At 42.9% G+C, this 144179-nt stretch overlaps 2 protein-coding genes across 2 annotated transcripts; one reads left to right on the top strand and one right to left on the bottom strand.

The window, feature by feature from the left end:
- Positions 1-25566: 25566 nt before the first annotated feature.
- On the top strand, positions 25567-26481 carry LOC124775945. Its single transcript, XM_047250789.1, has one exon. It carries the CDS (start codon positions 25567-25569, stop codon positions 26479-26481), a length of 915 nt encoding a protein of 304 aa, XP_047106745.1.
- A 29769-nt stretch (positions 26482-56250) lies between these two features.
- Positions 56251-135610, bottom strand: LOC124775944 (bone morphogenetic protein 8A-like). Its single transcript, XM_047250788.1, has 5 exons — positions 135352-135610; positions 102175-102276; positions 91244-91491; positions 74541-74780; positions 56251-56484 (listed from the first exon to the last, which is right to left on the bottom strand). Exons 1-5 carry the CDS (start codon positions 135608-135610, stop codon positions 56251-56253), a joined length of 1083 nt encoding a protein of 360 aa, XP_047106744.1.
- Positions 135611-144179: the final 8569 nt, after the last annotated feature.

Here is a 144179-nt window from a genome sequence, read left to right as displayed (position 1 = left end):
GTATTTGTTTTCGTATAATTTTCATATGTTTCGCCGTTCCTGCGCTATTACAACGCATCCGGCGTTCTGTATATCTTTACCCTTCTCATTGATCCTCCTCTTATCCATCCCGCTTCTCCTCTCATGCATGCTATTAAACAAATTAAACAAACAAAATAAATTGAACGGGCAGTATACACTATATTTTATCACATGCTATCGCTGGAGACCAGACTGTTGCAGACTGGCGAACATCCTAATGTTCTGCAACACATATTCGTATAGTCATCGCTCTTCCAGGTCATCCGTTGCTCGACAATCAACCTTGTTTGCTGCCGCAGCACCTACTACTCGTGCTTTTGTAAGTACACAGGCAACTGTTCGCACTGAACAATATCGTTCGGAAGTTCTCTGACGTCAAACGGCTATGAACACATAAAATTCATATCCACTCACATCAATGGCAAGGGCATCAATTATTTTTTTCTGCTTTTTGGTCATCAGTCTACTGACTGGTTTGATACGGCCCGCCACGAATTCCTTTCCTGTGGTAACCTCTTCATCTCAGAGTAGCACTTGCAACCTACGTCCTCAATTATTTGCTTGACGTATTCCAATCTCTGTCTTCCTCTACAGTTTTTGCCCTCAACAGCTCCCTCTAGTACCATGGAAGTCATTCCCTCATGTCTTAGCAGATGTCCTATCATCCTGTCCCTTCTCCTTATCAGTGTTTTCCACATATTCCTTTCCTCTCCGATTCTGCGTAGAACCTCCTCATTCCTTACCTTATCAGTCCACCTAATTTTCAACATTCGCCTATAACACCACATCTCAAATGCTTCGATTCCCTTCTGTTCCGGTTTTCCCACAGTCCATGTTTCACTACCATACAATGCTGTACTCCAGACGTACATCCTCAGAAATTTCTTCCTCAAATTAAGGCCGGTATTTGATATTAGTAGACTTCTCTTGGCCAGAAATGCCTTTTTTGCCATAGCGAGTCTGCTTTTGATGTCCTCCTTGCTCCGTCCGTCATTGGTTATTTTACTGCCTAGGTAGCAGAATTCTTTAACTTCATTGACTTCGTGACCATCAATCCTGATGTTAAGTTTCTCGCTGTTCTCATTTCTACAACTTCTCATTACCTTCGTCTTTCTCCGATTTACTCTCAAACCATACTGTGTACTCATTAGACTGTTCATTCCGTTCAGCAGATCATTTAATTCTTCTTCACTTTCACTCAGGATAGCAATGTCGTCAGCGAATCGTATCATTGATATCCTTTCACCTTGTATTTTAATTCCACTCCTGAACCTTTCTTTTATTTCCATCATTGCTTCCTCGATGTACAGATTGAAGAGTAGGGGCGAAAGGCTACAGCCTTGTCTTACACCCTTCTTAATACGAGCACTTCGTTCTTGATCGTCCACTCTTATTATTCCCTCTTGGTTGTTGTACATATTGTATATGACCCGTCTCTCCCTATAGCTTACCCCTACTTTTTCAGAATCTCGAACAGCTTGCACCATTTTATATTGTCGAACGCTTTTTCCAGGTCGACAAATACTATGAAAGTGTCTTGATTTTTCTTTAGCCTTGCTTCCATTATTAGCCGTAACGCCAGAATTACCTCTCTCGTCCCTTTACTTTTCCTAAAGCCAAACTGATCGTCACCTATTGCATTCTCAATTTTCTTTTCCATCCTTCTGTATATTATTCTTGTAAGCAGCTTCGATGCATGAGCTGTTAAGCTGATTGTACGATAATTCTCGCACCTGTCAGCTCTTGCCGTCTTCGGAATTGTGTGGATGATGCTTTTCCGGAAGTCAGATGGTATGTCGCCAGACTCATATATTCTACACACCAACGTGAATAGTCGTTTTGTTGCCACTTCCACCAATGATTTTAGAAATTCTGATGGAATGTTATCTATCCCTTCTGCCTTATTTGACCGTAAGTCCTCCAAAGCTCTTTTAAATTCTGATTCCAATACTTGATCCCCTATCTCTTCTAAATCGACTCCTGTTTCTTCTTCTATCACATCAGACAAATCTTCACCCTCATAGAGGCTTTCAATGTATTCTTTCCACCTATTGCTCTCTCCTCTACATTTAACAGTGGAATTCCCGTTGCACTCTTAATGTTACCACCGTTGCTTTTAATGTCACCAAAGGTTGTTTTGACTTTCCTGTATGCTGAGTCTGTCCTTCCGACAATCATATCTTTTTCGATGTCTTCACATTTTTCCTGCAGCCATTTCGTCTTAGCTTCCCTGCACTTCCTATTTATTTCATTCCTCAGCGACTTGTATTTCTGTATTCCTGATTTTCCCGGAACATGTTTGTACTTCCTCCTTTCATCAATCAACTGAAGTATTTCTTCTGTTACCCATGGTTTCTTCGCAGCTACCTTCTTTGTACCTATGTTTTCATTCCCAACTTCTGTGATGGCCCTTTTTAGAGATGTCCATTCCTCTTCAACTGTACTACCTACTGCGCTATTCCTTATTGCTGTATCTATAGCGTTAGAGAACTTCAAACGTAACTCGTCATTCCTTAGTACTTCCGTATCCCACTTCTTTGCGTATTGATTCTTCCTGACTAATGTCTTGAACTTCAGCCTATTCTTCATCACTACTATATTGTGATCTGAGTCTATATCTGCTCCTGGGTACGCCTTACAATCCAGTATCTGATTTCGGAATCTCTGTCTGACCATGATGTAATCTAATTGAAATCTTCCCGTATCTCCCGGCCTTTTCCAAGTATACCTCCTCCTCTTGTGATTCTTGAACAAGGTATTCGCTATTACTAGCTGAAACTTGTTACAGAACTCAATTAGTCTTTCTCCTCTTTCATTCTTTGTCACAAGCCCATATTCTCCTGCAACCTTTTCTTCTACTCCTTCCCCTACAACTGCATTCCAGTCGCCCATGACTATTAGATTTCCGTCCCCCTTTACATACTGCATTGCCCTTTCAATATCCTCATACACTTTCTCTATCTGTTCATCTTCAGCTTGCGACGTCGGCATGTATACCTGAACTATCGTTGTCGGTGTTGGTCTGCAGGGCATCAATACATATACATAAAAATCATCGTCTTCAACGCTTGTCTGTGCCTATAGTATAGAAGAACACATAATCCAACACTATCAACTGATGACCAGACAATTATAACAACTAGCAAATACGAAGTGCCAGTTGAGGATTAGTATCCCTATCGTAATCATGAACAGAAGAATGGAAAAGAAAACTTAGAATCTAGTAGATGTCGATGAGTTTGGCTTTAGCAAAGATAAAGGCACCAGGGAGGCATTTCTGACTTTTTGGCTGATATCGTAAGCAAGGCGAAAGAAAAATCGAGACACGTTCCTAAGATATGTCGACCTAAAAACACCCTTCACTGTTGTCACACGATGCAAAATGTTTGAAATTATGAGAAAAATTGCGGTAAGCTGCAGGGAAATACAGGTAATATACAATATGTAGAAAACCAAGAGGGAACAAGAAGACTGGATGACCAAGAACGAAGTGTTCGGATTAAAAAGGGTGTAGGACAGGGATATATTCTTCAGCCCATACTGTTCAACGTATACATCGAAGAAGCAATGCCAGAAATAAAAGAAAAATTCAAGAGTGAGATTAAAATTCCAGGTGAAAGGATACCAACATTAAGATTCGCTGATGACATTACTAACCTTAGTGAAAGGGAAGAACAATTACAGGACCTGCTGAATAGAATGAATAGTTTAAGGAGTACAGAATATGTATTGAGAGACGAAAGCCATGAGAAGCAGCAGAAATGAATACAGCAAGAATTAGGGATCGTGAAGTTGACGAAGTTAAGGAATTCTGCCACCTAGGCAAAACAATCATCCACTTACGATCTTACATTATGCTGCCAGTGCGAAATATGTCCGCAGGTTGTTTTATAATTGAAATAAATGGTTGTTACTTACGATACGGATGGTTTTAAAATGGACACACGTGTCCGAAGCTAGCCACCACCAAGAAATAAAAGAAGGTACTTCTCGATGCAACTTACTACGGAGCTACAACCAATTATTTAAAAAGAACCATGATGGACAGAACAAGGACACAAAAAGCAGAAGCACTCTCAAAAAGGACACTCCTGGCTAAGAGAAGTTTACTAGTATCAAATATAGGCTTTAATTTGAGGGAGAAATGTCTGAGAATGTACTTTGGAGGACAGCGTTGTATGGTAGTGAAATATAGATTATGAGAAAACTGAAACAGAAGAGAATCGAAGAATTTGAGATGTGGTGCTACAGAAAATGTTGAAAGTCGAGTAAGGTAAGAAATGAAGGGGCTCTCCGTAGAATTGACGAGGAAAAGAATACATGGAAAACGCTCACAAGAAAAGGGAAATGATGATAGGACGTCTGTTAAGACTTCAAAGAATAACGTGTGTGGTAATAGAGGGAGCTGTAGAGAATAAAAACCGTAGGGTAAGACAGAGATTGGAATACACCCAGCAAATAAATGAGGAAATATGTTGCAATTGCTACTCTGAGATGAAAAGTAGGCACAGGAGAGGAATTCGTGATACGCTGCTTCAAACCTGTCGGGAGACTGATGACTCAAAGAAACAAAAGGAGTGTAACAGAAACACTCTCTCTCTATTACCACAGTCATTTTTCAATAAAAAAAATATTCACAGAGATCGTAAATGAAATGTGAAATGCTTTTCAATTTTTTTATGTGAACTCTACTACGTATCATGAACCAACAAGAAGATGTCCCTCTGAAGCTAATGGTGGCCTCAAACTGTAACCACCAAACGAAAAACAATTACAATTGACCAGAGAATAATTCAAAAAAAATATACATTCACAACAGCAATGCTGGATCTGAGACAGTTGATCGTACTGATTTCCGGAAGCGTTAAGCACGAGAATGCCCTTTCATGCTGGAACTGTTAGTAATGCTCACCGTAATTATTCAGCTACAGCCATGCAGAGCGCCGCCGCCGTGCGAATGGTTCTGCGGCAGAGGCGAAGAGTCACGTCATCGTTGCAAGTCTGGTCTCTGCTAACATCCACAACACTGACAATCTCCAACGTACATGACTGATACACTCATGATGCACACAGCTGCACGCCTCCGAATGACCTCTAAAGATTCGCTAATTGGTGCATCAGTATACAGACCCCCTATTCGATTTCTTCTGCTTCTAACCATTGACTCTGTAATATTTTTACATTATCTTACACCCGGATATTTCTTCCCACCGAACCGTAGATGCCCGCTAAGAGCCGTTGTCCACGACAAGAATATCCGCCGGCCGCCAGTCCGGCAGATTCGCCGGGTTTGTAGTGACACATTGTTTCTTATGAGGGCTTGTCCACGGGACGACACGGCAAAACGACTGGCCCGGCTGCCGGATGCTCCTCCGTTTGCCCACTGCAAAGCCGGCAGCCGGACGGTGCGCCGGGTTCTCACAAGGGAACCTCCCCATCGCACCCCCCTCAGATTTAGTTATAAGTTGGCACAGTGGATAGGCCTTGAAAAGCTGAACACAGATCAATCGAGAAAACAGGAAGAAATTATGTGGAACTATGAAAAAAATAAGCAAAATATAAAAACTGAGTAGTCCATGCTCAAGATAGGCAACATTAAGGAGAGCGTGAGCTCAGGAGTGCCGTGGTTCCGTGGTTAGCGTGAGCACCTGCGGAAGGAGGGGTTCTTGGTTCAAGTCTTCCCTCGAGTGAAAAGTTTAATTTTTTTTTATTTTCAGACAATTATCAAAGGTCAGGAACTCACACATAATCAACTTCGCTCTCCAAAATTCCAGGACATGTTCAGATTTACTTGAAATATGCAGGATTTGACAGTCTATTTACGGAAAAATTTGAAAACGTTAAAAACATATGTTATGACAGAGCACAGGGAAAACTGTGCGACTGTGAAACTGTTGCATTCATTTGTAGCAGTTTATGTGACAAACTCTTATGTTTTCATCGCTTTTTTGGGAGTGATTATCACATCCACAAGAAAACATAAATCGGGCAAGGTAGAAGAATCCTTTTACCCATTCGCCAAGTGTACAAGTTAGGTGGGTCTACAACATATTCCTGTCATGTGACGCACATGCCGTCACCAATGTTGTATAGAATATATCAGACGTGATTTCCTGTGGAGGAATCGGTTGACCTATGACCTTGCGATCAAATATTTTCGGTTCCCATTGGAGAGGCAAGTCCTTTCGTCTACTAATCGCACATTTTTGCGGTGCGGTCGCAAAACACAGACACTAAACCTATTACAGTGAACAGAGACGTCAATAAACGAACGGACAGATCATAACTTTGGCAAAATAAAGAAAGTAAGCTTTTCACTCGAGGGAAGACTTGAACCAAGGACCTCTCGGTCGACAGCTGCTCACGCTAACCACGGGACCACGGCGCTCCTCAGCTCACTTCATCCTTAATGTTGCCTATCTTGAACATGGACTACTCAGTTTGTATATTTTGCTTATTTTTTTCATAGTTTCACACAACTTCTTCCTGTTTTCTCGATTGATCTGTGTTCAGTTTTTCAAGGCCTATCCACTGTGCAAACTTATAAATAAATCTGAGGGGGTGCGATGGGGAGGTTCCCTTGTCAGTTGGACATGTTGGAACATGTCTGCGCGTCCACGAGCCGGCAGCTCGCCGGGTGCCGGGAGAGTTTAGACGCGCCTGGAGCCGTCATACGTTCTACCTGTTGAGTTTCAAGATGAATGTTCTTGATTGTGAAGTTTTGATTGCGTTGGTGGAGGAACGACCAGTGCTGTGGGATAAGACAACCAATGAATATAAGGATAGACGACTGACTTTGGAAGCGTGGAAGGATGTGTGTACACAACTCAAAGAAGATTTTAAACGCTTGGAGATAAGGAAAGAAATGATATAGGTATGTAATTTAACTTCATCTCAAATTTATTTTGTTTCATTTTCATTACACACCACAATCCTTCTCTCTATAGTATCGTTTGTTTCACATAAAATATGAATACATTAGACGAACTTATCTTGCCACGGAATTTTCCCATTTTCAGGAACGAAGAAATTAGCGAACTGATTTCTGATAGTGTTCGCTGACACACCACCTCATACTGCTTGTGTACGTGGCAGTTCTCGCAGGTCAGAGTCTACATTTATAGTCGTATCCGCACACAGAGTATTAAGACCCTCTTCTTTATGGATGAAATCTTGTAGAACAGTACAAGCTTCACTATGTCAGTCGCAAAATCAGTGGAGACATTCAAAGGTCGGTAAAAAATCCTCCATTTATTGGCCATTATGCCAAAAGCACACTCTACAAATTGTCTTGCTTTGCTTAAGCGATAGTTAAAAATACGCTTAATGATATCAAGATCTTGCCCACCATAGGGACGAAGTAAATTATTATGCAATGCAAACGCTTCATCCGCAACGAAAACATAAGACAATTCCCCTGGAATATTTTGGAATACCCTAGGTGGAGGTAGGTTCAGTGTGTTTGTTTGCAACTTTTTCCATAAAGACGTTTATTTCAAAACACTTGAGTCACAACCTTTACCATAAATAAAATTATAATTTGTATCCACTACCGCCATCAGGGCTAGCGAATAATGGTCTTTATAACTGAAAAACATTGATCCACTTTCTTGTGGTTTGATAACTCTGATATGTTTACCATCAATGCCTCCTACGCAATTTTGAAATTTTGCAGTATTTTCAAACTGACGCGCTGTATTCAGCCAGTCATTTTCCTCCAGAATGGGCGTATATGTGTTACACAATAACAACCACATCTTCATACAAACTTCTCGTACAATTCAAGTAATGGATTTTATTCCCAATCGGAAACTGTAATGGGGATCGGTGAAAGTATTTTCTGTTGCAAGGTACCTCAAATGAGAAAAACATATGGGTTTGATTCTACTCCAGCTTTCTTTTCTTTTCAGGAAAGATGGTAGTAAAAAAATGGGCAAACATAACTGGATGAAACGCCACAGGAAATTAAACGAAGGAAATAAGAGCGGTTCTGGAGCAAGCAAGAAGCGGAAATATTTTATGGGCAGCTACATTTTCTAAAAAAATAGCAGACAGACGAGAAACTTCATCAAATATGCCGGATAATAGTGGCGACGTAAACCCAGCTGACAATCAGTCTGAAAAACATTATCACCAAGTTAAAGAAAAGCCGCAGAAAAACAAAACAGCTACAAATGAGTTGGACAGAAAAATGATGACTATCATTGACGCCTCTATTAAGCAGGGCCACAGTAGAAGTATGTATATTTTTAGGGGGATTGCCCCAACTGTAGATAAATTTAACGATGATGATATCGAAGACTTCCAGTACGACGTCATGAAACTTATAAAAAGAATTTGGTCGAAACCACAATACAGAAACATACGTCAGCAATCTGCCCAAGATTCTGGAACTATGCCTCACAGGAATACCAAACTTTTGGTGGAACATCATCGTATCATACACCAAGGCCAAATCAAGATAGCAACTATTTGGCGTACACCTCTACAGAACACTATCAAGAATCAACTTGTACAAGGCCATCTAATGAAGACATGTCTTTGGAAACGTATGCAAGTCCTGCATCCACAGTATCCAACATTTCCGAGACAGTTGATTTTTGAAACTAATTCTAAATCGAACATTGTTTCTTTCATCTTAATGGAAATAAGAAAACCCTATTCACTGTCATTCTACTTTGTTTATCAAGAGCGTTTTTAAATTGTGGTGTTAATTTTTGATACAGCAAATTAATAGTTTCTAATTGGTACATTGCAATTGTGTACTTACCTCAGTGTCACTGCAAGCATTTCAGTAGCAGATATGCAGTTTCGCATATTGGTGTCTTCATGTTGCAAATGAGTTTGTAAAATTTACAGTAATTTGTCAAACGTTGTTTTTGACATCCTGTAAAAATTAAAGTGCTTTGTGTCGTCCTGTCGTAGTTTTTCATGTAGCATACTGAAAGCACCAAATTTAAATTGATCTTGCAGCACAGGATGCACCCAATACTTCCTACGACGATGCTGTTTCTTTTTGTAAAAATAATACAGTGCAACGAGAGTGCAAAGGTCGCTGTCATCCATCCTACTGCTCCGTTGTTCACAACTCGACTGCAGTATTTCCGGCGCCGTCTCCGTGGACAAGGACGTCCGGTTTTCTACTGGCCGACAGAAACGCCGGTTCGGCGAATATTCTTGTCGTGGGTAAGGAGCCTAATAGTGGAAAAATGCGTACGTGACTGTCCAATATCAGGGTTCTTTCTAGTTCGAAGACAGCATGTCAAATGGTTCAAATGATGTCAAATGGTTCAAATGCTTCTGAGCACTATGGGACTTAACATCTGAGGACATCAGTTCCCTAGAACTTAGAACTACTTAAACCTAACTAACCTAAGGACACCACACACATCCATGCCCGAGGCAGGATTCGAACCTGCGACCGTAGCGGTCGCGCGGTTCCAGATTGAAGCGCCTGGAACCGCTCGGCCGCAACGGCCGCTATAAAACGCCAACCACATTATAAATTACACTCCAACGTCTAAAAATCTGTCATTTCAGTTCCACCTTCATGACTTCACTGACATATTTACCATTGGCGTGTTTTTGCACCCAGCAACGAACCTCACATCAGAGGTCATTTGAAATTAGAAAGCTGCTCACGCTGTTAAGCCATTATTTTCGGCAATCTGTGTTTCTTTGGAAAATTCTAAGATGTTTATCTTCAAAAGGATATCTGCAAAACTTGAAAAAACGCTGCTGTCCTCCCTCTCTCAGGTCCGCCGCTGGCCAGGACATGGTTATAAATGCCCAATGATCTGCTATCCCCCTCGGCTGGCGCCATCGTCCTGCCTTCCGTCTGAATAAACACCTGAGGCTCCGTCCTGAGCTAATGGCAAAAAAGGCCGCTTTTTTCACTATACTCAGTGCTTTGCCTATCCCATATCCAGTGGGCTGCGCCTTACCCCACACACAGAAATCACCCAGGAAACGTGAGAATCCCGCACCGTACCAAATGAAAAGAAGTGAATCTGGAAAGAGAGCGCAATAAACAGTCACTGTGACGCAACATACAGCAAATAAAATTGGATTACACACCGTTAGCAATCTCAGGTTACTGAAGCGTCCTCAAATTACTGGAGAGTGCGTGTGAAGTTGCTCTCCAAATTTCACGAGGAAACCATCAATAGCCCACAAGGTGTTGGACGTCTATGCCCATCATAGAACATGTAAAAGAGGTTAGGGGACGATCCGTAGCAGATCTGGCGACAACCGTGGTGTAGACGTGAATGTTTCGGAGCGCAACATTCAGTGCACATTGGTGAACATGGGAACCTTTGACAGACAACCCCTACGTGTTGCAATGTTGAACAAACGACACTGACACAGTTACGACTGAAATGGGCAGTGAAAACGTATCGCCTAACCAAATGACTGACGTTTCTTGGTATACTAGCTTGACAGTTGTGGCTGGATAAACTGTAAACCAGGTGAACGGGTACTCAAAATCTGCACCGTACTACGGGCACAGGTGGGTGGAGGCAGTATGCTATGGGGCATATTCACCTGGGATTCCGTGGAACCTGTGGTAGTAGTCGAAGGCACCATGACAGGTTTGGACTACCTGAAGACAGCTGCAAACTTCCGTTATCCCTTCCTGCTTGATGTTAACTCCGACGGCGCTGGCATCTTCTAGCAGGGTAGCTGCACATATCACAAGAACAAAAACGTTCGACAGTGTTTTTAGGAACATAATAGGGAACTCACATTATGTCTTGTCCAGCAAATTCGCCTGGTCTGGACTCGATGAAACGTCTTCCCAAGTAGTGTTCGTTCGTCGAGTTTTTAAATATTGATAGTATCTCATAATGACAATACCTTGATTAAGAACGTTGGGTTCACCAATGACGGATTAATGTAATAATTTTTGTGAGTATAAGTCTTCAAATAATTTTTATATAATAGTAGAAGTTTTCAATACAGTTTATGATTATATTTCAGTTCTTAAACATGAAAGTTGCGCCCGAAGATGTGGCTGTAAGACGTGAAACCGGTAGTGTGGTCAATTAAAACCTAGTTTTACCAGCTGTCAGTGGTGTTTTCATTCATCGTGAGGGTAGGATCTGCTACTCTAGAAGGCAGCGTCGTGAGAGGTGGCCGGTGGATACACTGGGTTGAAAAGGTAGACTTTGCAGCTTAGTGCCGAAGCTGATAAAATACAGTGGTGGGTTTAACCGGAGGGGTTGGAGTCGGATGTCTGATAAGGCCGGAATGGGAGCACACTGTTTGTATCGCAATAAACCCATAGCAGAAAACTTTAGTCAATCCCTTAGGTTTAGAGATCTGTAGACGGTGTGAAGCTGGTACCAGGCCAGCACGCGAATCTACAAAAGTGCCGTGAATGCGCCAGTCGATTGTACAGAATGAATGGAGACGTGACCGACTGCCAGAAGGGAGCTATTGTGAGTAGATGTTCCTACGCCCACGTGAAACAAGTTACATGCTTTATTAGTGTATCAACACACACTCTTGTTGTAATTTCAGTTCACTGCAAATCGATGTGTCTGCTGTGACTTCTGCACGCCAACAGCCCGTCAGGTATGCTGATAAGTCTGTGTTACAAGGGGCTCCACTCCCAACGAACAGTATCAGACATGTAAACAAACGAAGTATTACTACTGAAAGAACTACAAGTATCTCTTTTCAAAAGACTTATTCAGTAACGGAAATAAAGAGCTGTCATGTCATCGTTGTACAATAGTGCTAACCTGTTTCAGTGTCCCGTTTAGAGTTTGAATCGAAATCTGCGAATACGACTAGACTGACTCGTGCAGTAACGGAAATAAGCAACTACCATGTGGTAGCTGTACAATAATGTTAATATGTTCCAGTGTCCTGTATAGAGATCAAATCAAAATCAGTAAATACTGTAGACACTGATCCTTGGCGATGTCTTGCGTAGTCGCCGGGCTACTAATCGGACTCGTCGATGGAGAGTGTGATGGCTCTTTTGGCGGACGGGTCGATATTCATTCAGCAGGTGAACTGTATAAACTGCCACTATAACTGCCACTAGCTCTTAATCTGCAGGGCACGGTTTATATCCTGGTTTGCGCAGTGATATGAAACTGTGAGCTATTTGTTCCACGTGACTGTTGACGAACAATATAGTTCCTGTTATGCCGGCGACCTCTGTAGTTGTTTGTTGTGGTCTTCAGTCCGAAGACTGGTTTGATACAGCTCTCCATGCTACTCTATCCTGCACGAATCTCTTCATATCCGAATAGCTACTGCAACCTAAATCCTCCTGAATCTGCTTACTGTATTCATGTCTTGTCTACGATTTTTATCCCCAAAAGTTTCCTCCAGTATTAAATTTGTGACCCCTTGGGCTCTCACAGTGTGTCCTATCAACCGATCCCTTCTTTTAATCAAGTTCTCCCTCAGATTTCTTGTCTCTCCAATAGTATTCAGTACCTTCTCATTACTTAAGTGATCTACCCACCTAACCTTCAGCATTTTTCTGTAGCACCATATTTCAAAAGCTTCTATTCGGTTCTCGTCTGAACTTTTTATCGTTCATGTCTCACTTCCATACACTGCAGGAAAATGCTTTCAGTAAAAACTTCCTGACACTTAACTCTATATTGGACGTTAACAAATTTCTCTTCTTCGGAAACGCTTATCTGCCCATTGCCAATCTACATTTGACATCCTCTACTCATCTACTACTTTTCATGTCTCGTTTCCTAATGTATTTCCCTCAACATCACCGGATCTAATTCGACTAAATTCCGTTAACCCGTTAACCTTGTTTTGCTTTTGTTGATGTTCATCTTACATCCTCCCTTCAAGACTGTGTCCATCCCGTTCATCTGCTGTCTGACACAATTACAAGGTCATCCACAAACTAAGCTTTCATTTCTCCTCCTGAACATCAATTCCAGCTTCAAATATTCCTTTGATTTCCTTATTGCTTGCTCAACGCTCAGATTGAAGAACTTTGGGGATATGCTACAACACTGTCTCATTCGCTTCTCAGCCACTGCTTCTCTTTCATGCCCCTCGACTCTTATAACTGTCGTGTGGTTTCTGTACAAGTTGTAAATAGCTTTCGCTCCCCCTATTTTACCTCTACTATTTCAAAGAGAATATTCCAGTCAACATTGCCCATAGCTTTCTCTAAGTCTACAAATGTAGATTTGCCTTTCCTTAAACTATCTTTAAGAGAAGTCGTAGAGTCAGTATTGCCCCGTGTGTTTCTACATTTCTCCGGAACGTAAACCGTTCTTTCCATAGGTCGGCTACTACCAGTTCTGTAAGGAATTGGTGTTAGTATTGGAATAGTTTTGTCCTGGCTGAGGCGGCCGAAGTGGCCGCGCGATTCTGGCGCTGCAGTCTGGAACCGCGAGACCGCTACGGTCGCAGGTTCGAATCCTGCCTCGGGCATGGATGTGTGTGATGTCCTTAGGTTAGTTAGGTTTAACTAGTTCTAAGTTCTAGGGGACTAGTGACCTCAGCAGTTGAGTCCCATAGTGCTCAGAGCCATTTTTTTGTCCTGGCTGACTCCCCAAATGCTATCAGCAGTAGGCCACCCGAATTGCTACCGCACTCGCTCCGCCTGTCATATAGACTGTCCCGTACAACTTGCGGTGTGGAGGGAAGGCTAGCTTGTAGCGGAGCTGCGACCACGCCACTCGCAGCCGAGCTTGTCTCCACAGTGCCTAGAGGAACGGTGCACCTCTTTCAGCCATGTAACATGGCGTATTAAAGGTGTTCGCAAAAGGGACCGGAGATGAATGTCATTCCTAGCGGTTGGGCCTCTAATGCAAGAGGAACAACTGATGCTGTCAGTGAATGCACGCCCATCTCAAACAGCTTCCGAGAGAACATGGCGAAGCGAAATGCAAGAAAGAGACATTTGGAGTCCACTGCTTCACAAAAGGCAGCTGCTCATAATTTCGTATTATGCTGCACGTCTTCAGTGGATCACACAACAAAGAAACTGGACAGAAGCTGACTGGAGTCGTATACCGAGGCCCGAGTATGCGCTTCGAATGCCTTAAAGCCCGCAACGAAGTGTTTAAGTCGCAGAGCATCTAGAGTATCGTTCTACATCTACATCTACATCCACACTCCGCAAGCCACCTGACTGTGTGTGGCGGAAGGTACCTTGAGTACCGGTATCGGTTCTCCCTTCTATTCCAGTCTCGTATTGTTCGTGGAAAGAAGGATTGTCTGTATGCCTCTGTGTGGGCTCTAATCTCTCTGATTTTATCCTCATGGTCTCTTCGCGAGATATATGTAGGAGGGAGCAATATACTGCTTGACTCCTCGGTGAAGGCATGTTCTCGAAACTTTAACAAAAGCCCGTACCGAGCTACTGAGCGTCTCTCCTGCAGAGTCTTCCACTGGAGTTTATCTATCATCTCCGTAACGCTTTCGCGATAACTAAATGATCCTGTAACGAAGAGCGCTGCTCTCCGTTGGATCTTCTCTATCTGTTCTATCAACCCTATCTGGTACGGATCCCACACCGCTGAGCAGTATTCAAGCAGTGGGCGAACAAGCGTACTGTAACCTACTTCCTTTGTTTTCGGATTGCATTTCCTTAGGATTCTTCCAATGAATCTCAGTCTGGCATCTGCTTTACCGACGATCAACTATATATGATCATTCCATTTTAAATCACTCCTAATGCGTACTCCCAGATAATTTATGGAATTAACTGCTTCCAGTTGCTGACCTGCTATTTTGTAGCTAAATGATAAGGGATCTATCTTTCTATATATTCGCAGCACATTACACTTGTCTACATTGAGATTCAATTGCCTTTCCCTGCACCATGCGTCAATTCGCTGCAGATCCTCCTGCATTTCAGTACAATAGTTCAGACGAAGTTAGTTCTGTGATGTTTCTGCGGTGTTTTCTGTGCCGTGGAACTGGCTCCACACATTCACGTTACCCCTAACATGATCCATGACGTCTATTAAACATTTTCGATAAGTACGTGTTGCCATTTTTACAACATCTTTATGACAAGTATGCGGTGGAAATTCCCGTCTTCCAAGATGACTGCTGTTGTATTCTCAGAGCTGTACACACACACACACACACACACACACACACACACACACACACACACACACACGTTCCTGATTTGACGAGCATTCAGTCCCCCTATAGCATCTAGACTGGCCCACTACACCACCTAATCTCAGTCCCACAGGAACTTAAAACACTTTTTGAAACCGCTTGTGAAACACTGTAGCCAAGTTCCGCGCAATATAATCATGAATCGATTGCTTCAACAGGGTATGAAATACCTGATGAATTATATGAAACCTCTTTCTCCGTCTAATATCAAGGCTAGAAGCGTGTTACTCGGTATTAACGTGATACCTCCCGAGCGTGGCCATGTTTTGAATGTTTATTGGGGGTTGTTTGGGGGAAGAGAACAAACTGCGAGGTCATCGGTCTCATCGGATTAGGGAAGGATGGGGAAGGAAATCGACCGTGTCCTTTCAAAGGAACCATCCCGGCATTTGCCTGGAGCGATTTAGGGAAATCACGGAAAAACTAGGCCGGCCGAAGTGGCCGTGCGGTTAAAGGCGCTGCAGTCTGGAACCGCAAGACCGCTACGGCCGCAGGTTCGAATCCTGCCTCGGGCATGGATGTTTGTGATGTCCTTAGGTTAGTTAGGTTTAACTAGTTCTAAGTTCTAGGGGACTAATGACCTCAGCAGTTGAGTCCCATAGTGCTCAGAGCCATTTGAACCATTTTTTTGAACGGAAAATCTAAATCAGGATGGCCGGAAGCGGGATTGAACCGTCGTCCTCCCGAATGTGAGTCCAGTATGCTAATCACTGCGCCACCCACTTAACGTATTAGAGCTGTAAAATTCCCGATTATTCGTATTCATGAGACAAATTCACCAATATTTTGAGACTGTCTGCATAACAATTACTAACAGAAAAATGCTCCTATCGGAGCACAAACAATTCAAATATGTTCCTGTTTATTTAAGACACTGACTGAAAAGTGAAAGTAGCAGCTGCCTCTTTCTATCATCCTCAGCACCTTTAAAAATATTTCAAAAAAATTTGGTTTTCGAACATATTAACGCTTATTTTAAGATACGAGTCACCTCAACTCCTACAAGCTCCCATAACCGTAGCTTCCTCACACATACTAGTCCATCGCCGTAAAAAGCTCACGCTTATCCTCTCCCAGTTATCCTTTTTTCTCTCACTCATTCAGTCCAGCTCATTGTCATTATCTCCTTGTTTATTTCTGTCATTGTCTCCTGTGTCACAATAACAGTCCCCTTCGTTGTGTCCTACTGCTACAGTCTATTCTCACAGTCACCGTCTCCACCTTTTCTCTCTTATTGCTAATCTCTCTTTCCTTCCTTCCTACTGCTGCTGCTGTCTCTTCTCACTGTGACTATCTCTCTCATCTTCGTTGGCACTGTCTCCTTAACTCTGTCTCTGTTCTGTCACTGTCAACTGTGTTCCACTCCCACAGTGCCCGTCTCTTTCTCTCACATTGCCATTGTCTCCTTCGCTCTTTCTATACTACATCCACTGTCTACTATCTTTTAGTATTTATTGATTTTCCGTATTTTTGCCACTGCCACTGTCTTCTTCTCCCTCAGTATAAAAAAGCACGTGTATGTTCGCGTGCCAAGATTTTTGGAAATTTTTTTAAAGGAGCTGAACAAGGTAGAATGAGGCAGGTGGTACCCCACTTTTCAACCACAGTCTTCTAAACAAATAATCACATATTGGCATTTTTTGTGTTCCAACAGGAGCATCTTCGCGCTGCTTTCCTCCTTTTCCCCGCTGCAGCAGGGCAGGTAACTCATACGAAAAGAAATATACTGGTCAGCAAAATTTAGATGGTTTACTTACGTGAAACAGAAATAACGCAAAACTAATTTTACAGTTCAGGCCGGATTTTAAGTACAAAAATTTTTACGACTGCTTTAGTACTAGAACATGGCGCTCTCAGATGATAACGGAGATTCTTTACAGCACATTTCTCTGTGATACGTCTCTTTATAAGCTACACTTTCCCCTCACATCGGATAGTATATGCATATTTTAAGTGTACAACTAGGGAAACTTTGAACCTATGTATCTCGGAAAAGAATAAAGATATCAAGATAATTTTCAAGGCTGTTCGACTAGCGGATCTTAGACATTTCACCCATTTGCTGTGCACGGCGTCTTGGAATCCTCGGAAGGGTTTCCGTCCGCTGGTGACAGCAAAAATGTAGTAAAAAGTCCTTTTTGGGGAATTTTCAGAGGAATAGTCCGTGAGCTAATGGTACTTCTATAAGTTCCAGCTAGCCCACTGTAAACCACATCAAGGAGGATGTGTATAATGTTCACACTTTGACCCTACACTGTAGGATACTGTCACAAGGCAATCCTCCTGTATGGTATAAAAATGGTCCCTAGTCCAGGGCCTATACAAAATACTTGACCCTAACTTTTTGTCACCAGTAGAACCTGAGCTATGAGAACAGCAATATCCCGTTTTTACGGACGGCATTTTGGAACGTAATAGCTACTCATGTTGTCGCACGTATGCAGATTAACGGGGGTACAGAGCAAAAGGAAGAAAGAGTCAAATGGCACTGTTAGCTGGGAACTCGAGGGGTTGTTGAACCACCAGATCGGAAAGGGTTCTCTTCATATGCGACGTGTGTGTCGAAGTGTACCTGTTGGTTGTAAGTGACTACCGAGGATGTATGCGTTGTGTGGTCTCATGGTTGTGTTGTATGATGATCAGAGACAGGAGTTGGCTAAACCTCGTGCGGCACACAGCCTACTCGTCTAAAATGGTACAAAGGAACCAGCCGGGGTTAAAGTTCCCATGCAATGGACGGATCAAGTTTCACATGTCCTCACTCTGTGAAACACGTCGGACGTTTGGAATTAATTCCAAGAAATAGGCATAAATTTCAGGACGGGGAGTATTTTGAAATGTACCTGAATGGGTTACTAACCTAGAGCAGATAAGACTGCCATCTTCAATCTTACGAATCAAAGCTCTGTACCTCCTAATGAGAATATACGAAATGAAGATATTTGAAACGAGATAAAACTTTGGAATATGAAAAAAAATCTGGATGAAAACAAAAAGAAATGGAATGAGCACCTGCAAAGATTGGATGCAGAGACACTATCGCCTCGTGTGAAGGACCTTAGACCAAAAAGGGAAAAAGATCCTGGCAGACCGAGGAAAAGACGGGCACCGTAAAACAGTAAGCTTTTTAAGTTAATCTGTGTATTTCTGTGTCGGTTTCTTTTGTGTAAAGTACCTTATGGTTGCTTATATTTTTCTTATGTTGATGACCGTTATAAGAGGCGAACAAGCATGTGTGAGGGCTGAGAATGAGCGCCGGCTAAATGCTTTTCTTTTGACATACGTAACTTACATTAAGAGTGCGCTAGTTTTCAGTGATGGTTCTGTTTTTATAATTTTGCTACACGATTGGATGAATTGGGTGAGAGTAACCGGTGAGGAGACTGCTTTATTATTTAAGGAATGGAACAGGCCTAGGAATTCCGTTTCTGAACGGTGTGATCACAGCGCCCCACCGCTCTACGTAGAAAATCAGGTCAAACTCCGTTTTCGAGAGCGTTAGCGACTACATACTAATGCTTGATATTTCTTGGTACAATAATTTAACAACAGCTGGATGTATTGTATAAATTTATTTTATGAACTTCTTATATGCTACCAGTTTCGGCGTTACATTGATGCCATCTTCAGGCCCCTGTACAATGAGTAGAACAAATGTAATATTATAAAAATATATAGAACATACGTTAACAATTGACAGGTATTATGTTAACTATGTAAGTGGCTCAAAAGGACATATTGTATATCATTAAAACTATATGTAACATTAGGGCAAATATGCTTCTGCCTATGTCATGCTGCTGTTAATAGTTTTCACTGTTTTAATGATATACAATATGTCCTTTTGAGCCACTTACATAGTTAACATAGATACCTGTCAATTGTTAACGTATGTTCTATATATTTTTATAATAGTACATTTATTCTACTCATTGTACAGGGGCTTGAAGATGGCATCAATGTAACGCCGAAACTGGTAGCATATAAGAAGTTCATAAAATAAATTTCTACAATACATACGGCTGTTGGTAAACTATTGTATCAAGAAATACATGCCAGCCGTTGTCCCATGGATCAACAAAGATGATACTAATGCAGTCTCACGAGTGACACTACGAGTTAGCTAAATCCTTTATTTTAAAACAATTCGGACTTGTCCTGTTTGACAGAAGAGAGTTTTCATGAATAAAATATCACCAGTAGTGACACGTTACTACGTTTTCTGCAGTATATAAAACATTATGAACTGTGCCTAAAACTTTGTCCATAGTGTACAATTGTAATAAATATCTATCTGCTTATGCAGACTGAATATTATCTAAATATTTTTGGTTCGTTAACGATTTTTCCTGGAGTCGGTTTGAGTATCTATTACTCGCTGAAGTTCTCTGACGCGTGACTGTGGAAGTTGCTGCCACTCGAGAGGTCTGGAATAGAAGGGAGAACCGAAAGAGGTTCTCAAAGTACCCTCCGCCACACACCGTCAGGTGGCTTGCGGAGTATGGATGTAGATGTAGAACGAAGATTACAAAGATAGGACAATTAAGATCTAACGTACCATCAACAACGAGGTTGTAACATACAAATATATACAATTGCTATAATTTAAGTAATTGTTTCAATCTTATTATTTTCTGTAATAATACGATTTTATGATTTGAAATATGTATGTAAAGCATCTAATATTGTAAAACCCGATTGTGGATATGATCCTGCCACTGGTACCTTGTTAAGGTTACTTTGTATAAGTAATACCTGAGAAATAGAGCAGACAGTAACGGGAAGTTGGCAGGAGGCGGTACGCAGACGGTATGCAAGAGAGAGAGAGAGAGAGAGAGAGAGAGAGAGTCGGACGGCAGTTCTTCACCTGAGCAGGCGAGTCTGGTGCGGTCCTACATACAAGAGCTTTTGTGATGGAACTGACATGGAACTCCTTGAGTGCTAGGCCGCAAATGGTCAACGATGTTTACGGCATTCGATGCCCCACATATTGTCTACCACGCAACCACAATATAGGTCTCTAACGGCAACAGGTGGCACGACGGGGGGTATCCAATGGTGAGCATAGCATAAGGGTACGGAGCGTAGCTTAACTACTTAGTCGAGGAGTAACTCACAACAGTGCTAGTGGTGTTGATACATAGCAGAGCAATGGCAACGTTAAACAAAGCGAACGTTACACATATCTGCAACAACAGCTTCCGAAGTTGACATTTTGTCAGACAGGAACCCAAGGAATTTCACCGAGCGAGAAAGAAGCGGCAGATGAAATATTAGCGTTTCTGCGAGGTGAGTCAGTGGAATATGTGGTGTCGTATATGCTCGACTGTGCAAACAATGTACATGAGGAGTACAATAATGACGATACGTGCTTAACAAGTGAAAGTGGCACTGAAACAGGTGCCGTGCCACGTAGTTCATCATCCTTGTTAGATTGGGAGCCTGCCGGCCGCTGTGGCCGAGTGGTTCTAGGCGCTTCAGTCTGGAACCGCGCGACCGCTACGGTCGCAGGTTCGAATCCTGCCTCGGGCATGGATGTGTGTGATGTCCTTAGGTTAGTTAGGTTTAAGTAGTTCTAAGTTCTAGGGGGCTGATGACCTCAGATGTTAAGTCCCATAGTGCTCAGAGCCATTTGAACCATTTTTCGGATTGGGAGCCACAAACCTCGACTCCAGTGAAACACAGCAAAAGGACAATTATTGTACAGGAAGCAGGTACTAAATTACTGGAAAGATTACATACTGGAAAGATCATCCGCAGCATAGTAAATAAACAATTATGAACAGATTTCGAATAGATCCGCAGTAATATGACCGTGTAGTACGTAAGAAAAACTACAGATATTCAAGAGAGGACGCTCGGTACAATTTACAAGATGTGCATTATACTGACCTATTACGTTATGCACATCAAACTGCAAGCGACATAGAATACAGTGATTCCAACGGAAGCAGTTGATGGTGGCATAACTTCAAACAATGCTACGGGATTGGAAGACGTAAGACAACGAAATTTTTAAAGCGCCAACCCGATAATGCGCAGCGAACTGCGGAATCGGCCAGAAAATTTGTAGATGAGATAAACAAACTTATTCTATTGCTCGGTAAGGAATTTGTTTTCAACTCCTACTAAACGTGATTTGAAGAGGAAATGCATATGAAAGGAACCCTGCCAATTAAATGTTCCAAGAGGGTTGTATCAGGATCATTTAACATCAGTTCCTTAACGTCTTCGTATACAATTAATCGGCCTGTTAATTTGGTTAGTAAATTCCCTGGAAAGTTATTTATTGTGCTGCAAGAAGATGGAGGTGCTCTGCCCCCTACGATGTCCGGCGCCTTGTGGCCCTTCAGTCCGGAACTCCGCAACCGCTACGGTCGCAGGTTCGAATCCTGCCTCGGGCATGGATGTGTGTGATGTCCTTAGGTTAGTTAGGTTTAAGTGGTTCTAAGTTCTAGGAGACTGATGACCTTAGATGTTAAGTCCCATAGTGCTCAGAGCAATTGAACCATTTTGAACCCCCTACGATTCTTCCTCGTGTGCGTGATCTTGAAAGGGCAGTAGGGAATATTTACATAACAACAAGCAAGAGTGGGGAAGTGGGTGTAAGAGAACAACTACGATATGCGCACTGCTTTTGGCCATTAGCTGATCAATATAATTTACCTTTACTTGATTCCTGGCCTGCATATAAAAATCATACTACTTCAGAGCTAACTATCCCTCTTGAAGCGTCTGTGATGTTGCATTTCATAGCACCTGGAACCTGTGAACAATTTCAGCATGTGGATGTTTTCCGTGTCTATAAAACATAATAACGCACTACATGCAGCTACGCCTTAAAAGATAACCTTTACCACGACGAGGTCCACAACAGACTGTTTCGCACTCAGTTGCATGCCATCACATTCCATTAGTTCTCATCACCCCGGCACATCGATATGATTTTATACGCATTCTTGAAGAGTGGATACCTAGCTGAACATCCTACAGGGGCTGTAGCTCCCAAGGAGTTCGTCTTCGATCTTTAGGTACGAACCTTTGTGGGAACTGTGGCGCCCCGTTTTTCATTCGATGTTTATGGTGCAAGTTAATGTTTTGTTTTGAACATTTCTTGACTGTTGACGATGTCCATTTAGTGAAGCATAATACGTAAATCTATGAAGGTTGGTTTCTGCACCTCCCGGACACTTGCCTTCTGTCGCCCTCCTGGTGTGCATGGTGAGTCATCAGCAGCTAATATTTTTCCTGTCATAACTTAGCACAACACTTTCTAATGAGCCTTACTAAAGACTCACTTTAGGACCCTGCACTCAAGGGGTTCCTTGTGAGATGACGTGGCTCGGTATATTAGCTCCACAGATGCGCAGTAGTTAGATGGATGTTGTCACTATGAAAATTAGGCATAATTGCAAATGCAACAAATTTACGGCAATATCAGAGAAGGCTTGTAACCTCCTGCAGTATATCTCCGTAGGCACCGCTACTGTGCCAATAACTGATCTTTGTTTATTGTACGCATATCTGCGCTATCAGGAAGCTTTGATATGATTAGGAACTTTAAAATTAGTTCATACAATGTGGTAACCTTGTTTATCCAGTATTCACATTACCCGTCTCAATTTAAAAGCGTATTGCCTTCTGAAATGAGTATTCTCTTCAGCATCATTTGCGTTCCACTTCTTCTCCATCCCAAATCATCTACTGCACAAAACAGCTTCAAAATGAAAACATTAAGAATCCCTTTTCTCATAAATCACAACTTCCTGGCTGACCATAATCGTGCACTACTAGGATCACTAATAATACCAAATACCTATTGGCGACAATTTTTTGCTTATAATTATCAATAAAATAAGACTTTAATTATAAAAACTAAAAAAATTCCAATTACAAACTTCTAACTCTTGTAGAGGGGAATGAGCACATAGTATTTTGAATAGGAATCCTTGTCCGTAAACGTACCATTTCCGTGCTACACCCGTTTGTTAACATGTTTACTAACTAGATATGCAGCAGGTTAGTCACGGTGGGGGGGGGGGGGGGGGGAGGGGGGAGGGGGGGTTGGTGGTTACATCTGATCGACCCATACCGTCTGACGTCTGTCCTACTTCTTTGACCTGGTTCGAGCCCCATTCAAGTGTCTGTGAGTATTAGAGTAACATGGTTGAAGTAAACGTTTGCAGAACACACTGACATCATCCGTCTGAATGGCGAATCTTACGATAATGGAAGAGCTGCTCGACGCCTGTATCAAGATCGTTCTCCACAACATCGGATTTCATCGCGTGCCCTTTTCGCTATAATTTCGCAACGGCTTCGAGAAAGGGCACCTTCACCGTCAGCAGGCGCGACTGTGATGCTCAAAGAAGACGCCGCACACCTGAATTGAAGAGGCCGTACGGGATAACGTTGAACATAACCCGTCAACGAGGGCACGAGCAATTTTTTTAGCTATTAAGAAGTGGAAATGTGAAACAAGTGATGTACTGGGTCAGGCCTAATCAATTACTTGTAGAAGTTGTCGCGTCACTGGCCTGATTTCATATGGTTGTAGCACGAAAACTGTACGTTTTTCGACATGGGTTCACAATTCAAAATATTTTCTACTCCCTTCGCTCTACAAGTCCCAGTAGTCTGTAACGAGAATTTCTGAACATCCTGTACATGAAATCTCTCGCTGAAGAGAGATTGTGTTAATGCTAACTAAAGATAAGGAAAAAAGTCTTTTGGATCTAAATTGTATAAAGACGAGTAGAGAGTCAGACTTTGTCTAGGCAACAGATATGGAAAGTAATCCACATTTTTACAGATATTTTAATTCACGCCTGTTGATTAAAACGCGGTACTGTGTGAGGAAAAATGTGTCTGAATGTTCAAATGTGTGTGAAATCCTAAGGGATCAAACTGCTGAGATCATCGATCCCTAGACTTACACACTACTTAAACTAACTTATGCTAACAACAACAACACACACGCCCATGCCCGAAGGAGGACTCGAACCTCCAGCGGGAGGAGTCGCGCAATCCGTGACGTGGCGCCTCAAACCGCTTGGCCACTCCGGTGTCTGACTCGAGATATTTGGTCTTCCTCCTTCGCTTGCCATCAGTTATTTTAGAAATATGTTTTCGTAAAGTGACTAAAACCAAGCAGACTGGTGCTTTCATATCGGGCTTCGCGGGATTAGTGCATTAGATCTGTTCCTCATCTGACTTTCAGGGAGTGTTAGTAACATCATGTATCATTTCTGAGAACGAAACCAAATGAGATATCTTGAATCTCACGTTGACAACTGACAGCGTAAATACCTGTATACTTGAAATCATTGGTGTGAGAACAACTCGAATTTTCATTCCGTCTTGTGTTGTAGTCGGAAGTGTATGCCTTTATTTTTTAATATGTGAAAATTTAGAGAGAAAAAAAGCTTTTAGTCAAAATCAATCTATGAGATACGGATCGAATGCTTAGTATAGGTCTTTGTATTCTAAAAACGGTAAACTATATTGCAATACCTTGCTGTATCAATTCTCCTGGGGGAAAGGATGTTGCACAGGGTGGTTTAGTCACAATCTACGAGTTGCTTCCTGAATGAATCTTCCGAAGCAGAGTGTACGCTACAATAACAGACAGGTTAAAGCACAGTTGTAATGTTAAATATAAGTTTCATTATACTTCACAACTTGCAGCAGGGAGAATCATTCATTCGGAGAAGACGGGCAAGTTTGGAACAAAAAGTTCGCAGAGTAACATTAATAAGACATTCGAATTGCAAATTGGAGTTTTCGATTTATAACAATGTATGGGACGAGCGTGAAACGATTCAGGAATGGCACCAACAAAGCAGTCGATCGATTTACTGCTACTGTTCGGCGGTACTAACACGATGCGACTCAGTGATAAATGTCGCGCCAGAGTGGTATTGACGAAGCTTCATTTGAAATTCACGTCAGGTGCGCATGCCATCAGCAAATGAGAATGGGGCGTGGAAGATGAAAATGTACATTTGTGTTTGCGTCATGTATGCAAACTCCAGCAGCACTCACCTTCATGTGGACAGTAATGTGCGATCGCTTCATTATAACGTTCCTAGCTGTGTATTATATGTGTATTGCATTAGGTCTCTATCGCTGCTCAGTTTTTGCGGGAAGTGAGGAATAATCCTTACTGCCACACTTGCACGATACGGAAAGAGTTTAATGGAGTTCCGCGTAGCTTTCTCTACACTATACAGAGTGTGGCAGGCGTTTGGGTTGGCACCATTCTTGGAGGTGTGCTGCACAGATAGGAAGAAGAGTCTGTGCAGGAAATATATCTCACTGTCCGGTTTCTGGTTTTTAGTAATTGCAGTTATAACAGTATGTGAGTCATACACCAATATAACGTTGTATTTCAACATTTCGGAGCTCATTATGCTAACATATATAGCTATAGATGTGTCATCAGCTGCCAAGTTGCTGTTGACTTTGGGGATATGCAGTTGCACTGGTATGCAGCGACTATTCTCGTATGATCAAGAGCTCAGATCTGTGGACATCCATCTGACGGCGAAGGACAAGAGAAAGGGGAAGCTGTTGGGAGGTGTAGTCCTGACAGTGAGTGGAGCAGCGGCTCTAGGAGTGGGGGCCACCATTGATCCGCACCGTAACGGACCGCTTCAGTATCTGGCGGTCTCTTTCTTGTTGTCGTTCGACTGCCTCATCACGCTGCAGTTTGTCCTGCTGGTGCTCGAGCTGTGGGTGAGATTTCGGTCCCTGAACGCGAACCTCCTGCAGGAGCTCCCGGCGCCCGTCGAGATCCTACCAGCGCCAGTGGCGCGGTCACCTCCAGAGCCCGGAAGGCTCCGCCAACTGCTGGGGGCGTACGCGGCGCTGAGGCGCGCAGCCGGCTTCCTCCAGGGCCACTTTGGACTGCCAGTTGCTTTCAGCGTGGCACATTCCCTGTGCTGCTCCACAGCCAGCTGCTACGAGCTGCTGCTGGTGCAGATGAGGTCGCGCTGGGTATCGCGGCTGCCTCTCAGCCCATCGCCAGCCAATTCAGCCATGTGGCTGACCTACCACTGGCTCAAGCTGACCACTATGGCTCTATCGTGTGCAGCGCTCAAAGAAGAGGCGTCGGCCACTGGGGATCACCTCTTGAAGGCGTCTGTATTATATGAACGTCGTCGCCATGAACTGGAGGGGTTCCTACGGTTGGCCACCTACGGTCAGCCGCTGTCCTTCAGTGCCGCTGGATTCCTCAACGTCGACCGAAGGCTACTGGTCTCTGCCCTGGCCATCCTCGTTACCTACCTCGTCATCCTCGGGCAGTTCACCCCTAGACAATGAGAAAGTGGTTGTCACTGATCCAGTTCTAACAAATCTGCCGTGCGGTTGGCTCAAGATAACCATGACACTGTCGTGGAAAACGCTGAAGGACTCTACACTGACCACCGGTGATTTCGTTCTTGAAACTGTCCATGTCGTGCAAGCTGTGCTGTCCTGAACTAGGAGCCTTACTAAACCACCCAAAGGCAGCCACAATCCTTCAGCGCCGCTGCGTATTTCACTGTCGATACACGCCAGCTGTTTGTTGTCTACACTGCCCATCTTCGTCACGTATCTCTCAGTCCTGGAGCAACCACCCCTAAGCAATGGCAGCATGGAAACACTTACAGTAATATACAAGACGTTTCAAAAAGAATGACCTGATTTCAAAACTCCGTCTTTATTCAAAAACACATATTACAACCATGGAATAGATTGCAAAATACTCAAAAATTGTTATAGTTTTAACTATGATATTACAAATGCTTCACGTGTCCACCAGCAGCAGCACGAATAATATCTAGACAATAGCTAAAGCCTTCATAAACTTTACACGATATATGTGCTTTCACAGAAGTTATGGAGGTTGTATTCTGTTTTTGACTTCTTCTATGTCACGAGATAAAAGGCAGATGAACACATTTTCCTTCACATATCCCCATAAGAAAAAATAGCTTGACGTCATATATTGCGATCTTGGAAGCTAAAAATGCAGGGCAGTGCCTCGGGTTCCCGAGCGCCATATCCAGCGTTAAGGCAGAGTGTCTTTGAAAAACTGACGTACGCTCTTGTGTGATGGAGCTCTATCCTGTTGGAAAATGAAGTCATCGGAGTCCTTCTGAAGTACTGAGAAAAGCCACTCCTGCAGCATTTGAAGATAGCTCATTCCAGTCACTATGTTTTCCTAAAAAATAAATGCAAAGTCGGCTCTTTCCTTTGCACAAGCATCCTGTCTCTCCACATGTTTTATGGTGCAGGCGGAGCAAGGCCAAAACGCGCATGAAAAGTACACAGGAACGAAATCACTGACTCACTCTTTGCAGAGTGCAGTACACTAAACGTCTTTTCCTGAACGGGCGCAATCTTATTTCTCAGTGACTGCAAACTGAGAAGAAGTATTGACTGAGATCTAAGGGCGAATCTCTGGAACTCTAGGCCAGACCCACTCAAGCAACACACATTTGGATGTTGCAGGCCTGTGTTATTCCGAATTACGATGCAATATTCCTTTGGGCAAGGAGCAGGCACTGCGGCGACAACAGCCGTTATGAAATACATGAAATGTATTGCGAATATGGACATCCATCAGCTGTAGAATGGAATGACAACATGAAAATTTGTGCCGGACCAGGACTCGAACCATTATTTCCTGTTTATCGCGAACGATCGCCTTACCATTTGGCAATCCGCGACGATGCACGGCCAGACCCAAACTTCCATATGTCGTCAGCCATGCGTCTACGACCTGTACTCGTACATTCATTGTGTATATTCCCGTACAGTAAAATGTATCACCTGTACAGAAATATACGCAACGTATGTACGAGTACAGGTCGTAGGCGCATGGTTGACGACATATGGAAGTTTAAGTCTGGCTGGGAATCGCGCACAGATATCCAAATGGTAAGGCGATCGCTTGCGATAAGCGGAAAATTCGGGTTCGAGTCCTGATCCGACACAAATTTTCACTCTTTTTCATTCTGTACCTGATAGTTGCTGTCGCGTGGGATTAGCCGAGCGGTCTCAGGCGCTGCAGTCGTGGTCTGTACGGCTGGTCCCGGCGGAGGTTCGAGTCCTCCCTCGGGCATGGGTGTGTGTGTTTCTCCTTAGGATACTTTAGGTTCAGTAGTGTGTAAGCTTAGGGACTGATGACCTTAGCAGTTAAGTCCCATAAGATTTCGCACTTTTTTTTTTGTATAGTTGCTCATATCCACACTACAAATGATGTTACATACATTTCCTTGCCGGCACGTCCCTTGTCTCGTAATTATTACCGTCCAAAATCAGGTCATTCTGTTTGAAATACCCTATATTATAGTTCCAATTTCTTCTCACAGTAAATGTACCAGTAAGAGTTCTGGTACAGGTCTGTAATTCATTGATAAGCTTCTACACTTTCTGTATCTATTAAGGTTAAACTCCCTGATGCAGAGACCGGAGTTTGAACCTGGAGCCTTGATTTTCGAAAGTGACATTCGTACCACTCGAGCTATCCAAATACAATTCATTGTCCAATACAAGGACTTATCTGTCAGTAACTCCTTCATACCTTCCAGGACTGCATGGAGATGCACGTTTATTCTGAACTGGAGCTATTTTGTTTTTTCTTTTGTGAATGTAATTTATTGTCTGTTATATTGACGACATGCATGATTTTTTAGTCTGGAACATGTCAATGTTAAATACACATTTATCAGAAATATTTTCCAAATGTTTATTTGGGTAATTTATGACTATTAGTGGTTTTTAAGCTTACTTGTTTTATGATTATAAAAAGAAAACTTAGTTATTTATTTAAGACTGCAATAAAGAAACATGTAACTATGCACACCTACTAAGATATTATTGTTTCCTATGTGTGGCATTCGCAACCATATACTATTTTGTGTAGTTTTTAATAGTATATTCAGTTTTCTTTTAGACTCTTCAGAGCACTGCATACATGGTCAAAGGTTTTTGTGACTGCATAGATCACCATTTCTTGCATGAAACTCAGGCTGAGAAATGGACTTCTATAAATTGAGAATCAAAAAGTAACTAGATTTCTCACTCGCGTTGGTGGATGAGTTGTACTGTCGCATTTTCCCACCTATACACTCTTTTGAATCATTTGACGACATGTCAGCTGTGCATAAATGTCAGTAAAGTCACTGCACTTGTTCCTATAAGCAATGATTTACGTGTTTAACAGTTTTTCAGTTGTGGACATGACAAATCACAGTGCATAAATGTTTGCGCAAGGCGACGACATTCAATATTATGTGTTGTATTTTTGCTGGAACATAACTTCCATTAAAAATAAGCTATATCATTTATACTAGAAGGTTGGAACTGTTCCTTTGTACACGTATAACAGATATTGATTAATAGTGATTAATTCATCAGAGACCCCCCCTGCCGCCGTTGGATAAGCAGCTGAGCAGCAAGTCGTATACTCCTAGCTCACTCATTTGTTACATAGTTTAATTCTTAATTTCTTTGCGTGTTTTTGGTACTTGCATTGTTTAATTCATAAATTTCGAGCGTATTATAGTATTTGAGAGTTGTAGCATCGCGTTTTAGTACCTGAATAGTGTAAATTCGCGTAGTCGTTTGTCTACTGTTTTGTTTTGAACGGCCAGTGTCGGTTGGTCGCAGTCAGTGTGCCCCCTGCCGCCGTTGGATAAGCAGCTGAGCAGCAAGTCGTATACTCCTAGCTCACTCATTTGTTACATAGTTTAATTCTTAATTTCTTTGCGTGTTTTTGGTACTTGCATTGTTTAATTCATAAATTTCGAGCGTATTATAGTATTTGAGAGTTGTAGCATCGCGTTTTAGTACCTGAATAGTGTAATTTCGCTTAGTCTCCTTCCGCCGCCGAGTAGTGTCAGCAGTGCGCAAGTAGCAGCATTACTGCATTTACTAGGCAATCTTGTATTTTAATAACCGTTTAAATTTTGTCGATTTGTTTGCGCTCTCTGTAGATTAGTTCAGACGTTCTTAGCAAAACAGTTTTAGCATGGATAGGGACTGCAACTGCTGTGTTCGGATGCAGGCTGAGTTGGCATCCCTTCGCTCCCAGCTTCAGGCAGTGTTGGCTTCGGTCACACAGCTTGAGGCTGTTGCCAATGGGCATCACTGTGGGGGTCGGGATGGGGGTTTGTCGGGGACGGCCAGCTCGTCCCACGCATCCCCTGATCGGACTACGACTGTGGTTGCCCGGGATACTGCCCGCATTGAGGCTGATCCCTCACCTGTGGTAGAGTGGGAGGTCGTTTCAAGGTGTGGCAGGGGGCGAAAGACATTCCGGAGGGCTGAACGGAAAGCCTCTCCAGTTTGTCTGACGAACCGGTTTCAGGCTCTGTCTCAGGCTGATACTGATCTTCGGCCTGACATGGCTGCTTGTCCTGTTCCAGAGGTTGCCCCTCAGTCTGCAAGATCCGGGCAGTCGCAGAGGGTGGGCTTACTGGTAGTTGGGAGCTCCAACGTCAGGCGCGTAATGGGGCCCCTTAGGGAAATGGCAGCAAGAGAGGGGAAGAAAACCAATGTGCACTCCGTGTGCATACCGGGGGGAATCATTCCAGATGTGGAAAGGGTCCTTCCGGATGCCATGAAGGGTACAGGGTGCACCCATCTGCAGGTGGTCGCTCATGTCGGCACCAATGATGTGTGTCGCTATGGATCGGAGGAAATCCTCTCTGGCTTCCGGCGGCTATCTGATTTGGTGAAGACTGCCAGTCTCGCTAGCGGGATGAAAGCAGAGCTCACCATCTGCAGCATCGTCGACAGGACTGACTGCGGACCTTTGGTACAGAGCCGAGTGGAGGGTCTGAATCAGAGGCTGAGACGGTTCTGCGACCGTGTGGGCTGCAGATTCCTCGACTTGCGCCATAGGGTGGTGGGGTTTCGGGTTCCGCTGGATAGGTCAGGAGTCCACTACACGCAACAAGCGGCTACACGGGTAGCAGGGGTTGTGTGGCGTGGGCTGGGCGGTTTTTTAGGTTAGATGGCCTTGGGCAAGTACAGAAAGGGCAACAGCCTCAACGGGTGCGGGGCAAAGTCAGGACATGCGGGGACCAAGCAGCAATCGGTATTGTAATTGTCAACTGTCGAAGCTGCGTTGGTAAAGTACCGGAACTTCAAGCGCTGATAGAAAGCACCGAAGCTGAAATCGTTATAGGTACAGAAAGCTGGCTTAAGCCAGAGATAAATTCTGCCGAAATTTTTACAAAGGTACAGACGGTGTTTAGAAAGGATAGATTGCATGCAACCGGTGGTGGAGTGTTCATCGCTGTTAGTAGTAGTTTATCCTGTAGTGAAGTAGAAGTGGATAGTTCCTGTGAATTATTATGGGTGGAGGTTACACTAAACAACCGAACTAGGTTAATAATTGGCTCCTTTTACCGACCTCCCGACTCAGCAGCATTAGTGGCAGAACAACTGAGAGAAAATTTGGAATACATTTCACATAAATTTTCTCAGCATGTTATAGTCTTAGGTGGAGATTTCAATTTACCAGATATAGACTGGGACACTCAGATGTTTAGGACGGGTGGTAGGGACAGAGCATCGAGTGACATTATACTGAGTGCACTATCCGAAAATTACCTCGAGCAATTAAACAGAGAACCGACTCGTGGAGATAACATATTGGACCTACTGATAACAAACAGACCCGAACTTTTCGAATCTGTATGTACAGAACAGGGAATCAGTGATCATAAGGCCGTTGCAGCATCCCTGAATATGGAAGTTAATAGGAATATAAAAAAAGGGAGGAAGGTTTATCTGTTTAGCAAGAGTAATAGAAGGCAGATTTCAGACTACCTAACAGATCAAAACGAAAATTTCTGTTCCGACACTGACAATGTTGAGTGTTTATGGAAAAAGTTCAAGGCAATCGTAAAATGCGTTTTAGACAGGTACGTGCCGAGTAAAACTGTGAGGGACGGGAAAAACCCACCGTGGTACAACAACAAAGTTAGGAAACTACTGCGAAAGCAAAGAGAGCTCCACTACAAGTTTAAACGCAGCCAAAACCTCTCAGACAAACAGAAGCTAAACGATGTCAAAGTTAGCGTAAGGAGGGCTATGCGTGAAGCGTTCATTGAATTCGAAAGTAAAATTCTATGTACCGACTTGACAGAAAATCCTAGGAAGTTCTGGTCTTACGTTAAATCAGTAAGTGGCTCGGAACAGCATATCCAGACACTACGGGATGATGATGGCATTGAAACAGAGGATGACACGCGTAAAGCTGAAATACTAAACACCTTTTTCCAAAGCTGTTTCACAGAGGAAGACCGCACTGCAGTTCCTTCTCTAAATCCTCGCACAAACGAAAAAATGGCTGACATCGAAATAAGTGTCCAAGGAATAGAAAAGCAACTGGAATCACTCAATAGAGGAAAGTCCACTGGACCTGACGGGATACCAATTCGATTCTACACAGAGTACGCGAAAGAACTTGCCCCCCTTCTAACAGCCGTGTACCGCAAGTCTCTAGAGGAACGGAGGGTTCCAAATGATTGGAAAAGAGCACAGATAGTCCCAGTCTTGAAGATGGGTCGTCGAGCAGATGCGCAAAACTATAGACCTATATCTCTTACGTCGATCTCTTGTAGAATTTTAGAACATGTTTTTTGCTCGCGTATCATGTCATTTCTGGAAACCCAGAATCTACTATGTAGGAATCAACATGGATTCCGGAAACAGCGATCGTGTGAGACCCAACTCACCTTATTTGTTCATGAGACCCAGAAAATATTAGATACAGGCTCCCAGGTAGATGCTATTTTTCTTGACTTCCCGAAGGCGTTCGATACAGTTCCGCACTGTCGCCTGATAAGCAAAGTAAGAGCCTACGGAATATCAGACCAGCTGTGTGGCTGGATTGAGGAGTTTTTGACAAACAGAACACAGCATGTTGTTATCAATGGAGAGACGTCTACAGACGTTAAAGTAACCTCTGGCGTGCCACAGGGGAGTGTTATGGGACCATTGCTTTTCACAATATATATAAATGACTTAGTAGATAGTGTCGGAAGTTCCATGCGGCTTTTCGCGGATGATGCTGTAGTATACAGAGAAGTTGCTGCATTAGAAAATTGTAGCGAAATACAGGAAGATCTGCAGCGGATAGGCACTTGGTGCAGGGAGTGGCAACTGACCCTTAACATAGACAAATGTAATGTATTGCGAATACATAGAAAGAAGGATCCTTTATTGTATGATTATATGATAGCGGAACAAACACTGGTAGCAGTTACTTCTGTAAAATATCTGGGAGTATGCGTACGGAACGATTTGAAGTGGAATGATCATATAAAACTAATTGTTGGTAAGGCGGGTACCAGGTTGAGATTCATTGGGAGAGTGCTTAGAAAATGTAGTCCATCAACAAAGGAGGTGGCTTACAAAACACTCGTTCGACCTATACTTGAGTATTGCTCATCAGTGTGGGATCCGTACCAGGTCGGGTTGACGGAGGAGATAGAGAAGATCCAAAGAAGAGCGGCGCGTTTCGTCACTGGGTTATTTGGTAACCGTGATAGCGTTACGGAGATGTTTAATAAACTCAAGTGGCAGACTCTGCAAGAGAGGCGCTCTGCATCGCGGTGTAGCTTGCTCGCCAGGTTTCGAGAGGGTGCGTTTCTGGATGAGGTATCGAATATATTGCTTCCCCCTACTTATACTTCCCGAGGAGATCACGAATGTAAAATTAGAGAGATTAGAGCGCGCACGGAGGCTTTCAGACAGTCGTTCTTCCCGCGAACCATACGCGACTGGAACAGGAAAGGGAGGTAATGACAGTGGCACGTAAAGTGCCCTCCGCCACACACCGTTGGGTGGCTTGCGGAGTATCAATGTAGATGTAGATAGATGTAGACTCTTTTTAAACTCTCCAGCTTCTACTTGTCACGTCAGTGTCATATGCTTCGTAACTACAAATACGTTTACTTAGATCATTGACAGAGAAAGAAGTGATACATTCATATTGATTTATCGTTATTTTCACCAAAGAAAGCCGGTGACAATTTATCCGAGAAAAAATTACGCAGATGACAAACTGATTGAACACAACTATCAACGATAACTAATTAAGTACTACTAAAACGAAAATAATAGTAATAAAAATAATAACCATTCGATTCCTGTCGCTGAAGGGGGAGGTGTGTGAGATATTACAGAGCTCTAGAAAGCGGTGGGAATGTATTGGTACGATTTCATCATTGGCACTGTCATATTTTACTCCTTGTTTCTACAGCTTCACATCTGACTTTATTAGGATGGTTAAATCATTTCTTTTCTTGCACAACTTTAAGGAGGAGATTAAATGAGGAAGTTCAATTATTCTCTTCTGTTTTGCTAAAAATGGAACTGATCTTAATTTTGTAGAAAGTTTAACGTAGTCATATTTGTATGTTTCAAGTAATTTCTTCTTGTCATAATTTATAATGTTTCATACCGAAACTTAACATTCAATACCATACAATGGTACACTTTGACTACATTAAGTAAGATTTTCCGCTGTTTCACTGCGTAAGTTCTTTTGTGGCGTGTTTTTTGATCCCGGAGCTATTCCTCACCTCTATTCGGCTACTAGTGACAGAAAAACGTGGTCGGAAAATCAACCACGGGGTGAAAAACATTTTGACGTTGACACTTTTATAATAGGTGTGTTAGGAACTTGAGTTGATGGCCCAGAGATGTGTAACACGGGTTCTCGTCTAACTGCTTGCTTGTGTTTCATGAACAGCTCGCATACAACCATACATGATGTTACCCTACAATATAAATCATTAATATGCACCGATTGGAAGATATGCTATTAGTGCAAAGCCCCCAGAAGAAAAGAGATACGCACCAAACATATGTTAAAACTGTGTCTAAACTTTCTTACGGGCTCTAAGTAGTGTAATGGAGTATTCAGAGCGTTCGCGAGGATCCCCGTTTCCTATTCCAGAATACATTTTGCATACTATGGATCACCTGTCTCAGCACGTGACCAAGTCTGGAGACATTTCATTATCTCCGATAAATATTAAATATTTCATTCATCTACATCGTAAGCAGTTTTGCGTTACAATTCCACAAGCTCTCACAACGCCACCGTCGACATTGTTGACGCACCAAGTCACTGTTACCTCACACCTGACGCGCCAGTTCGTGTTACCCGTTATTTGGCTTCACTATCGCAGGCTAGTATTTGCGTTCCTCGTGAGTACAACAGCTTTAAAGCTTACAGATTCCTGTATTCGTATTTAAAGTAACCCGTGTTTTGTCACTGGATTACGTCCATAGTTCATGCATAGTTAATCTCACACACACTGCGCAAAGGAATTAAAGGCTCACTTTTTTGAAACCCCATTATTTTCGCCCATTCTGACAGAGCAGTGTGGAATTTGCCTCTAAGGTGCCTACAAGCTTCCTCTGTCGTAGTGCAAAAGTGTGGGGCCCTGCAACATCACACTAGGGCTAAGTGATGCTACAAACAGCAAGGTGTTGTTGTTCTTGTGGTTTTAAGTTCAGAAACTAGTTTGATGCAGTTTTCCACACTTCTCTATCCTGTGCAAGCTTCTTCATCTCCGAGTAACTACTGCAACCTACATCCCTCTGAATCTGTTCAGTGTATTCATGCTTTGGTCTCCCTCTACGATTTTTATCCTCCGCACATCCCTCCAGTACTAAATTGGTGATCCCTTGATGCCTCAGAATGCGTCCCACCAACCGATCCCTTCATCTAGTCAAGTTGTATCACAACTATCGCCTCCCCAATTCTGTTCAGTACCTCCTCAGTGGTTACGTGATCTACGTTCAAAGTGTTCCTTTTTTTCTGAACGTGAGTGTGTGTTAACCCTTTCTCATACTTCTTTGAGATCATCGCTACTGTAATTTTTTGCCTCTTTTCATTGATTTTATTATAAGTAGTGGTTTCCTATTTGAATTTTTCTCTCTGCGTTCACATATAGAATCTACCCTGTGTTTCCTTTTTGAGAGTTTCAGTTGCTATTGAAACCTCGCCCATAGGCGCGTTTCATTATATTGTTATGACCATACAGTTGTTTTGTGCATGGGTTTAACTGGCGTATAACATTTCCAAAGATAGCCGGCCGCGGTGGCCGTGCGGTTCTGGCGCTGCAGTCCGGAGCCGCGGAACTGCTGCGGTCGCGGGTTCGAATCCTGCCTCGGGCATGGGTGTATGTGATGTCCTTAGGTTAGTTAGGTTTAAGTAGTTCTAAGTTCTAGGGGACCTGAGATGTTGAGTCCCATAGTGCTCAGGGCCATTTGAATTTTTCCAAAGATAGTCGCAGTAGTCTGCCCTCGCCTGCCTTGCAAAATGATCTGAGCTGATACACAGGCGAGTAGCAATAGTATCTTCTTCACGATTTCTTTGCACGCACTATGGGAAGTGCCGCCCACGAATATACATTCAAACTGAGTTGTATTACAGTTGAGAGATTGGTTCCAATATTTGGAGATGAAGGATGCGGACTTTGTGGCCCCATTTGCAGTTATCTTTGGTGAGATTTAGCCGTGCATTATGTGTGAAAGACAGTACAGCAGCAAATTTTTCTGTCATTTCAAACAGGTTTCTTTATTCCTTTGGCTTTGCGTAAGAAAGCCTCGTTATAATTTTTCGTAGTGATTCCAGTTTTATGTGCTAGTGACTTAGAAATTGTTTCAAATTAGGCCACGTAAATCATTGCATCCATCGTTGTTTACCCATCAGTTTCCAGTCTGACTTACCTCTTTCAAATTGAAACAAAGTTAAACTCTCACTTACAAACGATATTTTGTCAGGATACTTTCTAGTTTTCTTTGTCAGAAAGTTTGATAAAATTATTTTCTTAGGTACCGTAAGCAACCATGTGTATTTCCAATTCGTTTCTTTTGGTATACCATTCCGTGTGTTTGTCCATATTTATTAATAGAAATCTGTCGCGGATGTAGATTTTTCTTTTTTTGTGGGTGACTGTGAAAGTTGTCTGTCACTGTCATAACTCTCAGAAGTGAATTTTTTCCCATGTATGCTAAATCGCAGATACGCTGTACAGATGTTTCTGTACCAAGAAATCTATGTCTGAAACTACCATCATCTTTGACTAACTCATTAGGTAGATACGAGACCAAACACAATGGCGCTCTGTAAAAACAACCAAACAGGTACGAGTGTGTTGCACGTTCCGGTGAGGAACTGGTGGTTCAAACTTACAAAGGTTCTGCCTGTCTACTGTCTGTCTGGGGGCTTCCTTCGGCATGTTTCGAGGTTCAGAACAGCAGCCATGGTCACTTTCTGTTTTTCATTCTCAGATGTCGTGCTATTAAACGTGTATCAGGTACTGGCTTTCACCACACAGTTTGGAGCAACGATATGTACGGCATTTCCAGATATTTAACTTGCATTTATGTATGCTCGAGCGATATGTTCCTTGTTTGGTGGTATGATCAGTTTACAAACCATGGTACAGAATAGATTAGTCCATCCGAATAACAAGGCCGTTGAATTTATGACAACCCTGTTTAATAGACTGTTCTCAGCGCTTTCTAACGCATATGGAATTCTTTTCGTTTAAATCTTTGCTTTGAGGTGATCTCTTAGGACATGTTTCATGGGCGGATGATGGTGAGCCACATTGTGACAATGATTACGCTTTAAATGAAATTATACTCTTTCGAATCTATGTCTACATGCCTTATGCGTGAATCTTGTTACTGACTAATGATTATAATGTACCTTCGATAGAATGTGAACTTTGAAATCTACACTGAGCTATCACAAGTACTGTTACAATTTTTCTGACTTCAGCATAGATACCAGTCTTAGTGAGCCACTATTATGATTAGCGCACACCTTTTCTCCAAGCAGCAATATGCTTTCGATATTTCTTTGTATGGATTTTTTTCCTCGCTGAAGGAGGCAATCTTCAACTGGAAATAGAGCTGGCTGTTCGTCATTTTTATGCCATGTAATTTCTTTGTCTTTAAATTTCAGTTTCCTGAAAAGAAAAAGTCGGCTAACAGAGTGAGTCAAGCATGCTCACTGCACATAATTAGGCTACTTGCCGGTTACTCACATATAATTGAAGAAAGACCCAGAACTTATCCTAAGTTAGTATGATATTAGATTTCAGTGAAATACTCATTTATACCCATTACCGTTACGCCACACAAAGTAAGATACTCCTGATGATTAAAATTCTTCTGGTCGTTGCACCGTGTCATTGAACAAAAGACTTGAAAATATAAACCATTAAAACGACATTTTGGCCGCACTACAACGGCTTTCCTTGCAGCGAGGAAGGCCTTAATAATATGGCCAAAGATTTGGTTCACTAATTTATGTTTAAAAGTGTTTTATAGAATGACACAGTACAACACTCAGAAAAATTTTAAGCATCTTCACACTGGCTGTGAGACGCTCCATAGTTTTGTAAGCTATTTCTACCCTTCATTGTTCTATTCCTTTAAAAAAAAAATTTGTCAGGTAACGTTATAAGATCTTTGCTTCTATATAGAAGAGGAAATTAATTCAAGGCTTGATTCAGGTTACATACAAGCATGTACATTGAATCTGGAAAAAAACAGGAGGCTTACAACTGAAACTCTTATACAGCGGTGGACTTGGTAGAGTCATTATTTTCTTTACTGGCTGGCTAGTACCATCAGCACTCGCATCTGTATCTGCTGCTTAAATAAAATTTATTTCTGCCACTCGAGTGATTTTTCAAGAATCATGCTAGCATCTCTTCACTATTCATTGCTGGAGACCTTTTCAAGTCTATGCAAGACCCTGACTATTCCTTAATTGATTTAACTTTTTCATGAAATAATCTGCATCTCACAACCTTTTGCAGCGGTAAAGCGAAGTTTGTTTCTTGGGATTTTCCGTCTCGTCAATGTGAGTTCAGCGATTTGTGACCACATGGAATTCATTTTTTTTTGTGCAAGCCAGTTGTGAAACTCAGTTGATCCCTGTAGAGACAGTTAGAAGTACACACAGATATTATTAGTATGTATGTGTACATATACAAGATACATTTTCTCATATACGAATGATTATAATACTTTCTTAGGTTTGTAGACAGATCACCAGGGATCTACCATTAACGTAGTGAGATGCATGTATACTTTTTACTTATGATTAGTCCGCCCCCGGTAGCTGAGTAGTTAGCCGGCACGGTAGCTCAGCGTGTTCGGTCAGAGAGTTAGCAGCCCTCTGTAATAAAAAAACTGAGCTAATCGGTCAACAACGAACTTCAACGGATGTCTTACGACGTCCGCAACGACTAATCACAACAAAAAAAGTGGTCAGCGTGACGGAGTGTCAATCCTAAGGGCCCGGGTTCGATTCCCGGCTGGGTCGGAGATTTTCTCCTCTCAGGGCCTGGGTGTTGTGTTGTCCTAATCATTATCATTTCATCCCCATCGACGCGCAGGTCGCCGAAGTGGCGTCAAATCGAAAGACCTGCACCAGGCCAACGGTCTACCCGACGGGAGGCCCTAGCCACACGACATTTTATTTAATTTTTAGTTATCTTTTATGCAGTTATTAATCATACGGACGACAAAGAGTATAAACAATGTTACTTAATTCCAAAGTTTAACCTTTTCAATCTCTAGTCGGTTTACCTCAAGCCCAGTTCAATGATTAACTCAGATAGTAACTTTAACCTCACTTGGCAACCTTTGAAAAATCGTTTAGTCAATTAATTCAGTTACTGAGTTCGTACATAAACGTTTCAATGTAACTACATTTCCTCAAACTTCCTTGTTCATGTGGTTGCAGTATTTCTTGACTTCCAAAAAGCTTTCGGCTCAGTATCATGTCATTAATGAAAGTACGATCAAAAGGGCATGAAAAAACATAATTATTTGACTGGACTGTAGATTTCTTCAAAGAATGCAGTATGATATCTCCAATGTCATCGACAAAAGTAGAAGTAGCCTGAAGCGTGTCCCAGGGCAGTGTGTTGTGACTACCGTTGTTCATATCATGTATTAATAACGTGGCAGACAACATAACTACTAAACTCAGAAGCTTTGCAGGTCTACAATGTAGCATCTGAAAACAGCTGCATAAATATTCATGAAATTTTAAAATGGGTACAAAGATGATCAACTTGCTTTAAATCTTAAAAAGTGAAAAATCGCACACTTCATAAAACGCAGAAAAGTAAAATTCCACGTCTACAATATCAGCGGCTTAAAACTGAAGCCAGTCAACTCAAACTTAGACTCCACTCACAAAATTTATAGGTGGTGTGCACATAATGTGGCTCACATATAAAAATAGTTTTCCATCAAGGCATGAGAAATATTTCTCTTTAATACTGATGCTAGTAAATTTAATGTAAGAGACGTACTCCAGAAGTATACGGGTCGCTGTTCCTTTTCACAACATGGTCGTATTCTACTAGTGTTTCAGTTTCAAGGCAAGGTAGCAACTACGGGCATGCACAGCGAAAGAGGGGGGGGGGGGGGGAGGAAGAGGGAGGTAGCTGTAGGAGCAGCTGCACCTTTTTTTGTGTCATCAGTCTTCTGACTGGTCTCTGGTCTGATGGGGCCCGCCACATCTCAAAGTATCACTTGCAACCTACAAACTAAATGATTTGCTGGATGTATTTCAGTCTGTATTCCTCTACAGCTTTTACCCTCTACAGCTCCTATGACCATGGGAAGTTATTCCACAATGCCTTAACGGATGTCCTACAATCCTGTCCCCCTTTTTGTTAGCGTTTTGCACATATTCCTTTGCTCACCGATTCTCTGGAGAACCTCCTCATTCCCTATCAGTTCTCATAATTTTCAGCATTCTTCTGTAGCACATCTCAAGTCCTTCGATTCTCTTCTTTTCCACAACAGTCCATGTTTCACTACCATGCAATGCCGACCTCCAAACGCACATTATCAGAAATTTCTTCCTCAATCTAAGGCCTATCTTTGATACTAGCACACTTCTCTTGTTCAGGAATCCCCTTTCTGCCAGTGCTAGTCTGCTTTTGATGGCCTCCTTGCTCCGTCCGTCATTGGTTATTTTACTGCCTAGTTAGATTTTCTTACCTTCATCTAATTCGTGATCATCAATCCTGATAAGTTTCTCGCTGTTCTCATTTGTGATACCCCTCATTACCTTCGTCTTTCTTCGATTTACCCTCAGTCCTTATTCTGTACTCAAACTGTTCGTTCCATTCAGCAGATCATGTAATTCATATTCACTTAGGATAGGAATGTCATCAGCGAAGCGTATCATTGATATCCTTTCATCTTGAATTTTAATTCCACTCCCGAACCTTCCTTTTCATTCCATCATTGCTTCTTCGATGTACAAATTGAACAATAGGGGCGAAAGACTATATCCCTGTCTTGCACCCTTCTTAATCCGAGCACTTCGTTCTTGGTCGACACTCTTATTATTCCCTCGTGTTTCTTGTACATATTGTATATTACCTGTCTCTGATTTTACATCGTCGAACGCTTTTTGCAGGTCAACTAATCCTATGAACCTGTGTTGATTTTTCTTTAGGCTTGCTTCCATTATCTACCGCAATGTGAGGATTTCCTCTCTTGTGCCATTACCTTTTCTAAAGCCAAACTGATCTTTACCAGCACATGCTCAATTTTCTTTTCCATTCTTCTGTATATTATTCTTGTCAGCAAGTTGGATGAGTGAGCTGTTAAGGTGATTGTATGTATTTCTCGCACTTCTCGGCTATTGCAGTCTTCTGAACTGCGTTGTTGATATTTTTCTGAAAGTCAGATGGTATGTCACCAGATTCATACGTTCTACACCCAACGTGAATAGTCGTTTTGTTGCCACTTCCCCCAATGATTTTGGAAATTCTGATGGAATGTTATCTATTCCTTCTGCATTATTTGATTTTAAATCCTCCAAAGCTCTCTTAAATTCTTATTCTAATACTGGATCCCATATCTATTCTAAATCCACTCCTGTTTCTTCTTCTATCAGATCAGACAAATTTTCCCCCTCGTAGATGCGTTCAATGTACTCTTTCCATCTATCCCCTCTCTCCTCTGCATTTACCAATGGAATTCTTGTTGCATTCTTAATGTTACTGTCCTTGCTTTTACTTTCACCGAAGGTTGATTTGACTTTCCTATATGCTGAGTCAGTCCTTCTGACAGTCTCTTCTTTTTCAATTTCTTCACATTTTTCTTGCAATCATTTCGTCTTAGCTTCCCTGCGCTTCCTATTTATTTCGTTCCTCAGCGATTTTTATTTCTGCATTCCTGAATATCCATGAACATTTGAGTACTTTTTTATTTCATCGGTCAACTGAACACAGTGAGAATTTTAGCTTACGAAGATGAAGATATCCGTCATGAGAGTTCTGTCCCAGAAATGTTGCAAATGCTGCCTTTCTGGCGGAACGAAAAAACTCTCCTCCCTGCTCCTAAGTCACTAGATGCGCCCGATCCCATAAACCTCAAATGTCTATTGGCGTAACAAAACAGTTGGGCAACAGAAGTTTACTCTTTCAAATTTCATACTATGTACATATTACTTTAAATTTCGGGGAATTGCAGCCAAATATCTACATTTTTTAAGAAGGAAATAAACATCGCTCTTGCTGTAGAAAGCTTTCTTTATTGAAAACACGACCGGTTTCATGCCAATTTAGACACACCTCAGGTGATCTAGACAGGAATTTACTTAGTAAATATTGTTATACGGAGCAGAATAGTTCTGTACATTGGTACTTACGTAAATTGCATTTACAACATTATTTTACTGTCCTCAAGCCTCTCCCCGCCTTCCACGTCACGGATGAATAAAAACCCGATGCATAGGGCGGTAGCTAGTTCGTTGTTCCTTATACCCGTACCCACATCGCCTCCATCTGAAAATATGGTATGTTTTTATTGGCGCTTGTATACATTTTCACACCCTGTGCAGGCCTTATTTTATTCTGTCCGCACCGAATACTCGCTTTATTTTGTCTTAGGGACACGTTTCTATCAATCTGTCAAACCCTTCTAGGGGGTTTTAATTTATGAGTGAGGTGAAGGACGGGGAGAGACTAGAGGGTAATGTTATAGACACAATTTACGCAAGTACCCAATGTATAGGACTATTCTATTCCGTATAACAATATTTACTAAATGAAAATAAAATTGTAAAATTCCTTTATAATTCTGGTTTATATCACCAGGATGCGCCTAAAATGGTATGAAACCGGTCGTGGTTTTATTAAAAATCCCTTCTGCAGCCTGAGCAGTGTTTTTTGCCTTCTTGTAAGAACTTCAAATAAAGGTTTACAAGTGTCAGGCGTTAATTCCAAGTATCAAATTGCGGTATTTTTCTTTTTATTTGTTGAAGGGGTGTTCACTTGCACTATGTGGTTGCTGATCGGTACTCGTCGGTAGAAATAGGAAGTCGTCGTCATTAGAACTACTGACAACCAATGTTATCAAACAGTCGGTGGCGCTTCTTGAGTAATTGCTGTACAACAGCCTTCACTTAATTTCCTAATCACTGCTGCAACCAAGCGCTGCATTTGAGCGTGAACGTCTCTGTAATGTGCGCCGGCCGTTGTGGCCGAGCGGTTCTAGGCGCTTCAGTCCGGAACCGCGCTGCTGCTACGGTCGCAGGTTCGAATCCTGCCTAGGGCATGGATGTGTGTTTTGTCCTTAGGTTAGTTAGGTTTAAGTAGTTCTAAGTCTAGGGGACTGATGACCTCAGATGTCAAGTCCCACAGTGTTCAGAGCTATTTGATCCATTTTTGTAATGTCCTGTCGCAGCACTCAGTTTATCTATATGGCGGGAGAGTCTTGTCGGTAGCGACTGAAGTTGCTCCTTAACTTTTCCTTAGTCTACAATGAGTTGTAACTGAGCAGTGGCGCTTGGATATGTTTTACGTATAATTTTGAATATTTATGGTATAAAGGCACAGTAAATAGAGCGAAAAAATGACCTATTTTCAAACGAATGAAAACCGAAAGTAAAAGTGAGGGAATCTGAAAATATGGCACTCACGATGAAAGCTAGAAGCAAGAGGTGAATAAAACTCAAATAGATTCATTAAAATGCCAGTAATTGTACTCACAGAGAGAATACGAACCTAGCAAGCACCTCTGGTGATTTCAAGTATTTTGATGAAACTGATGGTTGTCTTCTGGTAACTATTTCCGATGTTAGAAATAACGTTGAAAACAAGGAGTGACGAATCCATGAAGTATGAGATTTTGCAGAATTAGTAGCAACCTCAAAAAAAGTATGTCAAGAATGACGTACACAGCATCGAGAAAACATTTCGATTCGATTTTGTGTATTATATCCGTGATTGGTTTAGTCTAAAGAAGTTAAAAATGCGCTCTGTAATTGTGAACCGTTTTCGGGTCACGTAAAACGCATGGCAATCATTGTGCATCCATAAGCCATCCACTCACTAGTTTAAAAAAATTGCTGTAATCTGCAGGCACGCATATGAATTCCTAATGGCTTAAAGATGTTGAAAACTCAAGTAATTGTGTTAACGATATGAAAAACAAAGCTAAGTGTGTAGAAGAACTCGACAGTAAGAACCAAGCGAAATTAGTGAAAACCAATCGCGCTCAGTTAAAATGAGCTGTTCCTTGATGGTTGTTTTACGCATCAAATGACTTGCCTTTAAGAGGAAAAACAAATGCAAATGCTGTTATTGACAGGTGTTGAAACGTTTTAAAAATTCCCCTAATATGCCACCATAACTTCTTACAGGACCCAAAATGATTTAGATTCTGAAAAAAACTGTACAGTTTTACAAAAATCAGCAAAGTGCAGTAACCCGACGTGGCACGGACTCCACAATTCGTTGGAAGTGCTGTGCAGAAATATTGAGCCACACTGCGCCTACAGCCCTCCATAATTACAAAAGTGTTGCCGGTGCAGTATCTTGTGCGCGAACGGACATCTCGAATACGTTCCAGAAATGGTCGATGGGCTTTACGTCAAGCGATCAGGGTGGCCAAACCATTCGCTTGAACTGTACAGAATGTTATTCAAACCAACTGCTAGCATTTGTGACTGGGTGACAAAGGGCATTGTCATCCATAAAAATTCCATAGTTGTTTGGGAACAAGAGCCGAACATAACCTTTCCCAGTCAGTTAGACCATAGGATCCACTCCATTCCATGCAAAAACAGCCCACAACTTTAAGGATCCACCATCAGCTTCCACAATGCCTTTTTAACAATTAGGGACCATAGCTTCGTGAGGTCTCCACCACACTCGAATCCCACCATCAGCTCTTACCAACAAAAATCGGCGTTCATCTCAGCAGGCCACTGTTTTCCAGTCATCTAGGAGCCAACCGGTGTGGTCACGATCCCAGGAGCGGCGCTGCAGCAAGTGTTGTGCTTTTAGCGATAGCCCATTAACGACAGATTTCGTCGCACTGTCCTAAGGAATACGTACGTCGTACGACCACACTGTCTGCGGTCATTTCACGCAATGTTGCTTGTCTGTTGGCATTGACAACACTACGCAAACGCCGCTGCTCTCGGTCGATAAATGAAGGCGTCGGCCAGTGCGTTGTCCGTGATGAGAGTACTTGCCTACAATTTGTAATTCTTGGTGCAATGGACAGCGGAATATTGAATTCCCCAAAGATTTTCTATATGGAATGCCCCATGCGTCTGGCTCCAACTAACATTCCCCGTTCAAAGTATGTTTATTCCCGTCTTGCGGCCATAATCACATCGGAAACCTTTTCATATGAACCACGTGAGTGTAAATGGCAGCTCCGCCAATCCACTGCGAGACTACCGCCATCTGTATATGTGCATTTCGCTATACGTGACTTTTGTCACCTCAACGCATATCATGTGTTATCCCATAGGTTGAGCGTGAGCGGGAGCACGATGTAGCTTCCACATAAATGGATGTTAAAACTTGTGGTAGCGGCTCAAAAGCGAAAAATATGGAAATCACTGCGAAATTTGTATCGGCAGAAAAACAATTAATCGAGAGACCAGGGCTTACGAAGGGATCAGCAGCAATTAATGTAAATGGCGGAAAAGGAAAATCTGAGAATGCAAAAGTAAGTTTCATTATAATGAGGCTGTTAGCTTCTTTATGTTTAGAGCATTGAGCAGTTGCTAAAACTGCACTGTAGAAACCATTACGAGAGACTGATGATCTGACAACAAAGTCCTCAAAATTTCTAAATTGGGAAACTATTTTTCCCCTACTGACACGAAAAATCTGCAGGCGCCCCTTGTAGCAATCATAGCAAGTACAATGCCTCGTCTCCAGTTAGTCTACGTGAAAAACAAGTATTTGTTATAATGTTGAAGCGGCAGAGCGCTGGTTAGGAAGTGGTAAGTATGGAACCACAAATAAAGTGTACTTTGTTGTTTTTATTAAAAACGAATAAAATCTTTACAATGAGAAAAATGCACGAATATGATCCTTAAAATGCATGGGAGGAAAGTGATAGCAAGAAAAACTAATTTGAAGTTTTATATACTTGCAGCATTAAGTAGTAAATGAGTTACACACCAAGGCCAATCAAATAATTATTCTTATTAACTTCACATACAGCTTAAATCCCACAGACACTGACGGAAAAAACCGCAACATCAAGAAATAATTACTGTAGAGTAATGAAATTTCAGGAATACTTTTCTCTAGGTAACAAATTTAAGTTATTAACATTGCAAGATCACAGGTTAATGTAAGCGGAAGATAAGACGTTGCAAATGTGAAATGCTGGTACTTTAACAACCGTTGTAACCTCCAGAATGTTGAATGCAACAATGAAAACATGCACGCAATGTGTTTTTCATCTGGAAAGATGGAAGTTTGCCTTTTGCATTTCGTCTTTCAGTACAGAGACGGGTTAAAGATGTTTGTGGATGACGCTGTAGTTGTCAAATGTGAGTTCGATTGGAGACAGATGGGGTGATCGAGCAGGCCAAAACAACATGTCGACGCTTTGTACAGCATAACGCGTTACAGTAGCTGTATGTGGGCGACCGTTATCCTGTTGGAAAACACCCGCTGGAATGCTGTTCATTAATGGCAGCACAACAGGTCGAATCACCAGACTAACGTAAAATTTGCAGTCATGTGCGTGGGAAAACCACGAGAGTGCTCCCGCTGTTATAGGAAATCGCAGCACAGACGATAACTTCTGGTGTAGGTCCATCGTGTCTAGCATGCAGACAGGTTGGCTGCAGGCCCTCAAAACGGTCCCTTTCTAACCAGCACACGGCCATCACTGGCACAGTGGCGGTACCATCTTCCATCAGGAAACATGATGGGCCTCCAACCCGCCGCGCAACAGGGTGTCTGCCTCGGGGCTGTCATCGAAGTAACAGATTTGTAACAGTTCAGTTGTAAGAGTCGAGGGGCATGAAAGGGAAGCAGTTGTTGGGAAGGGAGTGAGACAGTGTTGTAGCGTATCCCCGATGTTATTCAATATGTACATTGAGCAAGCAGTAAAGGAAACAAAAGAAAAATCGTAGTAGGAGTTATAATCCATGGAGAAGAAATAAAAACTTTGAGGTTCGCCGATGACATTGTAAGTCTGTCATAGACAGCAAAGGACCTGGAAGAGGAGCTGAACGGAATGGACAGTGTCTTGAAAGGAGGATATAAGATGAACATCAACAAAAGCAAAACGAGGATAATGGAATGTAGTCGAATTAAATCGGGTGATGCAGAGGGAATTAGAATAGGAAATGAGACACTTAAAGTAGTAAAGGAGTTTTGCTATTTGGGGAGCAAAATAACTGATGATGGTCGAAGTAGAGAGGATATAAAATGTAGACTGCCAATGGCAAGGAAAGCGTTTCTGAAGAAGAGAAATTTGTTAACATCGAGTATAGATTTAAGTGTCAGGAAGTCGTTTCTGAAAGTATTTGTATGGAGTGTAGCCATGTATGGAAGTGAAACGTGGACGATAAATAGTTTAGACAAGAAGAGAATAGAAGCTTTCGAAATGTAGTGCTACGGAAGAATACTGAAGATTAGATGGGTAGATCATATAAGTAATGAAGAGGTATTGAGTAGAATTGAAGAGAAGAGAAATTTGTGGCACAACTTGACTAGAAGGAGGAATCAGTTGGTAGGGCATATTCTGAGGCATCAAGGGATCACCAATTTAGTATTGGAGGGCAGCGTGGAGCGTAAAAATCGTAGAGGGAGACCAAGACATGAATACACTAAGCAGATTCACAAAGATGTAGGTTGCAGTAGGTACTGGGAGATGAAGAAGCTTGCACAGGATAGAGTGGCATGGAGAGCTGCATCAAGTCAGTCTCTGGACTGGAGACCACAACAACAACAACAACAACAACAACAACAGTTCACTGCGTCACTGTGGTGCCAACTGCTCAACTGTTGCTGAACGTGCCGTACGGTGCGCCAGAGCCACACGCCGAACATGATAATCTTCCCTCTCGGTAGTGCCAAGTGGCGTCCGGAGCCAGGTCATCTTGCGACCGCATACTCTCGTGACCACAGCTGCCACCAGTCGTGTACAGAGGCTACATTCCTGCCAAGTCTTTCTGTAATATCGCAGAAAGAAAAGCCAGCTTCTCGTAGCCCTATTATGCGACCTCATTCAAACTCACTGATGTGTTGATAATGGCGTCTTTGTCGCCTTTAAGGCATTCTTGCCTAACATCCACTCATCACATTCAGTGTCGGCCTCTGTGGCCGAGCGGTTCTAGGCGCTTCAGACCAGATCAACGCGGCTGTTACGGTCGCAGGTTCGAATCCTGCCTCGGGCATGGATGTGTGTGATGGTTCAAATGGCTCTGAGCACTATGGGACTTAACATCTGAGGTCATCAGTCCCCTGGAATTTAGAACTACTTAAACCTAACTAACCTAAGGACATCACACACATCCATGCCCGAGGCAGGATTCGAACCTGCGACCGTAGTGGTCACGCGGTTCCAGACTGAAGCGCTTAGCACCACCGCTCGGCCACACTGGCCGGCGATGTATGTGATGTCCTTACGTTAGTTAGGTTTACGTATTTCTAAGTTCTAGGGGACTAATGACCTCAGATGTGAAGTCCCATAGTGCTTAGAGCCATTTGAAGCATCACATCCAGTCTCGAAGGTAAGTAACGCTCACGACCGTTACAATGTGTATTTAAAGCAAACTTTATCTGCATCCTCATTGTGGCTCTAGTAGCGCCACTCTTACGTGACTGACGCGAAATTTGAATACACATCATCTTTCACATGTAGAAAAACATCTACCAACTTTCGTTTATGTCACACAACTTCTTGTTGGTGTTGCGATTTTTTTTCCGTCAGTGTATTTAGAATGGAGGGCGAAGCCATTTCAAGTAATACAATTTTAAATACTTATTTCATTGGCGAGCATGATCTCTCGACCACAAAGTCAAGTGTGTCGCTTGCACCAACCAAACTTAAGTGAGCTCATGAAACATAGAGGTGAACAGAATTAATCGCCGACGGCCATGTAACAGCCTTACAGTTGGTGGAGGTGCTTCAGGATTAACAGAAATTAGTAAGTATGCGGGTGGATCTTAAATTTAAACATAGCTTTAGATGAAACTTGTACTAAAGCTCGCATCTAGGCGGTTTCGCTCATATTAACTCAAGCAGGATTTAGATAAGTTGCTTTAAAACCATACATGTTTGACATATAAAACACCGATGCAAGACAAGCTCTTAATTTCAGAGTTTGCTGGAAAGTAAATAGCGGCAACAGCCGACCAAATACTCCGTAGTCAACAACAATAAATAGACCAACTACATGACAATTAGCGAACAGGTGTCTAGTTCGGAAAACAGCAACAAGCATTGTGGACTTCATGTAATCAGATCGCCAGGTGTCTTACCAAAATCGATACGTTTTCCGCGGATACTTTACGGAATTGTTTGGTGAATCTCACCAGCACAACCAAAGAATAAAAGGTGGCTCCTAATGCATTGAATATTGTTTAACCTGTCCTGTAACATACACGTATAGACAGAATTGAACATTATTCTTATTATATACAAAATCAGTGCATAACACACGAGTGACCTGCACTGAAAGTATTAAACACAATTCTAACGAAATACAGGATTCCAATGAATTACGAGTTGGGCAATCATTAAGCGGCAAACACTATTCTAAAGATATACAAAAACCAACAATGAGCAATGAATAAGCACTATTTTCGTAAAATAAAAGACACTAGATTATGTGGTCGGCAGGTAGTTATGGTTAATATTAACTATAACTACCTGTAACACTATTTTCATAAAATACAAGTCACATGAAAAAGTTAACGAGAACGACGTAAGCAGAAAAATGAGACAGGTAACTTACAGATGGATATGACACAAAACGCGTCTTACCCACAAAATCAACACAGTAACGCTGCTCCACAGCGTGGCAAGTAGACAAAATTTGAAATGTAATATAAGTTCGCCACAGATCGCGAATACGTGTCCAAAAAACTGGCCAGACACAGCCAAAAGTAGCAAAACACAAACGAGCGCCGATGGCTCAAAAAAGCGAACCGGAAGAACGACACAGGTGCCAAATAAGCCTGAGAGGAACCAGGATGCAGTAGCCCACAAAATGCCTGAGAACGAATTACTGCCCATTACTAATAGAACTCACTATATATTCCACAATTTTGTCACGCCACCGTACTCTGAGCAGGCAAGCTTCCTTCAGCTGTCGAGTAGGAGCCAGTAAACTCCAGCTGGCTTGATGTCGCCAGACACAATCCTCAGCTCAGTCCGGAACCTTCCAGCAACGTTCAGCTCAACACAGCACTCACACTTTGCCCGTAAACACGGACTTACAACTGCCCACTCCTGCCCCCGTAGCTAGTCGAGCACGGGCCTTCATCCGCGTCCGCGCGCAGCTAAAACGTGCCCTCTTCCGGTCCAGCGTCATCTGGTCTCCCAGAAAAAGCCAAACAATGGTCCGATGCAATCGGTACAAGAACTTCAAAGACATAACTCACACATGGCGCGAATGTTATTCGCATAAAAAGCTGAAAGTAAACTGCCATTGTTTTAAGTCATCAGTCTTCTGACTGGTTTGATGCAGCTCGCAACGAATTCGTCTCCTGCGCCAAGTTCCTCATCTCAGACTAGCACTTGTAGCCTACGTCTTCAGTTATTTACCTTATGAATTACACTATCTGTCATCTTCTGGGTTCTGGCGCTGCAGTCCGGAACCGCGGGACTGCTACGGTCGCAGGTTCGAATCCTGCCTCGGGCATGTGTGTGTGTGATGTCCTTAGGTTAGTTCGGTTTAAGTAGTTCTAAGTTCTAGGGGACTTATGACCTAAGATGTTGAGTCTCATAGTGCTCAGAGCCATTTGAACCATTTTTTGTCTTCTTCCACAGATTTTAAACCCTATAGCTCCGTCTAGTTCCATGGAATCATATCTTAGCAAACGTCGTACCGTTTTGTCCCTTCCTGTCAGTTCCTTGTAGTGTCCCATACCCATTATCTTCATTACTCGCAGCATTTCGTAGATTCCGATAAGAGTTCGAGCCTGGTGTGCGTCTGCGGTGAAGAGACCATTGGCCGTCTCGCCAGACTTGTATATATGTGGCGGCAATTCTTTTGGAAGTGTCCGAAAGAACAAACACCAAGTACATTTCCTACTGCTTGGGTCGCTGATATTTCGGGAATGTAGCAGTGCTGTTCCAAGGGTATCGCAGTCATTATGTTGTCACCGATCATTTTAAGCATGATGTTGTGCCTTACCTTGAGCTGTGCTCATTCCAGGGCGATCTCTCTATAGAAAGCCGCTCAGACATCACAGCCATTTAAATTCAAAAGATCTAAAGAAAGTTTAACGACACCAAAAGTTTAAAAAAATATTGTGTCAAAATTTTATAATAAAATTTAAACAGTGTAACTTCTACTTTTAAAACAACTAACTCTCACACCCACAAAATTCTTAAGCCCAGTTAATTTCAGCAATTTCAAAGACCAGACACACACCAGAATGTCCGAAACACGAATGAGCCTTTTGTTCTAATGTCGGTGTAAAAATAAAAAAATAAATATATTTACATTCAAATGTGACACTCACCATGCACTGAAGCGTTGCCTCGTTCTCCACCAGCAAACATATGTTGGGGAGCACCCACAGTAGGCGACTAATACTGGGAGTGGCTGACAACTCTGTTGTTTCTGGTCGCCGATGTGCAGCACCTCCGTTAATAGGCCGCATATGGCGACCATCCACCTATGGCTACCACGGTTACTCCACTGCTAGGTGGGGTACTTCGGCAAAGGAAGGACACAACACGTCCAACTGTGAAAGCGCCACTACACAACCCCTGCAGGATCTTCCCTCACACCGCTACAACAATACACTAGCCGGTGCAGACACTACTCGACCGGCATCACATAGAGCGCTACTCGCAGACGGAACATAGAGCCCTTTGCCGAGCAGTGCGTGGTGCGTGCTGCCCTTTGGCAGAGTCGCGACTCTATCGCCTCCTAGCGGGGCGGTAGGGTGGTGTGGCCTCGAGCGCCGTCAGAGATCGTTGACAATCGGTGACGGGCCGCCTCAGGAGAAATAATTTTAAGAGAGAATCCTACAAGTCAAAGCTTTCAACTAAATCCAAAAGTGGACGTCCGACCACCGGTTCAGCTGCAAGTACTCCATCTGGCAGAGGTTGTGTCGTTGCACAACCAAATGCCGAAGTTTTGCAATGCAACAAGACCAGCTGTAGTTTGTCACTAGAGCCTAGTAGCTGCCCTCCACGATGAACTAACGGAATGATATAGACAGACTGGTGTAGTGCACTCTAGGTTACAGATCCAGCCAGAGACGGTAGTTCACTCACCACTAGCGGTACAGTGACTGCCACTATTGACAGTCAGTTGGCAATATGCGTGTGGAGTTCCACACTGGAGTTGCAGCTATTGCTGTCATAAGCAGAAGACTGTCATGGTAGTTTTGATAATGGCTCTGAGCACTACGGGACTTAACTTCTGTGGTCATCAGTCCCCTAGAACTTAGAACTACTTAAACCTAACTAACCCAAGGACATCACACACATCCATGCCCGAAGCAGGATTCGAACCTGCGACCGTAGCGGTCACGCGGTTCCAGACTGAAGCGCCTTTAACCGCACGGCCACACCGGCCGGCTTTTTTTTGAAGTTCGTTGTTGATCGATTAGCTCAGTTTTTTTATTACAGAGGGCAGCTAACCCTCTGACCGAACATGCTGAGCTGCCGTGCCGGCTTTTTGATAATGCTCTGCCATGCTGCATAAATAGTATTTGGCAGCATTGTGCGTAATACATCCTCTCTTGGCTCTTGGTAGCACTGTGCCTTACAGTCTATATAATGCTGACTCGCATTCGGGAGGATGATGGTTCAATCCCGCGTCTGCCATCCTCATATACGTTTTCTGTGATTTCCTTAAATCGCTTCAAGTAAATGCCGGGATGGTTCTTGAGAAAGGACACGGTCGACTTCCTTACCCATCCTTTCCTAATCCAATGGGATCAATGACCTCGCTGTGTGGTCCCCCAACCAACCAACCAACGTATTGCTAAGTCGATATCTATGTAACGCTAAGTCGATATGTATTGGATGGGAAATGGAGCATCTCTGTATTGAATTTCACATCAGGATTTTGTGCTCTCCAAAGCGGACCTGAGGGCTTCACGACCTTTTGTAGGAGTGTGGTCTTGGCGCACTTTACGAAGGAAGATGATGCAAGAATTTTGAGAGCTTTTATCGAAGATATCAAACTTAGTACGAGTACTTCCTGCAGATAACATTTATCAAGCAATAAGCAGTCTCCTTTCACATCAAGATTTGAATCTATGAATTAGCACAAGGTTACCCTGAAATATTTCAGTTTTTAGGATTTTCTCAACACTGAGTATAAATTCATGGACCACCTACAAGCTCTAAGAACGTATCTCCTGCCGAGTGAAACAGACTTCCTTGAGCGCCTTATGGAGATACTTCAAATAGAGTCGGCAAATCCTGCCTCACAGTTGTATCTTTACCGTTTATATGGCATTCTTGAGCCTGCTGTTCTTCCGCTAATACACAATATGAAGATATTCTTCAGAGACTGGATGTGGGATTACTTGAAATTTATAACGCTGATACTGGTTGGGATATTTCCAGTTGGGCTAACGTACTGTACGTTGGACAGGAACGGTTTTTGCTATGACCATGCCATCCTATAAGATGCTGCTTAGTGTCGTTTGACGATCTAAACGAACGAAACTCTTACTCAGCCTGGCCGTCAAGCGACAGATAACAGCTGCTAGGCAGATGAGATGCCTATCAGGAATGAAGCCTTTATTGCAGATATTAAATCTCAGAAACGGTGCACTTTGTGCATCAAATGTAGTATTGCACACTATCTGAGGTGTTCGAATGCTCCGGGGAGACATTGAACAAGGACGTGCAGCAAATAAAAGGCGTGGATGATCATACCAGAGTACATTTTGCACTCCTGGTGACGTTTCGAGCAGGGGCTTTCCTATAGGAAGGAACACAGATTTTGGCAGTCAGATGTGTTCTGTATTTGACTTGATGGTACAGCTACAACGCCTAGAAGGAAAGTTGCACGGTGGACCTACAATGGATGTGGAATATGCGAAGCTAGTTGAAAAGGCTGGTTTGAACATTACAGTGGAGGAAAGGGAATCTACACGAATCAGTGTGTACCAGAGACAGTGCTAGCATAGAGCAGATAAAAGCTCTTGGCACTTTTTTTGTTTTCTCGGTCCTTCCCTGTTCCGCAATTTAGTCGACTGTTTTTAGCCTGCGTTTGTAGCAGCAAAAATGACCTGCCGAGACCGTTGATGAGAGCAGCAGAAATGACCTGCCCAGATCGTTGATGAGCGACAACTGATTGTTAGTAAAACCTGAGATGGGCGCGACAAAAATTTCCAGGAAAGAGAAGATAGCGTCTTTCAGAGTCGTGAATATGTAAGTGCACCACAACGGTCAGGAGTGAGGCGAGGAAGAAGACAATTTGTGAATCGTGAATTTATGGAATGAGTTAAAAGAGTTTGTAGCAGGAAGATGAGCCAACAGGGACGTGTCTACTCGTTACATTCAAGTGTGTTCATAATTCAACCAACTATCTTCAATGTTGATGCAAGTTTTTTGTTATGTAGGCATTCTGAAAGTTTTTCCCCACTCCCATCTGCAGAGCCTGTTTAGAGGCAAGCTGTGCGTCTGTAGTAAGTGCAGCGGCACATCAACTGCGGTCGAACACTTCTAGAGAATACTAGCTGCTTATGTACTCGTTTTAGTTACTCACACCAACATCTAATTTCTTCTTGTAAAGTAGTTTGGTCTCCATTCACAGGGGTGACGTAGAGTTGTTCACCGGTGACTAACCAATAATCACACTAAACACTGTACGAAGCAGAAAAGGCTGTCCCTCCAATAGTGGCAATACGTGTCAAAATTTTGAGGTTCCAACTACTTACTAAACAGACGCCTTCAACTGAGACAGTCGGTTGTTGGAAGATTATGAGGATGGAAAGATAAGTACATAGGACACAGAAACAAAGGATCTGGAAAAAATAAAATGAGAGACTGACGACTAAATATTGTGTTCTTTAAACACTATCAGTGCTACTCCTAGGTATTAACATCAATCTGTTGCGTTTGCTGCATGCATTTGTCCATACGGTCCTTCACCAATCATTTTACAATACAAATTTTCTAAAGTTCACATTATATTCTGTCATTGTAGGTAATCGGTCAGATACGTAATAGTCTGCTTTACTTTTTAATTTTTATAAAACAGCAGATAGCGATGCAGCTGCAGTCTGTGACAACTGTTCACGCTAAGAGAGATGTTTCAGCAATGAACTCAGACTGTGACGACAGTTATTTCACAGGCATCCGCAGCCTTGTGTCGACCATACAGCGATACACGATGCTCTTGCAGTAAGAAATCAGCTTAAGTGGCTGCTGCAGTCTGTGATGACCATCTTGTGAAGAGCTGCATTGGTACATGATGAGGTTCCGTGGCAAGCTGTCATGGCAGTTCGTCATACCGTGTCGTCGAAGAGGCAGCGGCAGGTAGTGCAGTTTGCTGAGAGCTGCACTCTGTAACAGTCAAACCGAAGTATGTGATGCGGCTCAGCGGCAGCCACACTCTGCGACCACCATGTCGTGGTAGCTGTAGTGGTAGGTGACGACGCCAGTGGGCTCCATGTAGAGCACGGAGATGGGCAGGAGGCGCGTGGGCACGCAGCAGGCGCGCGGGGCCAGCCCTGGCCGGAACGTGTGCAGCAGCGCCTGCACCAGCGCGTGCTTGGTGGGCGACAGGTGCTCCGGCAGCGGCCACGAGCACCGACCCGCGCACTGGAACGCCTGTAACTCGCGAAGCACACACACCTCACTCCCGACGTCAAATGGGACTAGCGAGAATAGAGTGGTGGGGTGGGGAGGGGAGGGGAGGGGAGGGGAGGGGAGGGGAGGGAAGGCGAGGGGAGGTGAGGTGAGGTGAGGTGAGGTGCGGCAAAGGGCGGCGAGAGGATGGGAGGGGAAGGGAGAGGAGGGGTGGGGAAGGGAGAGAAGGGGTAGGGGAGGGAGAGGAGGGGTGGGGGAAGGGAGAGGAGGGGTGGGGAGGGAAAGGGAGAGGAGGGGTGGGGAGGGAAAGGGAGAGGAGGGGTGGGGAGGGAAAGGGAGAGGAGGGGTGGGGAGGGAAAGGGAGAGGAGGGGTGGGGAGGGAAAAGGAGAGGAGGAATGGGGAGGGAAAGGGAGAGGAGGAATGGGGAGGGAAAGGGAGAGGAGGAATGGGGAGGGAAAGGGAGAGGAGGGGAGGGAAAGGGAGAGGAGGGGAGGGAAAGGGAGAGAAGGGGATGGAAAGGAAGAGGAGGGGAGGGAAAGGAAGGGGCGGGGAGGGGAAGCAGTGTTCTAGTCGAAATGGACGCTTCAGCCTGTTGAGAGATTAAGAACTACCCGCTTGTTCCATTTTTGGGATCTGCAGGACAGACCCTATACTCCATATGGCGGGAGAAGAGCTCTGACAGTTGAAGTGGCCTTGCCGCACGTGCATGGCCAACCAGATTACGAGATTTTACATTACCATGGCAACACCCAGTGTTGCCGAGTTGCTAGGTGACCCTTGCTTTGTCAGTGGTGGCAAAGGCATCGTTCAGCTTTGTGTGTCTACATGTGCATTCCACTAATTTTGCAAGTCTCTTGCTGTGCGTGTGTGCGTATGTGCGTGCGAGCGCGTGTGCGCGTGCGGGCGTGTGGAGGTGTGGGTGTACACGCAAATTTATGTACAGATTGTGTGTTTACTTTGAAAGGGAGAATTGTGGGCTTTCGATACAAGTGCGTAAAGCGATTAATAGAGTAGCAGAAGCATTGAGCATCTCTACAGCGACGGTGAAGAGCGTCACAAATGATATTGAGGCTACCTATTCAGCTGGGAGCCTTGTTATTGTGACGCATGGAAAGTCAGGGAAGAGATAGTGTTGTGTGACAAACAGGCAACGTTGAAAAATGCTCTCACACAATAAGTATACGCATCCTACAGCATGAAGGAATATCTGACACTTAAAAAGTCGAGGGCGTAACAATCGGGTAGTGGTTCGTTCACAGGCAGGATCACAAGGCTCTCCATTACTTTAAAGGAATTGGGTTCGGGTGGAAATAATTCACAGGAACAAAGGTGCTACAGGAATGCAGAGACATTTTAGCGTGGAGATGTTGTTTCCTGCATAAGATGCTAGGAGCCAATGAGGTCAATGTAATATGGATTCACGAAACATGGACCAACTTGCGTCACGCACGGTCCGTCGGGTGGGCAGACTACACGCACCATAGAAATATGAGCGTGCCAACTGGTAAAGGAGGACGACTAATTGTTCATGCTGGCTCTGCGGACGGTTTCGTGGCCTGAGCTATGATAATGTATCAGTCAAAATAAAACTCGATTTGCATGAGGAGGTACATTTAAAGACCGGCTTGTTACTTGTTTGCTACCAAATGATGTTTTGGTTATGGACAACGTGCTGTATCATTTTGTAAAGTTAAGTAAGGCACCATTGGCTGCTGTAAGGAGAGATGACAGTCAGCTGGTTGAAAGATAATAAAATAGGCTTTGAACAGAATATGAGAAATGTGGAACTGCTGGAATCAGTGAAACGATACAAGCCACAGAAGATGCTGTATGCTATTCGTTAGTAGAGTACCACAGCTATAAAGCTATACTTCTTCCATCGTACTGCTGCCATTAATGTACTATCGAACTTATCTGGGCCCAAAGAAAAGATGTCGCAGAGCAAAATACAACCTTTACATAGCGAGATACAGAGAAGTTCGTAAATGAAGCAGTCACACGAATAAAGCTACAAAATTGGAAGAATGTATTGAATCATTTGCGTAAAGATATTATAAAGCCGAATTTAGAAGAAGACGGAAGAGTAGAATCCATACAAAATTTTGTAATTTCTTTATCAGACGATGAGGACAGCAGCAGTGAAGATACGGAAGCCTGTGTGGCCATGAATACAGATGATCATTAAGACGATTATGATCTCGGAGTTCGCGTTCTTCAGTACAAAATATAAATATAATGTCTTCATTCGATTTCTTACACGAAACATTTGTGACTTTTGCTGTACCTTGTTAAAATCGAAAATCTATTTGTCTGTGTTTGTGTAAGAAGACAAATTCCTCTAGCACACGAGTAAAAAAAAAAAATTATCAAGCTACGCGTCACTCAGTGCAATGCTGCCAGCAAGAATGCTGCAATGATTCATGCGGCATTGTTAGGCTTTGTAGACCTGGTTGCCACGCTGCCGAAGGGTGGGAGGGAAAGGTCCGTTGCCCCTCACCCCGCCGAGCCAGTAGCTGGCCAACTGCACCTCCATGTCGAATACCGGCAAGTGAGCTGGTAGCTGTCAGAGCTCTTGTCTCGCCGAACGGAGCATACCTACACCAACAAAATTTCGAAGGTTATTCACATGTACTTTCTGACTATACTATTTTAGCACGAGTGGCCCCGTAATGTGTAACGTGACAATTCCTACTACTGCATAGCCTATTGCATCGTGATCATCACCTAAGGCGAGGTTGTTCACGTGAGGTCTTGTTTTCTCACCTCTCCTTGGTTGGTCATAACATTCCTTATATGGCAGCGTTGCCTTTCCTGTCCTTTGATTGGCTTGAACTAAGAGAAAAACAATTCCATTGCAACTTGAGCAAAGTTCGAAAGCGTATGTCATCAAAAGTATCCGGATACCCCCAAAAACATACGTTTTTCATATTAGGTGCATTGTGCTGCCAGTTACTCCATATCAGTGACCTCAGTAGTCATTGGATATAGTGAAGGAGCAGAATGGGGCGCTCTGTGGATCTCTCAAAGCTTCGAACGTTGTCAGGTTATTGGGTGTCACTTGTGTCATACGTCTGTACACGAGATTTCCACACTCCTAAACATCCCTAGGTCCACTGTTTCCGATGCGATAGTGAAGTGGAAACGTCGAGGGACACGTACAATAAAGGTGTACAGGCCGACCTCGTCTGTTGACTGACAGAGACCACCGTCAGTTGAAGAGGGAGACCATCACACAGGAATTCCAACTGTAACAGGTTCCACTGCAAGTTCTGTGACAGTAAGGTGGGAGGTGAGAAAACTTGGATTTCATGGTCGAGCGGCTGTTCAAAAGCCACACGTCACGCCGGTAAATGCCAAACGACGCCTCGCTTGGTGTAAGGAGCGTAAATATTGAACGATTGAACAGTGGAAAAACGTTGTGTGGAGTGACGAATCACGGTACACAATGTAGCGATCCGAGGGCCGGGTGTGGCTATGGCGAATGCCCGGTGAACGTCATCTGCCAGCGCGTGTAGTGCCATCAGTAAAATTCAGAGGCGGTGGTGTTATGGTGTGGTCATGTATTCCGTGGAGGGGGCTTGCACCCCTTGTTTTGCGTGGCACTATCACAGCACACGCCTACATTGATGTTTTAAGCACCTTCTTGCTTTCACTGTTCAAGAGGAATTAGGGGACGGCGATTGCATCTTTCAACACGATCGAGCATCTGTTCAAAATGCACGCACGGCCTGCGGCGGAGTGGTTACATTACAACATCCATGTAACGGGCTGGCCTGCACGGAGTCCTGACCTGAATCCTTCGGAACACCCTTGGGGTGTTTTAGAACGCAGACCGATTCGTGCCAGGCCTCACCGACCGACATCGATACCTCTCCTCAGTGCAGCACTCCGTGAAGAATGGGTTGTCATTCCCCAAGAATCTTTTCCAGCACGTGATTGAACGTATGCCTGCGAGAGTGGAAGCTGTCATCAAGGCTAAGGCTGGGCCTACACCATACTGAATTCCAGCATTACCGATGGAAGGCGCCACGAACTTTGAAGTCATTTTCAGCCAGGTGTTCGAATTCTTTTAATCGCATAGTATATACACAGGGTGTAAATTTTAAGTTGACAAACCAGAATATCTCGAAAAGTAAGCTTCATACGAATCAAAAGTTGATTGTTTTCGAGGGGGACATCTGCTGGTGCTAAAATTAGCCCGCCAACCCAGCGCCCTGGGGATGGGGCCGGAGGCAACTTTAAAATTTCAAATGGGAACCCCCATTTTTTATTGCAGAATTAGATTCTACATAAAAAACTACGTAAATTTTGTCTTCAACATTTGGTTTGATTGTTGGTAGTTGGCGCTGTAATTCTAGAAAATCCATGTTCCCATTTCTGCGTGGAAAATGGTTACAGAAAAATAAAAAATATTTATTTACTTCGTAATTTTTGATTCGCTAAAACTAAAACTCTCCCTCTCTCCCCATAGGGTGGGGTTTGAGAGAGGGGAATTAGAGTTTTACAAATGTTTACCCAAATACTGTATTAATTTTTTTCGCAGGTTAGGATAAGTTTTATTTGTTTCGTGGCCATGAGGCCAAACAATTTTAATTATCAAACAAATGATCTAACTAGCTACCTAACTAACCAAACAACCTACTTACTAACGAGTGAACTCATTTTTATTTATCCGTAACCAATTTCCACGCTAAAATGAGAACATGGATTTTCTTGAATTACAGCGCCAACTACCACGAATCAAAACAAATGTTTTGAGACAAAATGTACGGAGTTTTTTTTTATGTAGAATCTGATTCTGCAATAAGAAATGGGGGTTCCCATTTGAAATTTTAAAGTTTCCTCCCGTCCCACCCCCAGGGGGCTGGGGTGTTGTGCTAATTTTAGCACCAGCAGATGTCCGCCTCGAAAATAATCAACTTTGGATTCTACACATTTTTTCGTGTGAAGCTTATTTTTCGAATTATTCTGGTTTGTCAACTTAAAATTTATAACTCTGGCCAAGATGCAACGGAATTGTTTTTCTCTTAGTTCGGGCCTATCAAAGGGCAGGAAAGGCAATGCCACCACATTAAGGCCATGTTACGACCAACCAAGGAGAGGTGAGAAAACAAGACGTAACGTGAACAACCTCGCCTTAGGTGATGGTCACGATGCAATAGGCTATGCAGTAGTAGGATTTGTCATGTTGCACATTATATTACGGGGTCACTCGTGCTAAAATAGTGTAGTTAGAAAGTACACCTGAATAACCTTCGAAACTTTGTTAGTGGAGTTATACTCCGTACGGCGAGACAAGAGCTCACTGTCATTGATTTGGAAGCATGTAGGAGGAAATAATTGTAATAGCATCAGAACTGTTTTTGGCGTTGCGACATACATCGCAATTCGGGATAGATTTCTGACATTCCTTAAAAAAATTATATATACATTACTGGGAAGTAGACCTGCTCATTCCTGTAGCAGATTGCCAGAGCTGAATCATCAATGGAAACACGATCGTGCGAGATAATCTGCGAAAGGGATCAACTCTAGAAGACGCAGTAGCAAACAGAACTTTTGTACGTGTGCGTGATGTATATATTTCTCTTCCACATGAAATGTCAGCTTGTTACATCTAGGCACACAAGAACGACCTTGAGATTATCAACCCGAGGTCGCCAGTGGCTCACTGCAGAGTAATTCCATTTCGTGTTATTTCTTACTCGTGTTTGTCTTTGTACGCGTATTGATTGACGATATCTGCACAGCAGTATAAATGTCGGCGGCATGCTTTGCGTGTCTTGCTTCGAAACAAACATGACAAACATGTCCCACTCACTTGCCACTTTCGTAACTCTTAACAACAGTAATGTCGCGTTTGTCTTCGTCCTGAGCCATGCATTCTGTACTGTTCTGTGTAGGGTTTGTTTTGTTCCGGCAGTGAAATGAAACGTCGTGCTGCTAGGGCCTCCCGTCGGATAGACCGGTCGCCTGGTGCAAGTCTTTTGAGTTGCCGGGGACTCTGGCGACTTGCGTGCCGATGGGGATGAGATGATAATGTTCTACTTTAACAATGATATACAGCTGTATGGATTGGTTTAATGAAGAAGAGTTGGCCGATATCCATCTTGCGTTTGCCTTCACTGAATGCAATGGAACAGTGGCTCAATGTTAAGCTGTTCCTAGACAGGCAGCAACCTAATCACAGTATTTTTGCATCTGTACATGTGTTTTACTTTTTGGCAATAGCTTATTATAGGTTTTCTCACTTTTAAGATATTTCCACTGCAACAAAGGTAACTGAGATAATAAATCCAGATCTTAGTTCTATTGTTACTCTGTAACGACACACCGGAGACCTTGTACCCCTTGTACTAAAATACTCAAAAAATATGAATGAATAACTCATGAAATTTTGTTGGAGTTCGATTTATCCTATATAAGGTATCAATATTAGCTTTCTGTGAGAGGAAACAAGTACAGATCACGAACGAATTTGCTTTTTTTTATGTATCTATTATTTATGGCAGTTATATTCACACACCATTGATTTTGACGTTAGATAGCCATATAACATCAACAAATACAAGTGGAGGGAAAAGTTCTCTTTCAAGCAACTCACGTCCCTCCAAAGTTTGGCTCAAATGGCTCTGAGCACTATGGGACTTCCATCTGAGGTTATCAGTCTCCTAGAACTTAGAACTACTTAAACCTAACCTAAGGACATCACACACATCCATGCCCGAGGCAGGATTCGAACCTGCGACCGTAGCGGTCGCGCGGTTCCGGACTGAAGCGCCGAGAACCGCTCAGCCACATCGGCCGGCCCTCCAAAGTTTATTAACATGGAAGAAGATGTGGAAAGCGAGCTGTGTGCGATAGGGAACTAAGATGCTGTGTTTGTTCTGGTGTGATTGTAGTAACCTTGTAATTAACATACATTAATGCGAAAGGTAATGTGACAGATGATCGATATATCATGTGGCGAAATAAGCATTGTCATTGTGTGAGATACAGATACCCCAATTCACTACTATGAGCTTCACATCATTATAACGTGCCTGTGCTTAGAATACAAAGGACTGCACCGTAATCTGAAGGTGAAATTAAAAATTAAAAAATGGCTCTGAGCACTATGGGACTTAACATCCGATGTCATCAGTCCCCTATAACTTAGAACCACTTAAACCTAACTAACCTAAGGACATCACAAACATCCATGCCCGAGGCAGGATTCGAACCTGCGACCGTAGCAGTCGCGCGGTTCCGGACCGAACCGCCAATAACCGCTCGTCCACCACGGCCGGCACTAAAAATTAAATTAATTTTTCCAAACTTCGTCAGTGCATGCTTCAGTGTATTAAAGTTAACATAGTGAAGTCTCAGAATGAGCAAATGAATATGTTTCGCTGATTATATTTGTTTTAAGAAAAAATTAATAGGTGCTAAACAATCAAGCTGGAAAGCTAAAAATTGTTCAGAATGTGCAAATGTATGTCACAATCATAAGTTAGAAGTCTCAACTCGATCGGGGCAATGTTTTTGTCAAAATTGGCGTTTTTACGTAGAGATGAAGGCGCTAAATATTAAACTCATAGGATGAAAATTCGTATGTAGCCTCATTTTGATATAAAAACATTAACTACGTGACTCTATTAAGCTGCCTCTATTAGTTTTCAAGTTATTTACTAAATGCCAAATTTGGGAAAAAACATCCTTATTCATAATAGATTAAGTATCATTTGTATTTGTTGTTCAAAGTTCTAAATACAGCAGCAAATGAAACAATAATCACAAGGAATCTTAAAGAGGCAGTTCGGAGGTCACGTTCTACTGTCGGTACCGTCCTAAAAATTCTAGCCAGAAAAATTTAAATGCAGTCGAGCAAAAACTTTTTCAGTAACTGAAGCAAACTGAACTTTAATTATACGAAAATTAAGACGTTTGCAAATTGTTAAACGACAGAGTTATTAATTAATGTGGGTTCAAGAAAGGGGCAATTTAGATGCTGCTACCTGTGCCTAGAGTGGTTGACAGCACTTGTTCCGTTCGGCGTCCCGCTGTGCACATAAATAAATACAGTCAGAGAGGCACAGAGCAAAGAGACTTCGCACCGAGATATACTTGACGCAATCAAACGCTTGCGTATGCTGTGCCTCAGATGAAGTCACAGCCAGGCAGCTCCCAAACACATTTTCAGTGAAAGTAGGAAATCAACTTGCGTGGATTGTACACTGTCCTGGATCGCTTAGATTTCACGGAAGTAACTGTGTGCCAACCACAATGTTGACTAAACCGTGTGGCAAGTGGCGAGATTATTTTCCACTTTTAAGGCGAGCAATTAACTTTTTTGATTACAAGTCAGGGCGATAGATCATTTTACTTGGAACTTTCTGTACAGGTCGTCTCTGAACTGTTAATAGTGCTGATTCACATAGGGAAAACATTATATATTGAGCGTGTGAACTTTTACTGAATATATCAGTTAGTTAAAACTCTAAACTTTTATTTATAGTGATAGTTTCCTGATCCTGCTGAATAAATAGCAAGTAGGAACACTTTATTTCAGTGAGCACAATGAGTAATGTGGACTTGTAGACTGGAAATTATGATCAGTAAGTTCTCCATCGCTTTCTGGCTGACTGCAAAAATAGTTTTCAGGCTCATGTAAATGGCAGAGATCATAGATTATTTTACCAGTCGCCCCACAATGTTTTGATGCAATTAAACATTATCACTATCTGAGAGAGCTAAATTCAAGCGGAAAAACTGAAACAGAGTATGAGAATTGGAATCAAGTTGGCTGGAGAAGGAAAACTAAAGATAAAGGAAGACAATTAAGTTAGCAGCATTATGGAAATGTGAACTACACCATTACTGTTTCCTTTATGACAATGTGAACGTAAATATTGTAAAAGTTTAAAGAATTAGACGGATCCTAACCACAACTATACCCAAAGATGAACTAAGAACATCTTGAGAAGTTCTTTCAGGGTATGTCACATCACATTAGACCATTAATCAAAGTGAGATGATGGATGTAATTATGTTGTAACTGGAGACATACTGACCAGGGTACATAGCTTTCATATTGTTAACTCCGCCGCTTCGTTGGTAAATATTAAATTTTGCAGGATTATTTTATTTTGTTATATTCTCTGATCACAATGTAGAACTATTGTTGTAGTAACACATTTTTAATGTTTGTTTTATTGACCTTTTGCTCATAAATATGGGAATACATTGAACAAAAATTAATTTATGTAAGGGTATACAGGTTGCACGCAGCCTTACGGTACGTAACATGCGCTCGCCAGCCGGCCTATCTGGAATGCTGACAATCTGCTTGGTCAGTACACGTGCGTCCGGCCATAGTGCGATGCAGCGAGTAAGCGGTCCACAGAGCGCGATATAACTAGCCTCAGGCGCGAATATGTCTTTTCTTAGCTCACCATGGATACCTTCGATACGACTGCAATTAACCGCTGTTAGGATGACAGACACAATGATGATCGGTGCGCGTAGCGTGCGTGTTTTATAATCAGCCTTTGTTAATAAACTGTTTAAACTTACTTCTCGGTGCTCGCGTATTGCCGTACCTCAAGGACACATCGCTTACAAATCCTGACAAATATTAGGGTAATCATCATCCGGGGCAACAACACAAACAACCCCCTTATTGAAGTGGTGTCAGATGTGGGATAATTATAGAAAATCTACAGTCCTGAAGAGGTGCAGCACAACGTGAACTTCGAGCAGCAGCAGCATGAACATCTTCTGACTATGTGGCGACATCCAACGCTGGAATTCAGGTTGGTCTTCTCCAGTTTGGCTAGAATACGAAAGGCAGTGATGGATCTTTATTTTGCATTTGAGTGACTCATTGCCGTTGTATTAGACGAAATGTCGCAATCCAGAGTAACGTTGTTGATCTACAAACTGTTATTAATGAACTGCAAGAAGAGATTCGGCAGTTAAAAGCAGAAAGAAGCGAGCGCAACATTCCGAAAGACTTGGCAAATGATAGTTCATGCAGTACACGTACAACTACAATAAAGAATTTTTCATTATTGCCACCAGTACCAGTGTTTAGCGGGAAACCCGAAGATGTGAAAGTGTTTTTTCGTTAACTTGAAGGTGCCGCCCTGTTAGTATTATGGACATATTCCGATAACTTAGCGGTTGCCGGATTAAGAATTTAAGGAGCAGCACAAGATTTCATTAGCGCGGAGCCTACTTGCGTGAAAACAGAAGATTACAATGAGTTTAGAACGATTGTTGTTCAGAGATTTAAACGTAAAAATGCGATCAGATTTTACAGAGAGCAGCTTTACTTTTTGCGAATGCGACGAGACGAATCTATCGGCCAGTTTTCCGACAGAATTCGAAACATCAACGCTCAAACGTACGAGTTAGTAGAAGATGAAAATGAAAATCGCATTCAGTTGTTCGACGCCGACCAGAGAGGCTTGGACAAATTCACTCATGGGTTGCACGGAGAGGAAGTAAGCAAGGCTGTTCGATTGTCACGATGTAAAACGTTTCAGGAAGCAGCAGAATCAGTTGCTGGTTTCGTTGAAGCACTAAGACGACCGAATGAGAAGCAGAAACAAGAACGCAGAGTCTTCAACACAACAGTACAATGCTACAGATGCAATAAGCTGGGTCACAAGGGTAAGGATTGTAAAGAGAAGCGAATCTGCTATCACTGCGGAATGCAGGGTCATGTTTCGAGGGATTTCTGCAACAAGAAGAAAGGTAATGCGAACAAGAGACAATCTGCCAGATCTTTAAACGACCGTTGCCAGAGACAGTGATTCCTGTTAGTTCCAGTGAAAATCTGACCGAAAATGACTTCGTGATAGGTGCTGTATATCGTGGGAGAAACATCAAACTACTTATTGACACAGGAGTACAGACCTCATTAATGTGGTGTGGCATAGGTAAACGGGATAAATTCAAACCGCTGCTATTAAAGTGCGAGGGTTAAACGGAGGAAAGCTACGTAACTATGGAGAAGTTGACGTAGAATTAATTCTTGACCAAGGCCAAGATGAACGTGAAAATAAAGATAAATACACAGCAAATAGTTTCAAATAACGATACGCGATACGACGGTGTTCTTGGATTTGGTTTCTTGTCCCATAATGAGGCAGAGATATTTGTCGCAGAAAGAAAGATCATACTAGGCCGTAGCAACTACAACCTAGGAAATCGCTCTTCAGATCGTACTCAAAGGAACAGCAATACTGACGTCGTGGGAATGCATCGTCCAAACGATGGTTCAAATGGCTCTGAGCACTATGGGACTTAACTACTGTGGTCATCAGTCCCCTAGAACTTAGAACTACTTAAACCTAACTAACCTAAGGACATCACACACATCCATGCCCGAGGCAGGATTCGAACCTGCAACCGTAGCAGTCACGCGGTTCCGGACTGCGCGCCTAGAACCGCTAGACCACCGCGGCCGGCAACCAAACGATGCACCAGTTCCGAGTCGATGTTCAAATTGATCAGCCTCAGCACATTCCCAAGGGAGCAGGAAAGACAATCTACGTTGAAGTTAGGTCACTCCGATGCAAGGAAGGAACTCTGTTATTAATTGAGCGATGCGAGAAAAGTGAGTTACTGGATACAATGCATTGTTATGTTGCTAGAAGTGTAGGTGTCGCTACAATGGTGAGACAGAATGTCGCAAAAGTCCCGGTTAAAATAACGAATATGAGCAATGAGGATGTTTTGCCAGGAGGAACGAAAGTTGCTGAAGTGTCGAGCGTAAGTAAAAGTGACGTAATACAGAATACAGATGAGGTAACAAATTCTGCAGTTATAAACACAGATTTTTATAACAGTACCGCAAGATTGCGACGAGGAGACGAAGTTAATAATAAACCGAAGCGCAAGATTTGGAAGAAGACAGAACATTTGACAGCCGATGAACAGAAGATTTTAGCCCCTTTTTTGTTGGAGTACGCAGATTTATTCCGAAAACGTGCAAATTTACCTGTCACTCGTTTAGTTTAGCATCGTATTCATACAGGGAGCAGCAAACACGACAATTGGGATGTCTGTTTACCGTAGTTGGTAAGTTGTTACAATGCCAAAATGCACAGCTCAACTGGCCTAAGTCCATATGAGATCATCTATGGAAGAAGAATGCATTCACCCTTGGACTTTGCACGATCGACTGCCGGAATCAGCAATGAGCACGTAAGGGATCTAGCACGCAAGCTAAAGGAAGCATGGAGGGGAGTGAAACAGCAAAATCATCGATCCTCTCTTCAGCAAGCAAGATAACACGACCGCCAAGCAGCATTGACACAGTATCGAGTTGGAGATACTGTGTATCTAAGCAACGTGGTGCTAAAGAAGATTCAAGTCAAAAAGTTTAAGAAGTTCTGGAAAGGACCATATCCAATCTCGGAGGTGTTGTCGCCAGCCACTCTTAAGCTCCGACTGCCCTTTCGTTCGATTGTCGTTTATGTCAATCGTGTAGAGCCATTTCTGTGTACTTTTCCTGTAGTATCACAAGACGACGAGGACCGACTGAGAGGCAGACCTGCTGTTCGCAAACCCAGGAAGAGAGAATCGCGAGGTCGCAGTCCAGACTTCGAGGCCGAGGCATCGCCACGTTCCGAGCGATCCTGTTCCAGACATCCCTACAAGGTGCGTAAACGCGTTTAGTGTGTGAGAGTGCAATGCATGTGTTTATTTCAGCCATGTGCTTATGTGAATGTGTTGTGAAAATTTAGTATTGAAACTATTGCACGAGTGCACAAGTGAACTAAACCTTTTATTCCGCAGGTTAGCACAAGAAACTCATTTATTTTGTGTTCATTGTTAACTCTAGTATTTAGAACTAATTAACCATGTTCATTTTTATTCTAATGATTGCTATGATAGCGTATTCTCCTAATGCTGTATTGATAGTACCACAGAGAACAGGTGTTTTGTTTGAAACACGATCAGACATGGTAGTTTCAACAAGTGATGCAATATTTGTCCTCAAGTACAATTTGAATGAAATCCAGCAACAGTTCAATTCTGTAAAGAAGCAAATTGATCTAATTCGTTCTGTTAAGGGCAATGATACAATTTTGGAAATGGGTACATCTTGATATAATAACTGGATCACAGCCAGAATGCAGGTAGAGTCTACATTTGCTAATTATGAACAAGAGATGTACTGTTCTTTTTTTTAAAGCTTTTGCAACACAAAATTTTAATTAAGCGTGAACCTGCCTGGTTTGATTTGGAGGGAGTATCCTTCGTTTTGTACTTGGTACTTTAAACTAGTCTAGATCTACCGGCAGTTAAAGGCAAAATATTAGCTCTTGAACAACAGTCCAGTGCAGATCCAACTAACCTCTCTAATGAAATTGTCGTATTAAAGAATATGTGAAGAACCATCACTAACCACACAGTTTTCATTGAACAGCTTGTAAAGCAATTTATCTCACATTTCCACGTAATTCGTAATGAAACGAGCGCAAATATCCAAGAACTATTCCAAGGATTAAATGCTGTGAGTGCACACTTAGATTTAAACACTCTTTTGCTGAGGATTACTGATAGTTTATCAAACGCTAGAATTGATGCCCTTAACTTAAGAACAGCCTTAGAAAGTACCTCAAATGATTGTTTGAGCAGCGTACTACTACATCCAGGACAATTTTTACAGGTCCTAATATCAACTGAGCGAAAGTTAGATGCAACCTATACTATGATTTATCCTGTTAACTCTTACAATTTATGTGATTACTGTAAGTTAACCACCACACACTCTTTAATGATTGAAGGTGAATTAACTGTTTTTGTTTCTATACCCAATGCTAGATCAAAGCATAATTTTGAAATGTATAAGATTTATACTTACCCTGTGAAATGGAGACAGGCAGGTATCCATGTAAAGTACACACTGAATGATTATCTACTGATCAGCAAGGATCGAAGATATTTTGTGTCCCTAAATGAAAACGATTTGCATATCTGTAAACGTAGTCATAAGTTAATTTGCCCTGAATTGGTAGTATTCTTAGACAGCAGATTGTACAGCTGTGAGAAAGAATTGTTTATGAATCATCCCCCCAGAGATGATTGCCCTAGAATTTTAATGCATCTTTGTCACCCATTTCTTAAAGGATGTTCTGAAGGTATAATTTTTTTATTTAACTCCACCCTTGATGTCACATTTACATGTAAAAATTACGACACACCTGAGCTACCCTTTACACTCAAATTGTATGACAGTGGATTAATCATGATTGCCACACATTGTCATTTATTATGTGAACTATTTGATATGCCTGGTGTATTGCCAACTACATTTCATGCAACTGAACATTTGCCGTTAACGAGAATGTTATTTTTTTATTACAATGATTCATACATATCAACATATGGAAAGCATTCCTTATCAAGTTTTTCTGAAGATAACAATTTATTTAAGGATATCCATGAAAATTTAATTTCTTCCAATAATGAGCTAAGCTTCATTGAAGCAGCAAATAGAATTAAGTTCTTCGATTCATCCAGTAATGTTAATGCATACCTGATTGTCAGTATTGTCTTTTTATTGCTTTTATTAACTTGTCAACAGCATTAGCCATGTATGAAAGTGTCATCCTGAAGGCACGCTTCTCTGTACAGAAAGTTACTGTGTGTGCAAATGAAATACATGTTGCAATGCCTTCTGATGCCACAAATGATGAAATAGATTCATAATGCCCAATGGTCGTTTTGAGCCACCTATGGTTGCTCTTTTTTAAAAAAAAAAAATGGCTCTGAGCACTATGGGACTCAACTGCTGAGGTCATTAGTCCCCTAGAACTTAGAACTAGTCAAACCTAACTAACCTAAGGACATCACAAACATCCATGCCCGCGGCAGGATTCGAACCTGCGACCGTAGCGGTCTTGCGGTTCCAGACTGCAGCGCCTTTAACTGCACGGCCACTTCGGCCGGCTTGCTCTTTTTCTCTGGGGAGAGTAATGTAAGGGTATACGGGTTGCACGCAGCTATAAGGCACGTAACACGCGCTCACCAGATGGCCTATCTGGAATTCTGACAATTTGCTTGGTCAGTATACACGTGTCCGGCCGCAGTGCGATGCACCGAGTAAGTCACTGGCTGTGGTCCACAGCGAGCGATATAACTAGCGTGGCCTCGGGCGCGAATATGCCTCTTTCCTTAGCTCACCATGGAGCCCTTCGATACGACTGTAATTAGCCATTGTTAGCATGACAGACACAGTGATGATGGGTGCATGTTGCATGCGTGTTTTATAATCAGCCTTTGTTAACAAAACTGTTTAAACTTACTTCTCGGTGTTCGCATATTGCCGTACCTCAAGGACGCATTGCTTACGAATCCTGACAAATATTCGGGTAATTATCATCCGGGGCAACAACACAAACAACCCCCTTATATTTAACTTAACCACTCGTGCAGTCTTGGATACACTAATATTTTGGGTAAAACTGCACATAAAAAATTACAATCCTTCCCATCTTGAAGCCATTACCTTAAATTTTGTATGGTGTCTTTCCTGTTGTTGTTGTTGTTGTTGTTGTAGAAGTGGTCTTCAGTCTGAAGATTAGTCTGATGCAGTTGACCACACTAGTGTTTCTGGTGGAAACATTTCTGTAAAACTGCTGCAACGAACATCCATGTGAACCTACTTATGCGTTCATGCCTAGGCCTTCCTTTATAATTGTTAGCCCCGACACTCTTCTCTACAAAAAATCTGAAGATTTCATGATGCTTCAGGGTGTGTTCTACCAGCTGATCCTTTCTTTAGTCAAGAGCCACAAATTTCTTTTTTTCCCCAAATTAGGTTCAGTGCTTCTTCATTATTTACTCTATTTCCCCAGCTAATCCTTAGTAATTTACTGTAGCGCCACATTTCACTAGCTTCTACCAAAAATTTTAAAAAAGTTCACTCACCAAAATTTAGTAATTGTAATCCAGTGTTTCAGTATCAATAAAATCTACGTCTTCCTAAACAGAGGATTGAAGTACAAAATCAATACTGAAACGAATGCAGAATTTATAAATACCACAACTGTGGAACTAAAAAGCACATATGCCTTGGTGAAGATCGAGGAAAAGCACACACACAGATATAGGTGCTAACCTCAACAAAGTCTTACCAACGAGCAGCAGTTAGCTGTGAAGAATGTAGGGATCCATGCACCTTCAAGAACGATTGTAATTTGGTGGCATTTGTAAACGAAGTTGGAATTCCAGAGGGGGTGGGCGGTGAAAATGTGCTGGGATCGTAAACCAGTACGCATACCCATTAAGTATCCTGTTCAAGTAACTAAAATTTACTGAAGTATCAGAAAATTCTATGAGTCGAATGTATAGAAGTAATTGAACATGTAGAATTGGTATATTCTTTTAACTCCTTTAACTTTAGCCACTGAATTGATCAGCAGACAGATGCTATATCAAAGGGCAATAGTTTATCTGGGACATAAGTAAATAGTTTTTTAAATTACCTAAAAGGCAAATTCTTTCCCAAAAAGCAAGATAGAGAACATAAAATTGTATCCTTGCTATACTAATAACAAATCTGTAAAACCGTCGTTTCTGTCAGTCTTTGAACACGATAGTTTCCAAAACTGCTAGACGAATTTTCATTGGGTTTTCACAGTAACTTGAGGATAGCTTTGGGAACCTACCAGACTTTAGTTCGTCGAAACCAGATCGCCGGCCGCTGTGGCCGAGAGGTTCTAGGCGCTTCAGTCCGAAAACACGCGGCTGCTACGGTCGTAGGTTCGAATCCTGCATCGGGCATGGATGTGTATGATGTCCTTAGGTTAGTTAGGTTAAGTAGTTCTAGGTCTAGGGGACTTGTGACCTCAGATGTTAAGTCCCATAGTGCTTAGAGCCATTTGAACCATCTGAAATCAGATCACGAAAAAAGAAGATATCTACACATGTTATAGAAATGTATGTATGTATGGGTTTATTTATGCTTGTTTGTTTGATTTCCTCTGTAACCATTTGACCGATTTCGTCCGAATTTGGTACGCTTATCATTGTTGGAAAGAATCGCTTTGGGGGTAAGAACTACCTACGTATCAAAGGTGTTTGAGTGAAACAGAAGTGTAGGCCACTATACGCGAATACAAGAATTTTATTCATCCTGTATTTAAGAACAAGAGCATTTTGTGAATTGTAATAAACTTTACACATAATTTGAAACCTTTAAGAAACTTATTCTTGCCGACCCTCCGACCCCTCCCCCCTCCCTCCTGTTCATTTTCGCATCAGGCATGGCTACGTAATTTATTCCTTCTTTACTACTAATCGTATTATAACACATTTTGCAGACATTGTTCAAATAGCCACCAAATGTATCTGCAAAATTATATCAGTATATGACACATAGTTCAAAGTATATGATGTCAAACACTGAGATGCCTGAATAAATTCCGCATCATGCTTAACGTTTAAATTTGTTATTACTAACCCGCATAACCGATTTCGATGAAATAAGCAAAGGATATAGCTTGAACCCTGATGAAGAAGATAGGCTTCTTTATAAAGTGTAAAGTACTTTGCTAGTTATTGAGGTGAAGACTATTACGCGGATTAGGGAAAAGTATTTACTTCGACTTCTGAGCTTCACCGTATTTGTAACAATGCTTTTATTGATTGGTGTGTCGTACGCAATACAACTGGAAGTAATGAATACAATGGTTATACAATTTTCAATGTCTTTAATCCATGCCTCCAGACTGCTTCAGTAGCAGAATGCATAGGAATGCGCTCTTGATTGGCGACTCCATGGAGTGTTCTGTGCACCACGACCAAATAGTGGATAGAATTGGAAGGAGAATCAGCATTGGTCGTATTTTTTTGTTTTATTATCCACAAAACCGATTTTCGGTCACTTAGTGACCATCCTAAGTGCTGTAATATACAATTAAAATGGGTTGGTACTGGTATCAACAAGCTTAGAGCGCTGATTCTCCTTCCAATGCGCTCTTGGCTATGCTCCTCTGTACTTAGGAGAGGCGGGGGGGGGGGGGGGGGAAGGTCATACTTGACATACTTGCTATGCTTTATTTGCATTCGTTACCTCGTATCCAGTGGGGGCGACTATCCAGGTGTCGTAGTTGATCTCTGAGAAGTCGACGTAGAGCGGCTTCCTGCGGCAGTTGCCGCGCGCCCGCCGGCCCGACCTGGCCTTCACCTGGAGCTGCAGCTCTCCGCCCCCGCCGCCCCCACTGTCCCTGCTCCAGACGCGGTTCGTCTCTTCCTCGTAGTCCTCCGCCTCCACCTGCCGCCTTCTGCGTGGAGACCCACGACCGCCGCCCACCTGCGAGACAACGCGCACACTTTGGCAGGCAACGCGGCATTCGCAATACTCAGTGTGCACGCACACACACGAGGTGGCGAGCTGTTACAATGACAGTGACACCCTTAGTTTCACACACAGTAGAAGACTGATCATCCCGATTCTGCTGTTTTCGAGTTCTTCGAATACAATGATTCCCAGGTTACCGTGCAGGTGCGCTTTGACGCGGTGGCTATCTTAGAGGCTAAAGCCCGTTAGCTTGCACCACTAAACATTAAAACAAAACAATTTCTTACGCTTTGCACTTTACTTCGGGACACATCTTATAATCGTGAAAGATACAGAGTTAATTAATTTGTGTAACACTGAAAGTCGCGAGTTCTATCTTCTTATTTCGTGTTTTCTACTGAAAATCTCGTGCTTGTACTCTTGTTAACTTTACTATTACAGAGATCGCCTAAACTTTATTTTTTTTATTGGTACTGTGCGCAACAAATAACTTACTTGGTCTTTCTGCTGCCACTGCTTGATCTGCTACATTCCATTATTTAACAAAAACATAAAAAAACCTATTATTCGTGCTGAGTGCAATGCATGTTCTGTATGGCGGCTCCTGCTGTTGCTTGCGGCTTCTGCTTACTACAACTACATATAATTCACGAGAAAGTGTTTGGTCAAATCTAAACTATATAAATGATAACCCAAACAAGTAATTCCTTTTTTCAAAAACTATATTATGAAAGCGATTCTTTCTCATTCAATTAACAAAACGCTAGAAGCTCTTTGAACAATCGCTTCGTATGTAAATCTGCCTCCAATGGCATTAAAGCAATATTACAAATTAATCAGACTCTTGAGACAGACTGAAATAATTCTCAATTAAATACATAGTCAAACAATTCCCTGACAATTACAAAAGAAATCAATGACAAAAATCAATACTTAAGCTATTCGCCTAACAATGGTTTCCCTTCAGAATTCAGCTCCTATCTTTATCAAAATTACCGTCTGCTGCTACGCACATACACAAACCCTTTTCCTTAAATTAATAAGCGCGCTGCAAATTATAAAAAATATCAACTCAATACCAAATCCTGTGTCGCTGCTGGCGGTCACGGCAGTTCGGCAGCTCGGCGACGACCCCTCGCCCAACACGTGCGCACCACAGCAGGCGGGCTCCTACACTGGCTTCCAAACTGCCACTAATTAATCCGTGCGTTGTGAAGCGTGACAACAATATCTTAGATTCCAGAGCTTGTGTATGCGCGCTGTAGCCAACCTTTAAATCCTAAGAGAGTATTGCCAACTCTCAACATCACTCATACAGTGCCTCCATAGCCGAATACTTAGATCTGCTGCTTTTGGCGCAGAAGAGCGCCAGTTCGATTCCTGCTAGCATCTTAATTTTCTGAGGTATGGATGTGGGGCATGGCCGGCCGCTGTGGACGAGCGGTTCTAGGCACTTCAGTCCAGAACCACGCAGCTGCTACGGTCGCAGGTTCGAATCTTGCCTCGGGCATGGATGTGTGTGATGTCCTTAGGTTGGTTAGGTTTGCGTAGTTCTAGGTCTAGTGGACTGGTGACCTCAGATGTTAAGTGTCATAGTGCTTAGAGCCATTAGAACCATTTTCATGTGGGGCATGGGGCCCATTTAACGCTTCTGAGGTCGAATGACGGGCTGCGTGAATAAAGAACGAGCGGCAATACCATGATTCGTCTACTGGCAATAACGGCTCGGGGAATCGCCAACATGCTGATCACATGTCCCATCATCACATGTAACTCCTCAAACTGCCTTGTAGTCAGCAGTCGCCAGTCTGAACAGTCCTAACGCCTAAACCGTAAGTGGTGTTTACATACTTCACTAAGATTGTTCACCAACACAATGAACCATCGATCTCGGCGAAATAGGTTGGCTTGCATGCCACTTCGATACAGATGCACTATGCCATCAAAAGTATCCGGACACCTGGCTGAAAATGACTTACAAGTTAGTGGCGCCCTCCATCGGTATCGCTGGAGATCACTATGGTGTTTGCCTACCCTTAGCCTTGATGACAGCTTCCACTCTCGCAGGCATACGTTCAATCAGTTGCCGGAAGGTTTCTTGGGCCCATTCTTCACGGACTGCTGCACTGAGGAGATGTATCGATGTCGGACAGTGAGACCTGGCACGAAGTCGGCGTTTCAGAACATTCCAAAGGTGTTCTATAGGATTCAGGTCAGGACTCTGTGCAGGCGAGTCCATTACAGGAATATTATTGTCGTGTAACCATTCCGCCACAGGCCGTACATAATGAACAGGTGCTCGATCGTGTTGAAAGATGCAAACGCTATCCCCCAATTGCTCTGTAACAGTGGGATGCTGTCATAGTGCCACGCAAAACAACAAGGGGTGCAAGCCTCCTCCATGGAAAACACGACCAGACCATAACACTACCACCTCCGAATTTTACTGTTGGCACTACACACGCTGGCGGATGACGTTCACCGGGCATTCGCCATCCTCACACCCTGCCATCGGATCGCCACATTGTGTACCGTGATTCGTCACTCCACACAACGTTTTTCCACTCTTCAATCGGCCAATGCTTAGGCTCCTTAAACGAAGCGAGGCGTCGTTTGGAATTTACCGGCATGATGTGTGACTTATGAGCAGCCGTTCGACCGTGAAATACAAGTTTTCTCACCTTCCGCCTAATTGTCATAGTACTTGCAGTGGATCCTGATGCAGTTTGGAATTCCTGTGTGTGGTTCGGATAGATATCTGCCTATTACACATTACGACCCTCTTCAATTGTCGGCGGTCTCTGTCAGTCAACAGATGAGGTCGGCTTGTACGCTTTTGTGCTGTACGTGTCCCTTCACATTTCCGCTTCACTATCACATTGGACTCAGTGGACCTAGGTATATTAGGAGTGTGGAAATCTCGCGTACAGACGTATGACACAAGTGACAACCTATGACCTGACCACGTTCGAATCCGTGAGTTCCGCTGAGCACTCTATTCTGCTCTCTCACGATGTTTAATGACTACTGAGGTCAGGTTGTGGCAGTAGATGGCACCACAATAAATATGAAAAACGTATGTTTTTGGGGGTGTCCGGATACTTTGGTCACAATATGTAGCTATCTACCGGGTACAACCACATCGGAGGGGTGTCTATAGAGAAGCCAGACAAGAATGTAGTCCTCAAAGAAGGACAGCTGTCTTCAGTAGCTGCACGAGCACGTCTGGATGACTGGCCGATATGGCATCGCAACAGTGGCTGACATGGGCTTGCTATTTTCATACTGCTGGGCGGCTGAAAGCAAGAGGAAACCACAGACGTTATTTACCTGAGAACAAGCAACTATACGCTATTGTTAAATGATGATCGCATCCTCTTGTCTAAAATATTATGGAGGTAAACAGCCGCCCATCCAAATATTCCGATGAATACTATTCAAGAGGTTGATCTAGTCTGAAAAAACAAGACTGACATTCTACGGGTCGGAGCGTGGAATGTTCGATCCTTTAATTGGATAGGTAGGTTAGAAAATTTAAGAAGGGAAGTGGATAGATTGACCTCAGATATTGTTAAAGTTAGTGAAGCGCGGAGTCTCTAAGAACAGAACTTCTGGTCAGGTGAGTACAAGGTTGTAAGTACAAAATTATTTAAGGGTAGTACAGGAATAGGTTTAAGGATCTTCTCTTTCCTCGCCTTTGTGCCCTATCTTCACAAGGTCGGTACGTTAATTATTGGATTTGGTATTAGGTAACGACTGACTGAAACAGGACCAAGGAACACAATATAAGACGAATGGGTAGCCTAGAGAGATGAAATACAGATGAAATGAAGGCAGTAGAGGACCAAATACGCAAAAAGGTAGAAATCCTTGGATAACACAAGAAAACAGAGTCTAGCCGACGAAAGAATACTCAGAGGAGACAACGTATTTTTGTTTTGTGAAGTGCACAATTTTACTTTTCCGAATATTAAAACCGAGTTGCCGATCGTGGCATCTGACATCTTACCAAGACCTGACTGAATGTATATGCAGCTTCTTTCAGCCAGTACTTCATTATAGGTAACTACTTCATCTACACAGAGCCTGAGGTTAGTATTAATATTGTGCGCCAATGTCATTAATATAAAACATGAACAGCAAACGTTCGAAAACACTGGCGCAACCCGCTGTCACTCCTGCATCTGACGATAACTCTCCAGCCAAGAGAACATTCTGCGTCCTGCCTGCCAACACATCCTCAGTCTAGTCACATATTTCACCTGATAGGCTATCTGGTCGTACTGCGTCTAAAACTTTTTGGGAATCAAGAAATATTGCAACTATCTGTGTACCTCGATCCCAAGTTTTGAGTGTGTCATCTGAGTAAAGTGGGAGTTGGGTTTCACATGGTCGATGCCTTCAGAATCCTTTGTAAGAAAACATTTGAAAACGGAGTTCATCATTTCAGCTTTTGCTTCGCAACCGTCAGTTTCAGTTCCTGTCTCATTCCGAGTCACTGGACACTAACTTTTTTGCCACTAACAGCATTTACACATGGCTAGAATTTCTTTGGGTTCTGAGAAAGTTCATGTGACAATATTCTTCTACGGCATTCAATGAAGACTTCACGCACTGCTCTCTTGAAAGTCAAAGCCGTTTCGTTCAGCACCTCTGTCTGTAGCCCCATGCTTTGTTTTACATCTATAACCGCAGTAGACTTTGGAAGTTTCTTTGCAGTGGCTGTATACCATGGAGAGTCCCCTCCGTTTTGAACTGTTCTACTGGCTACATATCTATCCAGTGCATGGTCAATTATACTTTTAAACTTAAGTCATAGTTCCTCACACGCTCCCGTCCTGTGCTGAAAATTTCAAGTTCGTCATTGAGGTATGACACTACTGTTTTTTTTATCTAGTTTACTGAACATATATATTTTCTACTATTTTTATTTTTCCTTTGTACTTTGGTAATCATTGCTGCCACAACAGCAACACAGAACTGACACGTTTCGATATGGACATCCTCAAAGAAGTCAAATTTGGCTCTGAGCACTATGGGTCTTAACATCTGAGGTCATCAGTCCCCTAGAACTTTAAAGTACTTAAACCTAACTAACCTAAGGACATCACACACATCCATGCCAGAGGCAGGATTCGAACCTGCGACCGTAGTAGTCGCGCGGTTCCGGACTGAAGCGCCTAGAACCGCTCGGCCACAACGGCCGGCTCGAAGAAGTCAGGCCTGTTTGTTGCCATCACATCTAATGTATTTCCATCATGTATGAGGTTCCGAAATATCTGTTCTAGGTAAATTTCAGAGAACGCATTTAGTGACGTTCCACACAATGTCTTCACATGCCCACCACTACCTGAATAGTAATTTTCGCAGTTGATTATTGGATGATTAAAGTCACCGCTGATAACTGCAGTATGATTACTTATACTTACACTTCTGAGTTTCCTAAAGCCGTCGTTATCTGGATTGGATGGTGAATCAGCTAAACGAAAAAAAAACCTTGTGTGCATCGCCATCCCCCACCCCCCCCCACACACACACAGTCAGCTGCTTTGGTAGCAGCTTCTGGTGTGCATTGGTCACTTGACGCATTTAATGGGACCCTATAGTTCTCAACCCTATGGTTCAAGTCCAGGAAGTTGCAGCCCAGCTTGTCATAGATCCATTGAAGTCTCTGGTTCATTCCTATCAACTCAGAACCAGAGGGGGGGGGGGGGGGCACGAATAGTTCTGGGGACTATGCTGCCAATTGTGAACTTCGTTGAAACTCTGTGAGATAGGTTGGTCTTCTCAATCTACTCTGCCAGTCGCTGCAATGATCGAAGTATGAACTCTGAGCTCAGACGACAGGCATAGTTTTTTCCTACGTGAGCCACCATCTGCAGTTGGTCGCACCCCGTTCCCTCCCTAAATAGCTGCTGGAATAGCATCGGCAGGAAGGTAGCAACAGCGAGGCGATGCTGATTCTATGGTCCCCCCCCCTCCTGCCCCCCCCCCCCCCCCCCGCTCCTCAGATTTAGTGGTAAAATGGCTCAGTGGATAGTGGATAGCACGACAAAACCTGGACACAGATATGAAAACAGGAAGGTACACTGAAATGTGAAAGACAGAAAAAGAAAAATAGAAATAGTAGCTCGAAGACATGCAACATCGAGCGAAGTGTAACAACCGTGCCGTCGTGGGTGTGTGGTTACAGCGCTGGGCTGCAAAACGAGAGCTCCGTAATCAAATCTCCATCGAGCCCATTTTTTTCAGATAATTATGATCTTCCCGTCAGGTCATCGACGTGTCTGTTTCTATTTTGCTTCTTTTTTCGCAGTGTTGTACACCTTGTTCCTGTTGTCGTGTCTGATATGTGTTCAGTTTTTGACGAGTTATCCACTGGGCGGTCTTACCAAATCTGAGAGGGGTGCGATGGGGAATTTCCCTTTTTAGAAGATAGATTGAAGAAAGGCAAAGCTATGTTAATACGATATATCTATATGCAGTTTTGAGGATGTTGACCAGAATACACCCTTTGAAATTCTGAAGATAGAAGGGACAACGCACAGGGAGCGAAAGGTTACTACAACTTGTACAAAAATCAGACTGCAGTTGTTAAGAACCAGGCACGAAAGGGATGTAATGGTTGAGAAAGGAGTGAGAGATTCGTAGCCTCTTATCAAGTTACTAATCTTTAGCCCGAACAAACAGTAAAGGATACAAAACAGAAATTTGGAGAAGGAATTAGAGTCCAGGAAAAAGCATTAAAAGTCTGAGGCTTCCCAATAACATTCCAGTTCTCTCGGAGACAGCTAAGTACTTGGAAGTGCAGTTGAATGGAATAGGCACTGACTTAAAAAGAAGTTGTAAGATGAATATCAGCAAAAGTAAAACAAGGCTAATGGAATGCATTCTAATTCAATTAGGCGATACCCAATGAGTTATTTTAGGAAATGAGACACTAAAAGTGGTAGACGAGTTTCGCTATGTGGACAGCATAATAATTGAGAATGACTGAAGTAGAGAGGATATACAACGAAGACTGGCCATAGTACGAAAAGCATTTCCGAAAAATATTTCTTTTTTAACGTCTAACAAGTTCAAGTTCTAGTGTAGCAACTATAATATTATGTAAATAACAGCATCAGTTAATCAGTAATAATTGAAGGACAACAGTCATATAAATTATATTTTGATACACTAATCAGTTTAGAGTCATTAAAATATATAGTCGAATTTTACACGTTTAATTACGTTGGACAGGGAGTATTTCCGTCTGTCGCGGAGTTGAGATGTGTTAGCTGGTGCGCTCCTGGCGGTCGTCAGTTGTTTACGTTTCGCGGACGAGTGTGGCGACTCGTACTCGGCTATAGTGCTTGCAGTGGGTCGACTTTCACATGATATTTCTTCACCGTGTGCGTCAAGCGACCCGACCGCGTAGTTCATTACTAACAATACGTTTCCAAGGATATTAGAACTCTGACACTGTATGTTGACCGTTTCGGTCTTTCGATACTCTTAGTAGCTTACTAGTCTTCACATTGGTTATAACATTATCTTGCTAAGGCCTTAATCTTACGAGAATATTGGAAACTGTTCCACCAATACTGATTGGGTCGATATCACCGTTGTCTAGATTTTAAGAGTGTCTTGGTAGCAAAGTATAATGTATTAAGACTTCATGCATGATATGGCGTTTTTTCAGACGTCTCAGTGTTTATGACGTCATATCTTTTGACATGTGTGTCGTACAGTGAAGTATTCGTGCAGATACATTAAGCGGCTTGTGTGTATTCTGTCTGCGAAATATGTTAGTTAGTAGTAAAGAAGAAATTTAAACGTCATCCATGATGCGACACTTTTCCACGCATCTCAGTGTTTATTACGTCGTATCTCCTGTACTACGATAAGAAACTAAACTCCACCTGAACAGGCCATGAAGTCCCAAAGGTATCGACCGGCCGCCGTGTCATTCTCAGCCCACAGACGTCACTGGATGCGGATAGGGAGGGGCGTGTGACCACCATACCGCTGTCCCAGTCGTATGTCAGTTTAAGAGAACGGAGCCGCTACTTCTCAGTCAAGTAGCTCCTTAGTTTGGGTCGCAAGGGCTGAGTGCACCACGCTTGCCAACAGCGCACTACAGACTGGATGTTCACCCATCCAAGTGCTAGCCCAGCCCAACAGCGATTAACTTGGGTAATCTGAGGGGAACCGGTGTTACCAGTACCGCAAGGCCGTTGGCCCTGGACTATGATAGACAGGTAGTTATTACCCCCAAAGCGATTGTTGCCTGACAATAAGGAATAGGAGTGCCAAGTCTGGCTGAAATCGGTCCAGTGGTTTAGGAGGAGATGTTAGACAGACACAGACACAGACACACACACACACACACATTTTTATAATATGTATGGATCTGAGGCTCAATGACCTGGTTCAGATCTTCCAATTGGACGCCACTTCGGCGACTTGCGTGTACCTAGCGTACCCCAGTTACCCAACCGGAGAAAGGGGACCGTCAGGTTAATGTGTGGTGTACCAGGGTGGGAAGAAACTGACGTACCCACCCCTCAGGCAAACCCGCCGCAGCCGAGAGTGTATAATCGTGATGCCGTTAATGGCCAGCGCACCTAGGTAACTGATGTTGAGCGGGATGTAATGAAGAGTTACGCCTTTAGCGATGGGAAGTCGTTGGCGGGCTCCAGGCCGCGTCGGGAACGCCCCGAGCAAGGCCTGGTAGCCGCCAACGGGAACGGACCACAAAGGAAGTTTCCAGGCGTCTTTTTCGTGTTTTTTGTGTCACTGCTTCCCCGGCTTCTCTAGTAGCAGTTTATGGTGCGGTTTTGCTGTTGAGGTACTTTTCATTTCACATTCATAAGTCAAACGGAAGTTCGTCGACCAGTCTCAGACTGTTAGGTTCTATGACATTTTCACACATTTTCCTTTCCATTTATTACGTAGTTTCTTGTTTGAGCTTTGCTAATTGGCTTCCTTGTTTTTTTTTCTCGATTTATTTACGTTGTTTTTGCTGTTTCTTTCCGTTTTGTTTTTCTAGTTTGTTCCTTACCTTTTATTTGTCATGTCAGACTTCCGGGTACTTTTTGTCGGTGCCAGATTCTTAGTATAACTGTTCCGATGTTCTCTAGTTATTTCAGGGTGCTTCTCAATATGTCTATCGTATCACAAACTTTATTGGTGAATCTTCGTATGATTTGGTTTAGTGTGTCCGTTCCCACCGCGTTTCGTAAGTCTACGCAATCGAGTGAAGAAGCGCAGTGGATACCATACGGGAGTCTCATTCCGGATGGAAACAGCTCATATCCGGGTCTGGTCATCCAGATTTAGGTTTTCCGTAATTTCCTTAAATCACTGCAGGCAAATGTCGGGATGGTTCCTTTGAAAGGGCACGGCCGATTTCCTTCCCCATCCTTGACGCAGTCCGAGCTTGTGCTCCGTCTCTAATGACCTCGATGTCGATGGGACGTTAAACCCTAATCGTCTTTCCTCCTTTCCTCCATCCCTCCCACCCTTCCACAAACACCTGACAATAGCAACAACGCAATGTGCCTCTCGTCAGACACGACGGCTGGTCGACACCCCTTGGGTTCTCATCGCCTAGACGAGGAGCTCGTATAGAGGCTGGTTGTCACTTGAATTCCCTGTAAATAGAAGAAAACTGCGGCTCTGTTAAACGTCGACGAGTTTGACTTTAGGAAAGTCATAGGCACAAGAGAGGCAGTTTTTCCGTTGCACTTTATTATCGAAGCAAGACGTACGAAAAATCAAGACACGTTCATAGGAGTCGTTGACCAAGAAAATACGTTTGACAATGTAAAATGGTGCAAGACGTTTGAAAATCTCAAGAAAATAGGGGTAAGCTATAGGGAAAGAAGGGTACTAGTCTATATACGTATAAGAATCGAGAAGAAACAGTAAGAATGGAAAGACCAAGAGAGAAGTGCTCGGATTAGAAATGCAGTGAGACAGGGACGCATAGAGTGACGTCTACCAAAAAAAGGTGAAAGTAATGAGGGGTAGCAGAAATGAGATTAGTGATAAACTTCATGTCAAAATTGGGAACCACGAAGTACACAAAATGAATGAATTCTACTGTCTTGGAAGGAAGCTAAATGTGATGCACGAAGCAAAGTGAATGTAAAAACTCACGCTAGCACAGGCGAAGAGCGCACTCCTGACTAAAGAAAGTCTACTAGTATCAAACATTGTAAAGTTTCTAGTTGATTTATGGTACGCATTGAGAGTGATGTGAGCTCTGTTTTCTTTCGATGTGTTGTACTTCACATTTGTAATCTGTACATTTTCCAAAAGAGAGACCTTCAGCTGTCAGTATGTTACACCACAGACGTTCTGAGTACAAGTAATGGTTGCTGTAGCATTCTGTAAGAGGTAAGTGAGTGACTCGGAAATTGGTCGCACTATAGAGCAGTCCGGAAACAGCTTGCAGAGCACAAAGATGAAGATACAGAGGATGCTGAATATTGGAAATATGATATGGTAAAGATTAATTTGAGAAGTGTGAAGATTTTCAGTTAATGCTGTTGCTTATTTGCGCGTCTGTGCGAAATTTATGATTTGTTTCGAAAACGGAATGTTTTAGTGGGAATTTTTTTTGGCCAGGTTAATTAGTTTGATTACTGAGATGCGATGAAGCAAAGTTATCTGTTCAGATGATTTGCCCTGAGAAGTTTTAGATTTACCGTTACCATTCTACAAATTTATTTCATGGCAGATTCACTTTTACTGAGAAGTAATTTTTGTAAAGATGATCACATTTGTCAAAAGCTAGAGTTTCAATATAGTTCTTGAATGTTAGTCTCTTTTACATCAATCAGTAAATCCGACTGTCTGCTCACGAATTTTGTGTGTGTGTGTGTGTGTGTATCGCCGAATTGCGCTGTGCGGAACACAACTGCATAAACGTAAAGTTGAAGATTAATGCCCTTAGTAAAGCAGCATGTTCTTGCATTGCACTGCAAAAGGATTTTCTTTTATTTAGCTGGTTTGTTGCTGAGCTGTATTTTTATGTTCATCACTTCGAGCAGTACCGAGTTTCCGTTGCCACAGGTAATCCATGAAAATTTGCTGGGGCCAGTTACGTTGCAGTCAAGACAATAAGAGCATCAAGAGTTATAGCTTTGAATTTCAGAATTAGCACCTGGCTCAATTTAGGTAACGTTCAATTCAGATTACATTTCTTTGTTAGACAGACTTATTCTCACAGTGCAGTGTCACATTTGCGTGAGCGTTATTTAATATTTGGAATTCTGTTCAGGCAGTTTGCTTACGTAAATTCACAGGGTAATTTCACATACATTTTTGTTATTTGTGCGTTCAAAGTTCAATTTGTAATTTTATGCAGCATTTTGATTCTGTTAGTTTTGTGTGTTGGAGCTGCAAGTCACGTACGGTGTTTTCACGCTCTGTAGCACAATACAAAATTTCACAGCACAGTCTCTTTAGTTTACCGCTTTAGGTTTTCTGTTAATTTGGTTGACTCTAATTGCAATACCGATATACTGTTATACAGTCTCAGATTGGTTTGGCGACTCATTTTTGTTTGAGAGTGTTATGTAGGCGCATCACCTGCGTTGTTCAACGTTAAACTAAGCAAACCAGTTCAGTCCAGTACAGTTACAATTGACAATACTCATCTTAACTTGAGGAAGAAAATTTCAGAGAATGTTCATCTGTAGCACAGCATTATATGGAAGTGAACTATGAACTGTTGGAAAACCGGAAAATAAGAGAACTGAAGAGTTTAAGGTGTGGTGTTAGAGGATTATGTTGAAAATTTGGTAGACTGATAAGGAATGACGAGGATCTCGCCAGAATCAACGAACAAAGGAGTGTGGGAAATACTGACAATCAGAAGGGATAGGATGATATGTCGTGTCTTAACCTTCGCAATAACTAGGGAGGGGGGTACTTTATGCCCACCTTTTGAAAGTATTGAAATCTATTGAGGTACTTTATTTTTTTAATTTTGTAAAAACATATTTGTCTTTAATTAAGTCTTCTTCCAGATTGTGTGATTGTTTTACATTTTTAGTTCAAGCTTAATAGGAAAATTTAAGTTTAAGGGAGGTGGTCATAGAGTCTCCTCCCCCCCCCACCCCCTACTCACCCCCCCTCCACTCAGTAGTAAATGCGACTTCTCGCAATGGTCGTCTTACTCCACAGATAATAGCATTATGAGACCTTAGAACACATGGACATTATATTTCTCTGGGTTGACAGCAACAATGGTCTCAAGAATGATTCATTTCCCTTTGGTTCTTTACTGTTTCCTGTTCAGTGGCACTTAGTCCAGCGTTAGATACAACTGTGACTGAACATGTATCGACAGTAACTTACTGACCGAGAAATATCATAGATTTTTGAAAAATCTAAAGACTCTCAAATTGAATTTGATGAAACGGACGATGTGGTGAGTGAACGTGAAGAGGAATGTGTTGTGGGCGAGGACGTGGACAGTGATAGAGTACCTACAGACGCTGAAGGTGAGTTCTGCGCACCTGAAACTGATGAAAACTCAGCTTGCGAGGTTAGTGACAAGTATATTACAAGCACTGGAAAACTTTATAGCTCCAAACCTCCTCACATTATAAGACGAGTAGCACAAAAAATGTTCTAATGTGTGTGAAATCTTATGGGACTTAACTGCAAAGGTCATCAGTCCCTAAGATTACACACTACTTAACCTACATTATCCTAAGGACAAACACACACACCCATGCCCGAGGGAGGACTTGAACCTCCGCCGGGATCAGCCACGAGTAGCACAAAACATAATGACAGAAGCAGAAGGCATAAGAGACAAAGGTAAAGTAGGATTAATAAGAAAATCGTTTGAAAAGTTTTTGTCTCCAGAATATATCAACATCATAATAAAGCATACCACTGAAGGGGCACTGAGGAAGAAAGTTCCCGAGACGGACAGACTTGAATTCATGGCATATGTAGGGGCTACTTATTATTATGGGGAAGGAAAACGACAGTAAGTCATCTGTTACAGATTTATGGTCTTACACTACAGGAAGGTTTGTTTATGCTGCTAGCATGAGCCGAACCAGATTCCAGCAGCTTACTAAAATAGTAAGATTTGATGACAGAGTGTCACGAAGAGATCGCAGGAAACGTGATAAGTTTGCTGCAGTATGAGAAGTTTTTGATAAAATGAATTAATTACTGTCAAAATATTATTCCTTGGGATGCCCACTGTTAATGACGAAATGTTGTCATTGTTCTGGGGCAGGTGTCCCTTCAAGATCTTCATGAAGGAAAAACCTAGTAAATACGGTATACTGATGTGCATGCTCATAGACGCTAAAGCCAGAGATGTTATCAGCATGGAGCCTTATGCTGGGAAAAGAAATGATGGTACATAACAATGAAATTCCACTGCAAAAAATGGTTCAAATGGTTCTGAGCACTATGGGACTCAACTTGTGAGGTCATTAGTCCACTAGAACTTAGAACAAGTTAAACCTAACTAACCTAAGGACATCACACACATCCATGCCCGAGGCAGGATTCGAACCTGCGACCGAAGCGGTCTCGCGGTTCCAGACTGTAGCGCCTATAACCGCACGGCCACTTCGGCCAGCCAAATTCCACTGCAGCTGTGGTCAAATACGCGGTTCTTATACATAATCCAAGGCGAAATGTCACCACAGACAGATATTACACTTCAGTTGATTTGACGGAAGATCTATGGAGGACTCATATGCTAACTCTTGTGGGAACATTACTAGCTAATAGAAAACATATATCTCAATAACTGAAAGGTATCTCAAGCAGAGAATTATGTTCTAGTAAATTTGCTGGATATATTCCAATTACAATTGTTTCTTACATCCCCCATGAAAAACCCAAAAGAAATCTGCTGTTTCTATCACCTCAACATTATGACCCTGCAATTGGTTCACCTACTGACACCAAGAAGAGAGCAGTTATAAATTTATATTATAATGAGACTGAAGGTGGCGTTGAGATGATAGATAAAATGGTGAGGAAATATTCAACTAAGAGGGCTACAAGAAGGTGGCCGCTGTCTGTTTTCTATACTCTAGTGGACATAGTAGTGGTAAATAGCTATACACTACTTTTGTTGAATTTCCCGGACTGGAATAAGAAAAAACCTAATAAGCGACGACTTTTTCTTCAAGAACTGGGGCTGCAGCTCACGAAACCGTACATTGAAGAAAGGGCTACAAATATTGCAGGACTGCCAAAGTTTCAAGTATGGAGGGTATTCACGCATGGAAAATCAAGAACAACTTTGGTGCAAAGAAAGCTAATGGACGTAAGGGTAGATGTCATTTGTGTATTAGTGAAAGCAATCAAAAGCAGAAAGGTAAAACAAAGTGAACAAAACAACAATAATCTGTATCAATTGTAAGAGATACACATGTGGTAAACACAGCAAAAAAACAATTGTATGTTCCAACTGTGAAGTAGATTCCGAAGAAACTGGTTAATAATCCTTCTCACAAAACTATGTTATGCACCTAAGCTCAAGTTTTTGTAATATTTTTTAATTATAGTAAAGTGTACTTCAATAGTACTATAACTAATTTTACCACTAATTTTTTCTCAAAATAATTAGACTTAGTAAACTTAAATGACGATGTGGGTGAAAGATATAAAATGCATGTATGAAAAGAAATATTCAGGTTCTGGACCCTGATTATGCATCAATATATCTTTCAAAAGTATGTTATTAATATAATTCAAGAACAATTAATGAATTTTATTTGTTTTTTAAAATTTTTATGGGGGCAAAAAGTACCCCCACCCCCCCTTGGTAATACACTTTACTGAAAATGGCTTGGTATTGTGAGGCTTAACATAGGAACGAATAACTTCCTGGTACCAAGCGCAGCAGAATTTTGAGTCCGCATCAGACGTCATGGACATCTAAGACCCCTAGAGGTCTCTGCACCATCGCGCCGTAAGCTGTGACTGCGCGCGCCTCCTCTCCTGCATTTAGTGTGAGGGTGCCACAGTGGAACACGTAGTCCCAGCAGCCAATAGCGGCGCCCCCGATCGTGTATTTAAGCGCCTGCCTCTCTCTCAGTCAGTCCCCCTCACCCCCTGGTTGCTCCTCAACTCTCCCCTCCCCACCCCCTGTCACGTCTTCACTGTTGTGTCCCCCCTACCCTCCATCTTTACATCCTTCATCTCCTTTCCCAAGGTAGCTTCCATCAACTCCCTCTCCTGGATGGTCCCCTCTCTCCCTCCATTTATCCCTCCTATCAACTCTGATCCTCACTCCCCCTCCTTTCCTCTGTCCTTTTCCTGGGCTCCCTCTCCCCCCCTTCCATCCTCTTTTTTCGCTGCCTACCTTCTCTCTGCCACCCTTCTCTCCCCCGAGTCCTTTTACATTTCCCTCCTCTGCCTTTTCCCATTCCCTCTCGCGTCTGCCCTGCCCCTCTCCCCCCTTATGAGTCCTCTCCCTCCTTTGGTCCCCCCCTCCCCATTTTTCGTTTTTTCCTTTCCTCCCTCCTTGTTTTCCCCCTCGGGGTCCCCCCCCCCACCCCCATCAGCCCTTGGCTAGGGAGTGTCATCTATGTGCCGACATTTTCGTGCAGTGTTTTACAGTGAGTGTTTAGTGTTGTGTGTCTTTTGGGCAGTGTTGCGAACGGACATCATACTGTCGCTGGGTGTGATTTTTTTTATCTCTTGCGAACAGAAACCAGACTGTCGCCATGTTTTTTTAATTGTGTGTCTACTATGTTACTTGTCTGATTCCTGTGTATTTTATTAACATTGCCAACCCCTTTGCTTTATGTTTTAACTTTCCACAATTTCCCGCCGTTTTCCAATTTAAGTCACCGTTCTATCGCCTGTTTTTCCTTGTTTCTTTTCTTCTTACGTTTTTAAAAAGTCTGTAGGCTGTAGAGCAGCGTACTAAGCTGCTGCCAGCCTGCCCCATTCGGGGGGAATCGAAATTCAATAAAGGAAAAAAAAGGCTCAGTCAGCGAGTCTAATCGTTGCTTGATTCTTGACAGACAGCGTGTTTACTGTTCTTTGTTTTCATTACTAATGGACGTCTTGGATTCGTTTGGTTGTCTGTCATTCCGTTGCTTCTTGCGTGATGTCGTCGTAAGGTCTCTCTGCATCGTCCATCGTTGTTTCGTGTCCGTCCTTTCCGTTCGTTTGTTTGTTTGTTCGCGGGCCGCTCTCCATTTGGTCCCGCCGCACTTTTTCGGCCACCCCGCGACCGTTCCCGTCGCGGATACGACAGGTTACAACAAACATCCAGACTGCAGGAATCTGTCGAGTATGAAAACTGTGGGGGGACTGGAGTATATCCAACAAGCACTTGAAGATGACGGATGTAAGTGATACTCTGAGATAAAGAGAGCAGAGTGGAAATTGCGGCGAGCCTCATTAAAGTAATATGTGGGGTAAAGAAAACTAAATAAATAAATTCGTGCAGGTTGCCGTTCTGATGGTGCATGGAGCAGTACCTTAAGGTCAGTTGGGGTCCTGTGTGGTGGCTCGTACTGCAGCAGAAGTAGCGGCGCCTCGCCGAGGCGCAGAGGGCCGTGCAGCGTGACGTTGATAGCGAGTGACGTCACAGAGCCGCGGCCTGGCAGCGCCGCAGTCACGTTGAGTGGAGCGAGCCAGGCGGGGCGCGAACCCACGGACCGCAGGCCGCCGTCCAAGCGACGTGGCCCCGACCACGCCACCATTGCGACCACCCCTGGTGAACCGCCTGCAAAAGGGAAATGGCACAGCTGTAGCCAGCGACTCAGCTAGCGATACTACGTACTCGTTCCCACAACTACGGGCGCCACATACGTGCAGCAGGCAGCGAGCACACCGTAATAGTCCAGAGACGCGCCCTCCTCCGTCCCATCACGTCACATGCCATGTCGTAATCCCTCTGTCTCTGCGGCCGTGTCTTATTGGGTTTCGAAAAAGACGATCGTGTGAAACCCAGCTCGCGCTATTCGTCCACGAGACTCAGAGGGCCATAGACACGGGTTACAAGGTAGATGCCGTGTTTCTTGACTTCCGTAAGGCGTTCGATACAGTTCCCCACAGTCGTTTAATGAACAAAGTAAGAGCATATGGGCTATCAGACCAATTGTGTGATTGGATTGAGGAGTTCCTAGATAACAGAAAGCAGCATGTCATTCTCAATGGAGAGAAGTCTTCCGAAGTAAGAGTGATTTCAGGTGTGCCTCAGGGGAGTGTCGTAGGACCGTTGCTATTGATAATATACATAAATGACCTTGTGGATGACATCGGAAGTTCACTGAGGCTTTTTGCGGATGATGCTGTGGTATATCGAGAGGTTGTAACAATGGAAAATTGTACTGTAATGCAGGAGGATCTGCAGCGAATTGACGCATGGTGCAGGGAATGGCTATTGAATCTCAGTGTAGACAAGTGTAATGTGCTGCGAATACATAGAAAGAAAGACCGCTTATCATTTAACTACAATATAGCAGGTCAGCAACTGGAAGCAGTTAATTTCATAAATTATCTGGGAGTACGCAATAGGATTGATTTAAAATGGAATGATCATAAAGTTGATCGTCGGTAAGGCAGATGCCAGACTGAGATTCATTGGAAGAATCCTAAGGAAATGCAATCCGAAAACAAAGGAAGTAGGTTACAGTACGCTTGTTCGCCCACTGCTTGAATACTGCTCAGCGGTGTGGGATTCGTACCAGATAGGGTTGATATAAGAGATAGAGAAGATCCAACGGAGAGCAGCGCTCTTCGTTACAGGATCATTTAGTAATCGCGAAAGCGTTACGGAGATGATAGATAAACTCCAGTGGAAGACTCTGCAGGAGAGACGCTCAGTAGCTCGGTACGGGCTTTTGTTGAAGTTTCGAGAACATACCTTCGCCGAGGAGTCAAGCACTACATTGCTCCCTCCTACGTATATCTCGCGAAGAGACCATGAGGATAAAATCAGAGAGATTAGAGCCCACACAGAGGCATACCGACAATCCTCCTTTCCACGAACAATACGAGACTGGAATAGAAAGGAGAACCGATAGAGTTACTCATGGTACCCTCCGCCACACACTATCAGGTGGCTTGCGGGGTATGGATGTAGATGTAGATGTTATTCAATCTAAATGTTACAACAGACATGCCAGCTGCACTCTTGTTCACAACACGAGCTTCAACGATGTTTGACGTCTGTCTGGATGTTTCGTATGAATACGAGTGACAGGATTTTTTAAAACGACGTTCCGTTCTTCAGTGTTCATTCTTTCCATAACTACAGTCAGCCAGAAGTTGGAATTGCGTACCGAACTCTCAACCAGTACCAAACTTCTAACTACTGATTCTATTGAAATAACCATAAGAGAAGACGTTCCCAATAGGTGTCTCCAGTAATTTAGCATAAAATGTTCCCCCAGTTCTTGCAAGGTAGCATCTACAGTATCCTCTGCCTATCATCAGGTTTTCAACAAACGGAATGCGTCCTGAGAGCTTACGGTCAACACTATTGACACTTATCAACCATGAGCCGAAGTATATTATAAGCAGCTTGAGGTTTTTTATCCTTCAGTGTGAAAAGTCTCTGTATAAGCCTTTTGCATGTCAGTGCCAACTTATGAATCTCCTGTCAAAATTATGACTTAATTTTGAAACAGAACGTCTATTTTAATTGTAGGATCGAACTGCAGACAATGACGATGTGTAATTAACAAGTGTAAGACATCCATTTCAACACAGATTAAACAGATTAGAAAGAGAGGAAAGGGGAACATATTGTTCTCACGTTCCAGATCTAGACTCAAATCACGTTTGGATAAGTGCGCACATGTTCATCCTTCAACACACACAATGTAAACCAGAACAACAGCATTCAGCAACAATGGAATTCTCATATTTGAAACAAAACTCATAAAATCTACCGTTTTAAAGAACAATGTATATATATTCGGAAATGTTGGCGAGGATTCGTAAAGTTTTTACAGTCAAGGCATATCCACACTTCTTGCTAGTGATCCTGCAAAATGGAAATTGGAAATTTGTGGTAAGGACTATGGGACCAAACTGCTGAAGTCATCGGTCCCTAGACTTACCCACTACTTAATCTAACTTAAAGTAACTACATGATAGCGCTTCAGCTAACTGCCCTCTTGTGTCTGGGGCTAGACCAAGTCTTCATTTGTCTGGTGTAAGCTTCCAATAATTGAAACCTAAACTGTCAAAAATCTTTTCTCTCCACCTTGAAGTGCATGGACAAGGTGGGGGGGGGGGGGGGGTGGAAAAAAGTATGGAAAAAGTAAAAACAAAATATATTAGTATGCCTAACAAAAATGGCTCTGAACACTATGCGACTTAACTTCTGAGGTCATCAGTCGCCTAGAACTTAGAACAATTAAACCTAACTAACCTAAGGACATCACACACATCCATGCCCGAGGCAGGATTCGAACCTGCGACCGTAGCGGTCACGCGGTTCCAGACTGAAGCGCCTAGAACCGCACGGTCACACAGGCCGGCTATGCCTTACACCCTGTAGAAAAATTGTCGGCATTCCGAACAGCTTCCAACCGTCTCTGGACGGTTACATAATTCCCTTATGGTTTTTGGCAGAATCTTATACCATTCTTCCTGCAAAATAGATGCCAGTTCAGCTAAGAATAACGGAGGTGGGTAACGATTAGCATCCTCCTTCCTACAGCAGACCACAAAGGCTCAATAATACTGATATCTGGTGACTGTGGAGGTCAGGGGAGATGCAATAAATGATCCTCGTGCTCATTGAAACAGTCCTGGACGATGCGAACTTTGTGAACAGAGGGAGTGTTATAGAACACAGTGTCACCACTGGGGAACAAATATTGGACCACGGGATGGACCTGATCAGCCAGAATGGTCACATAATCCTTGGCAATAACGTGATCCTTCATCGAAACGATGAAGATCATGTAATACACGATAAAGCTGCCGAAATCATCACCGAACCCTCACCGCGATTCCCTCTTGGTAGGCAAACGCGGCTAGAAGTTGGAAATACTGTGCAACAAGACTCATTCAACCAAATGACGGTCTTCCATTGCTCCAGAGTCCTGGTTTTATTGCTTCGGCTTCACGTTTTCTGGCTACTGGCATTAGCATCACTGATGAACGGTTTTGGAATTACAGCTCGCCGTTAAATTTCCAGCTAATGGACATCTCTCCGTATTGTTTCGGTGCTGGTACAGTTTGCGAGTGCGACGTTCAGTTCTGCAGTCCTCTTTTTTCTGGAATCCTGTCGTAAGTGCATATGGTCGTTTTTGCTCCATGTCCTCTCAGGTGAAGGGAGCAGATGATCAAACAGTCAAAAAGCAAGGCCGAAGTCACAGCATATATTGACTGTAACTAATGAAAGGAGAAAAAATAAAAATACGCCAAATGAAGCAGGAGTAAGTAAATACAAACGACTACAAAATGAGATTGACAAAAATGCAGCATATCTAAACAGGAATGTCTACAGGGAAAATCTAGGCTATAGGAGCATGCATGACTAGGGTAAAGGTAATCACCGCCTACAGGAAAATTGAAGAGGGCTTTAGAGAAAAGAGAACAGCTTTATGGATGTTGACAGCTCAGATGGATATCCAGTAGTACGCAACAACGAGAAAGGTGTAAGGAATATATAGAGAGGCTATAAAGCGGAGAAAACTTAAAGACAATCTTATAGGGAGGGAAGAGGAAGCAAACAAATACAATAATGCAAGAAGGACTTCAGACACTTCTGAAAGATCAAAGTCGAGACAAGGCTCCTGGAGTAGACATTCCCTCAAAAGTACCGATATCCCTGGGAGATGCAGACATTACAAAAATATTCCACCTGGTGTGCAAGATGTACGAGAAAGGCCACATACACTCAGACTTCTTTTCTAAATGTTATAGTATGCCTGTCTTCTGTAAAAAGGACGGAGAGTCGTATAGGACGGCACCCCCGTTACTGGTGACTCACGCGGACTTCTCTCTGGGTGCTACTGGCTTATTGTAATGATTTTCTCGATCCTTTCAGCTCATTTCGTTTAGCTCATTTCGTTTTAACTGCGCACCTTTACGCAGCTGTGTGTGCTTTAATCCAATTAATGCAGTCCTGGACAGAGCGAGTGAAATTTTATTCTTTTATTATAATTATATTTATTTGGTCGCCTGGCTCTTTCATTTTCAGCTGCTCTCCGCTTTGAAATGTTGACCGAAATACACTATTTGACGTTCTAAAGTAGCAGGAGAAAAACCGAGAGAGCGAAAAGTAATTTACAACTTACACATAAATCATATGGAAATTATAGGAGAATAAGTGCACGAAGGCAAGCAGCGGATTGGAAGGGAGGTAGGGGGGGATATAGCCTACCCCCTGACGTTCCTCAATCTCAACGATGAGCAAGCAGTGAGGAAAACCAAAGAAAAATTTCGAGAAGATGAAGTTTAAGGAATTGAAATAAAAACATTGAGGTTTGTCGATGACGCTGTAATTTTGTCAATGACAGTAAAAGATTTGGAAGAGCACCTGAAGGGAATATACAGTGTCTCAAAAGGAGGATATAAGATGAGCATCAACAAAAGAGCAGCGAGGGCTAAGGAATGTAATCGAATTAAATCAGGTGATGCTCAGGGAGTTAGTTAGGAAATGAGACGTTACAAGTAGACGAGTGTTGCTATTTGGGCAGAAAAATAACTGATGAGGGGCGAAGCAGTAAGGATATAAAACGTTGACTGGCAATGGCCAAAACAGAAGAAGAGAAGAACTGGTGCTGATGATTCGTTGCCACCATTCCAAGGGGTTTCTCCGTAGCCCACAGGTAGGTATTGTGAAGGTTGCTGATGAGGCTCCTTACAAAGATAGCGTCATCCTTTAATGGGATGGAAGACAAATCTCTGCAACTTGGTGGCCTGCACGAAGAACCAGTGACAAACAGTCGTCGCGTGCTCAAATCCGTATGAGATAAAGGAGAATATTCAACAAGTTTACAACGTTGACTGGATTACCGCACGACGGTGGGTCACTTGCCATGTGCTGATACCGGGGTCACTGCCACAGATATGTTATCTCCAAATTCAAGTGGGGTGCACCTCCATTGGAACGCATTTTGCTTCTTATCCTCTCAGGAGTCGTTTCCTGTACCTTTTTCCCATTTAGCAAAATCACCCATTATATTAATATTCACTCTGCGTTATCTCAAGACAGCTTTATTTTACTCACTGCATAAAATTATGAAATTAATGTTTTCTATACACGTTTACCAAAAACTATCTTCTCCTTTCCCGTTACACATCATTCATGTTTATGAGGTGTATTCGGAGTCTTAATAATCACACAGGAAAGATCAAACTGAGACAATTAAACTCTACGTATTCACCCTTCAGTGAGACGCCAGTATCACGAAAAGGAGAGAACAGAGAGATGTTTGTTGCAAAACTATCTCGTAATTTTGGAACTGATGGGCGAGAAAATGGTCAGTGGCTGCCAAATGAGGAGAAAACAGAGGGCTGAGCCGAGGCAGAATTTGGTAGCACAAGAAGCAGCATCTGTACTGTTCTGAACTGAATGACTGGGGCGTTGCATGGAGGTGAAATGATGGCCTTTCACACTTTCCCGCCAAGCTCCGTTTTGACAGCCTCCCATAACCTCTTCAGGGAATTTAAATTGTGCGCTACCGTGGTGGGTTGCCCCTTACGAGAATTATCCGTCAGCACTTCACAATGGCAGTCTCGAAATTCACTCAGCGTCACCTTGTGCAATTATGGTCTTCGAATTAGTTGGCGATTTTGAATCTACGTGTTTACACTGCTTGTTCCCCTCCCTTGTCTCGGGATCGTAGTGATACATGCAACACTCATCTATGGTTAAGCTGCTACAGAACTCATCTTGATTAGCCTGCAATTAGTATCAAACTAATCAAATGGCTCTGAGCACTATGGGACTTAACATCGGAGGTCATCAGACCCCTAGAACTTAGAACTACTTGATCCTAACTAACCTAAGGACATCACACACATCCATGCCCGAGGCAGGATTCGAACCTGCGACCGTAGCAGTCGCGCGGTTCCGGACTGAAGCGCCTAGAACCGCTTGGCCACCGCGGCCGGCTCAAACTAATCAGTCTTCGGGCTTAATCTGAGGAAGAAATTTCTGAAATTTTATATTTGGACCACAGCACGCTTTGGTAATAAATCGTAGACTGTAGGATGTCGTGAAAGAAGAGATCGAAGAGTTTGACATGTGCTGCAGTAAAAGTAAGCTGAAAATTAGGACTGATAAGTAATGTGGAGGTTCTCCGCAGAATCGGCGAAGACAGCAACAGATGGAAAACACTGACTAGGAGGAAGAGACAAGATGGTACGCTAACGAGAAAAAATCGCAACACTAAAAAATAATTAACGCAGAGTAACGAAATTTCGATAATACGTTTGTCTAAGTAACAAATTTCGGTGATTAACATCGGAAGATCACTAGTTAATGTAAGCGCGAGTTAAACCATTGAAAATGTGAAATGATGGTTCATTAACAAACGGTGTAACCGGCAGAATTCAAGGATGCAAAAGCAAGCATTGTGTTTTACACGTGCCGTATGTCAGTTTGTGGAATGGAGTTCCACGCCTGTTGCACTTGGTCGCGCAATACAGGAACGGGCAATGCTGTGTGTGAATGACGCTGGGGTTGTTGTTCTATGATGTCTCATATGTGCACGATTGGACACAGATTTGGCGATCGAACAGGCCCAAACAACATGGCGACACTATGCACAGCACTTTGGCTTGCAACAACGGTATGTGGGCGAGATTTATCTTCTTGACAAAAACCCGCTGGAATACTGTTCATGAACGACAACACAACAGGTCGAACTACCAAACTGACGCACAAAATTGCAGTCAGATTGCGTGGGATAACCAAGAGAGTGCTCCTGCTGTTATAGAAAATACGACAGACCTCCACTCTGCCCTCAAATGAGCTCACGCTTGACACCGCTCAAGTCGCAAGTGACGGTGGTTTCAGGTCAGTGAAATGCACGCTACAGGGCTTCTGGGTAGGAGCTGTCAAAATAACCGACTTTTAACACTTCTTTATGTCACTCTGGTGTCAACTGCTGCTGAAATTGCTGTTGCACATGCAATACGATGTTCCAGAGCCATACGCCGAGCACGTTGATCTTCCTTCTCGGTAGTGGCACGTGGCTGATCGGAGTCCGGTCTATCGCGGCCGTACATTCCCGTGACCACCGCTGCCAGCAATCATGTACAGTGGCTACATTCGTACCAAGTCTTTCTGCAGTACCACAGAAGGAACATCCAGCTTCTCGTAGCCCTATTACACGACATCGTTCCAACCCAGTGAGGTGTAGACAATTGCGCCTGTCGTATAAAGGCATTTTTGACTAATGCTCAACTCACCACATCCTATCTCAAAGGTAACTTACTTTCACGACCGTTACAACGCAAATTTAAAGCAAACCAGATTTTCAGGTTCATAGTGGTGCCACTAGCGCTACCTGTATGCTAATGGCGCGAAATTTGCATAGATATCATCTTTCAAATGTACACTACTGGCCATTAAAATTGCTACACGGCGAAGATGACGTGCTACAGATGCGAAATTTAACCGACAGGAAGAAGATGTTGTGATATGCAAATAATTAGCTTTTCAGAGCATTCACACAAGGTTGGCGCCGGTGGCGGAACCTACAAAGTGCTGACATAAGGAAAGTTTCGAACCGATTACTCATACACAAACAGCAGTTGACCGGCGTTGCCTGGTGAGACGTTGTTGTGATGCCTCGTGTAACGAAGAGAAGTGCGTACCATCACGTTTCCGACTTTGATAAAGGTCGGATTGTAGCCTATCGGGATTGCGTTATATCGTATCGCGGCATTGCTGCTCGCGTTGGTCGAGATCCAATGGCTGTTAGCAGAATATGGACTCAGTGGGTCCAGGAGGGTGATACGGAACGCCGTGCTGGATGGCAACGGCCTCGTATCACTAGCAGTTGAGATGACAGGCATCTTATCCGCATGGCTATAACTGATCGTTCAGCCACGTCTCGATCCCTGAGTCAACAGATGGGGACGTTTGCAAGACAACAATCATCTGCACGAACAGTTCGACGACGTTTGCAGCAGCATAGACTATCAGCTCGGAGACCATGGCTGCTGTTATCCTTGACGCTGCATCATCACAGATAGGAGCGCCTACGATGGTGTACTCAACGACGAACCTGGGTGCACGAATGGCAAAACGTCATTTTTTCGATGAATCCAGGTTCTGTTTACAGCATCATGATGGTCGCATCCGTGTTTGGCGACATCGCGGTGAACGCACGTTGGAAGCGTGTAATTCGTCATCGCCATACTGGCGTGTCACCCGGCGTGATGGTATGGGGTGCCATTGATTACACGTCTCGGTCACCCCATGTTCGCATTGACGGCACTTTGAACAGTGAACGTTACATTTCAGATGTGTTACGACCCGTGGCTCTACCTTTTATTCGATCCCTGCGAAATCCCACATTTCAGCAGCATAATGCACGACCGCATGTTGCAGGTCCTGTACGGGCCTTTCTGGATACAGAAAATGTTCGACTGCTGTCCTGACCAGCACATTCTCCAGATCTCTCACCAATTGAAAACGTCTGGTCAATGGTGGCCGAGTAACTAGCTCGTCACAATACGCCAGTCACTACTCTTGATGAACTGTGGTATCGTGTTGAAGCTGCATGGGCAGCTGTACGTATACACGCCATCCAAGCTCTGTTTGATTTCATGCCCAGATGTATCAAGGTCGTTATTACGGTCATAGGTGGTTGTTCCGGGTACTGATTTCTCAAGATCTGTGCACCCAAATTGCGTGAAAATGTAATCACATGTCAGTTCTAGTATAATATATGTGTCCAATGAATACCCGTTTGTCATCTGCATTTCTTCTCGGTGTAGCAGTTTTAATAGCCACTAGTGTAGAACCATTCCTACGAACTTTCGTTTATGTCGCACTACTCCTTGTTGGTGTTGAGATTTTTTCGGCCGTTGTATGTTGAGACAATGGCTCTGAGCACTATGGGACTTAACATCTGTGGTCAACAGTCCCCTAGAACTTAGAACTACTTAAACCTAACTAACCTAAGGACATCACACACATCCATGCCCGAGGCAGGATTCGAACCTGCGACCGTAGCGGTCACGCGGTTCCAAACTGAAGCGCCTAGAACCGCTCGTCCACCCCGGCCGGCTATGTTGAGACATCAGGGAATTACAACCACGGTAGTAAAAGGAGCTGTAGATGGTAAAAGTAGCAGAGGAAGCCAGACGTTGGACTACATCCAAGAGATAACTGAATACTTAGGGAGCAAGTGCTGCTCTGAGATTAAGAGGCTGACAGAAGAGAGGATCTCGTGGCGTGCCACGTAGAACGGGTCAGAAGAGCGACGGCTAAAAAAATGAAAAATTAAAATCCTGACTCAGATGCCACATTTCTATTGCTGCCATCGTTTGCTGGCGGAGCATACGGGGAACCCAGTGTGCAGCGATCTTCGTCATGTTCGAAACACAGAAATGTAATTCCATACGGAACTCCAGTTTGTCTGTGGGTCCCGCCTATTCGTTTTGGCTGCTCTAACGGCGTCCTAAGATAGTGCAGCGCGGGGATTTCTGTGTTTACAAAGTCCGCAGACATGTGACTACAAACAAGTATTACATAATACTTTTTGGAGGTGGTAATTGAAAGTTCATGCCTCTTGTACTGTACTGAGAGACTGACAGTAAAATTTATTGAAATCTGTGTACGGATTTCACTTAAATATTTTTCCATGTTAACAACAGTGTCATACTCATAGCTTTCAATTTTTTTAGTCCTTTTATCACACTTTTGTGTGTTTACACAAGTAACGGCTTCTGCAGTGGTTACGTTTCATGTGGCTGTACGCTTGACGCTTGCAATGGCGTACAGTGAAGTCGGCGACAGAAAATCCTTGACATTTGCAGTTGCTGCACCGCACATCACTATCAACCTATCATGTAAAGTCTCTATGGCAACGCTCCAGTGTTGGTTGGTTGGTTTTGTGGGAGGGGACCGTACAGCGAGGTCATCAGTCCCATCGGATTAGAGAAGGATGGAGAAGGAAGTCGGCCGCGCCCCTTTAAAGAAACCATCCTGGCATTTGCATGAAGCGATTTAGGGAAATCATGAAAAAGTTAAATCAGGACGGCCGGACGAAGGTCTGAACCGTCGTCCTTCCGAAAGCGGGTCCACTGCGCCATCTCGCTAGGTCGCCCCAGTGTCATCGTAGCTCTGTAGACGACTATTGTCTTCGTCACGGCAATTGAAAACCGCCAACTGCGTTGCCAGCTGCCCGGAACTTCCTCTGGGCGACTGTTCCATGGCAAAGCAGTGCGAGCAGCCATGGTGTCGGTGACAGCCACTCACCTGCAAGTCTGGCGTGCAGATGGAGCTCGGCCGCCGTCAGCCGCTCGCCCGCTTCCGTGACAGGCAGCCGGAACTCCAACAAGGCGCGGCCCGGCGCCCAGCCTGCAACACCCGACACACCTTGATGTTGAGAGTGGTCACACACCGCGCTGGACCTCTTTTGGTGTACCTTAAAAGGTTAGGGTTGAATGAAGCAGATTCGAAAGGCCTGTGACCACTAGCAAGTATCCATCGCGAGTAACCTTACACCTTCATCTTGTAATGGTTCTTTATTTACATGACCATTACGGTACTCCAACCCCAGTTCTCGATACCAGTAATATCGTACTACTTTTCTGCGAAGTAACAGACATTTTTGTGACAATATTTACATTTGGTTTTATTAATGCATAGGTACTCCGATGTATCGATATATTACAGTGATAGGTTCTTGTGTGTATTCATTTCTGTGAGACTGTCATCATCTTTGGCTTACTTGTAACCGTTTTGGCGCGAATGCGCACAGAGCAGTCTTTGTTTCATTTTGCAGAAGTTAAGTTGTTATTTCGCTTTGTAAAAGAACTGTCAAGTCTTGTGTTTGCTTAAAGTGGAAATTAAATATATGAAGATTGATAGAAAACTGTTTTCTGATGATATGACAATTAAGAAGAAGTATATGTGGATTTACAAGAAGTTTAATTAAAATGTGGATCGTGAACACCAACTCAAAAATTATTTCTGCCATACCATTGTTCTGATCTGAGATTATTTGATCATTAAGAATTTCCTGAAAAACGAATTTTTTAGGTCTTCAAATATTGCTAAAATACAGATCTGGACCTTCTAGCAGTCAAAGTGGAATCACCCTAGAATCAGCAAGATGAGCCATAACAACTTCGACGAAATCTACCTGGGAATCCATTCAAGATAAGTGCCAACATTAATGACTTTTTTACAGTGACTTCATAATCCCATTCTGATGATACCATCCACAGACAATAACTTTGTTGTTGCCCGATAAAGCGAACATATGCTGCGTGAGCAACATTATTAATCTGATTTCTAACCTACTTTGCAAGTGGTCGTATTGTTAGAATCTCCATACATTTACACAATCCGAAACACATCATATCGTGTATGGTGGAGGATACCTTGTACCAGTAATAGTCATTTCCTTTCCTGTTCCACTTACAAAAACAGCGAGGCAAAAATGACTGTCCATATGTCTCCATACGAACTAGGGATGGCAGTTATTGTTGAAAAAAAAACCGGTTTTCGGTTACAGTTTAACATGACTGTTAAAACTGTTCGAAACAACCGGTTTCTGAAATTTTCAGATTTTTGTTCTTATTCATACTCCTTAGAAGTCGAACAAAGATTGAAAAAATTTGTCTCACTATCAAGGTACATAGAAACGAAGTATTAAATTAAACGGGCAAATAAAAGAAAACTTATTACATCCACCGTTCGCTGGTTTACTGGAAAAGCTATAAGTGGCTGAATATTACAAAAAATTACCATCAAACTGATTCTAATTTTTTGAAAATGTTCAAAAATCATGTTGTAATCGGGGGACATATCTCTATTTGGGCACTGCGAATAATCGGTGCTAAAAGGAGAAAACTGAGGTTGAAGGATTATTTTTGGTGTTAATTTGTCCGTTTCAAGGGATACAAGCAGATAAAGGCGTGTTTTGTAGACACAGGCAGCAAATCACTTTCTATTTTTGTTGTATACTATGAATAAACTGTTGTTAAGCTTTTATTTTATTACTGTTCCTCTTTATTGTTTCGTAGAAATGGCAAACAAATCTTTAAATGATTAAAGCAAATAAAGCATTGTACTTAACTGCTACGTCACTTCGTAAAAGTATTTTCAGACTAGGGTTGGTGCCATTTTGGCACGTAATGAATGTCCGGCGGCGACAGCGAGAGATACCATACAGACCAGGTGGGAGCAAGTTTTGCACACTGCTCGTACACGCGTACCTTAGGCAACGACACATGTCACTATAGACATACCTGTCCAAGCAATGCTGCACCAATCTTACGGCATCTTTTTGTTGCTCGTTTCTGTCGGCACTGTTACTAAAATAGCAACCATCGCTTCTCCCATTTTCGCTAATAACACAATATTTCAAACCGATGCAAATTTTACGAATAGAAATTACTCCTTTTTTAAAGAGATTTATTTAAAAACTAAAAATTTCAGCGCCGTTGCCAAGGCTACTTGATATATCGTTTTTTAAATTCGGTTACTAGTAAATAATAGAAAACATCTGCTGTAGCCCAGACCAAACAAATAGTGAAAAATACCTGTTATTCTGAACTAAAAGTCGGTTTCGGGTTTAACCATCCATAGTATGAACCATAATTTCTCTTACCTTCGCGGTCATTACACGACATGTACGTTGGCGGCAGCAGAATCTTTCTGCTGTCAGCTTAAAATGGTGGTTTTCTAAATTTCCGCAGTAGTGCCGCGCGAAAACAACCTCGTCTTCCCTTCAGGGATTCCCATTTGAATTAACGATGCATCTCCATAACACTCGAGTGTTAATCGAATCCACCGGTAACAAACCTAGCAGTACGGCACTGAATTTTTTCGTCATCTTCCTTTCATCAGACCTGGTGGGGATCCCGAACACTCGAGCAGCACTCAAGATTGTGTCACACTAGTGTTCTACATGTGATCTGCTTTATATAAGGGCTACACTTTTCCAAAAGCATCCCAATAAACCGAAATCGACCATTCCCCTTCCTACTACCTTCCATACGTACTCATTCCAGTTCAGATCACTTTGCAACGTTACGCCCAGATATTTAATTGATGTGACTGTTAGACATCACACTAAAAATGCTGCACTCGAACATTTTAAAGCAAGCTGCCGTTCATCACATCAACTAGAAATTTTGGTCTAAATGAGCTTGTATCCTCCTAAAGTCACTAAACGACGACTTGCTGAAGTATTTAGATTAGAACAAAAACTAGCAGAAGTTTACTCGGCAAGTTGATTAGGCAAGTTAATTCCAGTACATTACTGCAGGTACTTGCAGAGGTGCTTCCAAATACAATCACCTGATGAAATAGGAAAGTGGTTTTTCTAATGTTATGCTGGAAAATCAAGCCACCTGGCCCATGTCTCACAATACAGAAAAACAACTCCACCTCCAAAATTAACAACTGCGTTTTTTCACTGGTCCACCCCTATTTCTCATTTCTCAACACTGACGTTTTCGTACCGACATTGACACGCAAAACACCTGCTAGTTTGCGAAAAAGTCACAGCAACTCACAAGTTCGGCAAATAATTGCACAAAAATGCAAGGAATGTTTTCGCATGCGGAAGCTACTTCTGGATGTTGACGAAATTTGCAGAAATAGACTTACTGGGGAAGTTTTCACGCCAAAGGACATACAGAAGTCGCTTCTAAATAGACTTGTGGATGTTTACCTGTTAGTGGGTACACCCCTCCAGAAATTTCAAGCGTCTCCTACAGATTCTGGTGGATTGAAACACTAGCATGTTAAACTAGTATTTCCCGTCTCTTTCGACTTCGCCAGACTCTTAACAAGTTTCTGACTTTGCCAGGAACCAGACTAACACAGAAAGTGAACTGCTGAAGTGGGGTGAGATAGCGAGGGACGATCGATAAGGAATGCAACACTTGCTTCTGAGCCGGCCAGTGTGGCCGATCGGTTCTAGTCGCTTCAGTCTAGAACCGCGCGACCGCTATGGTCGCAGGTTCGAATCCTGCCTCGGGCATGGATGTGTATGATGTCCTTAGGTTAGTTAGGTTTAAGTAGTTCTAAGTTCTATGGGACTGATGACCTCAAATGTTAATCCCCTAGTGCTCAGAGCCATTTGAACCATTTTGAACTTGTTTCTGAAAGCAGGTTGGTTTTATTTAGGATTCTAATACATCGTATTATTCCCCGGTCTTTTCTAAAAACAAAAAAATCTATCTACATGGATGCTCTGCAAATCACATTTAAGTGCCTGGCAGAGGGTTCATCGAACCACCTTCACGAGGCTCTGTTATTCCAATCTCACCCCACTTCAGCAGCGCGCGGAAAGAAGGAACACCTATATCTCTCCGTACGAGCTCTGATTTCCCTTATTTCATCGTGGTGATCGTTCCTCCCTAAGCAGGTTCGTGTGAACAAAATATTTTCGCACTCGGAGGAGAAATTTGGTGACTGGAATTTCGTGAAGAGATTCCGTCGCAACGAAAAACGCCTTTCTTTTAATGATTTCCTGATCAGATCCTGCATCATTTCTGTGACACTCTCTCCCATATTTTGCGATAATGCAAAACGTGCTGCCTTTCTTTGAACTTTTTCGATGTACTCAATCAGTCCTATCTGGTAAGGATCCCACACCGCGCAGCAGTATTCTAAAAGAGGACGGACAAGCGTAGTGTAGGCAGTCTCCTTAGTAGGTCTGTTACATTTTCTAAGTGTCCTGCCAATAAAACGCAGCCTTTGGTTAGCCTTCCCCACAACATTTTCTATGTGTTATTTCTAATTTAAGTTGTTCGTAACTGTAATACCTAGGTATTTAGTTGAATTCACGGCTTTTAGATTAGACTGATTAATCGTTTAACCGAAGTTTAACGAGTTCCTTTTAGTACTAATGTGGATGACCTCACACTTTTCGTTATTTAGGGTCAACTGCCGCTTTTCGCACCATTAAGATATTTTTTCTAAATCGTTTTGCAGTTTATTTTGATCTTCTGATGACTTTATTAGTCGATAAACGACAGCGTCATCTGCCAACAACCGAAGACGGCCGCTCAGATTGTCTCCCAAACAGTTTATATAGATAAAGAACAGCAAAGGTCCTATAATACTACCTTGGGGAACGCCTGAAATCACTTCTGTTTTACTCGATTGCTACAAATCCTGTTTTTCAATATAATCTCCGTTCAATGTGACAGCCTTCTGCCACCTTACTGGAAGGACTTGTATGCCCGCATGGTACCACCCTACCTGGCGACGTCGGAGCCAGCGTCCTGCTGCATTAATAACATCCCTATAACCCACGTACTGCTTTTCGCAGAGTGCATCTTTCATTGGGCCAAACAGATGGAAGTTGGAAGTGCGAGATCCAGCCTGGACGGTAGATGAGGAAGAACAGTCAAAGTTTAATTTGTGGCAACGAGCACGATGAAGTCGTTTCTTCCATTGGCTCAGGGTAGTACAACACACTTAAGAGTTGACCGTTGCACCATGAGAGAGCAAATCACACAGAATAAACCATTCAGAGACCCGGAAGGACTTTACCGGCTGAGGGTGCGGCTTTGAACTTTCTTCAGAGGAGAGGTGATGTGGGCGTCACTCCATGGATTGCCGTTTTGTTTCCAGTTCGAAGCAATGAACCCATGTTTCATCCCTGTGACAGTGTTCGACAAGAAAAATTGTCCCGATTAGCCTCATAACGCGGAAACAATTGCAGACGTACGGTCCGTCCTTGCTGTTTATAGGTGGCGGAATCCGGCGGGCACACAACTTTCAGTACCCGAACTTGTGGATGAGTGTCAGCACTACCGACGGAGACGCAGAGCAGCGAGTTCTTTGTTTGTGATCCATCGATCACCTCGAACGAGAGAATGTGCACGTTGCAACATTGCAGGAAGCAGAGCCTTTCGCGGCCGGCACGTCGGAGATCGGACGGGTTTGTACAATGTTGTTGCTATGATGACAGACGCTTCGCCCAACGACTCACCGTGCTTTTGTTCGCTGCCAGGTCTCCATTATACTCTCTGCGCCTGTGAATATCTACTTTGTTCTGGTTTCCCGCCAGAAGAAACTCAATGACAGCTCTGCTTTAAACCCACCTCCCTTACAGACGCCAATTTGAAGGCTACGTGTAGCGTTGCCACCTATTGGAACTTCATGTCCTCGATGGCCCATAAAAAATTTCGCATTTTTTCAATCTAAACTGGCTAAGGAAGGAAGTATGTTGCATTCCTTATTGAATGCAAGAAGCATAAATCTTGAATGATATCTAAGGTACGCTCGATGTGATTCTCGTCGTGAGAATGAATGAGAGACGCCGGCCGGAGTGGCCGAGTGGTTCTAGGCGCTACAGTCTGGAGCCGCGTGACCGCTACGGTCGCAGGTTCGAATCCTGGTTCAAATGGCTCTGAGCACTAGGGGACTTAATATCTGTGGTCATCAGTCCCCTAGAACTTAGAACTACTTAAACCTAACTAATCTAAGGACATCACACACATCCATGCCCGAGGCAGGATTCGAACCTGCGACCGTAGCAGTCGCGCGGTTCCGGACTGAGCGCCTAGAATCGCTAGACCACCGCGGCCGGCGTTCGAATCCTGCCTCGGGCATCGATGTGTGTGTTGTCCTTTGGTTAGTTTGGTTTAAGTAGTTTTAAGTTCTACGGGACTGATGACCTCAGAAGTTAAGTCCCATAGTGCTCAGAGCCATTTGAACCATTTTTGAATGAGGGACGGGGGTGGGCACACTTGTACCCGACGTTCGTGTAGTGATCGTCACACCACACGGAAAGAATTCGGGAATGTTGATGTGGTGCGTTTTCTTACTGATACTCCAGGCCATATGTGGGGAACTTTAGGCCAGCAAATGGATAGCACGTTGTAAGTAGGCTGTTTAAGTTTTTATGTTGGTAACGCCACGTAGCGCTCTGTATGAAAAATCACTGACTGTGCTGGGTGCAGTCTGTGGCTGGTCGGACTCATCGTTGGAATATTCGCTATTGTAGTGTTGGGCAGTTGGATGTGAACAGCGCATAGCGTTGTGCTGTTGGTGGTGAGCCGCCAGCAGTGGTGGACGTAGAGACAGAGATGCCAGAGTTTTGAACGGACGATATGGACGTGTGTCCGTCAGAAAGAGGAAATTTGTAAGACTGGATATCATGAACTGATATATATGACTTTTGAACATTATTAAGCTAAATACACTGTTTGTTCTCTATCAAAATGTTTCATTTGCTAACTATGCCTATCAGTAGTTAGTGCCTTCAGTAGTTTGAATCTTTTATTTAGCTGGCAGTATTGGCGCTCGCTGTATTGCAGTAGTTCGAGTAACGAAGATTTTTGTGAGGTAAGTGATTCATGAAAGGTGTAAGTTGTTGTTAGTCAGGGCCATTCTTTTGTAGGGATTATTGAAAGTCAGATTGCGTTGCGCTAAAAATATTGTGTGTCAGTTTAGTGATGATCAGAATAAGTAAAGAGAGAAATGTCTGAGTACGTTCAGTTTTGCTCAGCTGTTCGAAAATCATATAACGTAAGAGGTTTACCAGCACAGTCATTCATAATTTTTCCTACGGAGGCGTTTCAGCGTGATCACAGTAGGTTCCTACATTATTGACTGATTTGAAACGATGACCAAAGCGTATCACATATATAATTATAGAATATCAGCACGAAAGTTCGTCTCATACCGTTTTACCAATGCCCTGTTAGCGTGCACAATTAATCGCCGCCGGCCCCGGTGGCCGATCGGTTCTAGGCACTCAAGTCCGGAACCGCGCTGCTGCTACGGTCGCAGGTTCGAATCCTGCCTCGGGCTTGGATGTGTGTGATATCCTTATGTTAGTTAGGTATAAGTAGTTCTAAGTCTAGGGGACTGATGATCTCAGATGTTAAGTCCCCTAGTGCTCAGAGCAATTTGAATTAATCGCCTCTTGTAGTTTTAGACCTATTTGCACATAAGAAGGCAGGTAATGTGTCCGCGACACTGGACGCAATCGGAGCTAGCACGCTGAGAAAAATTCCGACTGGAGCCACGGGCGGCACTTTGGAGTTCGTCGCCAATCACAACAGCGACCAGTCAGCAACCTCCATGTCACCGCCAATGAGACGGACACCCGCGTTGTGATAGGCGGAGTGCACAGGCAGCAACGAGGCTGATGTCGGACGTTGGTGTACGACAGTTCTAAGACGGAGTTCCGGAGTTGCAGTTTACAGATACAGTTCGTAGCGGAGATCAGCCTGCGAGACGCGGCCTACAAAAGTGGAGTAGCCCGTAGCCTTCGCATACGGACAAGTGTTTTCTGCAGTGATTGACAGTGTGGTGCCCAAGACGGACATTGTTGACACTGTATTCACTAACGAACGCCCTGACAGGTCACTGCTTTCTTGTATCCGTCCACAAGCACATTCAGCGAGTGTTGCAAAACTTAAATATCGAAGTGCTCTCCGCAGACTACCTGCTTCCGGTAATGTGGCGATGCACATTGGGAAAGGTACAGTGGTACCATGTGACAGTCCAGCCATTAGTCATCTTGCCATGTCAATCTGTAGCACATGCTTCAGGTTGCAACCAATTAATTTGCGTTGAATTTTGTATCAGTGTAGGTCTGATGAGACTCTTTGTCAATTGCAGTGTAGAATAACACAAGAAAAGAGTTCTATAGGAGTCCAGTCCCAGACTACTGAAGTCGTTAGGAGAGGCGGTATGCAGTGGCGAGGACTTAATTACGCTCGACAGGCCGTGCGGGATTAGCCGAGCGGTCTTAGGCGCTGTAGTCATGGACCGTGCGGCTGGTCCGGGCGGAGGTTCGAGTCCTGCCTCGGGCTTGTGTGTGTGTGTGTGTGTGTGTGTGTGTGTGTTTGTCCTTAGGATAATTTAGGTTAAGTAGTGTGTAAGCTTAGGGACTAATGACCTTAGCAATTAAGTCCCATAAGATTTCACACACATTTGAACATTTGAACGCTCGACAGCGCAAAGAAAACATCTTGACAATAACGATTGCATTAGGCAATAATACAGGATCGTCTTCCAAAGCACCGCGCCACTGCCGGACCAGCGGAGCAGCGCCTCATCAGCAGCACAAAGCTAGCGTGCGCTCGACTCACAGTACGTTCAAGATAGCAAAGATTTGGGTGGTGGCTGCTTATCCACGGGGTAGCCGTCGACCAGGGACCCTGGCAGCCTCCAGCTCTATGTATTTATCACCAAAGTGCTCTCGTTGACGTCAAAGATTTGGGCTCAGGGATATGACATCAGGTTCACCTGAAGTATTCGCCGGCTCGCAGGGGGCGGCTCTCAGCGCCGGTTTAGGAGAGAGGAGCCAGCAGCATCACTGTCTGCAGCAGGAACGGGTTGAGTAGCTGCAGTGCCCCGCCCCCTATCGAAGGCGGATGACGGACAGCGTCCAGGTCACACAGGTAAAGCGTCCAGCAGGCCTGCGGAGTGATGGCGGCCTCCGTCATCCATCTGTGCTGCCTAGGGAGTTGACAATGCAACAGTGGCCTTCCAGCCGGACCTGTAGGTCCATAGACGCCCGAAAACAGCTAGGCGTGCCGAGGGTCGACCTCCATAGCGTCCTCTATAACTGGATAGCTAAAACTGTCAAGGGCTGAGACAACCCACTGGGCAGTCGGCAATCAGCACTGAGCAATCAGACATTTGTTAAGAAGGGTGGGGTTTTTATGTTCGCGCTTCCCGTGCGCTCTGCGGTGGTGGGGATGACTGTGGCATCATGTATTCAGGTTTGCCCTCACTGTCAGCTCTCCTAGTGACTTCAGACTTGGGCAACTTGACCTTTCAGAGGCTCTTTTCTGTTGGCTCAGCACCCGAGTACTTAAAGTTGCGTAGTATCTAGCTCGACTTACAATGACTCTGAGCTCTATGGGACTTAACATCTGAGGTCATCAGTCCCCTAGAACTTAGAACTACTTAAACCTAACTAATCTAAAGACATCACACACATCCATTCCCGAGGCAGGATTAGAACCTGCGACCATAGCAGTGGCGCTGTTCCGGACTGCAGCGCCTAGAACCGCTCGGCCACACCGGCCTGCAGCTTGACTTAAGAAACTATTTGTAACAGTGTGATGGTATCTCTGCTTCCATGATATCATTATGCTTCGCTTGTGGACTAGGGCGCTTGGTCGTTTCTCCGTGCTGCGACAGCTTCTGTGTTTGCCACAACTCGCTCATGATTTCCCCCTAGCTGGCAGTCGACTGGTCATTGACTTAGGCGGTTCGACTTCCGAGAGCTGCCACGGTAAAACATCAACGAATTTTTAGTGCCCGCCAAGTAACCTATCCTGGAGTTAAAAGATCATTTCTCGATAATAAATATCGACTGGTGCGAAACAGATCTTAATTTGAGAAGGAAATTTCTACTATTGCTCGTGTGGGAAATAAAACTGTATGGAAGTCAATCACGGGCTGTGAGAAAACAGAAAAAATAGAGAATTTAGAGAATTTGAGATGCTGTAAATATCTGGATAAAATATGAAGAAGATCTCCAGAGACTCCATGAGAAAACAAATATCTGTAAAATATTAGCTATAATAAGGAGTAAATGAAAGGACGTATAGTAAGACAGCAGAAACTAACTTCCATCTGTAAGAGGGGGTTGTCGATCGCAAAAACTGTGGAAGAGAAAGTATATCCAGCAAATAACTGAGGACGTTGGGGAGCAGTGCTGCTCTCAGATGAAGAGATTGACATAGGGGAGTCTCATGGTGGTCCGCATCAACCCAGTCAAAAGACTTAAAACGCAGAAAATTACGATTATAGTTGGTAGAACAATAGAGCATGCAGGCGCGCGGCTAGTCCGCAGGATCTTCACTGAGATGCAGTCCATGGGAGGAAGAAGAGACGTATCTAACGGCTCTTTCCTAAGCCTTAAGCTAGGGTCACTCGCATGTTGCGTAACACACAGCGAATGATTGCAGGCGAGAAGAAAGTGCCGACCGAATGAAGCTTAGTCTCGTGTAAAGCGAGTGATCGGGAGCGGGATCCACTCACACGGTTGCGTCACGCTATTGCAAACACGAGTTAGGTCAACAAAAGACAGTGGTAGCACTACGTTGTTTATTATCACCTTAAGTCGGTCCCAGTGCTACTGAACGACTCTGACAGCTTTCTGTAGTCCAAAGCAACAACAGGATGCCACTAACGGAGGATGTGTTAACGTTGCCAGTTGTGAGGGCAGGGAATACAGGGAGGGCAAGACATGGGACACAGAGGGCTCGCTGACACAGCGCAAATTATTCTCCATCCTTCTCCATGCAGAAAACATCACACATCTGTCTTCAGGAGTCAAAGAATCGGTATGTATGTGACAGCATTCGTAAATAATATTTTCCGAAACTTCGCGCATAAAAATCAGATTTTCCAGTGGCCATACCTCGGGTTCTGTTGGTGATGAAAAGGTAGGGTCAGATGTTGGACAGCCCTGGAGCTAGGGACCATTTTATAGCCAACAGAAGGATCGTCTTAGTCTCACTGTCTTACAGTAGAGGGTCAAATTATGAATTACACATTTCCTCCTCCTTAGACAAATGGAGCGAAACGGATGGTTCTTTTTGCCTTGATGTGATCCACGGAGGAAATGATGTTACTCATGGAGGCACCAGTAGCTCATAGGCAGTTCATCATAAAACCCAAAAAAAGGTATCTCACTATATTTTTGTCGTCACCAGCCCAGGATTCCAGTCTGCTAAGCACAGACAATGGCTATAATTTTTACAATGTATTCCTAACATTCTGATCTCCAACAACTTTAAAAATTTTCTTCATATCTTAATCTGTTTCCGAGAACAGATGTTCAAAATTGTCCTACTTGCAAACGTTTAGTGTTAACCTCTTCATCTCAAAGTAGCACTTGCAACATGCGTCCTCAATTATTTGGTGGATATGCTACAGTCTGTCTTCCTCTACAGTTTTTACCCTCTACAGCACCCTCTAGTACCAAAGAAGTTATTCACTGGGGTCTTCAAAAAATGGTTCAAATGGCTCTGAGCACTATGGGACTTAACATCTGAGGTCATCAGTCCCCTAGATCTTAGAACTACTTAAACCTAACTAACCTAAGGCCATCACACACATCATGCCAGAGGCAGGATTCCAATCGCAACCGTAGCGGTCGCACGGTTCCGGACTGTAGTGCCTAGAACCGCTCGGCCACACCGGCCGGCTACTGATGTCTCAACACATATCCTATCATCCTGACCCATCTTCTTGTTCGTGTTTATCATGTATTCCTTTCCTCGCCGATTCTGCGGAGAATCTCCTGATTCCTTACCTTACCAGTCCATGTAATTTTCATTATTCTTGTGTAGCACCACTTCTTAAATGCTTCGATTCTCATCTCTTCCGGTTTTCATACAGTGCATGTTTGACTACCATGCAATACTGTGCTCCAAACGTACATTCTCGGAAATGTCTTCCTCAAAATTAAGGCCCGTGTTTGATGCTAGTAGACTTCTCTTGACCAGGAGAGCCCTTTTTGCCTGTGTTAGTCTGCTTTTTGTGTCGTCCTTGCTTCGTCCGTCATTGGTTATTGGCCTGCCTGGGTAGCAGAATTCCTTACCTTAATCTACTTCGTGATCATCAGTCCTGATGTTATGTTACTCGCTGTTTTCATTTATGCTACTTCTCTTACTTTCGTCATTGTTCGACTTACTCTCAATCCATATTCTATACCCATTAGATTGTTCATTCCACTCAACAGATCACCTAATTCTTCTTCACTTTGACTCAGGACAGCAATGTCCTCAGCGAATCGCATCATTGACTTCCTTTCACTTTGAACTTTAATTCCACTACTGAATCTCTCTTTTATTTCCGTCATTGCTTCTTCGATTTACAGATTGAACAGTAGGGGCGAAAGAGTACATTCCTGTCTTACGCACTTTTTAAACCGAGCACTTCGTTCTTGGTCTTCAACTCCTAACGCATACTACCATTCTCTCCGTATAACTTACCCTTTTTCCCCAAAATTTCTAACATCTGGTACAATTCGACATTGTCGAATCCTTTTTTCAGTTCAACAAATTCTATGACTGTGTGTCCATTTTCTTGGGCCTTGCTTCCATTATCAACCACGTCAAAACTACCTCTCTTCTGCCTTTACCATTCCTAAAGTCAAAGTGATCGTAAAATGCGCACGTAAAATCCTTTGAGGCGTAAACGTAGTTTATAGGTGACGTTGCACCAAGAAATATGCTGTAAAGTTTTCCTATTATCATCTAGGAACACTATGCTGTAGGACATGTAAAATTTTTTTGCCCATAAAAATCGGCCTGAGGTGTAAATTTATTTTTGCGTTATTTTAGTTTCACATACGTAAATTGTCTGAACTCTGCTGACCTATACATTTCTTTTCATACGAGTCACATGCCATGATGCAGCAGGGTAAAGGAAGGAACCAGAGGAAGAATGCTCCTAATGGGTTCACAAAATACGAATAAGCTTCTGTTTATTTAACAGACTGAAAAGTGAGGTCCCAGCTGCCGCGTTCTATCTTCCGTAGCACCCTTAAAATTTTTCCGAAAAATGTTGGCATACGGACATATTCGCGCTTTTTTATTGTTGAGGAAGAAGAAAAAGAAGAAGAAGAAGAAGACAAAGAGAGAGAAAAGCAATAAATGCTGGAAGGTAGTAGACAATGGTTGTGTTATAGAAAGAGCGAAGAAAAAAAGACTTGTATTGAGGTACGGAGAAAATCTCCAAGAAATCTTGATACCGATGATTCTCATAATAGATACACTCAAAGCCAAAATGATTGTCGATCACATGGACACGCTTAGAGCCATTGTTTTGTGTACAGTGTAACGTCCCCTTAGAAAAATTAATGAATTACTATGCTGATAAACCTCTTACATTATTTGATTTTCAAACAGCTGAGCAGAACTGAAAGTACTCAGACATTTCTCTCTTTACTTATTCCGATCAACACTAAACTGACACACAATATTTTTAGGACAACGCAATCTGACTTTTAATAATCCCTACAAAAGAATGGCCCTGACTATCAATAACCTATACCTTTCACAAATCACTAACCTCACAAAAATCTTCGTTACTCGAACTACTGCAATACAGCGAGCGCCAATACTGCCAGCTAAATAAAAGATTCAAACTACTGAAGGCACTAACTACTGATAGGCATAGTTAGCAAATGAAAGATTTTGATAGAGAACAAACAATGTATTTACCTTAATAGTGTTCAAAAGTCATAATATCCGCATGTATATCAGTCCATGATATCCGATATTACAAATTTCTGTCTCTGTCCAGATCATCCGCTCTCAAAACTCCGCCATCTCACTCCCCACATCCACCACTGCTGGCGGCTCACCTCCAACTGCGAAACGCTACGCACTGTTAACAGCCAACTACCCAACACTATAGTAGGCAACAACAATGCAAACCAGCCACAGACTGCACACAGCACAGCCAGTGATTTTCATACAGAGCGCTACGTGGCGTTACCAATAAAAAAACCTATACAGCCTACTTACAACAGCAAATAGAACTTCTCAGGAGGACAGTTGTCCACACCACGAAATCAGTTTTGTGACTCATTTAGTATACCAAGACAAAGCAGTATAGTTGAAATGACTTGTGACAGCCAGTCGCTACTCCTGCAAGCTAGACTTCCCTCCAGCAACAGATGTCGAACGGTACACCCACATGCCAGGCGGAGCAAGTCCACCAGTAAATTCCACCCGTCATCTAGAGACGTCGCTAGCAAAGAACGGTATGTGTTTTACGTAAAGCATTACGCGAAATAAATAGCGCGGAGTCGTACCAGGATGTAAGCCGTGCTCCATGGCTTAAGCGGCTTGGTTCCAGCGAGAGGCAGTCCGAGTTACAGTTACAGACGCACTCAATTCATTGCACTTCACCTGTCCGAAGAAGAAGCCGCAACACATCGAAAAAACACGACACCGCCACAGCAGTGTCTACACTGAAAAGTAGTGTTCACTGATTGAAGTGTCAGATCAGGATTGGCACAGGGTAGGACTACTAGAGAACCACATCCTGAAGGTGCGTGTGCTATTGACTGAGTGAGTGAGTGTCTTAGAATTAGAATTTGTAGCTGTTTTAGTAGCTGTGTTTTATATGTATGTTGATGGTTCGGGAGAGCGCGCCCTGTTCACCATGACATATTAGCGGCATTTCGGGGTATGTTGACAGCGTACGAGTGAAGGTACAAGATCGATAACAGAAAAATCTGAATTCTCATCCATTCACCACTTATAATTGTCAAACCTGGGAAATATGATGGTATTTACGTACAAAAACATGTCGGAGAGAGAAACATTATTTAGTACCATTTCTCATTCTAGGTTCGCATAAATAGTACTGTGACTTTTTCGTTTTATGACCAAGTCATCATCGTACGGTACCTTTAAAAAAAAGGATTAGAAAGTCGATTGAACGTTAAGCTGATGCATGCAACAGTATGTACTGATTTCATAGCATAGCAACTCTTCCATTTAACTAGCCGGCAGCGCACATGCAATGTGAATACATCTGCACTCTAATCGTTGCAACTGAAGGTTACGGTTAATATAAATATTAAGCTAAGAAATCTTAAATCGTAAACATAAGATTAAACATACGTAGAATTTAAAATCGATTTTCAGAGAAAGTCTTCTCAAAGTGAAACTAGGAATACTGGTGTAAGAAAGTGGTAGTTGACGATCACAAGTGTGACATTGTCTGTTGTATTTTGTCTCGGAATCTTCTGCCGACGTTTATTTTTAATGATTTTACTAACGTTCTCCGTATGTTACCTGGAACAGTCGTTCGGTACAGTAAAAGGAACCCAAATGCTGTAGCCAGCGGTCCAGAAGGTAAGACTACATTGCCGGCCGGAGTGGCCGTGCGGTTCTAGGCGCTACAGTCTGGAGCCGAGCGACCGCTACGGTCGCAGGTTCGAATCCTGCCTCGGGCATGGATGTGTGTGATGTCCTTAGGTTGGTTGGGTTTAATTAGTTTTACGTTATAGGCGACTGATGACCTCAGAAGTTAAGTCGCATATTGCTCAGAGCCATTTGAACCATTTGATGAGACTACATTACCTGATCAAAAGTATCAGAACACACATATGTAAAGCCGAACTGAGTACTAGATGTTACGAGAGGTAGGCCCGTCAGCATAAAAAGGAGACAGGGTGTGTTGTCAGTACAGAAGCGGCAAAGACAAAATGAACCGGTCAGAGTACCTCAGTTATTTCGATCATAGACTATTCATTGGATATCTTAAGTAACAGATGCATGAGGGACATAAGACAAACCGTCTACAGCTGCCCAGGTCAACCGTTGATGACGTTACTCGGGAGTGGAAACGCGAAAGAACAACCAGTTAAGCCGAGACCTGACAGACGTAATGTAATGACATACAGGAAGCATCGAGCATAGCAGAGGCCAGTTGTAAAAGATAGCACGAAATTAGCGGAAGCAATCGCTCCTGATTTCGAAAGCGCTACCAGCAGTCCAGCTACCAGAATGAGTGTGCTTATGGCGCTAAAAGGAACGGAATAGACTGGTAGAGCAGCTCCTCATAAGCGGCACATTTCCGTAGTCAGTGATAAGCCGTCATATGTAGCGCCGACACTGAAGTACATAGGACTGTGTAACAGTGTGGGTTGCGTTTTTTGTGGTTATGGTGTGATCGACTTATTACGTTAGCGAAAAAGCTACGTGCAGAAGGATAGAAACATTTTACAGCATTGTGTACCACGTACAGTAGGACAGTTCGGAGACGATTATTGTATCAGCATGACAATACACTCTGTCAAAGCTGGATCGGTAAACCAATTGTTGGTGGACAGTAACATTACTGAAAAGAACTTGCTTCTCCAGAGTCCTGACCTGAACCGAATGGAACACCTTTGGGATGGGTTAGAACGTTGATCTCGCACCAGACCCGATCGTCCAACACAACTATCTTCTCTTGGTTTGGCTCTTGAGGAATAATGGGCTTCATTTCCTCCACAGACGTTCGGAAACCTCACTGAAAGTGTCCAAAGCAGAGTTCACACCGTCGACCGTCGTGAAGGCGGACACACCCTATATTAATGTCCTACGTGCCAGGATATTTTTGATCTGACAGTGTATTTACTCGCTCTATAAACGGCGACGCCAAGTTCACGCAGCAAGCAGAAAGACAGAGAGCGGACTGGAGACACGTCCTCCTCCGCCACGTCAGGTCAGTTGGCATGATCCGATAGATACCAGAAAGGGTAAAGTTTCCCCAATCAGCGACAACGAATTACCATCGTATTGAGTCGGCATGTTTGGAACATACAAGTCGCCTTGTGGCCGATCAAAATTATTGAATCGGTTATCGTGTCGTCGCGATCTAATTTTATCGTTTCAGTCTGTTGTAATAGCAGGCAAAAAAGTAAGGTAAATCAAGGAAAAGGATGTTATACTTATCCTTTCATTGTAAATTTGGAAATTTGTGGTAAGGTCTTATGGGACCAAACTGCTGAGGTCATCGGTCCCTAAGCTTACATACTATTTAATCTAACTTAAACTAACTTACGCTAAGGACGACACACACACTCATGCCCGAGGGAGGACTCGAACCTCCGAAGGGGGAAGCAGCGCGGACCGTGACAAGATGCCTCAGACCGCACAGCTACCCCTCGCGGCTATTCTTTCATTGTAACTGAAGTTTATATTGATGAATATGTTCTCGAAAAACATTCAAACTGTGTCCATCCAAGCAAGTGTTCATACAGAGACGGTAAAGATCATCCACGTATCGTTGCCCAACAGCAGAGCTTGGGCGCTCAAGAGACCATCCTGGGCGAGATGGCTTCTAGAAGAGCGACCGACGGCCACGAGATATCCTATATTAATCGTTAAGAAATAATGGTAGCGCCCTACATCTGTCTCACACTCTAATGTAGTTGAGGGTCTGCCGTGAGTGTAATTTTTTGACTATAGAGTCGTACAACGAGGTAGAAACATTGTTTATGTAATAGCTTATCGAGCATTATTCCAGAAACTTTTCTTGATCAGTGGATCAAGCACAGAAACACAGGATCGGAGGTGAATTATTATAGACAGCGTATTTTTCCCGTACGTATTATTAGAGACTTAACCATTGAGACCACATTACCCTAGTGGAATAATTCCAGAGCGGAGATTTTAACTACTGCTATTATTTCTGCAGTAAAAGTGATGCTTAACAATTTCATTTAGGATCTGCTTGTGGGTACACGACAGGCCAATACCTGATGAGGATGATATTTTGGGAATCTGAAGTTGACATATAAAGTGGTGATGGCATCTAGGATTTATTTCGAGATTTTTTTCTATTGTTCATCTCGCTTAGTGTGGGGGCTATTAGTTTCTGTAGTCACTCATTCACAATCGACATTTGGTCATTGAAAAGCATTTACATTTAAATATAAAGAAAACGAAACCTTCATTCGCTAAAAATAAATTTTAGTCCCCGAGTTATCATTCACCAACGACGAACCTTCAGTAATCAATTGTAAAACAACAAGACTTAAAATTGTTCTGACGTTTGGCAAGTAACCCAAGCACGCTCTAGTCAGCGATAAGATCTAGACAACTGAATTGAGCATAATTAAAACCAAAGGCTAGCGCCTCTTTGCGTAAGACAGTAAAGCAATGTCGTAAGAGGTCGACACTGAAATATTGCGATTAATTAAATGCTAGTTGATCAAAGTATTTCTAAAAGATTTAGTAAAGGAATGAAGTGATTATTTAAAGATAGTACTAAGCATTTGTTAGTAGCGAAACGAATAATCAGAGATGGTCCCTGAAGAAGGTTATTTAAGTTGTCTTAGTAACAGTTTGTATCTTTGGATTTTGATGTCAGATTCTATTACGAAAATACTTGAATTCTGACACTTTTCAACACTTTAGGGACTTGTACAGGGTTGTAGCCTATCCCCGACGTTATTCAATCTGTATATTGAGCAAGCGGTAAAGGAAACAAAAGAAAAATTTGGAATAGGAATTAAAATCCATAGAGAAGAAATAAAAACTTTGACGTTCGCCGATGACATCGTAATTCTGTCAGAGACAGCAAAGGACCTGGAAGAGCAGCTGAACGGAATGGACAGTGTTTTCAAAGAAGAATGTAAGATGAACATCAAGAAAAGCAAAACGAGGATAATGGAATGTAGTCGAATTATATCGGATGATGCTCAGGGAATTAGATTAGGAAATGAGATGCTTAAAGTAGTAAATGAGTTTCGCGATTTGGGGAGCAAGATAACTGATGATGATCGAAGTAGTGAGGATACAAAATGTAGACTAGCAATGGCAAAGAAAGCGTTTCTGAAGAAGAGAAATTTGTTAACATCGAGTACAGATTTAAGTGTCAGGAAGTCGTTTCTGAATGTATTTGTATGGAGTGTAGCCATGTATGGGAGTGTACCCATGTATGGAAGTGAAACGTGGACGATAAATAGTTTAGACAAGAAGACAATAGAAGCTTTTGAAATGTGGTACTACAGAAGAATGCTGATGATTAGATGGGTGGATCACATAACTAATGAGGAGGGACTGAATAGAATTGGAGAGAAGAGAAATTTGTGGCACAACTTGACTAGAAGAAGGGATCGGTTGGTAGGGCATATTCTGAGGCATCAAGGGATCACCAGTTTAGTATTGGAGGGCAGCGTGAAGGGTAAAAATCGTAGAGGGAGACCAAGAGATGAATACACTAACCAGATTCAGAATGATGTAGGTTGCAGTAGGTACTGGGAGACGATGAAGCTTGCACAGAATAGAGTAGCATGGAGAGCTGCATCAAACCAGTCTCTGGACTGAAGACCACAACAACAAGGGATTTGTAAGTAATAGATGGTATATAAATGTTAAAGTCTTTAACTATCGAGACATTGAAGAGCGTATATTAATGCGAGAACTGTTAACTAGTGTTGTTTAAACAAAGGGAGGGTAATTGAAGCAACGGTTCAATACCCAACATGGTTTACTGCTAACAGATTGTGCTCCTAAGGGACAATCACAGAAATACACTACTGACATCTCCTGCTAAGTTAATGGAAGGCTGTCAAGATGAAGCTTCGGGGCCAAGTGTCCAGTGCGGGGATTTTGCTCCAGGACAACACCTCAGCTGTTTCTGCATAGAATACAGCCACACATGTTGCTGTTTTTTGCTACTAAATTTTGCCTCACTCCCGTATTCGGCTGACAGGACACAGAGTGACATCTTCCCTTGGATGAAAGAACCATTACATGGCTGGTACTTCCAAAATGACTAGATAATTTTACAAGTGGAACATTTAGCGATAGACAAAGATACAGATTTCTACAACAAAGGTCTCCATCAAGCCATCCGTCGTTGAGAAAAAAATGTGACACACTGAAAAGTTGAATGCGTAGCGAAAGACACCGTCGGTAAGTATCATGATCGCAGCTTCTTTTTTTTCGAGTTGATACGCAATTTCATGTGTGGGAAACACGTCTATATCCGTCCACAAGCTGCTCATTCTCAGTGGGTTCCGTAAGTAGGCGAGCTAATCGGCCGCCCAGTATTGGTACAATAAAAGACGAAATTATTGTACGGCTGAACGCTAGTGTGCCCAGGTGTCAGGACGTGCCGCAGCAGGTCCGACTAGGTGACTGGTGTGAGCGAGTCCAAGTACAAAGACGACTAGCTTCGCCAGTCGGATATAGGCAAATCCCAAAGTTTGGAATTTGAACAGCCGTTGCTCAAATGGCCTCTGTGTGGGAGACAATGCTCTAAGAAATGTCAGTGTCAGACCAGGCGAAAAATGGCCTCTACGGCTCTTCGAGAATCCATAATAAATTCACAATCAAGTATTAAAGCAAATCTGAACACATCTGCGATCTTAGAAAAGTGAGCCGGCCGATATAGCCGAGCGGTTCTAGTCGCTACAGTCTGGAACCGCGCGATCGCTATGGTCGCAGGTTCGAATCCTGCCTCGGGCATGGATGTGTGTGATGTCCTTAGGTTAGTTAGGTTTAAGTAGTTCTAAGTTCTAGGGGACTTATGACCTCAGCAGTTGAGTCCCATAGTGCTCAGAGCCATTTGAATCATTTTTTAGAAAAGCGAGGAGCAGCAAAATAACACGACAATATTTCAGTATCTTCAAGACTACAGAAGTTAATATTTCATAGGGAATAAACTTTTTCTCAAGAAATCTCTGAATTAACAACTTTTAAACGCTTCATGCGATTTCAGCTAACAGTATCTCAGATGATAGCATTGCACTATAGCTATCATATCTAAAGCGACATATCTGTATCTATTTTTTTCCTGATTTATTACATTTCTTATATCTTTTCACTATACAAATGTTTGTCGTAACATCGTATGCTCCACAACTTCACAGCAAATGAATACAACATGAATATCTCATATTTTGTCATATTTTTGTATTTATTTAATGAACAGTTTACTGTTTTGCCAGTAACATTGTTTAAATTTTAATTACAATTTATAATAAAAAATCAATGTAATTTTCTAAGTGGCCAACCGCATGTGTTAGCTGACACCACCATCTTTGTAAAGGAGTAGCAAGAGACACTTCTGACAAGCAAGCCTAAATAATTGTTTAAACCATGTTTAACGATAATCTGTGGTCATTTATCGCGAGAGCACTTGTGCAAGAATACTGGGTTATTTATTTATTAAAAAACTTATTTATATTTATTGTGAATGGTCTGAGTGGAAACAAATGTTTAAAACACTTCTTTATTTAAATATTGTTGTAATACTTTAAACTGGAAAGTGCTCATGTTGAGTCAGATCATGTCTTTAGAACTTAAGAACGATGTATTTTTGATGGGGATGGCCTTCAGCCAAAGGGAAAGCATTACAGGAGTCAAGTGGAGACTAGGACTTATCGCGTGAAGAGCTCAAGGGGATGGTTCTGAACACTTACGTTCATTCTTGAAGAAGGCAGACCTGCCTGTGATGATGAGTATTACTCGACTGTGAAGGTGTTCGATTCTGGACGGTGAACTTCTGAATGGACTTTGTATTTCGAGGGGTCTAAACGTGCTCCAGAGTAGGACTAACGTTTTCCGCTTGTATTATGGAACTCAGGGTAGACGGACTATGAGTTACTACTTATTGTATCACGTGTGTTAATTTGTGAATCGTCATGTTGAATTCTGAATTGTTTTAAGCTGGTGAATATTTTGTGTGCTGTGTTTACAAAAAGGACTTACTGTTCAAGTATCTATGATTAAAATTTAGTTTGGGGATTTTGCTACCGTTCTCGTAACCCTTGCAACGTAACCTTACTACATTTGATAAAGGTATTTTCTGTGTGCATTTTAACTCAATATCGTAGGACCACTTCCCGTTTGTTTGAGACGTTCTTTCTTGAGTAAACATTATTCAGCATAATTATCTATCGTCTACATTAAATTACAGACGTTAGAATAGAGCTCTTGTTATTAAATTATTAATTTAATTTCTGTGTATCTTATTAACTCACGAGTGTAGCAAATGCGTAGACTATTTGACTGCAGGATCACAAGTACAGGTTATTATTTGCACCGCTTTAGCTGTGAAGCATGAAAGCAAACGTGTGCGGCTCGAGCCTATGACTACGTCGAGCTGTTCTTTTTAAACAGAGTCGTGGACTGCCCAGGTTCCTAAAGTACGAGCAACCACAGGTAAAGACGCAAAAGGTTTGCTCTTAGGGGATGCTGTTCAGAAGAGCAAGTAGACCAGCAGTAGCCGCTAGGTATCGTTGCAGTTCAAGGGATATATCTGTCCGTAACATTCTGTGGCTAGTAGCTAATGGGAATAACGAGTTTCAGTGTTATATTGCCATTAGGTTCCTTCCGTTAGATGGTGCCTCTTACTAGTCAAGATGCTCTGTTCTCGGCCAGTTATTACGTTTTTCGTTGGAAACTGGCGAGTCGCAATATATATGACAGTCATTACAGTGAAGAGAAAGTAACTTTCTGAATTATATTGGAGTCTGCACATGATTTTCTTGGAAAGGATTACAGTATTTGCTCAATTGGTACAGTAGCCCAGATTTTGTTATGATACTAACAAGTAAGATGGTGTCTGTACAGTGCAGCGAAACAGAAAGGATGACAAAATGAAGAAGGGCGAGTACTAACGGCGTAAGGAGAGAAACGTCATGGCCGTCAGTATGTTCCACGAACATACATTTCAAGAAGTAAATTAGAAGAATGGCATCCTGGATAAGCTAAGTGTTGTCATGGATTACGAGATTCGCAATTGCAAACCTACCTAACGGCCAGGAACAGAATGAAAATAAGTATTATCAGAAGCTTTTTCACCTGTTATTGGACTGTACAAGTGCAGAAGTGGTATCTGGTCAGCATGGAAAAGGAGGTGGGCATCTGGAGGGAGTGTGAAGTGAAATGGGAACAAACTGTATTGTTATACCAGCGAACTCTCAGTGCATAAGGATTAAGGGCTCCCCTGTGACGGACTGTGAGGCCACCTGTCAGTCTAGGTGATCATAGTGGGCTGAGTAATAGAGAGAGAGAGAGAGAGAGAGAGAGAGAGAGAGAGAGAGAGAGAGAGAGAGAGAGGAGAGAGAGAGACGACAGTTCAAGTCTGGATCAGCTGGTGGCCGATCATGAAGAGCGAGAGCAAAGACAATGTAACTAATCTGCTTCTGGCATGCTCTCTATTGGCTGACAATGGTGGCGTGTGTGGCTGGTTTTGTCAGCTGATTACCAGACTTAACAGCCTGTCTTGATGCCTCAGTTTAACCTGGCAGATAGGCCGGAAAGAGACTGTGCTGAACGCATGATTGGAAAACAAGACAAAAATTCTAAATAAAATTTTGTACCCAGACCCTAAAATATTCCCAGACTGGGTAGGTCTCTAGCACAGGACGTTGCATGCTTCAATACGAACGCTATCTAATCGAAAGCGTCTGGACATCTATTACTGGACATTAGTAAGGGATGAGACGATCTCTGTCGCTTTCAGAGAGGTTATCGCTGGCGCGCGTGTTCTGCCTCTCCGCTAGGTGGCGCGAGAGGCTACGCGCTACCTTCATGAGCGGTAGAAGAGACCGCCTCGCGGCCGTTGGATTCCGGGTCGCATGTGGTAGATTGTGGGAAATGCGTCGGCAGTCGGCTCGTTGATTGTTAGCTCACTTTGTAGTGATACGGATATACCCCACGGCGTAAGAAGTATGCCGGTGAAATCATATGGACTTGTTGCAGTGTGCTCCAGAGCAGTAAAGCAGAGTTGTGCCTTGGCTCGAAGTGTGCATCAGTGCTTGGGAGAAGCTTCTAAGTAATTACTAGAGTCTAGCCGGAGGGATGCGGCTTGGTAAAGTGTTTTTCTGTGCTGTCGGAACCACAAGTTGGCTGCGACGCGGAAAAAAGTGCTGATCCTCTGTTTAAAATTTCTACGTGGCTCAGCAATGGATAGAAAGCTTTGTGGGAACCGAAACCAAGGAGTTCTCACATAATTGGATTTTGTGGTGAGAATCCATTCTTGTAATCTCGCGGTAAGGAGTGAGTGATGGCTGTTTACTAGTCACTTTCAATGACGTCTGTAGCGCTGGTTGGTTAAATAGCGAGAAATAAGTTTTGCAGTTTGAGTGCATTTTTTAAGCAGGCGTTGTCTTCGTCCTTGTAAATTGCCTTAAAGCTAAAGCACCGTAATGTTCAGCTATGAAATTACAAATCTGTTATTCAGCACTTAAGGTTTTAAGCGAAATTTTACTTTGTGTTCATAAGTAATAGAGCAGCCGTCGCTTTTGGACTTTTATTATTCTAATAAAGTAGTTAACTAAAATAAACAATGGTCAAGGTAATTTCCGATTTTTTTTTAAATTTTTGAATCAGCTGGTAAAATAAAATAAAAGCCATAAAGTTCGCTCGAGCGTTAACTTCATATAAGTAACTGATGTTCCGTATGTGAATTACTTGACTTAATTCCTTGGGCCACTATGGGGGCATAGAGCATCCAGGAGAACTCGCCATCCGTCTCTGTCTTTTGCCATTTGCCTCAATTCTGCCCAGGTCTTACCAACTCTTTTTGCTTCCCCTTCCACTGTCCTCTTCCATGTGCCCCTTGGTCTTCCTCTTTTCCTTGTTCCCTGGGGATTCCATTCCAATGCTTTTTTCTCGATGGCTCCATCTGGTTTTCTCAAGGTGTGCCCCAACCAGCCCCACTTTCTCTCTCGTATCTGGTCTTCTATAGGTATCTGGTTTGTTATTCGCCAGAGCTCCTCATTACATATTTTTTCTGGCCACCAGATATTCATGATGCGTCGAAGACAACTATTTATGAAGCTTTGTAACTGGGTTGTTATCTTTTTATCCATTTTCCAGCTTTCACTGGCGTACAGAAGGACAGCCTTCACATTTGTATTAAAAATACGGATTTTTGTTTTGTATGTGATCTTTCTATTTTTCCATATTGGATACAATTGTATGAAGGCAGCATTTGCCTTTTCAATGCGGTTTTTCACGTCATCTCCAGCTCCACCATCTTCCACCACTATACTACCCAGATACAGGAATGAGTTGACAGTCTCCACTCGCTGCTCACCTATTAACAGGGGCACCTCCATGTTCCCTGAATTTACTCTCATTTCCTTTGTTTTGCCTGTATTTATCTTGAGGCCAGCAGTCTCTGCTTCTTCTTTCAGCAAGTTTAATTTAGCTTGCATATCAGTCTGCCTTGGAGCTAATAAAACTATGTCGTCTGCAAAATCCAAATCCTCCAGACGTTCGTGGATCCCCCACTGGATTCCTCGTCTCCTGCCTGCTGTGACTCTTCTCATAACAGAGTCTGGAATGAGTAGAAAAAGTGTTGGTGACAAAATGCAACCCTGCCGGACTCCAGTTGTTACTTTTATGGGCTCTGTCATATTTACCTTGTGGAGTACGCAGCATTCGTAGCCGTCATATAGATCTTTTATGATGTTTAAGATCTTCTGTGGTATGCCATACTTCCGCAACATCTGCCAGAGCACTTTATGTTTCACGGAATCGAGGGCCTTTTGAAAATCAATGAATGCCAGGTACATGGTTGCTTGGAATTCTTTGCTTTGCTCTAAGATGATCCTAAGAGTGTTAATAAGATCAACACAGCTTCGTTGTGCCCTAAAACCGGCCTGTTCTTTACGCAGTCGCTTTTCAAGGGAGACACCGCCTTAGCGAAACACTGTCCGTGTGGGCGAGGGGGTTTGTGTGATCCAGTGAAGTGGAGGGCTATGCCGGCGGTGGTGTAACTACCGGCAGGGCCTCCCAAGCCGGACAGGTCTCCATAGAGGATCCAGACAAAGTGTGTCTCACACTGTCCTATACTATTCTGTTCTGTCCCATCCTATACATTCCCTTCCGTTCCTTTTCTTTTCCTCTTTGTGATTGTGTGGCAGCAGACACAGTCCCCTAATGTGGACAGCGGAAGATCCTTAGAAACCAGGACAACGTTGATGCGAAGGGATGGATAGCGTTCTGTAGTCGTGGTGAAGACAAGCTATCTAAGGGGTAAGGCCCTGAAATAAAACCTTGGCAGGTGTCCAGGCCATGAGGTGGCAGCCCCACCAGGACACTCGGGGGCAGTGGGCTGATAACCCGCACCACCAAAAAACACATACCACAGAAACTAAAAGGTGAAACAGCCGGATGGATCTTAAGGATATGACCTTTGGCCTGAAAAGGAAAACCCGTATCGGTTTTTGGAATGTAAGGAAGTTGAGAGAGCCAGGGAGGCTACGACAGGTTGAAAAAGAGATGGAGAACTATCGACTAGATATATTGGGACTAAGTGAAGTAAGGTGGCCAGAATCTGGGGAATTCCAAACACAAAATGGTGGAGTGTTGCTGTATGCGGGTCAGACAGGTGAGGACGCGGTGCATAGGAATGGTGTAGGGCTCTTACTATCTAAAAGCAGCGAGAAGAGCTTACTGGAGTGGAAACCAGTCTCAGAACGGATAATAACCGCACGCTTTAAAACAAATGTGCGATATGTCACTGTAACTCAATGCTATGCACCTACTGAAATAGCTAAAGGAGAATTAAAAGATGCATTTTATACAGAGCTTAACGGAGTCCTTAGACAAACAAATTCTAGGGACATAAAAATTTTAATGGGTGACTTGAACGCAAAAGTTGGTTCAGAAAATGAAGGGCTTGAACATATCATGGGCGTGCATGGCATGGGGATCAGGAATATAAATGGTGAGCTGTTGATAGATACATGCGCTGAACATGACCCAGTCATTGGAGGCACATTGTTTCCACATCGTAAGTGCCATAAGATAACGTGGGTTTCTCCAGACCACGTTACCGAAAATCAAATAGACCACATAGTCATAAGCCTCAAGTTCCGACAATCTCTGTTAGATGTCAGAAATAGAAGAGGGGCAGACGTTGGAAGTGATCATCACCTAGTTTTGGCGGAATTCAGACTGAAGATAGTGGCAAATAGAACCAAGCTCAATCACAGGTGCAAGAAAATAGAGGTGGCAAGATTAGAAGACCAACAGATAAAAGAAACATTTGCCCTTGAACTACAAAACAGATTCCAGGTCCTCTCTGAGGAAAACTTTATGGAAGAGGGAATTGAAACATGCTGGCAAAAAATCAAGAACAGTTATTTAGATGTGGGAGAAAAAATCCTAGGATTTAAGGCACATCAAAGGAAGGAATGGATCTCCAATGATACGTGGAATGAAATCAGCCACAGGAAAGAACTAAAACTTAAGTTAAATTTTTGTAAGACAAGAGCGCAGAAGAGTGAAGCGCATAAAGAATACATGGAGGCGAACAAAAAAGTGAAAACATTGCTACGTCGAGATAAAAGGAAATTTATAGATGAGCAAGCAAAATTAGCAGAGGCAGCAAGACAAGGAAATATGAAAGAGCTCTACAACATTACCAAACGCTTGTCAATGAAGAACTTCAGACATGAAGGACCGGTTAAGAACAAGAATGGTGCGATGCTTACAACTCAACAGGCACAGCTACAGAGATGGGAGGAGCACTTCAGGGAACTGTTAAATTTTTAAGGCAACCAAGAGGAACGGTAAGAGATGTTCCAGAGGAAGTCGAAGAAGATCAAGATATAAATTTGCAGTGCCCCGCAATGGACGAAATTAGGATTGCCTTGAAAACACTAAAAAATACAAAGTCGCCAGGCCTAGACAACATAGCACCAGAGCTCTTAAAAGCCGATATTGAAAGTACTGTTAAAACGCTCCATCCTTTGCTGAAGCATATTTGGCTTGAAGAGAAATCTCCAAAGGAGTGGAAAAATGGCTTGGTGGTAAAGCTCCCAAAAAAGGGAAATTTGTCAGACTGTAACAACTGGCGTGGTATTACATTGTTGTCAGTGCCCAGTAAGGTCCTCATCAGAATTATTTTAAACAGAATTAAAGGATCCCTTGAAACGTTTTTTATGTGCAAGAGTATAAATGGTATCTTATTTCTGTTTTAAAGTAATTGCTGTTTCAAGGTTGTTCCAGTGTTACCTTGCCGAGGGGTGGCCGCTGTCAGCGCCATGTTTACCGGGCTTATGGTACCCGCTCGTGCTTAATGTGAATACCAATTTGAATTGAAGAATATTTTGATTAGGTGTTGTAAATCTTTACTTATAATAAAATGTCAGTTTGTGAGACATATGGCCTCCGGAGACCAGTGAGCTTATAACGTGAACGTTAATCGTCCTTCCTACCCTCCCTGTATTATTCCCCCTTTTGTAAATGTCTGCTTGCGATGTTTAAATACTTGCTTTCTGACATTTGCTTATAAGAGTAAGTTCTAAAGTTTGTGGTAGTAGAGACTGTGTGTCCAGCCTTCGCCTTTATGAAAGCTTATAAGCACTCTTTATTCTTTTAAAAATTTTGTTTAAAGTGTGTTATGCAGCACTGCGTACTCGCACTGAGACTGAGTACGGCATCTGTTAAGAAAGCACGTCTATCAGCAAAGGCAGTGGTATTCAGATAATGTTCGAGAGGACCTGCAGTTGTTTGTACACTAAGATTAATATATATTTATTTTTCCTTCTTTGTACAGGGTCCGCTACATCTCGCAATATAAGATACACAATTAAGTGAGATTTACTCTTCCAGAAAAAAAAAAAAAAAAAATTAACCGAGCGAGGTGGCGCAGTGGTTAGACACTGGACTCGCTTTCGGGAGGACGACAGTTCAATCCCGCGTCCGGCCATCCTGATTTAGGTTTTCCGTGATTTCCTTAAATCGCTCCAGGCAAATGCCGGGATGGTTCCTTTCAAAGGGCACGGCCGACTTCCTTCCCCGTCTTTCCCTAATCCGATGAGACCGATGACCTCGCTGTCTGGTCTCCTTCCCCAAAGCAACCAACCAACCAACCAGAAAAAAATTAACTCCTTTTCGGAAGCATACAGAAATTGCACTCCGTCTTCAGGCCACAAGTGGGCCATCGGGGCCATTCGACCGCCGTGTCGTCCTCAGAGGAGGATGCGGATAGGAGGGCCGTATGGTCAGCACACCGCTCTCCCGATCGTTATGATGGTATTCCTGACCGAAGCCGCTACTATTCGGTCGAGTAGCTCCTCAATTGGCATCACGATGCTGAGTGCACCCCTAAAAATGTTAACAGTGCATGGCGACCCGGATGGTCACCTATCCAAGTGCCGGCCACACCCGACAGCGCTTAATGTCGGTGATCTAACGGGAACCGGTGTATTCAATGCGGCAAGGCCATTGCCATACAGAAATTGTCTTCCACTAATTTCTCGGTTCTTTCACATCCTAAAGAATTTCTTAATTTTGATCAAACAAATCCATAGGAGGAGGAGTAGATACTCGTAACGGATGCAGGACAAGGAATGACGCACTAATAAATTAGTTGTAAGTACGGGTTAGTATGTGCCCGCCTGGTTAGCCGCGCAGTCTAACACGCTGCTTCCCAAGTGCGAAGGCGTGCCGGTCCCCGGCACGAATCCGGATTTGTGTCGAGGTCAGGTGTGTCGACCAGTCTGTGGATGGTTTTGAAGGTCTAATCTAAAAGCCGTAAATTCAACTAAATACCTAAGTTACAATTGTGAAAATTTAAATTGGAAGGAAGACATAGAAAATGTTGTGGGGAAGGCTAACCAAAGACTGTGTTTCATTGGCAGGACACTTAGAAAATGTAACAGACCTACTAAGGACTACACTTGTCTGTCCTCTTTTAGAATCCTGTTGCGCGATGTGGGATCCTTACCAGACAGGACTGACTGAGTACATCGAAAAAGTTCAAAGAAAGGCAGCACGTTGTGTATTATCGCGTAATATGGGAGAGAGTGTCACTGAAATGATACAGAATTTGGGATGGACATCATTAAAAGAAAGGCGTATTTCGTTGCGACAGAATCTTCTCACGAAATTCCAATCACCAACTTTCTCTTCCGAATGCGAAAATATTTCGTTGACATAGACTTACATAGGGAGGAACGATCACAAAGATAAAATAAGAGAAATCAGAGCTCGTACGAAAAGATATAGGTTTTCATTCTTTCCATGCGATATACGAGTTTGGAATAATAGAGAATCGTGAAAGTGGTTCGATGAACCCTCTTCCAGGCACTTAAATGTGATTTGCAGAGTATTCATATAGATATAGATGTAGAAATCGGTTTTCCATCTGCCTCGGCGAATGCGGGCTGGTTCCCCTTATTCCGCTTCAGTTACACTATATAGGCGATTGCTGTGTAAACACTGTCCGCACGTACACGTACACTATAATTACACTACCACGGAAACATTGGGGTTACACTCGTCTGGAGCGAAACGATCCCGGGGGGAGAGGGTCCACTGGGGGCCGAACCGCACAATAACCCTCGGTTCGGTGTGGGGCGGCGGTGGGGTGGGTGGACTGCTGTGCCTGTAGTGGGGTTTTGGACCACTGGGGGCAACGGCGGAACGAAGCCCCTCCGTCGTTTCTAGGTCCCCAGTTCAATACACACAGTGGTTAGTGTTTTGAATAAATTAATCATGTTGTTGTTGTGGTCTTCAGTCTTGAGACTGGTTTGATGCAGCTCTCCATGCTACTCTATCCTGTGCACGCTTCTTCATCTCCCAGTACCTACTGCAGCCTACATCCTTCTGAATCTGCTTAGTGTATTCATCTCTTGGTCTCCCTCTACGATTTTTACCCTTCACGCTGCCCTCCAATACTAAACTGGTGATCCCTCGATGTCTCAGAACAGTCCTACCAACCGATCCCTTCTTCTAGTCAAGTTGTGCCATAAGCTCCTCTTCTCCCCAATTCTGTTCAGTACTTCCTCATTAGTTATGTGATCTACCTAGCTAATCTTCGGCATTCTTCTGTAGCACCACATTTCGAAAGTTTCTATTCTCTTCTTGTCCAAACTATTTATCGTTCACGTTTCACTTCCATACATGGCTACACTCCATACAAATACTTTCAGAAACGACTTCCTGACATTTAAATCTATACTCGATGTTAACAAATTTTTCTTCTTCAGAAACGCTTACCTTGCCATTGCTAGTCTACATTTTATATCCTCTCTACTGCGACTATCATCAGTTATTTTGCCCCCCAAATAGCAAAACTCCTTTACTACTGTAAGTGTCTCATTTCCTAATCTAATTCCCTCAGCATCACCCGACTTAATTCGATTACATTACATTATCCCCGTTTTGCTTTTGTTGATGTTCATCTTATATCCTCCTTTCAAGACACTGTCCATTCCGTTCAGCTGCTCTTCCAAGTCCTTTGCTGTCTCTGACAGAATTACAATGTCATCGGCGAACCTCAAAGTTGTTATTTCTTCTCCATGAATTTTAATACCTACTCCGAATTTTACTTTTGTTTCCTTTACTGCTTGCTCAGTATACATATTGAGTAGCATCGGGGAAGGGCTACAACCCTGTCTCACTCGCTTCCCAACCACTGCTTCCCTTTCATGCCCCTCGAATCTTATAACTGTCATCTGGTTTCTGAACAAATTGTAAATAGCCTTCCGCTCTCTGTATTTTAGCCCTGCGACCTTCAGAATTTGAAAGAGAGTATTCCAATCAACATTGTCAAAAGCTTTCTGTAAGTCTACAAATGCTAGAAACGTAGGTTTGGCTTTTCTTAATCTAGCTTCTAAGATAAGTCGTAGGGTCAGTATTGCCTCACGTGTTCCAACATTTCTACGGAATCCAAACTGATCTTCCCCGAGGTCAGCTTCAATCAGTTTATCCATTCGTCTGTAAAGAATTGGCGTTAGTATTTTGCAGCTGTGACTTATTAAGCTGATAGTTCGGTAATTCTCACATCTGTCAACACCTGCTTTCTTTGGGATTGGAATTATTATATTCTTCTTGAAGTCTGAGGGTATTTCGCCTGTCTCATACATCTTGCTCACCAGATGGTAGAGTTTTGTGAGGACTGGCTCTCCCAAAGCTGTCAGTAGTTCTAATGGAATGTTGTCTACTCCCGGGGTCCTGTTTCGACTTAGGTGTTTCAGTGATCTGTCAACCTCTTCACGCAGTATCTTATCTCCCATTTCATCTCCTACTACACCCTCTTCCATTTCCATAATATTGTCCTCAAGTACATCGCCCTTGTATAGATCCTCTATATACTCCTTCCACCTTTCTGCTTTCCCTTCTTTGCTTAGAACTGGGTTTCCATCTGAGTTCTTGATATTCATACAAGTGGTTCTCTTCTCTGCAAAGGTCTCTTTAATTTTCCTGTAGGCAGTATCTATCTTACCCCTAGTGAAATATGTCTCTACATCCTTACATTTGTCCTCTAGCCATCCTTGCTTAGCCATTTTGCACTTCCTGTCGATCTCATTTTTGAGACGTTTGTATTCCTTTTTGCCTGCTTCATTTACTGCATTTTTATATTTTCTCCTTTCATCAATTAAATTCAGTACCTCTTCTGTTACCCAAGGATTTCTACTAGCCCTTGTCTTTTTACCTACTTGATCCTTTGCTGCCTTCACTACTTCATGCCTCAGAGCTACCCATTCTTCTTCTGCTGTACTTCTTTCCCCCTTTCCTTATGCTCCCCCTGAAACTCTGTACAACCTCTGGTTCTTTCAGTTTATCCAGGTCGCATCTCCTTAAATTCCCACCTTTTTGCAGTTTCTTCAGTTTTAACCTACAGTTCATAACCAATAGATTGTGGTCAGAGTCCACATCTGCCCCTGGAAATGTCTTACAATTTAAAACCTGGTTCCTAAACCTCTGTCTTACCATTATATAATCTATCTGAAACCTATTAGTATCTCCAGGGTTCTTCGATGTATACAACCTTCTTTCATGATTCTTAAACCAAGTGTTAGCTATGATTAAGTTATGCTCTGCGCAAAATTCTAAATCATTAATCATATGAATTTGAATTGAATTATTTAGTGTTCAATACGAAAAAAATTGCAAAAACCCAGTAAAACCCATAAGTACCAAATACTACCAACTGTATTGGTTTTTTTAGGAATACCCGAGTTTTTCTCAAGTGTGCGCCAGGCAGACGAACCTTGCACCGTGGGCCTGAGCCCGCGGATGAGCTCCGCCGGCGGGGGCGGGTGCGGCCGGTGCCTGAGGTGGCTGTGGTACAACTCCAGCATGGGCTGCGGCACGGCGGGGAGCGCGGGCCGCCCCCTGGCCGCTGCTGGCGACCACCCCCTGTCCGTGTCTCTGTGCCTGCCTTCTGCCGCGCTGCGCCACACCCACCAGCAGCTGCACGCCAGCCACACGGCCGCTGCGAGAAACACCAGCACCCAGCGTCGCCACATCGACACTGCAACAGCAGTAGGGCCAGCTGTCGTCACCGCAAGTCTTCCGAACAACTTCAGATTCTCTTTTCGCACCAGGAACGCTAGTAAATACACTGACGGAAAAAAGTCGCAACAGGCAAGAAGAAATTATGCGACGTGAACGAAAGTTTGAAAGGTCTCTGTTGGATTCCTTTCATGTTAATTTCTTAAATCTGTTGTCATTTACGGCATACATTCCACTTCTAAATTTACTGTGGTGTTTCTGACTATCTGGGAGGAAACTGAGCAGTGGAACATGTTACTTTTACACACAAACAAGAACGATCTGTCGCACTACTACACTTTAAAACACAGTTTATATGTAATTCATGTCACACAGTCTCATACTGAACCTACATCCGCTTTCTTTTATATATTGTATATGATAAGATACTGTCATCCCCCTTCCCTTCTGTGTGAAAGGATGAATGAGCAAATGTTTTTATAGTTGCATGCTTGATGGTAACAGACAAGCCTGTCTGCTAGAGAACAGTAGGAGCAACGTCGGAACAGGTAGCTACGCTTTCTAAAAGCAGACAGGTTTCTATTCTTAGTATGGTCCTGTCTGTCCCTTGTCATGTTGCTATAGGAACCTACCTTCCTGGTCACTTCCGTTTGTATCTGTGAAGCACCCTCGGTAGGGGCCCAGGCGGTCTGTCCGCGGCGATTGTCTGAAGTGGTAAGATCTCCGGCTAAGCACGTCTCTGCTAAGTCCGTAGCACAATGGATTTCTGAAGTTCAGCCTAACTGAAAATTTAATCACCTTTATTTCAGGTTTAGATCTAAAATATGTTATCTTAAATTGCAACGCAGTGTAACTCGAGAGTGAAGTTCAGAATATCTTCCAGTGGTAGCTTTGTCACTACTTTGTGAGTAAAGTGGAACCACATGTTGAGGATCCGGAACTTTAACTAAGATCACCAATCTTAAATGCGAATGTGCGTGAGATTATAACGTCTCGTCTTGACAATATTTTTCAATATAGCACCTTTTCTTTATGTTTAACCCACGTGGTATGTACTTTGTGAGACCAGTGCCACGTGCTTATACATCTGTTTGAGCCATCAGGTTAACAGTAAGACGATAGTAACAAGTTCGAGTTTTTCTTTTGTAAATTGCGTTTTGATGTAATTTATTTATTTATCAAAATTATTGTGGAGTTACACTCTCCGTGTAAACCAAGTTGACCACGTGAAGCATGTGGTGTAATCACCAAAGTAGCCCTCAGCTATTTTTTTCTGGAAGATTTCACAGAGAGTTAGTATGAATTTAGTATACCAGTGTGTGGTAATTTCATGACGGACAAGAGTGCACTACGACCGTAACTCCTTTGGGTGAAAATTGAATCGGTTGGTTGCGGTTAATTTCCTCTTGCATATGTTTCAACGTTCTTCGTGTGTTATTTTATGAATGCAGTGTTGTATGCAGTCTCCCAATCTTGGTTCCATATTTGATGTGTTCCCTAAGATTACAAACGCACATTTTCACAATCCTAAATAAGGCACCAGTTTAGTTATGAATCAAGTTTAATATGCTGAAATTTTAACGGAACAATGATCAATGTTAAATGTCCAAATATAAACTGATTTATTTCTTTTTATTTAAATTGTCTTTTCATGTATATATCACCGGTTATCGTAAGATGACTACTAAAAGATTATAATTAATATTAGTCTGAAACTTCCTGGCAGATTAAAACTGTGTGCCCGACCGAGACTCGAACTCTGGACCTTTGCCTTTCGCAGGCAGAAGTAAAGCTGTGAGTACCGGGCGTGAGTGGCGCTTCGGTAGCTTAGATGGTAGAGCACTTGCCCGCGAAAGGCAAAGGTCCCGAGTTCGAGTCTCGGTCGGGCACACAGTTTTAATCTGCCAGGAAGTTTCATATCAGCGCACACTCCGCTGCAGAGTGAAAATCTCATTCTGGGAATATTAGTCTGCTTGGGAATTTTGTAAGCTTGACTGGATACCTGGTGAAACATTTGCTCAGTAATGCAAGGTTAACTTCCCCAGATAGCTCACAGCTTTTAACCTGCTTTTATTGTCTTTAATATCAGCACCGCTTTCAGAACAACTTAATGCATCAACATTACAAGTTGGTAGGCATGTTTCTACGTCTGAAAGATGATGATTATTCATATTTCGCGCCAGTCGCATAAGGATGGTACTAGTAGCGCCACTATGATCATGCAAACAGGGTTTGTTTCAAATACACGCTGTAACTGTCATGAGCGTTAGTTATCTTTGAAGTTGGTCTTTGTGAGTTGCTGTTAGTCAATGATGCCTCCAAGGCGACAAAGACGCCATTGTCAATACTTCATTGAGTGAACGAATTCGTGTAACAGGGCTACGAGAAGGTGGACGTTGCTTCTGCGTTACTGCAGAGAGACTAGGAAGGAATGTAGCCACTGTACATGACTGCTGGCAGCGGTGGTCACAACAATGTACACTAGCAACATGACCGGGCTCTGGACGGCGACGTGGCTCTGCCAAGACGGAAGACCATCGTCCTGCTTCTAAAACAACAATATGAGCAGCATTTGGCACCACAGTGATACAACGAACTGTTACGAATCGGTTAGGGGAGAGTGGGGCACTCTGAACCACGGGGCACAATGAATCAGGTAGCATAACTTAAGTATAAGGTGATAACTTATTTTTTCCGTCTGTGCATATGTTGTCACTACTGCTCTACCGACTTCCACTTGTTTTCTGCAGGATCTAGTTCCTGCCAATAGTGTTGTACTGGTGATATGTCAGTTTCACGACAGTGAAGTAATTTTTGGAGATGTAGATAGATTGAATTTTGTTCAGTCCTTTGTCACCAAATTTTAGAGAAACTAAGTCATTGTAATAATATCACTACTGTATTTTAATGATATAGATCTTCAAATATTAACAATGTTCATACATAACCTCACATGAGCTTTGCTTGAAATATGTACTGGTGGGGTACATTGAACCAAGCTCTCCCGGGCAAAATGAGCCATGGTTCATTGTGCCCCAGGAATCTTTTAAGTGTCCAATACAAGCACTCTGTACTTTCTTTCCTTAGCATGGGCAAAAACGTATGTGTAGGTATTTAAGGCTTTTAAATTACAGACATTCAGCAGTCTTGTTTTATATTATCAGGTTTGAAGATGGTTCGTTCGTACCGCAGGAAGACGGACAGAGAGAAAACTGACCACGATGTTATGCAAGAAGCTCTGCAGGTTGTTCTTAATGAGGGCATGGCAGTTCGCCAAGCAGCTAAATCTCTGTTTCGAATTTCGTCAAAAACTCGAAAGACCTTTACCGGAGATACCCTACTTTCGCTGATGGTACAAGGGTTTTCAATCTGGATGAAACCAATACCTCACCTGTACCAGATAGGCTTCCAAAGGTAGTGGCACAAAAGGGAAGTAAACAGACTTCTCAAGCTACTAGTGGAGAACGTGCTGTCTTAGTGACCACCTGTTGCATAATCAGTCCAGGTGGTACTTTCCTGCCCCCAGCAATGATATTTCCTCAAGTACATTTTAAACAACATATGATAAGTAATGCACCAACAGGAACCCTGGGGTTAGCAACAAAGACTGGCTGGATGAATAGCGAACTTTTTGTGGACGTCATTAAACATTTCATCCACAAATCCAGTAGCAGCAAAGACAATCCTGCGCTTCTAATTTTAGACAATCATGAAAGCCATCCGTCAATTTCCTCAGGTAAAGGATGAAGCTTTTGTTCCAACTATTAACATACTTTATGTGCTCCCCGACCTGCTACTGATGGTGTGACAAAGAGACAAAAATCATATTTTAAATTTGGAATCGGCTTCGAGTCCATTGATGTTCGGTAATTCCAAAATAAGTTACATGATTGTGTGCCTACAGATTTAATTATATGATTCACATGTGGAATATATGTAAACATTATGTTTAAAGTACATTTACACTTACTTTGTATGCTAAGTATGTTCTTTCAATGAACTTATTTAAAGTGGTTCGTTGTACCCCACATGTGGGGCTCAATGAACCAAATTTTCTTCAAAGGCGTGCAGCTAAAAAACAATTAATAACAATGAAATCATAAGACCATTTGATACTTGAATGATTAAACTGTAACATCTGTAAATCACAACTCTGTAATAAAATTATTGGATGAATAACACGGAGAAATATTTTTTATGGTTCAATGTGCCCCAACTCTCCCCTACTTCAAGGAGAACTCAGAGTCAAACGCCACTTGCGGCTACAGTGGTGTCAAGCAAGACCTAATTGGAAGTCAGAATTGAGGTCTGTTGTGTTTTACGATGAAAGCTAGTTCTGGCCGTGTCTTGGTTAGACAGAGGCCATCCGAGAGCCTGCAGCCGACCTGTCTGCTAGGTACACTGTAACTACACCTGGATCTATGGTCCGGGGTGCGGCTTCGTATGACAGCAAGAGCACTCTCGCGGTCACCCCACGCGCCCTCAATGCAAATTTGTACGTCAGTCTGGGGATTAGACCTGTTGTGCTGCCATTCATGGACAGCGTTTCAGTGGGGGTGCTTTCCAACAGGATAACGCTCGACCGCATACCGCTGTTGTAACGCATCATGTTCTACCGAGTGTCGACATGTTACCTTGCCCTGCCCGATCAACAGATTAGTCTCTAATCGAGCACACATGGTACATCATCGGATGATAACTCGAACCTCATCACTGTATTGACCGATCAAGTGCAACAGGCATGGAACTCTATTCCACAAGCTGACATCCTGCACCTGAACGACACAATGCTTGCACGTTTGCATGTTTGCATTAAAAATTCTGGTGGTTACACTGGTTTTGAATATACCACCATTTCACATTTGCATGGCTTGTCTCTCGCTTACGTTGACCTGTGATTTTGCAATATTAATCACTTGAATCTGTTACCTATACAACTGTATTCCCGAAATTCCATTACTTTGCATAATTTTTTTTATGTTGCAATTACTTTCATCAGTGTAACATAATTTTTCTATCACTTATAAGGACACATCATACTATAGTTTTATTCGACGTTCTTCATTCTTAGAAGATTTGAAAGTCAGTGTCGACACAAGATTTTCTTAAAGCAGTAAACGAGCATTAAAAAAAGTAAAGAAAAAGGACACATTTTAAGATTAAAAGACTGCCGAGAACTGTTAATAAAAGACTAATGTGGCAGGAACTGGATCCGTCGGTTAAAGACTTTGGAACCATAAGGTCGTTGGTTCGAACTCTGCTACACGATTTTTTTAGTTTAAATTCCAGATTAATTAACAAATCAAAATATTACTTCACCTTGGACTATAATTTTTGAATAAACTAGCATTTTGTTTTTAATTAGTAATCGCATGAAAAAGTGACTATTTGATATGAACCAAAATCTGGTAAAAAATGTAAAATAGCATAAGAAAATAAAATGCTATTGGTTACTAGAGACTGGAAAGTATCATTGATTTATATAATTTTCATTTAACAAAAAGCTATTTCACATGTCTGGGCCAGATTTTAATAAAATTAAAGGGACTTCACGATCAGAACCTTTAATTCTATGCACCCCTTCACCTGTATCTAAGAGGAGATTTTTTTTATACTTTGAGAATTGTGTCTTACTGTTGTAGGAAAATAATGTGGGGCACTGACCTACAGAAAATGTAAATACGAGGGCAATTCAAAAGGCCCGTCCGTGAGGTCACCCAGTAATTTTCCACAAATTTTATTATTATTATTATACACAACTTTGTTATCAGTTACAACGTACAAAAAGTTCTAAAATATTAGGTTGTGGTCAAGATCTATTACACAAACTGGTTAAAAAACGAAGTGCGAAACGTATGTTTAACATCTAAGCACGCCCGACGTTAACTGAATGGTACCATTCCAGGACGGTGGATTGGAAGAGGAGTAGCAGAAGATGAACTTCATCGTCGGTGGCCTCCCAGGTCTGCAGACCTCACACTTTGTGACTTATCTGCGGGGTTACGTGAAAGACCGCGTTTTTATCTCCCCTATTCCCGACACACTTGAAAGTCTGCAACATAGTATTGTTGAAGCTGTGAATTCGATAATGAGAGACCAGCTGCTTCGTGTGCGGCAGGAAATGAGCCACCGTTTTGATATTTGTTGTGTAACGCATGGTGCTCACATTGAATGCATAAAAATTTGAACTTTTCTCTTTCCAGGAACGTTGGAGCTATGTTACTATCTTTTCTACTTGTAAGCAATAAGTGTTTGAAATCTGTTCCTTCTTTTTGAATAACCCTGTATAAATGGCAGCTTTTGACAAGCAGAAATTTGATAGTATGACAAATCACTTGACGCTACTGGTCGGGAACAGGCTAACGGACGTATCACTTGGTTTACCCGTCGCAACGTACAATTAAAGATCCATTTCAAACGTTGCAAATACGTTAGAAAGAAGTGCACTGCTGTTGTAAGTACAGAAGCGAGAACATATGTCACTAGAAACAACCACCATCACCTAAACGGCTCCACAACTTATTGAAATCAAAGGTAATCCTTCATGTTAACTGACAATTCTCGTCTTCATCGCGACGGGGATTCACTTTTATCTTCCCCCTAATAGCTACCAGAGCGCGCCAACACCCGTCTACCACGCCCTCGTGGACAAAATTAGACTTCATTCCATTCAATACATCCTGTAATTTTTCATTTTTACTGAGAATACCAGTGTCATCAGCAGTCTTACGGATATTCTTTCACCTGACTTTTAAACCAACTGTTGATTGTTCCTTTTATTTCTGTCATTCTTCATTCATGTAGTATTAACGAAAAACTACATCTCCGTCTTACTCCCTTTCTAACCCCAGCACTTCAGTCTTTTTCTTCCACTCCTACTGTTCCCTCTTGGTTCTTGTACATACCGTACTTTACTCTTATTTCCCTACAGCATACTATCACTTTTCTTAGACTTTCGAAAATCCTGCACCAGTTTACATTGTCGAATGCTTCTTTTAGGTCAACAAATGCAATGAAGTGGGCTTGATTTTTCTTGTTTTGGTTTCATTATCAAGCGCAGGGTCGGAACTGCCACTCTGGTGCCTTTCCTAAACCCCAACTAGTTGTCAACTAACACATCCTCGATTCCAACTTCGGTCATTCCATGCTCCGATTCGTAGAATGTTATCGCTTTGTTTGTTCTTCCATGTTTTTCTCATGGTCCCCTCCCCTTGGCAGTCCACTCTAGGACGTCCGAAAGGGATTAATCCAATATCTTTTGCCATGAAGATATTAGCAAGACACTTTTTCGATTACACATTTCACGCCCAGTGGATATACCTGATGTATCTTAATGCAGAGGTTCCCATTGCCTTCTGCATCCTCATGCCCTTTATCACCACTGTCTACAATCCTCAAAAGGACTAACATCGTGCTTTTTGCTGTTTTGTGAAACAAAGCTATTTTCAAAACATGTGGTGTGTCTAGATACTTGGTGTTGTCCAATGATCTTTAATAGTAATGAAGGCCGTTGACTGTGTGTAAATACTTCGATACCATGAGTGGTAACTCATGTGTTTCAATAAAAGCACGAAGCTTTCCGACGATGACTATATAAAAAGCTCTAACGTTTGCTAATGCGAGAGCATATTTTACAACACATTACACCTTCGTATGTTTTTTATCCCTAGCAAGAAAAATAAAGCTGGGAGCTGTACGGTTGACTCCTGTTCTATGGTGGGCGATCAAAACGTTTCCTTTCGAAGGACGTAAGTCCAGAATCGGTATGCCAATCACGTAAAATCGCCGTGAATATTGAGCCAGTGACCCCATCGACGCACCAAGTTGAAGGTATCCATTTAGTAAGATACCGTGTCCTGCTCCGTGGAGAAGTCCATAACTGCTGCACATGCACGTCTAACAGGAACCGTCGACCGTTCAAGGCCTCTTAAGGGAGCGAAGGCATGATAATGGCTTGGGAATAAGGACTCTACAGCGGGAGCTCTGGTGCCTGACACTTGAGTTTGCGTAACATCTGCGTTTTGCGTTATGGTTACTTGTGTTGCGCAGAATCGCGACCAGCACGGAACTTCGCGCACCATTCCACAACGGCGGTTTTCTACGGACACGCTGTCCCAGACACATTCTTTATTCTCCGATGGATATCTGGTGCCGGCCGAAGTGGCCGTGCGGTTAAAGGCGCTGCAGTCTGGAACCGCAAGGCCGCTACAGTCGCAGGTTCGAATCCTGCCTCGGGCATGGATGTTTGTGATGTCCTTAGGTTAGTTAGGTTTAACTAGTTCTAAGTTCTAGGGGACTAATGACCTAGCAGTTGAGTCCCATAGTGCTCAGAGCCATTTGAACCATTTGATATTTGGTGTTGGTCCTTCGGCAGCCAAGGAAAGCGTAACAGCACGTTGGTCCTGTTTGGACTCTTATGGTAATATGGCTTGGTTCAAATGGCTCTGAGCACTATGGGACTTAACATCTGTGGTCATCAGTCCCCTAGAACTTAGAACTACTTAAACCTAACTAACCTAAGAACATCACACACATCCATGCCCGAGGCAGGATTCGAACCTGCGACCGTACTTAGGGTAATAA

The sequence above is a fragment of the Schistocerca piceifrons genome, chromosome 2, assembly GCF_021461385.2.
Source record: "Schistocerca piceifrons isolate TAMUIC-IGC-003096 chromosome 2, iqSchPice1.1, whole genome shotgun sequence".
NCBI lineage: Eukaryota > Metazoa > Arthropoda > Insecta > Orthoptera > Acrididae > Schistocerca > Schistocerca piceifrons.
Note: the sequence above shows the minus strand (reverse complement) of the source record. Positions and strands in the feature narration are given on the sequence as shown.

What these genes read in the sequence shown, in the direction of transcription:
- LOC124775945 (XM_047250789.1), top strand. Translation starts at nt 25,567, where the DNA reads ATGCTAACATATATAGCTATAGATGTGTCATCAGCTGCCAAGTTGCTG.
- LOC124775944 (XM_047250788.1), bottom strand. Translation starts at nt 135,610, where the DNA reads ATGTGGCGACGCTGGGTGCTGGTGTTTCTCGCAGCGGCCGTGTGGCTG. An exon ending in GCTCAGGCCCACGGTGCAAG is followed by an intron (nt 102,277 to 135,351) that starts GTTCGTCTGCCT and finishes CGGGTGTTGCAG; the next exon opens with GCTGGGCGCCGGGCCGCGCC. An exon ending in TCGCCCCCACTGGATACGAG is followed by an intron (nt 56,485 to 74,540) that starts GTAACGAATGCA and finishes CGCGAGTTACAG; the next exon opens with GCGTTCCAGTGCGCGGGTCG.